At 41.4% G+C, this 121,896-nt stretch overlaps 1 protein-coding gene across 5 annotated transcripts; it reads right to left on the bottom strand.

Annotated features, from left to right (window-relative positions):
• Positions 1–56,470: 56,470 nt before the first annotated feature.
• On the bottom strand, positions 56,471–106,540 carry CENPF (centromere protein F). 5 transcript variants are annotated; one of them, XM_081120270.1, is made up of 20 exons: positions 106,404–106,540; positions 103,959–104,161; positions 103,016–103,212; positions 99,515–99,636; positions 98,525–98,616; positions 96,588–96,876; positions 95,234–95,436; positions 89,257–89,382; positions 87,455–87,583; positions 86,730–86,852; positions 81,143–81,278; positions 75,862–79,265; positions 71,836–74,598; positions 70,419–70,571; positions 67,829–68,005; positions 67,323–67,484; positions 64,915–65,080; positions 63,265–63,735; positions 61,636–61,814; positions 56,471–57,389 (listed from the first exon to the last, which is right to left on the bottom strand). In XM_081120270.1, exons 2-20 carry the CDS (start codon positions 104,118–104,120, stop codon positions 57,192–57,194), a joined length of 9,252 nt encoding a protein of 3,083 aa, XP_080976396.1. In that variant the 5' UTR covers positions 104,121–104,161; positions 106,404–106,540; the 3' UTR covers positions 56,471–57,191. The 5 variants fall into 5 exon arrangements, with proteins under 5 accessions (XP_080976396.1, XP_080976397.1, XP_080976399.1 ...); XM_081120271.1 differs by lacking the exon at positions 106,404–106,540 and adding an exon at positions 106,176–106,254 and having other exon boundaries at positions 103,959–104,179; XM_081120273.1 differs by lacking the exon at positions 106,404–106,540 and adding an exon at positions 106,148–106,168.
• Between the last annotated feature and the right edge of the window lie 15,356 nt (positions 106,541–121,896).

Below are 121,896 nucleotides of genomic sequence, written 5' to 3' on the forward strand. Positions count from 1 at the left end.
CCAATATTGTCACTGCCTAGGAGTGCTATTACATGAATAGTTGTTGGAAATTATTGAAATAATGGTGAATAGTTTGAGGCAGCAAGCTGGCTCAGATCCACATTCAGGTGCTCACTAGCTATAGGGACTCTTGGTAAAATCTTTCTGGGATGTAGTTTCCTTATCTATAAAGTGGGACTAACAATACCTACTTCATCCCACCCCTGAGCAGACTCTGTGAGCTGATGCATGTAAAACACTCGACACAGTGCCCAGCACTTAGCAATTGCTCAGTAAACAATAATCGTGTCCTGATGGTGGTGACAACAAAGCTGTTGGTTGATGCGAATGAAAAAATTATGAAACTGATTTTACAGGGCTGTTCCTGGAACATTCTCAGATAACCAGAACTCGGACTTCCCCATATCTGGAGTTTTACGAAATATAGTAAGAATCGCACACACATTACAAGAGTTAAGAACCTTATTTCCCATGCACTGTGCTGAAAGCTTTTTTAAGTTTATTAAATTGGGCTTGGTACACACATGGTTTCAGCACATTACCCAAATTTCAGGGCACTAAATAAGAATTTCTTTAATTCAACCCTGAAACCATGAAATGTAGCCTAAAGAAAATGTTTCATTTTGTTCTGTCATTTTGTTCACTTTTCTTGGGGTGAGATATAGATAAGAAATAAAAATGGCATCATCACTCTAAGAAAGAATCTCATGCATTTTTCGTACATGTATGAGATTAATATACCTTGAGTATGCTGAGCCTATTACTATTTTTTCACTTATATTTATGACATTCTACTATTTGCAAGTGAGATTCCAACTAGAAGGAAATATTTATGTACACCAGGGAGTCATACATAATTTAATGCTGGAGCGGGAAAGAAGAAAGTGTTCCAGCATGTAATACAACATCCCTTTCAAGGATACATATATCCGAGTAGAGTTAAAAATCAAAGGAGTTTCTTCTTGAGCAACACCAGGTATTGAGAATAAGAACAAATTTACTTTGGATTTTTTCATCGACTGTTCCCTAGAAAACAAGGGCTTTCTTTCTTTATCTCTGAATTAAGGGATAAAACTGAAATTTTCCTTAGAATATTTAGGGATAGAATTTTTATCTCTGATTTTTTATCAGCTCTAAGAAAGCCTAGTAACAGAACGGATTGGTACGTGTTATCTACCTGATAATAAACTCAGTCACGTTCTGGCGATAATCTGACTTTCTAAACCTTAGCATCAGGTACATTCCTTGCAATACTGGATAATGCGTTTACCCTTTGGGTACCTCAGAATTATTGATTTATTGGAAATTGATGTTAACTGAAAATTTTATTTATTTATTTACTTTAATCGTCACCCAAGGATATGTTTCTTTTCATTGCTTTTCAGAGAGAGTGGAAGGGGAGAGAGAAAGAGGGAGAGAAACATCGACATGAAAGAGACACATCGGTTGGTGCCTCCCACACACGCCCCAACTGGGACCGGGGACTGAGCCTGCAACAGAGGTAGATGCCATTGGCAGGAATCAAACCCAGGACTCTACAGTCCACGGGCCAACGCTCTAACCACTGACCGAAACCAGGTAAGGCAACTGAAAACTTTATAGTCTTTTCTAAATGTTTGATTTTGCAATTCATACTACTTGTTAACAGCACAAAAGTCGTCAATTAAAGACTTGAGACTACATAATGCAGCAATTTAATAATGAAAATAAGATGTCAGTATAAAAACACAAAGACATGTTAAATAATGCTGAGTGAAGAAATTTTTCTATAAACTTGAATTAAAACTAGTAAAATTATGTATATTTTCCATAAATTAAGACATCAGGATGGTCATTCATGCTGTTCACAAATTTCCGAACTTCCCCCTTCTTCTGGATACAGTCAGTGTATTAGTTTGCTGGGGCTACTGTGCCATAAACTCAGTGGCTTAAGAAACAGAAATTTATTTTCCCACAGTTCTGGAGGCTGGAAGTCCAAAGTCGAGGTGTCAGCAGGGCTGATTCCTTCTGAGGGCCTCTCTCCTGGCTTCTGCTGGCCTCAGGCTTTCCTTGCCTTATAAATCAGGTTCTCCCCGTGTTTTCACATCTTCTTCCTTCTATGCATGTTTGCTTCTGTCCAAATTTCCCCTGTTGATAAGGACACCAGGCATATTGGATGAGGGCTCACCCTGATGACTTCATTTTAATTTTATTATCTTTGTGAAGATCCTGCTTCAAAATAGGGTCCCTTTCCCCAGGTACTGGGGATTAAGACTTCCACGTTTGGGGAGGGGGTGAGACTGCACATTGAAGTTGGGTCTGACCATGTAATTTATCATAACCAGTGACATGAGCAGCACGAATGTGTGTCACTTCAGCCCGTGACCCTGCACATCCCCTTCCTCCTGCCTCGGCAACCACCCATGGACGTGCTCGGGTGGTTCTCCATCAGCCTGATGCCGTCGCCACGATGAGCCAGCCGTCTCTGAGCATCATGGCAAGAAGTAAATGTTCCCCATGTTAAGTCATCGAGATTTTAGAGGTGTTCGTTGCTACACCAGAACCGAGTTGTTCAGACAGATATAAAAACTGGTACCTACCAGCGGAGTGCAACCCTAATAAAAGCCTAAACTTAGCAGTCCATTGGCAGACAGCCAGAAGACTGTTAACAGACGTTGGAAAGGTGGTAATTGGTGTTATACAGGGGCAAACACTTGCAAAAATCTGTCACAGGTGGTAACGTGGGGAGCAGGTCATACACCTACTGAACTTACAGCTCTGGGGGAAGCAATGAGGAAATGCTGTTAATACTGTGTGCTCCTGCTGTTGCTGCATTTGGCCACGTTTGCAGCAGGGAGAGGAGCTCAGAAACTAATTGGCCCAGTTTGAAAGCAAGAAAGGAAGATAACAGAGTCCATGAATTTGAAGAGCCCCTAATAGTAAAGTGTAACATTTAGAAATGCTTTGAGTAACAAGGCTGATTAAAACCCAGCCTTGAAGCCGGGATCAAGTCAGAAGGCTTGATCTCTGAATGGATTAGAGTAGCAGGGAGTAACGGTCAGCTAAGGGTGCAGGGTCCAAGAAAGCCTTTTCATGGGACAAGAGAGAGACACACACAGAGGGAGAGAGAGAGCTGTGAAAGGTTGGGCAGAGCCTACTGTTAATCCTCCTTGGACATGTAGTACTGACATTTTTTTTTTTTTTTTTGGCAGATTAGCAATTTAGTCAAGAGAGAGAAGCAAGGGGAGCAGAGAGAGTTGGGGAGGGTATAAAAGTATGGGAATCTAGAAAGAAACTGTGGTATGGTTATTGACACATGAAACTGATTCGAATCAAATAGATGAAAAGCTTACGAAGTACCCAAGAAAGGTGAGCTGCCCAAGAGCCCTAAGGGTGGCCTGACTGATTCAGAAATGAAGGGAACACAAGTGAATGAAAACAACTGCTCTTGCAGGGAGTTAAAATTGGAGATTTATTTCCTTTCCCAATGTTTTATAGTTGTTTTGATAATACCTTTATAAAAATAAAGAAATAATATATAAAAATGTAAACTCGAGTGGCTACTTTATTCTTTCCTAGGTAAATAGCATTCTCCCAAGAGCATCAGCCCAAGGTCAGGGATGTGAGCTGGGACTTGGCATCATGAGAATCTCAGCAGGAATCAAAGGAACTTGGCTCTGCCACCAGTTTCCACAGATCCCCAGGCAAGTGAGTACAAATGGTATTTGGGGAAAAGAAAGTCTACTTGGTAAAATTTGGGTAGGATACATTCATGTCTGAATTCTTTAATTGTTTATTGTAATTGTTACTGAAGAAATGTCTCTGATTTATTATACTCTCTTATGGTTCAGTTGACTATTTTTGTACAAAAATAAGCGTCATCATAAATGATGTATAAGGGCTTCTGTTTCTACTTTTAAACATGTTCATTAAATTCCTTATTGATTCGCATTTGCAGTTACATGCTTGTATGCCCAAGAGAATATATGAAAATCAAGTTCTTGTTTAAATCTAATATGTTATTATCTATGATAAACGACTTCATCTGATCTTCTCAGGGAAAGCTGAATGCTTCAGTGCAAGAAAAAGGAAAGAAGAAAACACTGAGATTACAGAGAGCAGAAGGGAATCTTTGCTCCCAAGGACTATTAGATCGAGACAAGGTCTCAGTGGAATTATTTGCATCTTGATTTTGATTTAGAATGCAAGAGACCAGTTCTATTCCAGCCAAATATAACCCCTTTGACCCAGGGAAATCCACCTTCGTCTGGAAAAGAGATGTTATGATAATGAACCCTTTGGGAAATTAGATTTCAACAATTTGGCAATGTTTTCTGAATGGTTTTTATACTATGTCTCTACAGTTTATGTATCTATGTGGAATAAAATTTTAAGGTATCTTTTTTTGGCTCAGAGAATTACCTATAAAGATGAAGCCAATTCTCCTTATGCTCCACCCCCAACATGGATGTGAATACAGACAGACACACACACACACACACACACGCACACCCACCTTATTATCACCAGTGCTATAACTACAGCCAGATCCAAACATGCCCCAAGGGGCCAATAAGAAAATCAAGCCCCAAAATAAAGAATTATAATACACCAAAAACAATTCAGAATGTTGCTTGCTTATGTTGGCCAAACTCTAGGGAATAAATGTAAGAATGTATTTTAAGGTGTTTGGCAGAAGAAAAGAATGTAGCTTTATATTGGCGCTGAATTTATCAACACGAGCACACTTAGCAGAAATTCGGGATCTGATGTCCCTGCTCAATAGCTGGGTGTGGTTCTAACAGAGCACTCAGCTGGTTCACAAAACTCTCCGCTTGCTGTCGGACCACACTGAGCACAGTTGAAGTGCCAGGACTTCCTCAGTGTAACGTGGTAAATGGACCCTGAAGACTCTGGAAGACAGCAAAGCTGAAGTGTATCTATCATATGACCCGTGCCCACTCACTCTCAGACTATGTGCCCCAAAGTGATCCAGAAGGCACGCCCTTCACTGAGTCCTTTGAGGACAGTGCCAATATCTATGAAAAGCTCTTTGAGTCACTGATCTGCATAAGCTAGGGATTCCATTGCAAGATACTATACTGAAATGGGCCTTCTGATTTTAATTGGATTTGAAGGATCCTGGAGTAGCAGACGCCTTAATCTCCAGCAGCCCAGTAAGGTGGCTTCCCTAATAGGTATCGAGGCAAGCAATCAAATGACCAAGTTCTTCAGCAGTGACCTGGGGGTCCAAAGGACAGATTATATGGGTAGCTCACTGAGATACTACTTGTGGGTTTTTTTAAAAGAAAAAATGTTCCAAACCTAATAAATAGAGGCTTGATGTGACAAACAACAAATGCAGTTCAGACCTGGTAATAGAGTCCAGACATGGTAATCTCAGTAAATCTTCCAACACATTTATGGTTTTTTCCCCCAGTTTCTGAGCCAAGAGCTGAAATAGATATCTTCAGGAACTGGAAGCCTCCCTGTACTGGCTCACTAGACCATGAAAATAAGAAACAAGATGGAAAAAAGAGAAGTAGAAGTTTGTTCCTCCCCCTCCTCCTCACCAAAATGGTAAATCCAAAACTTAAACAACCAAGTGCTAACTGCTTCCCTGGGGGATATTGTAGAAAAATGTCATCATCAAAGATTTAAAAGATTCAGGAGTGGTGACCCAATACACCCCATTTAACTCTTACAGCATGGCCAGTGCAAAACATAGACAGGTCTTCAAAACAAGTGGATTCTGAGAAGCTGAATCACATGACAGGAAAAGAGGACTTGTTTTGGAAGTTGTCTCCTCATAGGAGTAAAGTAATAGAGGTCTGGCATTTGGAATGCAGCTCTTAATCTGGCAAGTGCTTCTGTTGTATCCCAGTATAGAGATTATGTCAGAAGTCAATGTCTGTCATTTAGCAAGAGAGCAGTGCCCCTTAACATTCTTGCCCCAGGGTTAGGTCAACCCTCTGATCTGTGCCATGATTGAGTCTACAGAACATTGGCCACTACTACTTTGATGACATCATCTCATGCTGGCAGGACCTGGAGAGCAGGAAATAGCAGGTATTCAATGCCTTAGAAAGAGATATGGGTGCTAGAGAGCAGGGGATAGATCCTATAGGATTAAGGAAGCCTGATAACTCAGTAAAGAAGACAAGTCAGGGTTAGTGGTTTTAGGTGTCTTGGATAGCCCTTCTAAAGGAAAAGACAAGTTCCTCACCCCACCAATAAAAAAAGAGGCACAGTACACTGTGTGTCTCTTCAAATACAGAAGGCAAATAAGTCACATTTGGGGAAATTCTCTGATGTGTTTACCAAGTGACCTGACAGCCAGTGGTTCCCTACATTGGAAGCTGACAGTTTCAGGCATCTCCTGAAAATGGGTAAAAATGAGGGAAAGGATGCTATGGTAGTAGTGATTATTTCTGACTAGCAGATACTTCCTGGGGGACAGGAAAAGAGGGTGGCTGGAACCCAGATCACCATCTGTGGAATCCCCCTGTACAGTCACATACAGGGGTCATGTTGATTAACTAACCTACTCTGTACCAGGCACTATAATAGGCATTTTAATAGAGAAAAAATTTTCAAAGACAAGATTAAGATTATCCTGGCCCCCTGAACACTTGAGGCAATGGGTTATCAAAAGGGTCGTGAAAAAGCCATGTCATTAATTCTAATTACAGCCTCTCAACCAGGTGCACAAACTTTTCCCTTTCTTTTCCTCGCCCTTTGTCCCACTATTGTATACAAGTTTTACTGGTGATGCTCAACTTAAAAAATTAGTTCAGAGACAGCAGAGTACCCAGATGGGATAAGGTACACCTAGAAGAAAGCTGGGCATTTCTCAGAGACATCTAACCAGGGGTAGAATACGACGAGGCTTTGAGTGACTTCCCACTGAAGAGCGTGAATAGCTTGTTGGGTGCTTGAGCAATATCACTTGGTTGTTGTTGTTTTTCCAGTGTAAGTGCAGGGGAAGGACACATCTCTTAAGCAGCCAGAGAGGTAGAACCCAGTGAACACCGACTTGTTCTCTTTTTGGCCTCCCAGTAACCAACCGCCCCCTTCAGCGTGCGCAGGACCGAGGAGGTACAGTGCCCCGCATCCCATTCTGGAAGCCAAAACAGAGGCGCCTCCCTTCCAGCCCCTGCACCTGAGGACAGTCAGATTCTCCTCCCTGGGCCTATGAAACTTAATGTGATGTAAACATGCAGGAACACTTTAGAAAGTATGCACAACAGCAAACTCATCCATAAGCCAATAACATATTCACCAACAAGGGCCAGCAGCAGGACTCCAACCAGCCAGGCTACCCACGCGGGTTCACCTTGGCAGTGGTTCCAGCTCCCTTCCCTCCTCTGCATCCTGTTTCCTGTGCTCGTTTCTCCAGCCACCCCATCGGCCTTTCCAGTACACTGCCTTTCAGCCGAGGCCAAGGAGAGATGTTTCTATTGCTCACAGCTGGGATCCTGAATGTGTACACACCGCCTTCCCCCCTTCCCCATGTCCTTTGTGGTCCCACCTTCAGCCTCCCTCTATTGTAAGCAACCCAAGATATCCAAGCCAGAGCATTCTAACCATGTGTAGACTCGAATCATGTCATTTCACCGCTCAAATCTTAATACCCATCTCCCGTCGCTCCACCTCTATCATTCCCCTAACAAATTAAGTGATATCCTCTTGTCGTGGATGAATTTTCTGGCGCTATGCTCACTACTTCTCTCTGTTTCTATAGGACTTTGTGACTTTCTGTTCTCCGAACATATACGGTGATTTTATGATACTGTACCTTTGCTTGTCGTGTTCTCTCCACCTATAGAGTCACATCTTCATCTGTCAAAGTTACATCCATCTGTCAAGGAGCATCTCAAATGCCACCTCCTACGCGATACCTTTCAAATCTTTACCAAAAAAGGAACCATAATCTTTCCTTCTCTTGAATTTTTCAGAGCACTCCCTCTTTGTTCTCTGACATCACTCACGGCACTCTGCATTATAGTTACGTGTGGACTTTCTTCTCATTTTATTTAAAAATAAGTAGTTTAAATATTTTCTTTGTGGATACCGAAGCTCCAGGCAGGTAGCCCCAAATATGATGGAATTCGAATGGTTCATAAAGTCAACACATCAACCTCCAACCCGTAAGTTGACGTGGGTTCTGTGTAAAGAGAAGAACCTGAGTGTCCTGAGCCCAACCTGGCAAAAGCGCCTACTCGAGACCGACTCCGCCGCCTTCTCCCGCTGCTCCCTGGACTGGGGGGGCTGGGGGGCTGCACCTGTGGACACCGACTCAGCCTGAGTTTCTGTGTTTCCAGATCCTCTTAGAGCCAGGGCTCCTCATGTGGACGCCACGAAAGCAAAGTCAGCCGCCTGAGAGTCGGGAGTGGACGTGAGCCCTGGAGACGGTGCCTCGCTCGGGGAAAGGGGCCAGAGGCCTGTCGCCTTGGTTATAACATAACAAGGCCCCACGTGGTCCCCGGGCTGTAGGACCCCAGATGCAGCAGGTGCGCCTTTTCTTTCTTCCAGTTCAATGTTACACCGTCTACCTTAGGCTGGTGCCTTATGTTTGCGATTGCTCACTCTGTATTTCCTAGAATAGGCCCATGAGCCAGTTACTGAAAGAAGTCATTTCTTGTTGTCGTGGAATCTGAAATGAAATTTTTGATTAAATTTCTTTGATTTATTTGTAACACGTCACACTAAAGTATCTTCCCTAGACGCTAAGGCTTTAATGAATTTTAAATTACGGGCTTCATAAGAGATGTTAAATATCCACAACCATCAGATGTGTTATAAGTTAAATCCTTTTTGTGTATCGTGTAGAAATTCAGTCATTATTAAAGATTAATTGGTTTAATTGCTCAGCAATATGGAACAGCTCTTTTGTTCTTTATTTTTCCTAATCATATTTCATAGTAAACACAGCAGGATAGAAAATAAGCACGCTGTCAGATTTACTGGCATAAAACCGTGGTAATGCATTCACGCCTGACTAGAAACTCCCGGCTGTTACCATTCATTCGTCACAGCCAAAGGACATTAATACTTCATTGCAGACGCTGAACGTGAAGGGAGCTTGAACTCTTGTGCCACCAAATTCTCTCAGCTTCCCAAAAGATACCCAAACCTTTAAAATTCCATCTCAAATGTCTTTCAGTGTCAAGTCATACATCACATACTCCGCCTAAGTAGCAAGATTCGGTGACAGCTCGCAGGCTTTTGATGTCAGTAAATAGATTTTGGACACTTATTCTCCTAGGCTGCGGCCAGGTGGCCTTATCCTGACAACTGTGTCAGGCAGGCAGGCCTCTGTACGTCTCTCCAAACAGTCTGCAGTTCCTGATGGCTCTCTCTAGGGTGTGAGTAGTCTTTATTTACAGTGCTTTTCATTCAAGAAATGCAAAGGCCTTTCCTCGATCATCAACTGTCATTTCCTTCCTTAAAATAACATTATTACAATATTTCTATAGAATAGCTTGACAATGTATATGTGAAAGCCTCAAAAAAATTCTATATACCCTTTTACCCAAATTACCACTTCCAAGTTTATAATAATCTATTTAGTAGTCACCTGGTATATGGTAGCCAGGCAGAGTTTGGGGGGACAAGGAACAGTTTGAAAAGGATTTATTTTCCACAAGCCCATAAGGGACCCTATTAAACGTGTTTCCAAAAATTATGGCAGATAATTCATCTCCATTTAGAAGGAAAACATTTGTTCTCTGGTTGGGAATTTCGGGAGATGATACGATAATACTAGAAAATTTCAGCAAAGAAGGAATTTGTGGCTCAGAAACCAGAACTTTAAAAAAATAGCTTGGGTCCTCACTCTGGTTCATATGCGTAGATGCAGACTTCAACCCACGTACCTACTTGTCCATATCAAACAGTGTGAATCTCTCATCGATTTTTGAAGACCACCCTAAGAAAATGAAAATATGATATATGTGGAAAATAGAAATAAAAGTATGAAAATGACCAACAGAATCCTTAGATTCTCTTGTTCCTAAATTAAGAAAAATTCCTCATTAGATCGAATAGCTCAATAAGCACAGCACTGGCATATTGAGAGTATAGACCCTCTTATCTAAATTTCTCACTAACAGGTTTATCAACATCCGGTTGTGTGACCCAGATCTCCCTGACTAGAGGACACAAAAAAGTGACAATGACCTAACAGACCTCCAGGTTCACTGTAATTCTGGCACCAGACCAGCTCCTCTAGGCCCAGGGACATTCAAGGGCCTCTCCCGCAGGCACACAGAGGGCCCTGGCTGACCCCACCCTTCCCCTGACGCTCCCATTCTCAGGTTCAGGTGTCAAGCCGACGGCCTCAGCCATAATTCTCACCCTCCTTGGGCTCACCTGGAGGAGATCCACTGGTGACACATCCTATTGACCAACTCGGCATATTCACTCAGTTTCTTCAAGAGATACTTAACGGTGCATATTTTACTTTATTTCATTTCATTTTATTTTAACTTCTTTTTCAGCCCCTCCCCCTAGGGCATTGGCAAAGGTCTCTTGGGAGAGGGGACCAAATGCTAACCTGAGTTTCATCATTAACCAGGCAGGTATGGCTGGCTGAGCTGGGGTCCAAACATGAGGAGCAGGCAGGCATCGCCTCTCTGCCCCAGCCTCAACTACACACCTTACCCCTACTCGGGGATTTATTCGCAAGGGTAACAGGGTACTTTTACTTTACAGGCAAGAGCTGAGGGTTAAGGAAAGGGGAGAGGAGAGATCGAGGTGGGAGGGGGGATGGAGAGGAAAGCACGGCTCTGTTCCCCAGTGATTCTCTTAGACTCTGCTCACAGCTGGCAGGGGCACTGGATGGAGACCATAAGAACCAGGCTCTGAGGACCACTGCCCGGGGGACATCAGGCTTTTCAATTTTCTCAAATGTAAGAAGGGATTGTTGTGCTGATTAGATCATTATTTTGAAGTCTGGCAAAGGGTAAATTCTCAATAAATGTTGTTAATGGTAGAAAAATTAAGTCTTGAGAAAGAATTTTATTCTTTGTTTTGCCTACGTTATAAGTAAATGTGAAAATTGAAAAAATGTCTATAGACCTTATGATATAGAATGTTGCCTTTCTAAGTTACATACATAATATTAAAATGTGTGTGGACAATGTCACAGAAGATCCTCAGCTCCTGACTCCCCAGGACTGTTTTATAAAAGAGAAATATTAATGGTTTCTGCCTCAGGAAGGAAAAGTGCATTGCAAAGTCAAGAAGTTTTTGCTTAAAAAAAGAAAATGAAAGAGAAAATATAGAGAAAATATAAAGAAAAAGGGGATATTAATGTTGGGGCTACTGTTTCCAATATCTCAGATTATTGCATGGAGCGTCCAAGCAAAACATTTTAGGGAGAGCTCAACATTTCAACATCAGCTCTTGGAAATCGTTAAAAAGTAAACTGCAATAATAAAAGATGTTGATTTAGGACAATATCCACAAAGTGTTATTTAATGCTTCCAACAGATATTCACAGCCGTGACATGTGGGGGAAAAAACCTCTCAGCTTCATCAAAGAATTTCAAAACTTTGAAAATGGCAACCAGGCCTCAACTTGCAATATAGAATATCCAATAAATAGAAGTTTTGTCATTTTCTGGCCCCTATAAGGAGTCAAAAATAAAATACCCTGGCTATGGGATGCAAGATGTTATATTATATCTAGTTCCACTTGTAGGGTTCTACTCGTGTTATGCTTAAATTTCTCTTCTAAGAGGCATGCATTTAGAATGAAAACAAGCTTTCTGTTTCTCTCCAGCACACCAATTAAAACTTCCACACATGCCCAGCTGGCGTGGCTCAGCGGCTGAGCATCAACCTATAATCCAGGCGATCAGGGTTCGATTCCCAGTCAGGGCACATGCCCAGGTTGTGGGCTCGATCCCCAGGGGTGGGCGTGCAGGAGGCAGCTGATCAATGACTCTCTCATCATTGATGTTTCTCTTTCTCTCTCTTCCCCCTCCCTCTCTCTGAAATCAATAAAAAATAAAAAATAAAAAAAAACAACTTCCACACTTAGTGATCTGAGCCTCTTAAGGGTTGCAGGGAGATTAAGGCAAATTTTTCACATTTGCCTTTTTATCTAAGCATCACATTGGTTAGTCACCTGTTGTTTTAGTAACCATTGTTCTCACAAAGCACAAATTTTAGGAATATGTCACACTTATCCATAAATCTATTCTCACCCCTTCTTCTATATTCTAAAGAAGAGCATCTTGTCCACTGGATGGGCTACTTTCATAGCACATTGTCACAAGACTAGAAACTAACCGTCCTAGATTTTTTCAAGGATAGTCTGAGAAACTCTCACTAATCAATCCTACAGGATGCAAGCAAAGAAAAAAGGATTTGGTGGTCAAATAAGGATGGAAAATGCTACAAGTTATACCATACTCATGGCATACTAAAAGTACGAGAATTACTCCTTAAAGAACACTTAATTTAGCTCTTGTAAATTTTTCTTTACTACAAAACCCTTTGCACATAAAACATCTATAAACATTCTAAAGGTCAATCGTTCGGGCCTGCCCGTCGGGCGATGCGGGAGTAGAGCAGTGAGGCAGAAGCTGTGTGGGTGATGTGTCGGCGTCCTCCTAGGATATGACCCAGGATCCTCTGACTCGTGATGTCCTAGGACTTCTCAGGAAGGGGAGCACTTTTATGTTATTCTCTAGTGAACGTTCTGGATCATGAAGGAATTCACGGTAACAGTTCATTTGTATTCCATATCTATTTCGAGCAAACCATTTATTAAGCTCATCCTAAGTGCTAAATTATTACAACAATCATGTGTGGGCAGCACTATTATTATTTCATTTACAAATGAGCAAACTGGGTTCAAAGAGGTTAATTAACTTGTATGAGATCCTGTTGCTATTAAGGGGCAGAATCAAAGTCTGTTTCAAAAGTTGGTGCCTTTTCTAATACCTTAGAATGCAGAATGAATATGGATATTAATATTAATAGATAGGAAAATTCAGTGTTGCAGAGATGCCCATTTTCCCTACACAAGTATATATTTGTTATTATTATAATTAAAATAAAACAGGAGGTGTGTATTTTTTTTAAAAATAGGCAAGCTGATTCTAAACTTCCCATGGAAAAAATATATACATAGGAAAAGCCTGGGGAAAAAATAAAGAGAAATGATGACTAGGCCAACCAGATATTGAAATCTATTTCAAAGTTACCTTAATTAAAACAGTGTGACAGCAATAAAGTAGTGAAGACATACTAAATCGCTGGATCAGAAGGAAGAATCCAGAGATTGGGACAAATACATCGAAGTCTTTAGAATTTGATGGAAGTGTCATTCCATCCCAAAAGTTAAAGACGGATTCTTGGATGAATGTATTACTCACCAAATAACGCTATCTCGATAGGGTAGCCACATGAGGAATAATTACTTCATTCCTATTTTAATCTTTATATCCAGATAAATATCAGATGGAGCAAAACTTTAACACATTTTTAAATAAACCAAGGAGAAAAATGATAAAGCATTAGCAAACACCAATGGGAAAAAAAAATTATTCTTTAATTTCAGGGTAAAAAGGGTCTTCTTAAGCATGACACGAAATCCAAGAGATAAACATTAACATATTCAAACGTATAGAAAAAAAAATCCATTTCTTCATGGCATAAAACAAATAGGAATATACATCTGCAGCGCCGTGTCCTTGTCCATTCATACGTAATGTCATTCCCAAGAAGGCCAACAGACCGAGGGGGGGAAAATGGACAGAGGATGTGAACAGATAAATCATAATGTAATAGAAGTGGCTCAAGCATTTAAAAGATACTGAACTCCACTCATAATAAAAGAAATTCTACATAAAACTATGAAGTCATTTATTACCTTATTTATTAACTTACTAAATCAGAACTCCAAAAAACAAGACATTTGACACTTTTTGGGTGAGAGTAGGGCTAAACAGGCCCTTATTCTCTTGGCCTGTGTAAAACTAGAGCGACTTTTATGTCCGTAGTCTGTCAATGTCCACCGAACTTTAAAAGGCACGGTCTCTTTGTGCCAACTTGACATGTACAAATGTGTCCTTAGACATACTCTAAAATGAACTCAGCGTTGTAGGTGCAAAGCTATTTGTTGAGCATGAACAAAAGATTAGGAAAGAGGCTGAGACAACCCATTGGCAGGGGACTGGTTACATGCCTCTTGGCAGGTGCCTGGAACAGACAATAAACAGTCACTAAAAAGCACAACTCCACAGGTTCGGAAACTGAACAACCCCCTGTAAATGCTGTTAAGTGGAAATGATGGAGGACTGTGCTGGACACTATCTGAGTGAAAAACAGAATATGTATATACAGTGGTGCCTCGGTTTTCAAATGTGATCTGTCCTGGAAGCCTGTTCAAGTTCTGAAATATTCTAAAACCGAGGGATCCACAGCCCACAGCTGGGACTCAGGACCTTGCCCTCAGCGGAAGCTGTGGGGCATGTTCGACTTCCGAGGCGTGTTCGAAAACCGAAGCATTTCCTTCCAGGTTTACGGCGTTCGGAAAACAAAATGCTGGAAAACTGAGGCAGCACTGTATTTAAATATCTGCAAGCACAGGCTCTTTGGAAGGACATACAATAAACTGATTGCTGAAAATTGAGTTGCTGGTAGACAGGGGTAAGTTGAAAATTTGTTTTACCTTATATCTCTTTTTGAAACACTTGAATTATGTACCTAATATGTGCATGAATTATTCAAAACTTAATTTTTTAAAAATCCTACACACAGTGGCCACCCTCTCAAAAAGATCAAGTTTACTGTGCCACGTCAGCCTGGTAACATGTACAATTTGAAGAACCATGTGAAGGGGTTGTGAGTATTATTGTTTTTTCCCAAAATACAAGTATTACACCCTCTTTTAACAAAAGAAGAGGTCTAGCTTTGCCCACAAGAGTGTTAAAAGTAGCGTTACCAACATAAGCAGAATCTGAAGAGTAAATGCTACGTGAAGGAAAATAAATTAATCTGCTCTGTTGTTAAAACTACATTGGTAACTTGAGTATAATGTTGCAACAATTGTTCTAATAAGATTCTTAAGAAGAATTTAGCAAATCACATAAAAAAGCAAAATTGTTTTAATTTGGTTGCTTTTAAAAAAAATCTTTCAGTTCTTTAGAAAGCACACATGAAAAGAGAAATATGGATTATTCCATCCAACTTCCAATGAAGATGTTTCATATTTACTGGGATGTGATACATCTACACTCATTAATAAAAATTCCTATAAATCTGTTTTAGTCATTCAGATGCGAACAATTTTCTGAGTTGATCATAATCATCTACCTAGTGATGAGCATTTTAGTGGCAAAAGTTTGATTTTTTTAAACATAAGTGCCTAAGGAAATGGGATGGCAATTACTTTTAATATGTGATAATCTTCGAAGCTCACTACATAAAGAGTAAACATTAAAATATAATGAACCCTGTTGCGATAATATTCAGGAGGTCTACTAATGAAAATATAAAATTTCCTAGAGAGAAAAACACAGCTATGTGACTATTCACCTAAAATTACAAAAACATCATATGGGAAAGCTTTATTAAAAATGCTATAAATAGATTTTATTATTAAATGTTTCACTAGACTTATTTCTAGGATTTCATTCTCTTATTTCCTATTTCAGTTTTTGCTGTGAAAGACCTAAAAAATGGGGGGGAGAGGGGAATAAAAACTCTGGTGGATATAGCAACTTCTTCCCCAGCCCTAACTTCTAAAAACATATTTTAGTAAACAATCCTCAAGAATGTCAATGTAAATAACCAAAAAACACACCAAAAATTGAGAAATATCCACCCAATGACTTAACTGATATATGCACATGAGCATCGCCTGTGGGTTCCATATTACATCATGGTCACTGCTATAAAAAAAAATATTGTAACCAAGCGTGAGACACACAAACACACACCCAAAAATATACGTAATATAAGACAGCGTCTGAGTAAGGATTCAATGGGATGCTACAGATTCAAGGTGTCATGAGTCCAGAGAAGAGGGACATTAAAGAGGCCCAGATAACCTGCAAAGGCCTCAAGCCTTTGTCAAGATGTTACAAACAGGAGGGCATTTTTTTAATTAAAAGTTCCACCTGAGCGTAAAGACCCAAAAGTAGAAGTGTGTGGGTTGAGGCAGAAATCAGCCGGATGCGTGTGAAAGGTGTGTGCTGGCAAACAGGAGGAAGCAAAGCAAGGTAAGTGGAAAGAAGAGAGGCCAGGAGGCTCCGCAGGAGAAGAAACCTTCCCAAGGCCACACAGCCCGGGGGAGCCCGCCAGGAGGCAGGCCACCAGAACGGTTGCCTTATTTATTCATAACCCCGTCCTCGGATGTGTGTTCCCAAGTTGGCATGACAGAAAACAATTATTTCCAGAACCACCAGCTATTTGGGGGGCTAGGGGGTCCTATCATCATGAGAAAGCATCTTCTTCAACTCTACTCCCATGCGACGGCTCTCCTTCAATCAGAACTTCCTCCAGTAGGTTCCCACGGGGCAAAAGCACTCCTTTGTCACCTCCTCATGTTTGCTGGCTGCTGCTCCCTCTGGGGAGCACCTACTCCTCCCTCCCGGCTTCGGAACAAATTCCACCTCCCCTTCGATAACAAAGCCCCAGGACGGTCTGCTGGCTGCCTCGCGTCCCCTAAACCCACACTAATGTCTCCTTTCTTCGAATCTTGTTAGCATTTACAATTTATGCCACATGATTTGAGCTCTTAATTACACACTGTCTTCTTTGTTCTATAATTTTTATGTCACTCTGAAATACAGTATCTTTTTTAAAGCACCGTATGTACAGGAATCGCCTCATATTTTATTCGGCCTGCCCTAGCTCTAGATACATATTATCTTTATTGCTCTCTTTCAATCAGAACTTCCTACTCCTTTATTACTCTCTTCCTATCTCCTTGAGTACAGCTTTACTTAAATGGCTCCACAGGTCAGAAATACTGATGACTAACATGGGCAGTGTCTTCAACATCCTCTCCTGGGAGAACTGAATAGGACATGAAATTAAGGACATCTTGTAAATTTCCAAGTCACTTAACCTTTTCGAAATGATCTCACTGAACACAAAGTCAGATGATACCGAGCTAAAATAATAAAGATGGGTTTTTTCCTCTGCTCGTTTTTCCATTTGAAAAACATAGAGGAATGAATTATGGGTTCGAAAATCTGAAATGCTCAATTCACCCGCCTCAGAAAAATAAGCATATTAAAATGCAATGTTTACTTTAAGGTTTTCTCCTAGCAGCATCCAAAATTTAAAACCCAGATGAGTCACGAGTTTATCTTTATGTTTAATTCAGGGACCAGAACTAGTCAAAGGTCAGCTAAGAGCTGAGTTGCTACAAATTGAGATGCAAAACTGTGTCCCTCTGACGGTTTGTAATGCTCCTCCGAGTGAAAAAGTCTCAAGGTTACTCAGTTAGCAATGGATTGATCTGGTAGTCGGATAGTAAGAATTTAAAATATTTCATTAGGGAAAGTGTTAATTATTGCCATTCTTGCTAAATTATTTGCAAAGTACCTTCCTGTTTTATCCTGCAATGACTCTGGCACGTACACATGGATGGGGTAAGATTTGGATTCTTGCACATACACATGGATTTAAAACAGGGAATTGTAATGCAAACAGGGGCTTCCTTAAAACTCTTCCATTTGAGAATGACGTTTCAGACATTCTTAGGGGGCCAGAAATTCTCCATTTTACTCCCAGGTGACAATTTGACATGTCAGGAGTTACAGAAAGGTTGTGATATATAAGAGCACTTCTCCTCCTCACCTCCCAGAGTCATCCAGTGCCTTCAGGCCACTGCAAAGAGGGTGCTCTCTGGGGAACCTGATCACATGGCGCTAAAAAGGCTACACCCCGAATTAACCTGGTCCCAGCACCTAATTATTGATTAGGGCATTCTCAGGGTGTGATTAGGGGTTGGGCAGAAGAAGAGGTGTTGAAAGAAAGAGAGAACACAAGAAAAATAAATAATAAATTAATAAATAATAAATAAACAAACATGATTTCTCTCTTCAAAGGAGCTTACACTCTAGACAAGAAAAAGAGTTCATCAATCCTATGATCGGAATTGTGCCCCTGCCCTCCAAATTCATATGTTGAATCCCTAACCTTCCCCCCAGTGTGCCTGTTGTGAAGTTAGGGCCTCTAAGGAAGTAAGATTAAATGAGGTCATATAGGTAGAGCCTTGATCTGATAGAATTAGTGCCCTTGTAAGAGGAGATACCATAGAGAGTGCCTTCTCTCTCCCTCTTTCTCTCTCTCTGTCTGCCACGTAAGGTATCTGTCTACAAGCCAGGAAGAGGGCTCTCACCAAAAACCAAATTAGCCAGCACCTTGATCTTGGATTTCCAGCCTCTAGAACTGTGGGAAATAAATTCCTGTTGTTTAAGCAGCCCAGTCCATGGTATTTTGTAATGGCAGCCCAGGCTGACTACGACAATCATCCTTTCACAGTAAAGTACGAATCTACATAAAACAAAGTACTTTTGTGCTTGTGCAGCTTATAATTTAACATATACAAGAAAGTCCATTTCTTCCCATCAGCTTTCCCTTATAAATTCTACTGGCCACTACGAGTTCAAGGATGTAAGTACACTGCTTAATTCTAAACCACGTATGTTAGAACTTAATTAAAGATCAATCTTAGTTATTAAAAAGCTCTAAAATTGCCCAGCTAGTGTGGCTCAGTAGTTGAGCATTGACTCATGAACCAGGAGGTCACAGTTTGATTCCTGGTCAGGGCACATGCCCGGGTTGCGGGCTCCATCCCCAGTCGGGGGCGTGCAGGAGGCAGCCGATCAATGACTCTCTCTCTCATCATTGATGTTTCTCTCTCTCTCCCTCTCCCTTCCTCTCTCTGTAAAATCAATAAAAATCTATTTTAAAAAACAAAACAAAAAACACCCTTCTCCCAGTTTTTCCTTGGAAGGGATTTGAGTACAGACCTTACTAACTGCTATTGAAAGTCTGGCTTCTAAGCAGCCAGTATAACTGGGATCCTCAACTGGGAAGCCCAAAAGAGCGATTAAGTAAGAAAAATAAATAAATAAATAATAAATTAATTAATAAATAAACCGTATTGAATACTTGAAATCCGCTAAGACAATAGACCATAAGGGTTCTCGCAGACACACAAAAAGGTAAATATACGCGGCGATGGAGGTGATGGAGGTGTTAACTCAATTGTGGAAATCCTTTTACAATGTGTATGAATATGGAATCATCACGTTGTACACTTTAAATATAATTTTATTTGTCGGTTACACCTCAGTAAAGCTGGAAGAAGATGGAATGAAGTACTGACACAGGCTGCAATGTGGAAGAACCTCAAATACATTATGCCGAGTGAAATCAGCCAGAAACACAAGGTCAGATGTTATATGATTCCATTTACGTGAACTACACAGAAAAGATAAATCCCGCGACGGCTGCCAGGGGCTGGGGAGAGGAAGGGTGTGGAGAAACTGCTTGATGGATGGGGGTCTGCTTAGGAGCCGGGGACAGGTTTGGGACTACGCCGAGGTGGCACCGCACACATTGTGAATGTGCTAAATGCCACTGAATTGTTCACTTTAAAAGAATTCGTTTTCGATGATGCGAATACCACTCTAAATTAAGACACTATTTTTAAACACTCGTTACACAAAAACCAGTAGATTCCATATGTAATTAAGCTTTAGGCGTGAATTGCCAATTAGTTGAGCTGTAATTAAGCTTTGTAATAACCAACACAATTTATGTTCTTCAAAAATCTTGACAGAAAGACTTCCAAAAGATCAGATCCACAGTGAAGGACAGTCAGCATTGCCAAAGCACCACTGTCATTAACATAACAAGCAAAGTGGCAAATTTGTTTTGTAGTCTACTGGAGAAACAGCATTGTCCAGAGAATGGGGGAGGATTTGTTGAGGCCGAATCCCTGCCACATTTGCACAGGGAAGCTTTGCGGCGCCTTCATCTTTTAACAAAAAACAAATTGCTTTTTGATTCAACACCGCTCCCATAACAAGTGGAAATGTCCCCTCCTTTCACCTCAGCTGAAGACGAGAATTCTATCTAAGTGAAGAATGGATGAGAGCTATTTAGAAACGTGAATGAGAATGTCTGTGGCTTGGGTCCGGCCTTTGTTTTCAGCAGCTTATGCACTTGGCTGCTCTAGCTTGTATTCTGATTTGGAAGATGGCACCTATCTCTGTTTCACATATTGCAGTGCCCGTAGATATTGGAAAGGCTGGAAGATGTGACTACTTTGGGTTTAGTTTTCTTTTTGTTCGAATGCAAATCACAAGCATTTTTGAAATCTGCATTTTCCTTTATTTTTAACAATAAGAAAAAAAAAATCAAACACCAGTTTCTCCCCTTGGATTTTTTTTTTTTTAATATTTCTTTATTGATTTCAGAGAGAGGAAGGGAGAGGGGGAGATAGAAACATCAATGATGAGAGAGTCATGGATCGGCTGCCTCCTGCACGCCCCCTGCTGGGGATCGAGCCCTCAACCCAGGCATGTGCCCTGACCAGGAATCGAACTGTGATCTCCTGGATCCTAGGTCGATGCTCAGCCACTGAGCCACACTAGCTGGGCTCCCCTTGGGTTTCAATAGGGAGAAACGAGGAGGGTTTGGGAGTCCGAGGACCTGCGCTGGATCCTGGTTCAGCCCCTTATGAACTTACACTGCAGTGCACATGGGAGCTGGTTCTAATTAGTATCATTATCAAAACAAAAAAAAGATCAGAGGTTTGAAAGAGGAGAGGAGAATATGAGAAAGAAAAGGGAAAGGGGAAAATGGAAAAAGGAAAGAAGCACGTGAGGAAAGACAGAAGGATATCAAGAGAATCGCTGGCGGACTGTGAAACGTAAAGCAAGATTCTGCACCTTTGCCCCGGTTGTCCCCCTATTTTCCTGTAATGTGCCGTCTCTTTGCTGCTTTCTCTCTTTGGGGATGTTATTTAAGTGTCTCATCTCTTCCTGAGTAGTACTATAGGGATACACGGCATTCATTAATGGAATAAAGAAACAGAAAGCCAGTGAGGGAAACAAGATTTCTGAGTCAAATTCAACTAGATCTGAATATAATGGAAATCTTGTCCAAGCCCAAAAATCAGGAAATAATGATTTCTCCTGGCAAATCTCTTCTCTGACTACTAAAGTAATAATACATGGTCACCACAGAGAATTTAGAAACACAGGAAAGTACTAGAAAAAAATTAAGGTCGTAGTAAGCATCCCCACCCAGAGGTAACAGTCAGTATTTGATGTTTTACCTTCCAGTCTTTCTACTAGGCCTGTGGTCTCAATCCGTAGTATGATATTGTCTTCTGATTTTTTTAGTTTTCATTACTTCATGAGCATTTTCCACGTCATTATTTTTCCAGGATGCCCTTTCAGTTGCGTAGCTGTACCTTAACTTAGTTCATTTGACATTAATAAAACATTAATGATAAACCCTCTTCCCCAGCCAGTACCCCCACCCCAAACACCTCCCCTCGCAGTCAGACCGCAGCTGTAAAAGACACGGGGGATGTAAAGGTCAGAGGGGCCTTAAGATTAAGTGTTGTCTTATGTCTTAGTTTTACAAATAAAAATTTTTTTAAAAAATCAAAGAAATTGGAAAAGATCACAAATAATACTACCCCGATCCCAAGTATTTTTTACTCTTTATAAAAATACACCAGTCGTTTTCGCATCGGTTTCATACCACCACAAGCACGAAGAAAGCTCTGCCGCCTCGAGCCCTTCTTCGACTTGAGCCTGTTCCTCGCTTTAGCGTGGGCAAGGCCGTGTCCTCCAGGATACGGAGATCGTTCCGGCCACAGGCACGATCAGGCCTTGACTTTTCCTTAGTCAAGGAGGCAATTTGCCAACAAAATTAACTAAGTCATGTCTCAGCAACTGCAAGTCCACGGTTTTCCCTGAAATTGGACCCAACTTATGCCAGAGCTGAAATAAAAATGGTAAAAATTAAAATGAAAGCTGAGACAGGTGCTCCCTGGAGATTTCGTTGTTTTGTTTATTTCAAACAAGAAATGTGGGAAATGCACATTTTCTTGTTAAATTCCTGGAGACAGGGGTTAGAGAGAAGCATCTTAAATATGTCAACTACCTTAAATAGTTTAACCTTCCTTGTAAACTACCAGGCACTGAATAGATATTTGTTGACCAATGAGCAAAGAAACAGATAAATTTTAGCATCTAATAACGTAGAGATCAGAAACCAGGGACTAGGAACTGATTCTTTAAGATTCTGTGCTGCAGAAAGAGGTGGCCCACGAATCCCCACTGAGCCTGCCCCCTCCGTTCACTAGTTTTGTTTTTCTGCAAGTCACTATGACCTTTTTTTCTCCATGGAAAAAAATAAATCTCTGAGTCTTAGTTTCCCCATCTATAGAATTACATCGTAACAGTTTGTCTGCACAGACTGGGGGTGATCAGTTGAGGTAACAGAGATTGTTCATATATGTTGCAAACGACATAGTGAATGGACTTGGGAGACCAACAGAATTCATACCATGCTCAGCTCCTCATTTTAGGACATGCCACCTTGAGCAAGTGACTCTAATTCGAAAAGCCTGTTTCCTCACCAATGAAATGGGGTAACACGAATTTACCTCATTTTGTTTTAATAAGTATAACATGAGTAACAGAGGCCTAGCTTCTAAGGTGATGCTCAGGTGAAAATAACATACTCATCTCTCATAAATGCATCTATTTATCATAGTTTAGCACTGTAATATTTATGCTTTTGCATGTCCTTTGTATTGAATTCGTACAGCCCTTGTTGGAGACTATAAATTAGAAATTAAAAGACATTGAGTTTTAGACTTTTTCCAGCATGACATGTCATTGATTAATGTAACTATCTAGAGTTTAGAAAGCTCTAGAAAATTGCAATTTCATTTAGAAAACAAGGGAACCTGCTACATAGTTATGATTTGTACTTGTTAGAACTATTTTATCACAGTCAGTTATCCAATCAATATTTTTACTTTTTTTTTTAAGGGAACTAGATATTGTGGTTTTATTGTACTTTTATAATAATCTTTTTATATTGTTTTATTCTGTTTCAAAGGTCATTTGACCTCATTTTAAACACATTAAACATAGATAAGCCTGAGCTCAATGAGATGGTTTAGTTTAAATATCTCAAATTTGGCCATGGCTGGTGTGGCTCAGTTGGCTGAGCATTGCCCCATGCACTGAGAGGTCGCCGGTACGATTCCCGGTCAGGGCACATGCCTGGGTTGTGGGCTCGATCCCTAGTAGGGGGCATACAGGAGGCAGCCGACCAATGTTTCTCTCGCCCTCTCCCTTCCTCTCGCTCTAAAAATCAATTTAAAAAAAAACATTTTAAAATATGTGTAGAGAGAAATATCTTAAATTTGCATTTTTCTAGTCATCTCACAGTCATTTTTACATCTTTCAAACCAAGCTTGAATATTAAACAGTTGTTTTAACCCAGTGTTCACAGATAGTAAAGAGGGCCTCCAGCCTTACTTCACCTCCAAAATCTCAGGTTAAACCATTTGGATACTTGTGCGTCTTGGTTTAAATTCTTTGGGCCTTGGTTGAGGTGTTATTTATGCCTACAAATTTCTTCTCTCTCAAGCGTGAAGCACAAGAGAAAATAAGCATATCAGCCTCTTGTTTTAAAAATCGGTCTCGGGTAGATCCACTTCAAAAGCTTGGGATTCAACTTTGAAGTTTCCTCCACTTCAAAAGCTTTGCCTTGAAGTGTGTTGTGTGGAGAGAAACACACACCAAGACACCCTGAATTTTATGGTTTATTGAGAATTACTTCCTGGGGGGGAAAAGAAAAGCCAAATAATAAGTGAGGGAAAGTCAGTCTAAAAGGAAACTTGCAGAGATACAGAAATCAGATTTTCTTTTATCAAAAAAAATGCTTATTTTGCAAGAGTTTTAGCACTCTTTTTTTTTTTTTCATGGTTTATCCTATTAATAACTTTCAACCAAAAGATGGAAGTTGATCGTTCTAAAAAAGGTACTATTACAAACAGTTTGAGTATTCTTAAAACTCCCAATAAAATAAAACAGCATTAAATAAAGACCACCACATAGAGCCAAGGGTAAGCTAGAGTAGGGCTAGTGGTCTTTGTCATGTAAAAATAATTTAAAGTGTTATTTTGTGAAGTTAGGAACAGAAGAAAGACTGTATAAAAGACAATGCCATTTGTTTTTTATTTAGAAGTGATACTTAAACTCTGGTATTTCCTTAAGGACTGGGGTATTTGTCTATTTTGTTCACTGATAAGTCTCTTTCACTAGAGTAATGCCAGCCACACTGTAGGTGCTGAAAAAACATTTGCTAAATAAGTGATTGAATCCCTAATAAACCAGAGAGGATGCAGAGAAGAGACAGTGGAGTGTTTGCAGGAATAAAACATGACAGTTTCTAGACCATTAAACTGTCATTAAAATCTAGATCATTAAAATCTAGAGCTGCAAGAAACCCACGGAAATTACCTAGACCTTTGTTCTGCAGAGTGTGGTCCACAGGCCAGCAGCGTGGGCATCCCCTGAGCCTTCATTACACATGCAGAGTCTCAGAACCCACCCGGAGGTACTGAGTCAGAAGCTGAATTTAAAAAGACCCCCGGTGCCCAGCCGGGCGTGGCTCAGCGGTTGAGCATCGACCAAGGATCCAGGAGATTGGGGTTTGATTCCCGGTCAGGGCACATGCCCGGGTTGCAGGCTGCAGTCGATCAATGACTTTCTCATCATTGATGTTTCTATCTCTCTCTCTCCCCCTCCTTTCCTCTCTCTGGAATCAATAAAGATATGTTTAAATAAATAAATAAATAAATAAATAAATAAATAAATAAATAAATAAATAAATAGACCCCGGGTGATTCACAACCTATTGGTTCCTCGGACAACAGCTACAAGTCGCAGTGTTTTAAGCTCAGCCATGATTCCCTGTAGGCACAATATTACAAACTGAGTTTTCCTGTCTAGAAACATATTTCATACCCAAAGAATTAAAAATAAAGCACAAACATATGTGCTTTACAAACAACTAAGTACTACATATAAATGTGCCTTTCGCTGGAGTGGAGGGAGGGGAGGTCAGGGAGGGTGGAGGTCCTCTAACTGATCTGGACTTGGTGGGGCTCTTTCAAATGTACTATGCCCAAGGATGTGTCTCCCAATCCATCTCCTTACATCAAACAAAGACATTTTTCTTTCCCCCAAGGAACCTGGATCTGCATTCAAAATTAAGGTCATCTGCCTCACAATCCCACTGCCCGGTGGTGGGCATGAATGCATCCAGAAGCTCTTGAATAGTAAATGGGAAGAGGGTGGGAAAGCGGAGGGGAAAAGAGATCACAGTTTCCATAGTGATTTCTTCACCAACAGATGCCGCAGAGCAGTCGTGCATCCTGGGTCACTGTCTGTAGGCTGTCATCCATAAATAATAGTTAGAGTCCGGATAATAAATAGCACAGAAGCAGCAGTGGAGGGATAGTTAGATCAAACTATTTATGAATGCCTTGTGCCAGTAAGTGATTTAAGATATGCTTGTTATTCATATCCTAGTCTCTGCATTTTAAAATTAACTGAGAAAATTTTTAATGGAAATTTATACATATTTATGCCTTTCGGGGACCCACAAATAATGGCTCTTAGTTCATCATATCTAGCAAAGTGATAAACCCCCAACAATCTATTTAAAGTGGAGAGGAATTTCAAATATCTTCAACAGACAGTGAAATAGCCATACATGTGAAGCTATGGGATATTAAAACAAGAAGTGGTAGCATCTATAGTTCTGTATAAGTCATTTGGTTTCATTGAGTTGGGCAAACAAATAGATATGGACCTGGAATCAGCACTGTCATTATTTTTCCAGCCCTTCATAGCCTTGTGGCTTGCTTCCCCCATAACAAAAGGAGGGAGAAAGTTGCTCAATGACTAGGTTGATATATGAGCTTCATCAAAAGTAAGAATATAATCATCTACTTGCAATTCTTAAGCTTTTTTTTTTGTTCAATGGACCTCTTCAGCTGGGAGATTTATAGGGTATGACTTTCTTGAGAGGATAATTCTTTACAGTCTGACACAAAGAAAATCAATCATCATAGCCTACAATGACAACGATGCTATGTAAACATCAATTTTGTAATTTTCTACTGAGAACCACCAGTTCCATCATAAAAGCGCAAAACCCCTTATAGAGGTATAAAATATCTGTGGCGGGTATTGTAAGGAAAGACAGTCTCAGTGAACTTACAGACAGGTCCAGAGGTGATAACACAAAGCTATGACAACGGACGTATCCGGAAACAAAAAGATATTTTAAGAAATAACACCCAGGCTAAAGAAGAAATGACAAGGTACATCATTATATGCAGAAAGTAACAATGATTTTAAACAACTTCGAAGGAAAGTGAAAGTATAAAGTGCCAAAAAGACTGCATTTGAACATCAAGAAGTCAAAAATCTTGACTAGGGAAGGAATATACAACTTTAACGTAGACAATGAAGACATTGACATTGTTAAAGATTTTGCTTACTTTAGTTCAGTCATCAATTCAAATGGAGACTGCAGCCAAGAAATCTACAGAAAGCTGAGATTCAGAAGGGCAGAAATGGAAGATTCAGGAAAGATCACCAAGAGCAAAGATGTATCAGTAGAGACCAAGGCTAAGATTGTTCACACCCATAGATTCTGGGTTACTACGTATGGTTGTGAAAGTTGGACAGTGAAGAAGGCTGATAGGAAAAAATTTGATTTATTTGAAATACAGAGTCCGAGGAGGGCTCCATCTATACTCTTGACTATCAGAAAGATGAAAAAATGGGTCCTAGAGCAAATTAAGCTTGAAACACACAAGAACTAAAAACAATGTGGGCACTGCTTGTCAACATTGGTGGGACACCACTAAAGCAATATTCAAAAGAAATTTTATAGTTGAAATACAAAAAAAAAAAAAGAACATAAGTAAGGATCCATCTTGTTTTTCAGGAAAGCAAAATTTTTTCACAGGAACGCTCTCCACAACGGACTCCAGCTTACATTTCATTGGCAAACTGTTATTACAAGACCATCCCTAGCTAGGAAATCAGAATATTGCATTAGAGAATCCTCGGCAGCTCAAAAAGCAGCTGGAAATAATGTTTGGGGTCATTCAAGCAACAATGTCTGACACAGATAATGTTCACAGTTCTCAAGAACTTTATGTCCTCGAGAATAATAAATAAAAATAATTAAGATGATTTTGCAAAAGAACAACAGGTACAGAGGAGATGAAGGGACCCTCTTTACCAAGCGCTAAGACAAACTACAAAGCCGTAGTAATAACAGCACGGTATTGGCACACACACACTCACGCACACACCCAACGCACCAAGAAGGAGAGAATAAAACGTGTTTGGAAGCTTGGTATATAATTAGTGGCATCAAAAATCTATGGAGATACCAGTAAGTGAAGGAGTACTCAAAAAAAAAAAAAAAAAAAAAGATGGGACATGTCAAAGGGACACAGGAGCCGACCTGAAAGAACTCCCATTGACCAAAATTTAAGAAAAATATACATAAGCCCAAAATGATATAAATGAATAATTGTATAAATAAATGGGGGAAAAATAGACAAATCTTTCTTACAGAGAAATGCCAAGTAATATATGTCAATACTCCTCACTTCAAAATGTGGAGCTTAATCTCCTTGCCCTGTGAGTGTGGCCTGGACTTAGCGACTTGCTTCCATACGGTGAGGGTGGAAAGGGAAAACCAGAAACTTTGCAGTCGAGACAGCTGACAAATACAACTGCAAGCAAACTGGATTCGTTTCTTGGGGCTGCTGTAACAGGCCAGCAGAAACTTGGTAGCTTACTAAAATAGAAATGTATTCTCTAACCATGCCAGAGGCTAGAGTCCAAAATCAAAGTGTTGGCAGGGCCACCTATCCTCTGAGGCTCGGGGGAGAATCTTCGTTCAGCTTCTGGTAGCTCTAGGTTTCCTTGGCTTATGACAGCTTAACTCCAATCTCCGACTCTGTGTTCACATGGCCTTCTCTCCTGTATTTCTGTGTCTAAATCTCCTGCCCATTTCTCTTATAATGACACCAGTCATTGGATTTAGTGGCTATACATAGGGATTTTAGAGGTGACAAGAAGGAAAATTAAAACATGCATGTAATGTGGAGCTCAGTCTTGTCTATAAAATTAAAGCCAAGGTTGTTTGTCAAGAGATAGACAGAGATTAGTTGAAAACATGAAAAAACCAGAAATGTTTTGAAATCTTATCATCTACAAGGTTTCATCTCCCCTAAGACATTTTTAAATAAATATTTTATATAGGAAAACATCAAGTGGGAGAATGGAATCCCTCCACGTGGTTAATATGTTGTAATTTGTTAATCTGATGTTTCAAATAACAGCTTTCTTCATTCAGTTCTGCAGCATTTTGGACACTGCAGTTTTCGTACCTGCTATCTGGCCAGCCCACGTCAGTCTGCGTTGCCTAGGGAGAGGAATGATTAGTAAAATACAGTAGGGTGATAAACATTTGCACTTCTTTTGACCACAAGGGTGTGCCATCTAAGAAATAAACCAGAAATCTGTCCTCAGAAAAAACATGTTTTCAGCCAATTTCATGTTATCTAATATTATAATAATATATTCCAATCTTAGTAGCTATGACTTCCTCAGAATTTTCTAATGATATTCACGTGAGTTTAAGTATTTTCCGGTAACCAAATCAGAAGCAGAGGACATCTCTGAAATGAATGTGGTATGGTTTTGAAGTGATTCAAACTGTGCAAGAATCCGGTTAACGCTCCTTTTTTGAAGATTTGCCACAACTTTTTCTTCTTGCGTTACCCTTTTATGTGCAATGTCAGCAGCGTGATGCCTGGTTTTACACTCTAGTACATGATAGATGTGTGGGAGTGAAGTGTGCACTGCGCGTGAACACTGAGTTACAATCTACACGTGTTGAAAGTGCGCTAAATGCAAAAATAATTTGGATTCTTCACGAGGACTCAGTTAGTATGGAACTGATGTTTTCGGTGGTTGTTTCCATTTTAATTTGAGTGACATATTGTAGGCAGTAAACAGCCTCTTAAGGAGAAATAGCTGAAATCTTTGAAAGCTCAGTTCATCTTTTTAACAGAAAGAAGCTTTGTAGAAAGCAACGAGCGCCTGTACTAATCCCAGCTTTCCCCTCCCCTTCCGAGTCTCACTTCAGAATTGTCCCCCTTTTTAAAAGCTTCTCTCCACGAGTGTAGATTTTCAGCTGGTCGCTGTCTGAGCCTTCTCTTAAAAGGCAGAACCAGGCAATACCTCCCAGTCACTCAGAGTCAGACAAGGATAGAAACGTGGCCCCTTTCTACAGGATTTATAACGGTGTGTTAAATTTTTATTTTATTTACTCTGTGCAGTGGTTTTTCTAGTGCACAAGGAAGAAGTCCAAAACTCTGTCTGGCTTCATGTCTTCTTTGTTTTCCCTCTTCAGCTAGAGTGAACATAGACAATTACTGAGCCCTGCAAAAGAAACAAAGTGGCTGCTTTCCTTTTATTCCTCTTGCATGCAGCCAGTGCTCCACATTCGGGAGTATTTTGTAGTCTCCAATGTACATCTTAATAACACACCAAAGATTGTGTGCTGGGCAAAGAACAGCTAACAGAAATTTAGATCCAGGAGGTTGTATGATTTTTAAAATGGACATGGGCTGCTTGTGCCAACGACCAGAACAACTCATTCTGGAAACCCAGCTCCCTTTCAAACAGGGAACCATGGCTTTGTTCCTCCCTGGAGCATGCGAGTTCATAAACCCAACGCCGTTCTCAAGTGACCCAAGGACAGCCCACAGATCTGGGTGGGGGTTGGGGGTTGCAGACAGGAATTATTTTATAAAGCGGCAAATAAATATAACATGTCACACGCCAGGATAGAAATAAATCGGAGGCACTGCTCCTATTACTGTACTTCCATATCTTCCCATGATTGCTTTTTTGGGGGTTCCATATTTGTTTGTTTCATGCTGTTTTAGCATCAGCTGCAGGTCCCTCTCATGCTGGGGCTGGCGGGTTCCTCATGCTCTCGACTGATCTCAGTGCACCTTTGAACACCTCTGCACAGAGGTGCCGGCGAGGGTAAGGGTTTGACGGTGCTCAACATTTTTAAAATTGCTCATCCTCTGCACAGAAGAGTTGGCTTCCTTGTTCCCTGCGCCGTGTGATCCAGCCGCTACACCTTCCCTCCCAATCTCATCCCTACTCACCCGCCACAGTGAGAGCGGCCTGTGATTTTGCTCTTTAGAAGTGTCTTGTCCAATGTGTGGTCTCTATAGATTGAACCACATAAAACTGTCAGTATTTGACCTACAAGAATGGCAATTTCATATGGCTCCAACCTAAAAGCTCTGTTCAAACACCACCTTTCAGTACAGAGAATACACTGATAGATTAAGAAATGTTCTTTTTTCAGGCTGTCAAATATTGCATGACCATCGCTTTTCCACAATTCATTAATTAATCACGTATCGTTACTTTTATTTTATGCTTACATCATGACATGAAGACATTTGTTAATTCAGAATCTATCATTTGAGAAGAGAATTTTCCAGCCAACCGTGGCTCATCAAGTCATTTTGTTATTATTTCTAGCCAGGATTGCATTAGCAACTGTCTCAGGAAATAGACAGGTAGAAGCAAGTGTAAATCAAACTAGATTTCCTGATAGTTTATAGTTGAGTAGCTTTTTATTATGAACAAAGCTGAAATGAAGTTTAGAGATTAATCCTGTGCCTGTGCCCCCTTCCTTGGAGAAAACTGAATGTCACTTGCAGATATGATGTTGAAATAGAGATCTACATTATCATCCGTAAAATTTCCCAAACCTTCCAAGGCAGTTCTCATCCAGTCAAACAAAACTTATGGGATTATGTGGGGCCGGTAACACAAAACCAAGCAATGTAATCCTCTAAAATACTTTTCTGAGGAAACAAGATGTGCCGTGAATTCTCAAGAGCATTGTGTTGAGAAACTAAAACTGCATATAAAAAGCACATAAGAGCTGCAGGCATCTTGGGAAACAGGAAAAGTAAGCCCTTACCTTAAAAGGAAACTTATATTTAGACAATGTTTTTTTCTTTACGTGGGGCCCAGTCATTTGATGCATTTAGTAAATTATAGCATGTTTCTGTTATACCCTAAAAAGATCATTTAACTCTCACCGAGACAATTTATCTCACCTAAATTACCAAGAATTCTACACCTTTGGAAGGAATTCTTATCTGAGTACTTCCAGTGCTTTAATTTTATTTCTCCTTTGTGAATTTCACAAAAATAACAAAAAATAGAACATTCTCTACATCTCTAATTTTACCAGAATCTCCCGTAGCTCTGTGACAGTCATGTAAACTGTTAATTGTCATTTTGGTTTATAAACATTTTCTTTTTTTAACCACTAGAGACATCGCAGTAGGATGAAAATGTTTCCAGAGTTATGTACTTTTTAAAGTTTCTTATACCTATAGGAAACCATAAATTGACTGATGTTTTACTACATTTTTTTCATCAAGGCTTTTATTTTTTGAACCATAAAATTTGCAACACTTCTCTAATGTTATCATTTTGCTTTAAATTGAATTTGATGTCACATTTCATATACTAGTTTTAGCCAGTCATATTTCTATTTTAATTATCTTATGTTTGGTTTTTATAACAACACAAATGTCCTCCAAGGAGTGAATGAGTAAACAGGCTGTGGCACATCCAGGCCATGAAATACTACTCAGCGATGGAAAGGAACAAGCTATTAATACACACAACGGCCTAGGTGCATATCCAGAGAATATGCTGAGGTTCTTTTTTAATCCCAAAAGATTACATGCCATATGATTTCATTTCTGTAATATCCTTGAAATAACAAAATTATAGAAATAGAAAAAATTCATGGTTGTAGGAGGTTAAGAAGGGGTTGGGGGTTACATGGAAGGTAGGTGTGGTTATAAAAGGTAACCTGGAAGTTTCTTGCGATGATGGAAATATTATGCATCTTGACTATCAATATCTGTTCTATATTTTACTGCATTATTGTACTATAGTTTTGCAATATGTTCTTATTGGGAGAAAGCGGGTGACAGTGTATCATATTTCTCTGTATTATTTGTTACAACTGCAAGTGGGTCTACAATTATCTCAAAATAGAAAGTTTAAAAAGAAAAAAGCAATGAGAAATTAACTTTTAGAATCAGTTCTGATCATTTTTTCTTTATAATTCTGATGTTGTATCTGCTTGGGAAAGCCTCTCCCCTCTTCCCCTGTCAAGAGTAGAAAAATGTCTTCCTCTATCTAATACTGTGATTGTTTTATTTTTAAAATACAGAGCTTTTCTGTGTTTGGATGTTCTAAAATCTAGTAATCCATGTCCTTCCTCATTCTGAATCATACCACAGGTTTCTCCATAAAATGCTAGATGCACATAAGCTCCCTTCACACCACCTTGCACCTGACCTGCACTCTCTGAGACCAGGGACGATATTGGCACGTCTGTATTGTTTCTTAAATACCATAAACAATGCTTTTGACAACTACGATGGATTTTCTAAGTCCTCAAAGAAAATTGCTATTAAAATACTTCATGTTTCCAATGTACTTATGGTGTTTTCATAAGCAAAACTTAAACACTTGATTAGGAAGTTAGTTGCCAATACTAAAAGTAGACCAGTCATCCTTTAAGCTAAAGTTCTGTTGCTCTGTTATTCTGGTTAAGGGGGCCCCAGGCGTGGTGCAGATACACCCAACTCCAGGTAGCACCAGGAATGTGGACCACAAACTGCACAATTTAGGTGACAGCACTTTGAACTCAGCAGGGTCACCCTTGGGTCCATTCCCCCTCTGCCAGTTACAGTATCCAGGAGCTACACACCATGGCTCTGCGGCAGAAGGAAAGCCTTTGGGTGCGAGGAGGAAGGTTTACTGGGAAAGCAACAAGGAAGGCTTGTTGCGAGGAGTGTGGTTAAGTGAGCCTCCTTCCAAACGCATCCTGAGCAAGGCCTTGCACTGTCCTGAGGGAGGGAAAGAAGGACCATCTCCAAGTTCTTACTCTCTGAATCGAGAGTAGGACCCCAGATGACCGAATGCAGAAAAAGAGAAAGGGTAGGACAGGCCAGGCCCAGGGCAGAAAGGCAAGCCCCAGGGCTCGTCCTGCCTGACCACGGGCTCCCTGACATTTGGAACACAGAAGGGCAGCCTGGGAAGATCAAAGCAAATCCAGTAACCCCAGGCTCCTGGGGAGCTGCAGAAACCCGTGATTGTCATGAGCACAGCAGTGACCACAGATCTGGAGTCCTGCTAAATATATTACTTCAATTTCCATAAGCAAAGGCAAAGAAAACTACACTGAGCTTAATTATTTAGTTACCCTGAGGAAACAAAGACCAAGGCATTGCATCAAAGATACATTGTCAAAGAGAGTAAGTATCTTCAAAAAATGGACCTAGAGAAATGTTTAATTATGAAGAATGGTAATAATGGGAACTGCCGAGAGCTCCTAGGACACAGCCTTTCCAGGCTGTTTTACGTAGAGACACAATCCGGTGGGCAGGATGGCTTTTATCAACATCATTTGCCTCCTGCTAAAAATGAATGGGTACCCAATGTAAACAAAGAAATAAATGTCAATGAAAGAAATTCTTAATGAAAATCTAGCTTCTTCATCCAGGTTATCATAGAACAAATGAGACATATGCATTTCTAAAGTAATCCAAACATATCTTTCCCAATAAACCAGACACTGAGAATCCTATGTTAGCATTTTGCAGATTCAAAACTAAGATTTATTTGAGCAAGGAAAGAGTATTCCAGGAGTTGTTAGGTTGAAATCCCACCCGCAACTTTGATTTGGAGGCTACCTTCAGCGCCAAGAGAGCCTTCCCGCCAGGTGCTTCACATGCCTGGGAATCCAGACTGTTGGGACTCAAACCATTCCTCGTGCTTGCAGTCTCATTTATGGTCTATACTAGAAACTATTCGCAGTGACTGTTATTAGAAATAAGCAGGAAATGGAAATATTTTAAAATTTTTATACTGAGATTTTGGGGGGGGGTTGGGGGTGGGGGCTTCGGTTTCCCCTTAGGGAGATTCCACCCAATAGTCGCATACTGGTCCCAAGACTGATCGCAAAAGCCATGCTCTCTCTGTGTCATTTCTCACAGTTGACCTCTAGAGTAGAGTCTTTGTCCCCTGTTCTTCTCTGGCTTTAGTTACTGTTATAGAAACAATAACAACAGCTGCCTTTTTTGAGCATTTATGATACGCCAAACACTATCACAAATACAAAACCACGGAATCCTCACCACAGCCCTGAGAGGTTGGGTACTATTATTATAGCATTTCAAATGTAAAGAAATTGAGCCTTGGAGAAACTGAACAACTCCCCAGGATCACAGAGTTTATATGTGAAAGAGGCCAGAGCGGATTCTGATCGCAGCCTCCAAAGCCTGAGCTGGAAGACTAAGCTGGGCGGCTCTTCCAAACGTTCTCCCCCAAGATCTGTGTAATTCAGATAATATCATCCAAGAATTGATACCACCATTGTCCCAACTTTACAGCTGAGGAAAAGAACTGCCCTGGGAGCCATGGCTAGTAAGGAGCAGAGCCAATAGTCACACAAGGCAGTGTGGCATTCAACTGCGCTGTAGGCCCCTAATGTTTCTGAGCAGGAGCCACTTGCTAGATTCTGTGCTCGGCCCCAAGGAGGTTGCTGTGAGCCAAGGCAACTGAGCCTCTGTCCTGGAGCCAAGAGTCTGGTGTGGGAGACAGAAATTAATCACATTAATATGTGTATGCTACAAACTGTCATAACGTAGGAAGGAAAGGGAGAGGGAGCTGAGACTGTGACAGGAACTGTGGGAAGCTATGTCTAAGTGGAGACCTGACATGAGGAGGAACTGGGCACATGAAGGCTCTGAGCCGGGAAGGAGGCAGCAGGTGGGAGCAAGGGAGGGTAGGGGACATCCTGACAGCCCCAAGTAATTTCTTGTTATTTTAAAGTTGTGGAACATGCTAAACTATGGCTCATTCTATGTTTGTTCTCTCCATAGGCTCACAACAAAATAATAGATCCCACATGCCCCACAGGTCTGGCGAGGAGGGCACCCAGACCCCATTTGTCAATCCCTGACCTATCACCCATCTTGAGGGTACAATAGGGTGGGAGTTGAAAGAAGCCGAGAGCAAGAATTTCTCTGGAGAAGCTGTCACTGGGCTTTGCACCCACTCCCTTGCCCAGTCTCTCTCACAAAAGGAAGAAGAGGGGTGTCTTACCCCACACCTCGAGATCTAGTGTGGGGCTCCAGGGGACGACTCAGTGGACTGGTGTCTGACTCAGCTGAAATACCTAAAGGCGAGAGGCCAGGGCTCAGCCGTGCTAAGGAGCGATGTTCAGGGGGAGTGAGGAGCACTGGAAGTGAGCAGCGTTGGAAGTGAGCTGTGCTTTCACATAGGCGAGGATGTGGGAGAGGTTCTTACCACCACACATGGGCCTTGTGGGAGCCAGACTGGAGCCATCTGCAAAGAGACCTTGCTCAAGAGGTTGACCAGAGAGTCTTGTGGGGTGGAAGGCCCTGTGCCAGGGACTAAGAGTTTGTGCTGCTGAGTGGCCAGCCGCATCCCACATCATAGGACGGGTCACTGGGGGTTTCCACTGGGGGAGTTTCCTAGAAACCACAAAATGCATCCCAAGAGGAAGACCTATGTCTAGCTTCATGAACATCAAGGGCTGATCATAAAAATATGCCAATCTCTGAATACTGTGTGTTTTCTTAATTTCTTCTTCCTAATTCAGAAGGAGTCAGAAGCCTGGGATCGTGAACAGGGCCTGGAAAAAGTAGGAGGTGGGGGTATGGACAGAAGCATCCATTTTCCCTCCCCAGTGCAGGATGCAGAAAGTGGGGACAGGAATCACTTTAAATCTGACTGAAGGTCTGAATTCTAATCATACATTGAACTGGGTCATTTAAAGCACTGAAATAAGTCTGTCCCTGTGACAGTGTCCCTAAGTGGGAGATCGTGGTGGCGAATGGTAGCAGTGGGGGAGGTGAGAAGTGGTCAGATTCTGCAGATATTTTAAAAGAGAATTTTCTAACTGGTAGATGTGGGATGTGGGAGAAAAAAGAAGGTCGAATCCAAGAGGGAGGGGGGGTTGGATTTAAGCAGGTGAATTTTTGGAATTACTAAAAACTGACATGGGAAGACTTTTGGTAGAAAGATTTGGGGCTGAAGGACAGGTTTGGACACTGTTAACTCTGAGATGTCCATGGGATCAAGTGGAAAACCTGCCACCAAGATGACTGGGTAGATAGATCCGGAGTCCAAGAAGGTCTGGGCTGGAGCTACAGATTTGGGAGTAGAAACCAAGAACTGTCTGTCTATACCTTGTAATAAGGGCCCTGATATAAGAGAAAAAGCATCTCATTACCAACCAGTATGAATGAATCATGAAGTATCTAGAAGCCAAGCAGAAAAGAAAAAAATTAATGAATTTGCATAAAACCAGAACAGAGATTTCTGCAGAATCTCATTATTCAAAGAAATCCTTCATATATATATATATATATTCATTCTTTGGTAATTTGGAAAGGTTGTGTGTTTTTTTTTCAATAATAGCTACTTTTCAAAAGATGTTCTGGGTCCTTTGGTCTGGGTTTCTGTTTGTTGAATTTCTTAGAGTGAGAAACGCCATGTATCTTCCATACTCAGGGGCAGGACAGACAGCCTAGGGTGAGGGGTGGCTCGAAAAAGTGGTAGGACCTCTCTACTCCCGACATAAAAATGTTCTCTTGTTTTACCAGTTCATCCTTCCTCTTGGGTGACATCATAATCTGTCAATTAGGTCCTCAGATGGCTGGCCTTGGAGAGGTAAGCAGCCTGTTGGCCGGGTGTCCTCCTGGAGCACCCAGGGCACCAGTGGACACCGAGCCTGTTGCACCAGGAGCTCCGTCATCCCACGCTAACAGGCCTTCGTGAGAGCCAGTCAGTTCTGTAGCTCTTGGCAACATAACCAGCACAACATTTTTCTGGTGGGGAAAGAGAAATAAATGTCCAAATCACTGTTATCAGTGAAGTCGAATATAGTGACTTTTCTCCCTCAGGACCTGGGGTGAAGTCCTTCTCTGGCAATATATTTCAAACTTCAGCACCACGCATCTCTTGAATACAGATAAAATTATTCTTTAGAGAAGAGCATTAATTTCTTCAAGCCAACCAGTCAGCTAAGACAATCTGTGGAGTCCCCTCTGCCTGTGAAGTGTTGTTTAGTTATCTGTGATTTAAGAATTCAGAGTTGCATTCTTGCCGTTGTTCCTTGGTGAACCCTCTAACCACAATAAAAAGGGAAATTTAGTCTCCCTCCCTGTAGCCCAGACAAAGAAAATTGCAGCTAGAGGTCAGGGGGGCAAATTAAATGTCACTCTGACCCAAAGGTTTGGAAAGAATGTAAAAATTCCATTATGAAAAAATGAGGGGTGAAGCTGCTAGGTCTGCTCCAGGGCTGATGATGTTCCCATGAGGGATTGGGGCCCAGAACTCAGGAGGTATAGACCATCTGTTCAGCTGAAATCCAGGCTGGAGGCAAAGAGACAAGCTAGGCCATTCAGTCCTTAGCAGTCCTATAGCTTCTAGACAGTGAGCAATTAGGGTACGGAAAACGATGGAACAAACACTGAAAAAAACATAGGCATGAGGATCGGCATAGCCAAACAAAGAAAAACATTTGTAATATATTTAAACTCAGAGGGTTTAGCTTTGACTGAGAAGGTGGTGGAAGATTGGTTCCAAGTCAGGCTGGGAGGGTTGTTTATTTTGTCTTGCTCGAGTCAGAGCTAATGAATCTAATGACTTTAAATGTTCTTAAATTATTCCCCAGGCTTGGTTAGGCTTTATATTTGGGCCATAGTTTAGACAGCAAACGCTGATTTATTTAGCATCCAATCAACCCAACTCTCAACTCACCAGCATCATGGCCCTCCGTCAGTACAGTGAGTGGTGAAATTTATACTCCGTCTATAAAATACTTCAAGATTATAACAACATTTTAGAATTATCAAAGTCCAGTTTCAGTGTTAACTGTATTGGCTTCTTTTTTCTTTTCTTTGGTTTCTTTCTTTTTTTTAATATACTTATTTTCTTAGGCACATGTAGTATCTCTCTGTTGACCAGAACTTTCAACTGGCTAGAATAGCCCCTTCTCTAGAACAGTGCTGTCCAGAAAAACTCTCTGCATTGATGGACACCTCTGTATCTGTATTGTCCAACATAGTAGCTACCAGCCACGTGGGACTATTGACCACCTAGTATATGGCCAGTGTGTCTAAGGAACTGAATTTTCAATTTAATAATTTTAATTAATTTAATTTAAACTTGGTGGGGTTTTTAGGACTTTCTAATTTATTATTTTTTCTAGATAATTTTTTCAATAACAGTTGACATAAAATATTATATTACTTTCACATGTACAACCTAGTGATTAGACATTTATATAACTTGGGAAATGATCATCCCAATAAATCTAGTACCCATCTGATGTGATACATAGTTATTACAATATTATTGACTACATTCCCTGTGCTGTACTTTACATCCCCATGACTGCTTTGTAACTATCAATTTGTACTTCTTAATCCCTTCACCTTTCTCACCGAGTCCCCCAACCCCTCTCATCTGGCAAAGGTAAGAATGTTCTTTGTATGTATGAGTCTGTTTCTATTCTGCTTATTCATTTATTTTGTTTTTTAGATTCCACATATAAGTGAAATCAAAGAGCCACCTGTGACGATGGCTACTGTATTACTGGACAGGGCTACTCTAGAATAACTGAGAAGGTGCTGTATGTTGTTAGCCTATAGAAAAATGCTTCCTTTGTGTGCAAATGTGTCTGCAGAACACAGTGGTTCTCTCTATACTGCAAGCAGAAGAAACTTACCTTTTCTTATATGGCTTGTGGTGGCCATAGGTAGGCCTGCTGTGGGAATGGTGACAAAGTAAGAGGGAGTATGAGTTTCTTAAGGCTGCCATGCCAAAAAATGGGTGGCTTGAAACAATGGAAACGTATCGTCTCAGCGTTTGGGAGGCTAGAAGTTCAAAGTCAAGATGTGGGCAAGGCCCTCTCCCTGACAGCTCTAGAGGAGAATCCTCTCTGGCTCGCCTAGCACCTGGTGTTTGCCAGAGATCTTTGGGATTCTTTGGCATATGGATGCATCTCTCGAGTTTTAGGGCTGTCTTTTCCCTGTGTGTCTTCACATTGTTTTCCTCTGTGTCTGTCTGTCTGTCCAAATTTCCACTTCATAGAAGGACACTAATTATATGGATTAGGGCAACCCAAATGACCTCATTTTCACTTAACCGGCCTCTGTAAAGGCCGATTGCTAAGTAGTCACATTCAGAAGTACCAGGGGTTGGGACTTTTTGGAGAAACATAGTTCAACATATAGCATTCCATTTAGCAAAATTTCCTTGCATGGAAGTAGGCAGATCTCTGGAAGCTGATATGGCTGATGTCTCCCGTTCTAATCCTTAAAAGACAGCAGGACCAGGTCAGAGGTCCACGTGAACAGCGGTGACCATACAACTCTGAGCAGCAGATATGGAGAAGCCTCATCCACTCGTGATTAGCCCTCCCTAGTATCTCCTCTGCTTGAGTTGGCACAGGTTTGGCAGTAAAATGAGGAGCAAGCAACTTTGAACAGAACCCAAGGAATGGAACCAGACCAGCCTCTATGGTCTGGCCTGCATGGCTCTGCTTTCAGAACTCACAGCCTCTCATTTATATGAAGCAAGTTTAGATCAAGGAAACCTTTTTTTAAAAAAAAAAAAAAATTAAAAAATGCATTTGCCCTTCTCTCTTTTTGTCTTCCCCCCATTTCCCTCTGCTAAGTTAGTCTGAGTGTGTACATCAAGTAGCATCCTTCCACTACAGGACGAGGTATTTCACATTCAGCTGAACTTTGGGAAACTCGTTAACATTATGTACCAGCCAAGGGCACCAGTCTCCCCCAGGCAAAGTGTGATCTCGGTAGCAGCTCAGAGAAAGCTGTTGGCCTGGATGAGCTGGGTGCTGCAAGTTTTCCCGGTGAAGTGGGAGCCCTGAGGCTGCTAGGAGGGCTGAGGAGGGGAAAGGGGATTGGCATTGAGCAAACAAGTCTGAAGGCCACAAGGGAAAGGAAGAAGGATGTGAAGGGACTGCAGAGCTGAGGTTCGCCAAGGTAGCTCGATAAAAACTTTGAAACACAAAACAAGAATGAGACCCTAAGATGAGAGGAGATGCTGCAGAAACTACTGTGGTAGCATGAGGAGAAGGGAGTGGGAGACAGGAAAGAGGGAAGGCCATACAGTCAGCACCTCGAAGGAATGATGATGTCAACCAGAATCTCAACAATACTCGGGCAGTGGACAGCTGGGCTGAGTTAGACAGCGAGCGCCTGAGAGCAGTAAGAAGAGACTGTCTTAAAGCCTTTCTGTATCAGAACTTAGTGTGGGTGCCTAGTGCATGGATGCTCTCCAATAGATGTTAAATAGATAAACAAAAAAGCAAATGCATTTGTGAATTCCTATATGATGTCAAGGTGCAGGAAAAACAGGCTCAGGTACTAATCCAGGAAGTTGGTTGGGAGATGGAGATGAATAGCCAAGACACTGACTAGTGAGTAAGTGACAAAGCATGAGGAACAAAAATAATCCTCAGTAGTGTTGAGTCAGTAAGTGAAGAAATGGGGAAATGAATGAACAAAGAGGTTGAAAAGAACTGAGGTTTCTTACCTGAAACATTGGTGCTGTAATACATCAGCTATTAAGATAGAACCTGCTTATAGAGTCCCACATGATGACGTATGCCCACGATCACCCCATAGATGTGTCCTGTTTTACCCATGGAGAGTTAAAGAATAGTTTTTATAAAGGACATTTCCAATGAACATAAAACCTATTGGACTGCAGTTAATAGAGACTCAAGCTTACCACAGTCTGCACCAGTCTCTACTGTCTCTTCATAGAGTCCACCTTACCCCTGTGGGAAGAGCTGATAATCCATCAGTACAGTTTATCCAAAGGAGTTGTTAGACTATTGAGGGACTTTATGTTGTTTGATAAGACAACACTATCCTGTACCTTCCAAATGTATCCCTGACTCTCCAGCTGTCCCAGGCCCTCCCCTGAGGATCCTCCAGATCTCCCCAAGATCCAGGAAATAAAGGATATGGACAGCTTCTGCTCTGATTGATAAGTGTTGCTACGATATCAGTTGTTTAATGTTATTAATAGCATCCTTGCATGTAGGTCACCTGCCTACACCCTGCAGGCATCTGAGTTTGCCACCTCTGCTCAAATCTCAGCTGCCTCTCCACCTCATCCACAGGTGCTCATCTCAAATTCCTCTCTTTCTTCTGCTCCCTCATATATCTCAAAATATTTGGCTTATGTAACTTTTAGATCATGGCTTTGTTATAGCTCCAGTCCCATGGAAGGCCCCAACAACTTCTATGCACAACCTCTCAGCATATCTAACCTTCTGCATTGTTGGTTGTCAATTTGCTTGTCTTTCCCCAAAAGAAAAACCCCCTTGCTCTCTTCCCTGGGCCTCCACTCACCCCTTGGTTGCTGTTTATTACTGGATTTGGGGTACTTTTTTGTTTACCTCAAACTTAGGCAAAATAAAGAGGAGGAAGGCTTTATTACAGAATAAGTTCCATAGATGATAGGGTTACTGTCACTTTCCTAATAAAACTTGAATAATCAGCAGATAAAAAATAAAATCAGAAATGTCATTTTTCTGCCCAATTTTCTGCTTAAGCAAAGGAAATATCTAGAGGACTAGGCTCTCCATCTTAATACTGGACTCCTGTGGTGGCCAGAATTTGGCTGCATTTCAAAATGCATTCAGTTCAGAAGGCTGTTTAAAGGAAATAAGAAGGCATAAAATCTCAATCACCCAATATGGTTTGTATTAGAATAAATTGATTACTCAAAGCCTAACGTGATCAGAGCTCTGCCAAGAGGCTGGCAAGCAACAACTGTTGACATGGTCCAACTCCTAATCAGTTATTTGTAACAAGTGATTCTTTAATAACTATTCCTATTTATCTTTGCTCCTTCAGCCTAGCGGAGGAGGAAGGGAAGAAACCTCAGAGGGAATAAAAAGAGTTCCACTCTTGTTTTTTTTCTTTGTGAGCACAAGAAAATGTAGCCATATGCAAAGAAAAATTCTATGCTATTAGTCAGACCCTGAACAGTGAACATTAAGTCACTTTTTCCATCCCTGAAACTAATTTTATTATTATTTTTTAATCTTCACCAGAGGACATGCTTAGAGAGAGAGAGAACTATCGATGTGTGAGAGAAACATTGACTGGTTGCCTCCCCTATGTGCCCCAACTGAGGATCGAACCCACAACCCAGGTATGTGCCCTGACCGGGAATCAAACCAGCAACCTTTCAGTGCTCGGGGTGACGCTCAGCCAACTGAGCCACTCTGGCCGGGCTGAACCTGACTTTAAAGAGCAGTTGACTTACTGACATGGTCGTAGAATGGAAATATTGAGTGAGAAGATTTGGTGTCACAATACTTTTTTTAAAGAGAAAACTTTTTTCTCTTATAACAGGAATAAAAGTATAAAATTACAAGGCAACACGTCAATTTAAAAACTGTTTCGTTCTTACGGTGGCAGGTGGATACTTGAAGTATTGTGGGGAACACTTTGTGAAGTATATGATTGCCTGAACTCTGTGCTATACAATACAAAATAATAGTGAGTGTAAAATAAATAAACAAACAAACAAAAGAAAGCAGAACTGGAAATTGTAGATAATGAAAAAAAATGTTCCGTTCTTTCTTGGGTGTACTTTGTTGAATGAGGAATCCAGGTCAAGCTTCTAACTTTCCAAAAAGCAAACTTTCAATCAAGTACACTGACTAATGATAAACATGGCAAATTTAAAGAGAAAACTCTGAACATATCTAAAACGCATTATGATTTACTGACGGACAATAAACTAAAAGAAAAAAAAGTACAGCAGTCTTGAGCAAAAAAGCAGCATTTTTTACTCTGTGGTATCCCAAAAGGATTCTCTCTCCTCATTTCTCCCTAGATCAGTTTTGGTTAAAAAAACATTTGAAGTTAGCTGTTTGCCTTTCTAATCTTTTGCATTCCTCATAAGACAGCTCTCAACTTTCCAAGTTACTCCTGACACTCCATGAGGAAAAATATCTTTTGTAACTGTCTAAAAATATAATAGGATTGTCAGAGCCATATGGAATCAGTTACATAAATCTGGAAATACAAGTTAGCATTATTTGTTCTCTAATGGTATAAGTTTTCAGTAAAACAGGTCATACAAACCAAGGAAAGCTATAAACACCATTTGATGGAGGGGCGGGACACAACCACACCCAATACCAAGCACCAAGGAGAGCGTGGGGGATAGCATTGCAGCCCTTCAAGGGCCACTCGATTTTGAGCTGAACTCAGAGTGAGGTATTGATGCAGACGGTTCCCATGCCCTGGACGTACCTCTATGCTGGAGAATCTGAGAGCAGGGTCAACTACACTCACCCCTTTTTTACGTTTTCCCTGAAGGCCTGTGCTGGGATGGGGATCTCTAGCTGGGGTCCAAGAGAGACGCTGCGAGCGGGGTGCTGATGAAGATCACTTTCCGCAGGTCATCTCCGGTGTTCCCCGAGACAAACCCAGGTCTGAGAAACTTGTGTCTGCCTCTGAGATGCCTCGGGTGTTCCTAACCCTCCAGCATTCTGCCTTTTGATGGAAATGAAAGAAGGCCTCGCTGGGAGGTTAGATCCATTCAGCTCCTTCCTTCCATGGCCTCTGTTAGCTGGTAAAACAAAGGTCGCCAGACTGCCTGTCCAGGCTGCTGGTAGGACCCTCTGGTGCACGCTCCTGCATTCAGACATCTCAGCCAAGATGCAGAATTGGGGAGGGAGAAGAACCCTTTTCCCTGGTCTTTTAATTGAGGCTGTCTTCCTTCAAAGTCCTACTGAGAAATCTTCTAACCCACGAAGCCTCCTCCTGGCTTCTTGCTTTAGTGATTATAGCTTTATAATGACGAAATGGGGGAAAAAGACAATATCTCCACAGTATCAAATGTCACGTCTGCCACTACTGGGGTGCATGATTGTAGGAAACCATTTAAGGTTTTGTGTTCTCAACTGTAAAGCGGGTATTTGAGTATATATATATTTTTATTCATTCATTTATTCAGCATTTATTTCATGCCCAGGCCCTGGGGACCGGTGATGGTTTTTATAAGCTCCTCTTTCCTTGAGACCCTGATAGTTTACTGGGATTCCCCCAAAGTGTCCCTATTTCCTTTCCATGCTTTCACCTCATAAATATTTGATGAGTTCATACTATATTCCAGGCATTATTCTAAGCACCTCGGGTGGAGGGGAAAAGAGGAGGGGGCGGAGGAAGCTCCCAAGAGGAGAGACAAGGTTCCATAACCTCATGAGACTCCCTGGAGAGAGAGGTGGGGAGGAGAGAAAGACAGAGAGAGAGAAAGAGTTTTTAAAAAATATATTGAGCCGGTAATGGATGGTTCTCATGTAGAGTATCAAGATCTCTAGAAATTGTGGGGAGGAAGACATGCAGTTACCAGGGGAGTTACCCCTGGCAGGGCACCAAACACCCGCAAAGCCCTGAAACCAGGCTGCCTGGCACCTCTGAGGACTAGCAAGGAGGCCGGAGAGGCCAGAAGAGAATGATGGGGGTGACACTAGAGGAAGAGTCAGGAACACGGTGGGATCAGCCGTGAAGGCTCACATGCGGACACTGACTCACTGGGAGGTAGAAGGGAGTCCCGTGCAGATTCTCAGCAGAGGAGGACGTAATTCCACTTCCTTGCCATGGAAAGGCAAGCACAGGATCAGAGGACCTAGTTAGAAGACTATAAAAACCCAGGTAGAAGATGACAGTGCTTTGGACCCTGATGGAAACAGTCGTGAGAGAGGTGGGAAGAGATGGTTGGATGCTTTGCATGTTCGTGTTCTGGTAACTCTTGGTCCCCTGTGCATGTATCCATGTAACGGTTACCCAGCTCACTGTGAGCTCTTGCTTTGGTTAGGAGGAGCCAGAGCTACCTAAGGGCAGTGACGCTGTCTTTCCTCTTTGTGCGTAAGCAGATGCCCCCCCACCCCTGTAGTAGGTGCTTAATAAACATTATCGGAAATGAATGAATCTGGACTAGAATAGGGAGCTCAGAAATAGACCCAACAAATATAGTCAACTGCTCTTTGAAAAAGTAGCGAAGGCAATTCAATAGCTAAAGGATAATCCTTTTCACAAATGCTGCTGGAAGAATTGCACGTTCATTTGCAAAAAAAAAAAAAATCCAGACACCTTACATATGCCACAAAAATCAACTCGAAATGGATCATAGACCTAAAGATAAAACACAAAACTGTAACTTCTAGAGGAAAGCACAGGAGAAAGTGCTTTTGGGTTGGTGATGAGTTGGATCCAACACCAAAAGCATGATCCATGGAAGAAAAAAATCGTTAAATTAGACCTCATTAAAATTAAAAACTTCAACTCTGCCAAAATACCATTTTCTAATGACAAAAAAACCTCATATGATAGAAAAACAGAAGTAGCTATCAAATGAGTAATGGCAAATAGCACCACCTCTGGGCACAGAATTTCTCAAGGGAGACATTTCCTGTGACCTCAGAGCAGCCAACTCCAAACCACAGCATCTGCCCCTGAGATCCATGCAATCATGCTGAGCAATGTTGAAAGGAACATTTAAATCAATTCAGTTGCTCCCACTGGGGCTTCTCCTCAGCCTGTGTTGCTCCCTCCTGGGATTTGCAAGATGTCACAAGAGCTGGCTGACTTGGACACGCCCCTCTCTCTGAGATCTGGAGGGACAGGACAACACAGAACAACATCAACTCTCACTTGCTGGAAATGGAGATTTGTAGATTTTTTTTTTTAAGTCTTGAAGTATGAGCATCAAGCCTGGTCAATGGGTTATGGTGGAAAGAAAAATGGTTTCTAGAACATGTCACGCATTCAGACACACTTGGTGGAAATTTTAAAAGTTGAAAAATATGAGTTAAAGAATTTATTTAAAATAGTTGTATTACCTCCAAGCACATAAGACCACCTCTGTCATCTGTGCCAGTTAGGGTCCAATCAAGGGACAGAAATGACACCAGTTATTTAAACAGAGTGAATTTAATAAAGTATTGTTAGTTAAGTATCCTAGAACTGAAAGAGAATTTAAAAAAACACACAAAAGAACACAAGGATTCACAGAGGCTGTGACTGCAATAAGCAGCTACCAAGCTTGAGACCAAAGGAACAGAGGGAAGGGGTGAAAATTACTCAAATGAAAGAAGGCCCCTGGGGGAGGCCTGGCGGGGGCTGGTGCTCTAAGGGCATGTGAGGAGGCTGATGAGTGTTGGGAAAACGGGAAACTGAATCCAGATGCTGCTACTGAAGTCAAGTGCCAGGGCCAGAGCGGAGAGGGAGCCTGAGGGTGACGCCGAGAGGAGGCCCACAGGGAGGATGGAGTCCCTTCCTTCTGCAGCTCCCCAGGTGCCTCTGGCCCCCACGACCCGGGAAAGCCGTCAGTGAGTCACATAGAGAAGCAGAGACGTGGCTCACAGGGTGCCCGCGGAGGCCTAGGCCTCACAGAGCACACAGAGGGTAGGTTCAAGGCCAAGAGAAAATCACCATCGGTGAAATGAAGGAAAGGTTTTGTAGGCCAAAAAAGGAGTATTAAACAATAAACTTCGAGCCCGGCCGGGTGTGGCTCAGTGGTTGAGCGTCGACCTAGGATCCAGGCGATCAGGGTTCGATTCCCGGTCAGGGCACATGCCCGGGTTGTGGGCTTGATCAATGACCCTCTCATCATTGATGTTTCTACCTCTTTCTCTCCCTCTCCTTTCCTCTCTCTGAACAGTCAATAAAGATATATTTAAAAAAAAAAAAAAGAATAAACTTCGAAAGTTAAGTAGGTGAAGCATTCCTCCTGAGATCTGACAAACCTTTTAAAATTCCTTTGGAAGCCTGTTCCTCCCTGATAAGGCAGACAGACGGCCGTCTGAAGCACATGAGACGTTCTCCCCAATTCCAAACGTAAGAGGAATGGACACGGCGGGTTCTACTGTACTTGGGGAGCCACAGAAGGTCACCCTGTTAAAACGGAAAACATGAAGTACATGCAAACCTCCTGAGCTTTGATTTCTTGGCCTTTCTGTGATTAGATCCTTGAACTATAGGCCATCTTTCTTTATCTCAAAGATGCAAAATTAGCTGTACCGGGAGTAAGTGGTAAGGAAACCGTGGGAAGAAAGTGCCTGCTGTCTGTGTACCATTCTCTTGGACTAGCTCTGTGGACTCTGAGACAGAGATTAATCACGTGGGAAGTTCCCATAAGACGCTCAGCCAGTCCATCAGTGGAAACAGCTGTAGGCAAAGATCCACTTGGTCTTATTTTATCCAAAAGAAGCCCAAGAGGATGGCTCTTCGTACCAGCCAGAGATAAGGCTGGGAAGTCAGTACACCTCTGTCAATTCCCCACCCTTCCAGGTCCTGATAAAAGAGAGAAGGTAACTGTCATCCAGGTGATAATCCTCAGTAAGTACTTCTGGGCAGGGCTCCTGCTTGAGCTGGGAGAGTGAAAGGCATAGGACACTCTACTGTCCCCAGGGAGTCCCTGGATTCAGATGAGGAAGTAGGACTATCCATAAAAACAAGCATATGTTACTTCGTTGTTGTTGATGTGCTAACCGGAGAGGCCACCCAGTCACTCCCAGGAGGAGGTGATGACATAGGAGCATGGTCAGGGAAGACTGCACAGAAAGGGTGAGGCTTACCTGGGCCTGGAGGATTTGGTAGAACTAGGGGTCAGGGAGTCAGGAACAACCCCAAGGAATGGTGAAAAACAGTTTGGGAGGAGAAATAGGAATGGTGGGTTAAGGTCCCATAAACCACTTAATCTGGATGGACTCAATGTGTTAGTCTAAGGTATAGTGAAAAAATGCTTGGGAGAGGTGAGTGTGGCTACTGCAGCCTTAGAAACAAAACTCATTTAACTCAGGGGTTTTCTTCTTTTTAGAAAAGTCCAAGACCACAATTACAATCTTGATTTTTCCAACTGGGGGAAAAAAAAAAAATCTATGAGCAATTAGAGTTCTGCTTCTTTTTAAATCATTCAGCTACAGATGGATCAATAAGTACTTACTGAAGCTTTCTCCACGCAGGGCACTGTGGTAGGGACTCCCAAGTTTACAGAGAATTTTAGGATAAGTGCTATTTGGAGAGAGTGGACGTGAGAAAGATAAGCGATAAAAATGTAAAGCAATGTGTGGTGACTAGGAAATGAGCGTTTCAAGCAGTGGTGCCTACTGGGTTCTGCAGGCTGAAACGCAGGGGAAATATTTTTAATAATGGCAGTTATGTGCCCAGCCCCCAAACTGGAGTTCTGTAATTTTAAAAAAAAGCAGCAGCAATGAAGAAGAATGGATATTGGGGACAACTAACAGTCATTAACAAAAGCTTTTACACAACAGGCCTCTTTAAACATTTTAGCAAGGTACTCCAGGAAGCAGAAAAGGGGGGGGTGAAGGACTGAGGGGGGGTTAAAGGTGGTTCAGGGGAATTCTGCCCAGAGGAGTAACGCAGGAATGAAGCAATGGATGGAAATACAGAAATGACAGGTAGAACCACTGGAAGTAAAGAGGAAATAGTAAATTTTATTTTAAGGTGACAAAGTCCCTTTTCTCTGTCATTTGGGGATTATTTACATCTTATGACTTTCATCCTGTCTCCTAGCCTATGGGAGATTGGACAGAATAAAGAATGACTTTTAAAAGATTACGTAGGACTAGGGTGTAGGAATGCCAACCACTGCAAGTCAAAGCTGGAGAGCATCCCTGGCCCAAGCTGAAGCTAAAACTATTGATAAGAGTTGGAGTAATCTGACTTGAGGCCTGTACTAAGCTGAGGCTTGTTGGCCATGCCTGCTTGTAAACAAGCAGGTGGGGTGGTGAAGGAGCGAGGAGAGCACTGGAGTGGCCTCCTTGAGTCTATCGTAAAGCAAGGACCGTTGCAGGGAACAGCTGTGAGACCCAGGTCCGGGGGCTTCCCGGCCTGGAATTAGGGGTCCTCCACAAGACCGCTGAACCTCCAATTCTTGAGCTGAAACTGTAAGACAGCAGATGCCTCCTGGGGGTGTTCTGATCCCAACCTTGCAGTCCTTTCCCACCCCCAGCGCTTCTCGACTGCCCACCTGGCTCCTCCCTGGGCTTCTTTAGCCCTCGCTGTCCATCTCTCAGCGTCTCCTGACCCATCACCATCCGTAATGTGCTCATGAAATCACTGTGCGATGATGATGGTGTCTAGACCAGCCAATCTTAAAAGGCCCCAGGGCTCATTTACCTCAATAATTTAAAAAACTATGAAGACTAGAAACCACTTAAAGTGGGAGTATATGAAACCAGAAAACAAGACTTTTTAATTTTTTTTTTATCTTTTTCAAACTTAAAAATAATAGATAATAAACAAAGCACCAAGTGCAGAGGAAACCCTGGCAAACGCCCACCTTAATAGACGGCATGCGTGGTTAATAACTCCTCTCTGTGGGAAAATCACATGAGAAAAAAAGTTCTCTCAATATGTCTATTATAGATAAAAATAATTTTTGAGTTAGGGTGAGTTTCTAAAAAACATTTCTTTTTTCTAAATTCTCTATTATTATATTGACTTAAAAGACATTTTGCTTTTCCAGTGACCACTGCAGATTCTTAGTCTGTACTTTTACTGGATGGTCAGTGGCCATGACCTTCTACCTCACCCTACTACTAATTTTCTCTCTAAAACTCAGTCCTTCTGCCAAGTGGTGAATTGTCTCTAACGTAACGTGGCCCAGCTCCCATCCGCTGTTATTTAAAGAAAATATTTGGGAGCCCAGCCGGCATGGCTCAGTGGTTGAGCATGGACCTAGGATCCAGGAGATCGAGGTTCGATTCCCGGTTGGGGCACGTGCCTGGGTTGCAGGCTCGATCCCCAGCAGGGGGCATGCAGGAGGCAGCCGATCAATGACTCTCATCATTGATGTTTCTCTCTCTCTCTCTCTCCCTCTCTTTTCCTCTCTCTGAAATCAATAAAAATATATTTTTTTTAAATTAGGGAGTGATTAGGAAAGGTGATATCCTTCAATTTTATGGTTTTCACACATCAAATAGAATTCAAATAGGTTGTACATATGAAGGGAAGGAATCTGGGAGAAAAAAAGAGGAAGTCTTAAAATTCTGACAGATTATTACCATCAGATTAATACTGTCATATTATTCCGACGGTATTTCTTTTTTTAATTGAAAGTCGAAGTTGTGTAAAAGGCACACACTTCCATGTTTAAGAGCTGCTGACAACAGAGAAGCCCCCGAGGACACACAGAGGCAGTTGGGGGGCCGTGAGCGTGGGGAGGAGTCTGGCGAGGGAGATGGAGAGACTCTGTGATCCTGCCACCAGCAACACTGGGAGGCCATGCTCCATGTGTCTGTCCCCATGACTGTTCCACTAACATGCACACACACACCGCTCTGAGGCTGCTGGCACCGTAACCATGGCCTCCCTACTGGTTTTGCCAAGTAGCAGCCCTGGTCTTTAAGGCAAGGGCAGAGAGAGAAGGGAGAGTCCCTCTGCACAGAACTCAACACCCAATTTCCTTAATGTGGTCCAAACTTGCTGCTCCTTCCATGATCATTTCTAGAAAAAAAATGTGTAAATAATTATTCACACTGACTGGCCAAATGCTCTATTTTCTAAAAGCACCATTCTGAGTAGCTGGGATCTAGGTTTTAGGACATAGTGTGGGATGCAGAGAAAGCTGTATCTTATCCAGGACCTCAATTTCTTCATCTTCAAAGTGATAAAACCTAGATAATTAAACTGTATTGTTGCAATAGAAAATATAGATACTCCAAAAGCCATTTGATTTTGGACTTGTAGCTATTATAAGTTAAATTACCTGATGTTTAGGAAAATTATAATAGGCAGATAATGAATGGCTTTAAATATGCGCATCAGGAGGCATTAGAAAATTATGTACCTTCTTCACGTCTTCCTAGTGTAACTTAGGTTTCAGATGGGTGCCCTGTACCAGTTTAAGCAGAATGGCTTTTCACGACAGAGAAAGGGAGATCATTAAGCAAATGGGTTTCAAAGGGCTCTCTTGCTCAAACAATAATGATATATTTTCTGGCAAGACAAGAAGTCCAAGGTTTGTCCAGAGGCTTAATAAAGACCCATGTTTCTGATCAGGCACCCTATGTTTTGAAAATGCTTTCTCTCTGTTCTCAGAATTGGTTGCTGCAGGTAGTCATCGTAACCAGAGAATGGCGTGACCATAACTGGCTTATGCTACCTACATTCCGTCCCTGGTGACGGGGCCCTGTTTCTTGAGCAAACGTTGCCCAACAACTGGACAAAAGTGGGTTCTAATTGCAAGAAAGTAGGAGTGACAGATGGGCAGGTAACCAAGTATCTCAACCACAGCAACCAAACTTTCCTGTCTGGGGATAATTGTAAAAACTGCCTGAGTTTGGTTGAAGAGTAGGTCGTCATTGACTATTGCCACATTCGGGAAATCAGTGTGACCCTTACAAAGCAACATATTCTCTCCTTAAATGAATTGATGACAACCTCAAGGGAGAAAAAAAGAATCTAATTTTGCTCTACATGTTGGACAAGACTTAGGATGCTAATTTGGGCTTCTGGTTTTCATGACAACAGATTGGTAAGTGGAGTGAGAAGTAAATCTTCTCAGTAAGGACTTGTTTTAAACTCTAGGAACAATGGGTCTCCTCCATTTGTTAGTTCTTCCATTAAAATGTTAGATGAAGTCTGTAATCATCTGGTCTCTCCACATGGAGGGGAGACATTGGAACCCTATTGTCCCCTAGGTGAATGCCCGCCTCTGAAAACACCGAAGCAGCTCACCTGTCTGCTCCGAACAAGGCTGCTTCGGAAGGAAAGTCTCTGCACTCGCTGCTCTTGGGTACAAATCGCAGCAGGGCTCGTCTTTCCTTCCCCACGTGTCTGTGAGTCTAAGGAGTGTCCACAGCCCGTGTGTAGGCGTGTGAGATAGGCCGTCCAGAAATAGCACAGAGACTGAGCACTGTGGGCTAACACAGGGCACCGTCATGACCCTCTGCTGGCCTAAGGCCAAGAAGATGACCCTTCGAGCAACCAGCAGATGGTATCCAGGACAAGTAACACCCTCGCGGGGACTGCCCATGGCCCAGCAGGAAGGGGTGGGCGCCCAGCCAGCAAATGCTGTTAGATAACACAGCTGTGATTTCAACAGCAAGAGGATCCGCTCGCATTTACAACTCAGGAATATTCCAGTGTTTCGCTAACACGTCTGTAACTGTGGAAAGCTGCTATTTTCCAATCTCTTTGCAAAAGAGAAAAACCGGAGAAAAACAAAAGTGAAATTCCCTATTATGACAACAGAGGAGCTTTTGCTGGGAACCAAATCTGTGACTACATCAAAGGATTAAGCAAAGCACATTTTCCTTAGGTGTAGAGTTGTCCTAAGCCCTGAAAGAAGGAAACTTCGGCCCTCCCATTGGGTTCAGAATGGATCCTAGAACTTTCCAAGCTGCTGTCTGGCTTCCTGGGCCCCTGGATCCCTTTACTCTCAACTGAAGGGTGTATGGTAACAGTGGAGGAGACGTGGACTGGGGATCAAGACTAGAGCCTCAGTTTTGTTTTGCCACACACTTAATGACCTCTTTGGGTCTATTTTTGAGTGGTAAAATAGGACGCATCTCACAAGATTATTAAATATCAAATGAGATAAAGCATTTGAAATGGCTTTGGATTGGGTTTGGCAAATGTATTTTATACAGGTCAACACTACCCTCCGATCATCCTCAAGGTAAAGTAGAACAGGGTACAGCGAAGTCCAGTGATCCCACTCATCTACCACACCCATTGCATTGAGGGGTGGAAGCTGGTGGGAATCTGTGGGCTGGACTCCATCTGCAAGTCAACAAAAATGTGTGAAGTTTGGGGATGTGTGTGTGCTTGTGATTTCCTAAAACATCAGTAGAACAAACCACTTACATTTGCACAACAAACACATCAAAGGTACACAGGGCGGACCTTACCTGCAGCTTCAGAACCTACGCAGAAGCCACCACGCTCCCTTTCACGCTGGGAGCAGCTGCTGTTAAAAGGTGGCGGCCAGGAGTCCACACTTACCATGACTCTCCCAAGACCACTAGACAACTCCTGTCCAACACCCCACTGGAAAAATGGTTCAGGGGCAGAAAAATGAGTTTCTAATAACCCAGTGCTTGAAACAGATTTTTCTAGACGAACAGTGCTATGAGTGGAAGTTCTGTAGAATGGAACCAACCCCCATTGCCATTTTAACATATTATAACTAAATTGACTTTCCGGGCTTGAATTTACAATGTTGTCTCTATAAGAAAATGTATTCTGAGTTCCAAATGACCAATTTATACATGAACTTCAGCAATACAATTCATCCATAATCACTCTAGTAACTGTTTACTTTGGGTATTTTTAAAAAGCCAAACAAAAAACTGAAAATCTGTGGATGGTTCACTTGCATTAGTAACTTAATGATTTATACGAGTCTATGATGAATGAACTCACATAATAAGAATGAATGGTACTGAGAATGGTGAGAATTTGGACAGAACTTAATCTGAAATTAATGTCGTGTGAGATGAACACGTTTATCTAACAATTTTAAGCTGCAAAATTTAAAATTATGTAATTATCTGTATACACACTTACCAACAATATATTGAGTGAAAATCAGACATATAGTTAAATATTAACTAATTTAATCAATATGACAACTTCAGGAAATTACTCCCAATTTTACCAGAGGAAACTGAGGCACAGTGAATTAACTTGCCCAGTCGCATGGGCAGCTCAGGCATTTTAACATCTGACTTTCACTTGTAATATTGACATTTATACTAAACTTTTGTATTCAAAACCTTAAAAATCTTAGATTTTGCAAGGTTTTCCAAAATACTCTTTAAAAGGATTTACTTAAATAATGCTTATGCATTAAGTTAGTAGTTATAATTTTCAGAAGTTGACATTTATAGCTAATCTCACTTTATGTGTTTGAAAATTTAATATATGGTAACAAGTCACATGCCATCGGCCTAGACTTAAGGACATCTGCATTGCACAGGGAAACGAGGAATGCGTCTGTCACCTGAATACATCTGCACTGTGAGGATTACTCTGAATAGCCTGCCTTAGAGAGTGGGCACAAGATAGTGGGCTCTTATTCACAGAACTGAGGTTGAAAACAACTCTGACCCTGTTTTATCTCTTACCCAATGAAGATAATCTCCATTTTGCACAAATGTTGAGATATATTATTATAATTATTAACAAGGTGTCCCCAGACGTATGTATGGGTCAGTTCTATCTCTTAATTCCAGCCTATAAAATGGAGATCCTAATGTCTCCATTAGACCCAAAGGTGTAAGGTTTGAGCAACATGCGAAAACACTTTGTAGTATGTATGTAACTTTGCCCAGTGTTTTTCGTTGAGCCATAGCTCAGATGAGTGTTGGCATTAGATAGATACCTGGCTCTTCCAGGAGGTAGGTATTAGAATGGCCTGGTTGTCCCGGGTCACTCCAAGTTCTATTCTCTCTAGTCAGTGGACCCAGCCCCTTCCTCTATTCTATGACATGAATAGAAGTGGGAGAGAGAGCAGAGCTCAGCTCTCAACTACCAACTCCAGTACTTGGTGTCCTCTAAGAAATCATTGTTTCCCTTTCTCAACCGCAAGAGAAATAGGACATGCAGGCCACTGATTAGTACACTCTTAAATAGTTGACCATAATTTATCTCCCAAGATATTACTGACACAGCCTGAATGACTTTAAAGAACTTGGAAATGCTCAGATCAATGTGAGTCACATTGAGAGCAGTCAGGCATCTTTGTGGACTCAAAACCGTTGGGGAGTGAATACGTCTCCCCTCCTAGAGTGAGGGGACTCTGGAAAGATGTGCCCTGGCTTCTCTCCAGGTCCAAACAAACTTGTGAAAATGATACTGTAGGTCCAACAAAATAGATTGGCTTCAAATGAGAAAAACAACAAATAAATCTCTAGTGTGTGTGCAGCGGTGGAGGGTGACTCTTCGGAAATCAGGCTCCATTAAAACATTGGGTTCACCCCCTTCTCATTGAAGATACAGTCCCTTTGGACTCTCGATAATTCCCCCAAACCCAGAGCCATCTCTGTTCCTACAGAATATTCAAGATGGAAGAATCGTCTCGGTCAACCCCCCCATTATACAGACAATGGCCCGATTCCTAGGCCTCTGGACTTGGTCCCTTTCCCTCGGGTTTGTCAGCTGAGACCTTCTTTGCGCCGAGGCTGCGCATCAGGTATTCAGAGCTGGGGCCGTAGCACACTTACTCTTCATCTTGGACGCAGCTCGGCCCCCAGCCCGAGTGCTGCTGGCTACGGGAACGCCACGTCCTGGCTGTTCATTCCCGAGGCTGTGGGCATGAAAGGGGAAAGCACGCCGAGCACTCCCTGCAGCAGGCCAAGTGCCCCCGTCACGGGGCAGGGGCAGCAGCGGTCCACAGAACAGAGGCTTTCAAGGACCCACAGGACTACTCAGCCAGACCTACCGGTGGAATCTTCCAGTAACTGGGGATGGCCAACAAAGCCGATGGCCCAGTCCCAGGGAGGTCTGCTCGGGACCATGCCCTTGAGCACATGGCAGCCTTGGGATGATTTGTGATAAGGACACTGACCAGACAAAACCCCGAGCTACCAGAGAAACAGGAGGCGAGTCCGGATATCAGCTTTCAGTACAGGAGTACCAAGCAGCTTAGTATCCCTGAAGCATTATGCAACAGCGGCCACCCTGCAAAGGACAGTGTTAAAATGCAAATGAGGGTGCTGGTCAAGATTTTCCCATCAATCTGGACAGAAAGCCAAGAGCAAATGATCTTTTCCTAACTCGTATCCTGGAAAACTTTTTTACCCTGATTCAAGGCCACAAGGACACGTTCCAAAGTGTTTAGATTTGATATGGCTCATAATGCCTGCATATTTTCAAAGCCCTGTCATCCAAATGAGTTGGAAAATACCACATACTTGTGTCCTTGCTGATACGATTTAATGGGGACACTCAATATGGTAGACACTGGCTAGACGTAGTGTATTCCCATATAATCTTCATGGCCCATATTCTGAATCGTCTTTCAGTGTAACTGAGTATGTTCACTCACTACGTACACTAGTGTCACTTGCTGAACAGTTTTGCTTTTGTAAGAGATTGCTGAAGTTGGCAGGAAGTGGTCTCAATGTTCATAATGCATTTATACTTAGGAGTCATTTTTACAGAAAGAAAAGTGATTTTTTTAGTAGGAAAAAATGCCTTATTTTAATACAACATCACTATTTGTGAGCACGCATGACAAATTTTTTTAAAAAAATGAGTATCACAATGACAGAAAATTTGATATATTACACCTTCAAGGAGACTGCAACCAGGCTACTTGGAAGTAAATACACAATTCCCACCACCGCCACATACAAATATGTACACATTATATAAACAAAGATTTAGAAGACACGTTGGAAGAGAAGGGTGGACATGGCCATATGTGTATATGTGAGCATATTTTCCTTAGAAACATATAACATGGTTTTCCTTCATTTTAACTCAGCTCAAAGAAATTCTCAATCTAAAACTAAACACAGGAAATAGCATAAGGCAAGTTTACATTTTCCTGGGAGCTATTAATTGGAAGTATACAATGTTTTGCATTTTTTTTAGTATAAAATCCACACACAAACAGAAGTTATAATATAGTGCTTGCCACTCAAGTGCAATATTACCAAAAGGCTTTCTACACTACAATTTACAACACTGAAAAGGAGTATCCATGCGGAATAGGTGATCAGGGCTTCCAAACACTTCTAATGGAGGATCCAAAGAGTACAATGCAGTTAGATTGATAAGGGATTGTCTTCTTCCCACTGACAATATGTCCCTGCCTAAAGACAAGCCCTTGCCGGCACGCTGCTGTGTAGTCACTACAGCCACCTGCCGGGGGTCCCAACACGCAGGCTCGTCTCCTCTACTGGACCCGACAGTTCTCACTGGGCTTGGTGGCGGCCTCCGGGCCGGGGCTGAGCCGGCCTCGCTTGGGCCTCAGGCCTTCCCGGGGGCTGCCCGCCGAGCGCCTCTCAGGAAGGTTACTGACCGAGAGCGGCCTCGCGGTGGGTTCTCGGAGGGTGGCGCCCCGCTCCGCTGGGCTCTGATGGGCGACCTTGACCTGCAACACAAGCACCTTTGTTAGAGGTTTTGACCACATCCCACTTCTGCAGCATCAAAAACGCTGTCACCAAATGTTAAGTTAAACCCTTCTTCCCAGGGAGTTGTACAGCTTCACCCCGTCCTCTCGCCTAAGAACAGGCCCCATCGAACAACTAGGGAGATGTCGGGCCCAACCTCTGACGAGTCACCTTGCAAACCTTGACACCTCTGACGGCCAGGCGGGCTCCCAAGGCCAGTGTGACACCATCAGACCACAGGGCAGCTCTTTGTAGGCGAAGACTATGTCCCCTTTACCTTTGCACCCCTTGTGCCCACAATACGCTTGACTACCTGGCAACCGTTCCATACACACCCAAGAGAGAATCCAGGCCAGCTTCTATCTATCCTAATTGAGTAATGCGACCTCCACAGGGTGTAGGCTTTATCTACATTTAAAAGACCTACCACCTGTTTCTCACGCAAGGGCATTTTAACCCTCCCTACATGGCTGTTTTGCTCCCATATGGGATTTGGATCACAGAAGGGCAGCTATGTAATAAGTCTGCTGGTAGGAAATCCCCCTTCTGATGTCCTGCCTTTTAAGAGCAGGAAGGATCTCAGAAAATGTGAGACTATAAGAAGCAGAGGAGAGTCAGGACTTCTGAGGTTTACACGTAGTGAAAGAAGAAGGGGGTTGAAGAGAAAATGGAGCAAGACAGGTGAAGTGCACAACAGCTTCATTTAACCAAAGTTAAAGGCCAGAGTGGGAGAGTCAGGGAGGAAGACCTTTACGTAAAACTGGAGGACGGGCCCTTGACAAGGGTGATGTGTGCCCAGCACCGACACTGAGAAGCAGCCAACTGCCGGTGACCTCCTTCTGAAGCAGTAAGAAGAATGGAAATTATTTCCCCACTTATATTCTTTCCATAGGAAGTGCGTTGCTTTAAAAGGCAGCTAAATACTTTTCATTACAGAAACCATAGCAAATCTGGCCAACAGATCAAATCCCTGGGAAGCCCTCCTCCACCTCCGATTATGTGCAGGACATGTAAAAGGAGCAGCAGCCTTGCAGGCCCAGGACCAGGACTCAGTGGAAAATCACAGTCATGGAAAGTTGAAGGAAAAAAACAGAGTTTTATGGTACTCTTTTTTTTTTTTAAGTAGAAAGTGATATAAAAGGCAGGCATTTCCCTTGAACCCATCAGATGCAGGAGAATCAAATTTCTAGGTTCACCATAAAAAAAGAGAAAGCTCACATTGGGAAAAGAGAATCTGAGCTAGTAAAACTCTTTCTTAACCCCAATTAAACAGCCAAAGTCCATCCCTGCACTTCCCCCACCTCTAGATTCAATTTTTCTGAGTTGGGGAAATTATAGTCTGTGATCAGAGTTTAAACTATGCTTTGATCCTCATGTTGGTCAGTTAGCCTCAGATTTATCAATAATGAGGTCAAATTCACCAAGTACTTACACTCTTAAGTGCATCCGAAACCTAACTGTCTTACCAACTGTCGGCAGCCACATGAGGAGAGGGCAAGTGTGCGGACAGCTCAGTGAAAATGGACCTCATGAGCAGGGGAAAAAACAGCAAGCCCCCCCATACTGTGACTGACTGATGCTGCAGTGACAGCACCATCCTCCTCCACAATTCAGTGGTCGATCCACCAGCACCAACCAACCCCAGGTTCAGGTCAAGTCCACACACAACATACTCCTTTGTCCCCAGCAAGCTAGGGGCTCCTAGACTTATTCACCCCAGAGACATAAGAGAATGACCCTCACCTTGCCTGTGTTTCACCCACTTTTCCCCCTGAACTTGTCAGATGTCACCAACGGTCCTGCTACATGACCCAGGGAATCATCTCACTCAAAACTCAAGCCATTCCCTTCAGGTAAAGGCTCATAATCCAGACTTTCTAAGTAGCTGCCTTAGAAAAGTGATGCCCTGCTCTATATTTTTCAAACTGAATGATGAAATATGCTTAACAGATGAGGCAAGCATTTTATAAGGCGACTCAGAAAATGCTGAATTAAATTAAAATTCAATAGGCTGGGTTTTGAAGTTTGCATCTAATCACGAAGTCTCCTATAACCTCCTCTCAAGAGGGAACCCCCCATTCACTTGCACACGTGCACGAATTGCTTAGCAATTTATAACCGTTGCTGCCTCCTGCCGCCTGTAGCTAGCACACCGATCGCCGATCTGCAGGAAACCATGGTTACAACTCTGCACTGGACATTCAACAGCAGTGTGGCGAGCAGGCCCCCTAGTGTGCAAAGCCTGTTTTCTTAGAGGTTAAGTCTCAACTCCACATGTAAACTGCTTTACTATCACTTCCTGATCACAGAAGGGGAAAATGACCCGTGTGATTTTATGAGATGATTTCCTAGCACACCTTTAAACATCTATTCATTATTGCAGTCACTTCAGGACAACATCAACAGCTCCATTCATTCAACAAACATCTGTTGAATGTAAGACGTGTATCAGACATGGGGACACTGGTAAACCATAATCAGGAACCTCACAGAATTCACCCTGCAATTCAGAAGGCAGACTTTTAAGAAAGTAATTACAATAAAGTGAACTGGCATAAAATAATGGAAGTGCAGGGTACTTCTACCTAGTCATGATTTTCTGTTTAAGGAGCCAGGCAAATACTTCGCTTCATCCCCACAAGTGGGAGACCAGCAGGAGGGCTACTCGTGTGCACTGAGGAGGAGGGAGCAGCTCCCAGGCAGCCAGCTAAGGAAATGGCCCGGCCCCACCAGGATCTAAACCTGACCCCTGGATTGCAGGTCTGGGACTAGCTTATGGGTAACAACTTTGGTCAAGCTTGGAGGCTTCACCATGTAGAGGCACTGGTTGCTTTATGGAAAAGAAGCTGTTGTTATGGCCACTGGAAAGTCAGGACCTATTCAATAAACTCTCTTCAGTGTTTTGTTGTTACCAGATCCAAACGTTAAATCTAAATGTGTGTGTGTGTGTGTGTGTGTGTGTGTGTGTTGGGGGGGGAGAAATGGGGTAATTGATGGAGGAAGGAAAAACATTGCACAAAATAGTAGAATATTTCTAATATAAGTAATGGATGGTCGACTTTAATGAGTGAAAGAAAATTTCAGACCTTTCCTCCTCAGCCGAGTTTAAAAAAAAATTTACTATAATATAAATTATGAATAAACTTAATACTAGATATAAATTCCTCAATACTTAGACCTCTTATACATCAACAAACAAATTTGCAAATATGCTCATTCTGATGCAGCTAATCGGTGATGTCACTGTTTTGGTACCCAAAACCCCAATGAGAAGCACACCCGCTGACTTCAGAGTCATTACATTATACTAAGAGGGGTGACGACACTTTCAAAGCTTCATTTGCTGGTTCAAGTTAATCAGATTGCACACTTCAACTCTGACAAGCAAGCAAAAATCAACCAAGTTTTAATATTCTTGAAGCTATTCCAGCAACTTCCAACAATATTCCTGTAATCCGTAGCTGACGAAACGCTGGGAGAAAAGACCATGGCACTGAGGGAGAGAGCAGGCTTGAACTCTGGGCGTTAAACCTTTGACTCTCACTTTCCTCCTCCTTCCACGATACTACTTGCAGTGAGAGGTCAATAAAGAGAGAACACGAAATGTGAGCATTCAATAGGATGCACACACTTGTGTCCCCCAACGGCAGCTGCAGGTGTGGATTACAGTGATGCAACCAACATTTGTTAAGCAAACATTCCCTATGCTTTAAATAACATTTACTGGGCTGTTTGCAAGGGACAGAGATCACTATGGTCCTAGCTCTCAACAAGCAAAATTGTATCCATAAACAGAGCTCCTTACTTTACACATCTCATAAAATACGTGCTTTATGTAGAAAGTAAAGGAGTAATAAAAAGTGAAGAATCGGTGTGGCTGGGTGAGAAGAAAAAGCATGAAACTATTATGACCGATGCCTGTGCCAAAAGAAAAACTAGCTCTTCAAATCCTTCAAGGGTAACATCTGACATGTTCTTACAAGTCTTCTGAGGTCTAACAATGCCACTTGCCATCAAACTCCATACCTGGCCTGCTGGGTCAACGAGACTAGAGAGCACAACAGTGATATTTATCCCCAGGGCTGCTCACTGACCCACTTACACCTCAGGCAGAGAGGAAGGACAGGCTTTGAAGGGCTCCCAAGTCCGAGCGCAGTGTCAAACCCTCACCCAGGGAACACTCATTTCCTGGATTTCAAACTGCAGATACTGTTCAGAGGAATTTACCTTTTGTGATCTGCTGCCACCCACTGTTGGTTTGGAGGTCTCGGCGTGATTTTCTTTGTGGGTACTTGGTGGGGATGGTGTTAACTTCTGGGCAGCAAGGCGGGGGCTGGTCCTCGTTGCCATGGTTGTTCTTCGCAGGACATAAGGGCTTGTCTTTCCCGTTGGGATATCAGCAAACCCTGAGGACAGAAAAGGCTGCCTGTCAACACTGCTAGGTCCAATTCCATGCATAATGGAAAAGACACGCATTCGAGATAAACCGAGATAAGTGGAACTCCAAAAACGCTTTCTCCTAGCCACAGTGGACAGAGATTAACTTCACAGCTACCCTGGGAGCCGTCAAACTGAATAACTAACTAACTAACTAAAAGGTTTTCTCTTATTAAAAATGTAAAAAAAAACACACAATGGGAAAATACCAAGATTTCCCTGCTTCTTCTATGAGGATGTCTTAACTTGTGTTTTTCTAACATCTGAAGAACACACCAGACAGGCCCTTCTGTAAAACCTGGATTAGAGAGAGGGGGAAAAAGAGGGGAAAATGGAAAGAAAAAATAAAAACGAAAGGCCAGTTCTTGTTTACAGGGGGGAAATGTAAAATGCTAGCAGCTTCTTCAGGTGACTCCTCTCAGAGGCGAGATCTGACCTTGCTGAGAGTGATTTCAGTCTCACTGGCTGCATACATCACCTCCTTCCACAGAAGGCCCTGACGTGATTTGTGATGACCAAGAGGAGAAAGTCAGCCCCAGGGACACTAAATGACAGGATTATCACACACACACTCCAGAGTGGCATTAGCAGGTTACCAAAGCAACATTTGGTTTGTTTTTGTTTTTAACCCTTTAACTACAAATAAAAAACAGTAAGGAGAAAACAAAAGCTCACTCTCTGGGGCTGGATTTCCTAAGGGCTAGAGTGACTCAGAACAGTGCTTCTCAACCCATCTATGGCTAAGAATCAGTTTTGATAATTTTAGGGGGGGAGGGGGATAATTTCTAATCTTCTATGGAATAATACTTTTGTACAATACAGCAAGAACAAATCATAAAGAAATGATTATGTTCTTGGATGTTGTGACAATGTCAAATTGCTATGAAAATTTTAAGCTCTTACTCTTGATTTCTATACTTTTTTTTTGGTGATAAACCAGTAACAAGTTCCCTGTCCCTAGGACGCACTTGGAGGATCACTGAGGTTTAAAGAAAAAAGGGGGGGTCCCATGGCTCCAGCCAGAGGGCCAGCATCATCGGGCCCATCATCCAGGGCCTGACTATGGACAGGAAAGCTTGAAGAGTACCCAGAAGAGCCATGTTTACAACACTCGCCATCAGCTTTCCACACGGCAAGATGGGGATTTTTCAACACAGGAATATCAGATTCTAAACAGGTTTTTAAGTCATTTTGCAAATGTACTAGCACTTTCTGTAGTGGGATATGAGCAACTATATCCTATTTGGTCTCATGAAAGAGAGAAAAATATACACCTTAAAAGCAGGCGATCGCTTCTGAATGTTAGTTCGCCTAATTGCACAATAACCTAAAACTCAACGCTTCTGTCTTTTCACATGGGAAATTCCATGTGGGTTTTCAAAAGGACATAGATAATTCTGTTTTACTACCATGCCATACCTTTCTTTACAACTTCTGGAAGCCCCTCAAGCTCAAACTCAGTGTCTTCTGCACCCTCTGCAGGGTGAACACTTCTGGCCACCTTCCGGCTTCTCTTAGGAACAGTGTCTGGGGTAGAAGGCGCTGTTCCTCCCCCACTCTCCCGAATCCCACTGGGCCTTTGCCTTTTGCCTGGAGCTTTACTCTGGCCAGATGATTCCTGCTTTTCAGTAACAGAGGAGACTGGAGATGGTCCCGGAACAACAGAGTTGGGCGAAGAACTTTGGGCATTAGGTTGAGATTGTTGTGAACGCAGACAAGTGACTTGTGTCTCTAACACCTCTTTGGCCCTCTCCAACTTCTCGTGGCTTATGAGCAGCGAACAGTACTTATCCAGGTATTCGTCAGCCTCCTTGCTTTTCTCTTCAAGGGTTTCTTTCAGTTCTTTCACCTCAGTCATTAGTTCATCGACGCTGGCATCCACAACAGGACCTGTCAGAAGTCACATCATGTCACTTGACACTCCTCTAGCTGACACTGGACATCATTAAGCAAAAACCTTAGACTTGTTTTTCTATGCTTTTGTAGAAGTGGGGGAGATGTATCTATGCATGTTCTTAAGAGTTCAAACAATCCTTTGTTGGGAGGGATCACATCAAGGTAAGTAGTCTAGTAGATTACATAAGTCTTAATAGGCCAGCCTAAGTAAAACCCACCAAACTCTCAACCTCGTATGTCAGCCAGCACATCAAACTTTCCTGTAGTTGCTCCTATGAGATCAAATGGATTAATTTAACACATCCCCCATGTTCCCTGTCCAATCTTTCCACCATATGGGAATGAACAACAATGTAAGTTGGTAAAGAATATGAAGTCTTGGTTGTGATGGTTTTGGGAGGCAGAAGGGGAACAGTGACAAGACAGGTCCAAAAAGCCCTGAAAACCATTTGTAATCATTGGAGAGTCCAATGGACAAAAGCTTGGGGGATGCTATAAAGGTAGGAGTCTTGGTCAACTTGTAGCTGCCATGTGGCGTAAAATCCATTAGAAAAACTCCCCGGAGCCCAGTACACTCTGAAGACTCTTCTGGGCAGGAAAGATCATTGGCCCACCCTGCTGAGCTTTGATCCAGCACCCTGCCGAGCTACGGTCCAGAAGAGCCACGTCTACAATGTTCGCCACCATCTTTCCACATGGCAAGCAGCATTCCACTCAAGCCTAAGTGGAGAAAGGTTGTCTTTTCTTTTTTATTTTACCTCCATATCCAAAACTATAGCTCCCCACCCCTCCCGTGTGGCTGGTCCACGATGATGGGCCAGGGCAACCAGAATCAGCTATTTGAAAGTTGCCAGCGCCAGCTCAAAGGCCAATCTGCCAGTGACGTAGGAGCTACAGAGATGGACGTCACATGAAAAAAACTTCCTGGAATGGCCCATCAGCAAAAAGATTTTTATACGTTTCATAGAACAGAAGATGTGATAATCCTATTTCAAAATGTAGGCTCCATTCAGAATCCTATGAATGACCCCAAGCTGAGCACAAAATTCAGAAACTGGAAAATGGACAACTGCGGAGAATCGGCGCGCAGGACTAACAGAGCACTAAACCCACGCCCATGCACACACCAGGACTCGCGAGTGCTGGCTCCTGGCTGTGCCCAGCTGGCCCCACCTGATTTCTGTTTCTCTCGCGTGGCGTCTTCAAGGCGAGACAGCTCTTTCTGAAGCAGCTCCTTCTCCTCTTCCAGCTGCTTACAGGATTTGATCAACAACTTTATTTTCCCCTGGGCACGCTCCTTTTCCTTCTTCAGCTGACTTGCATGTTTTAGATTGTCCATCTACAAAACAAACACTTGAATTTAAAGCCTTCAATATTTTTATGAGGACAGAGGAAACTAATTATGAGACACAATTTAAGAATTATTATGTTCAAACTAAAACATCTAAAGATGAACAAAACAATTCACCTTTTCTACTAAGTTTCCCAAGTCTCCCCAGTAGACACTGATTTTGCCACTCCCCTTCTTAGTATCAGCAAGCATAAAGCGTGGTGCTAAGACAAGGTTCTCTTAAGTGGCTCACCACGCCTGTGTTTATCCAACGGGAATCACACCCAGAGGGCAGGAATAGGGATCCACGGACATATTCTTGGTGAGTCCAAAATTCGGAGAGAATTATATTCCCATTTGTAATCTTGTGCTGGTGCAAAATTTCAATACCTAAGATGGCATTTGTTTTAGTCACACCAAATGAAGGCTAAAGAATATTATGGATCACAATACAAATTTAAATTTTATCAGTAGCAACTGGAAAGTGAACAGAATGGTGGGAGAATTAGAGCTTCATGTACTTCTCAGAGAGTTCAAGTTCCTTAACCACAACTGCAACATCCAAAAGAAGCTCTGCAAATGATTTAGAGGCAAAACTTCACCGGATACCAAGGTATTTACAGCTTTTATTGTTCCTACCTTGAGAACAGTCACACATTTTGCTATAGAAATATGGATTGGTATGAAGTATTACCCCAGGTCCCATTAGGATATCATATAATACATGGCATATGCACTGTATTATGTAATATCTCAAAAATGCAGAATTCTAAAACAATTTAGCTCTAAGAGTTACTGATAAGAGATCATGAATATATAAAGGCAAACCAAACTATAAAAAAAACACACCCAAGCACCATTATCCATGCTGCTAGCAATTTAATTATTTGTATATTTCATCTTGAGGTCACTTATTAGCAATGCTGCAGTTCATCTGTACTTGTGAAATTTTCTATTTCTGTTTCCAACCATAACCGGATTAGAGATGGATTAAGTCAATTTCAACAATGCTTATCAACTGATACCTCATTAAAATTATATGTAATCTGAACAGACTCCACAATGCATCATTTTGTACATGGTATGTATACAAATAGACATTCCCACAGTGAAACTGTCAAAGATTAAACAGGCAGAAAGGGAGTAAATAAAAAGGTATACCCAAAACTACTTTCTATTAGTCAACCTAACATCTCTCATTTTGTAAAAGAACATCACTGACCATTGTTATTCTGAATTTCATGTGTGTATTTTATTGGTATACTTCCTTCACCATGATAACTGTATAAGGGCGATAAACCTAAGAAGTTTATACCTAGCTTTCTGTCTGAATATATTCAATATACAAACATCATACTTTTAAAAATTTAAATCATCTTTTACTAAAGACCTTTACAGGAAGATATTTATTTTCCAGGTTCGTTATTATACATTCTGGATGGTATTCATTTTATGAAAAATATCTGTAGGAATCAAAGCCTCCCTTTCCAAGTAGAATTCCTGAAGCACCACCTCCCGTCTAAGAACCCTGAGAGGAGGGTTCACCTCCATGTTCCCTAAAGAAAAGAGCTTTATGGTCCCTCCACAGAGAGGGAGAGGAGAGTGCACACATACCTGTGCCTGACCAAATGCTCTGCCTCATCTTTGCCAGAGGAAAGTGGGTTTGGTGACAGCAGTGAACTTGGAGACCCATCAAGCAAGACCTTGGAATTAGCCACCAAGTTACCTAGGGGCACCCCCTAATCTATTAGTAGTTTGAGCTTCACGTCTATCTCGAGAAGTCTTTAACATACTCTAGTTTGAGAGGGTTCACCGAGCAATGGATAAAGTTCATTCAAGCTATGAGACTGTAGGCCATCCACTGATTTTTAAAAAAACTCAGCAGTGCCCTGGCCAGTGTGGTTCAGTTGGTTGGGCATCAACCCATGCATGGAAAGGTTCAATTCCCAGTCAGGGTACATACCCAGGATTGATCCCCCATCGAGGTGCAGACGGGAGGCAACTAATGGGTGTTTCTCTCTGTTTCTATTTCTCTCTCTCTTTCTCTCTCTCTCTTTCTCCCCTCCTTCCTCTCTAAAAATCAATAAAAACATATTTAAAAAATAAACTCAGCAGAGAACTGATGAGATTATTATTTATAACTATAAAAACCTTTTTCATAAAAATGAAACCTCATCATTCAATACCATTAAAACAACGATTATTCTGTATAAACCATTCGAAGTCATGAAACAATGAGAAGTAAACATACCTTGGTTTTCTTCAATTCTTCTAAAAGCTCAGTGGCTGCTTTCAAGGAATTATTCAGTTCTTCTTTACTGGACTTTAAGAGGTCAATCTCCACCTTCTGAGAGCTGAGACATTCTTCCATAGAAGCCAATTTCTCTTGATATGTCTGGATTTCCATTTCATGCTAGGGCAGAAAATGCTACTTTAGCCAGGAGGTTCAGCTAAAAACATTGTAAACAAAACAAATGAAAAATAAAACTGCTGTTCCAAGGACCATTCCAAATGGTCTTGAAACTCTCCTACTATTCTACTCCAAGGTGGAATCTTTAAAAATTCAGTTATAAAATGAGACACGTGCAGATAATCGGGGGAAAGAGTGACGAAAACATGATGGGACCCGTCCTAAGGTAGTCTAGCATAATAATGCAGAACTTTGACCTTCTTGCAAAAAATGCCTCATTCCCATGGTCAACACACACTTTCCAACCTCCCCCCCACCCCCGCAAGTAACCAAACTCCACACTTCACCTGTTCGTTTGCGTCCAGAAGCAAAGTTTGGTGTTTCTTTTCAGCTTCCTGGAGCTGGAGCTGATACTCAGCTAGTTCTTCTCTCGTTTTCTCTTGCTTTTCCATCTGGTCTTTGTGTATGCAATCCAAGCTGCTTTTCAATGCACTGTTTTCTAACATGAATTCCTTTAATTGACCCTAATGAGAAAAGTTATACAATCATGGGAAAATAACCAAGAACCTTAACATGTCTCTTCAGGAAATACTGAGTACCGAGGGGATAGAAACAAGACAACAATCCGCACAGAAGAGTATATAGCAGTGTATTCGCTGTAACTACAACTTCATCTGCAGTGACAATTTCCTCTTCCAGCCCAGCCACCCCCAAGGTCACATCCACTGAGACCACAGAATCTCTGAAACCTGACTCCACTAAACCACTCCGGGGCTATACCCTCTGAGGCTACAGGGCTCCTTATTTAAGTGTTTCCATTGCAGTAATTCCTTGAACCCGTCAACAGCACCACCATCATGACCTGCACACTCACCAGCTTAGATTCCACGTTCAGTCACTAAGAATGTCCGTCCAAATGCCCTCTCTCTCAGGCATTTGTGCAGGACAGGCAAAACCCGAGCCCTGGGGGCATCTGCCTTGCCTGCGCCTGATCCCAAACAGCTGCCTCATCGTGTCTATATGCATGTCGTGTCCACTGCCTCATGTCCCATTCACTCAACCCTCTCCAACCTGGTTTCAGCTGACTCCTCTGAAGTAGCTTTTCATGGCATCGTCCACCTCGACGCTGCAAATCCAAGGGGCACGCTTCAGTCCTCGCCTCATCTGACTCTCAGCAGGATCTGAGCTGCTGACCACTCCTGCCTTGAGAGAACCTCCACTCTTAGTGGCCAGGACATGATACTCCCCTGGTTGGCCTCCTTCTGCTCCATCTCACCCCGCACGCTGGAGGTCCTCTGGGCTCAGTCTGTGTTTTCTACCACTCCCATAATTTTTAAATACGACCTATATTCTAAACTAGCCAAATGAAGGTACCCACCCCAAAACTTTTCTTCAAACTCCAGCCTGGAGTATTTGGTGGCACTCTGGACATTATTCTACCACTTTACCATAACATGGCCTTCCTTCCTTTCCAATCTTTTTCTATATCATTTTCCATCTGATTCCAGCCACAATGGCTTCCTTTCAATTTCTAAAAAAATACAAAGATCTTTCTAACCTCAAAACATTACCACACTGCTCTCTAGACCCAGAAGGTTCTGTCTTCTAGCGGTTCTTTGCATGTGACATTCTCTTACCAACCAAACTCAACTAGGTTGTTGCCTACCCCCACCCCCCAATCCCAGTTTTTCTGCAATAAAGAATCTCATTTGTTTCCTTTACAGCACTTAGCAGTTTGTGATTACTTCATGTTTCCTACTTAACACTTTATTGTGCCTAGACTATAAGCTCTGAGTAGGAGCTGCACAGGAGACCTACAGTTCAACATTCTGCCCCCTAACCTTAGCAGTGCTTGTTAGTTATAGAATAAATAAATGAGTGAATGAAGCCACTGCAAGCTACCATACTCATATGTATAAATCTAAGGCTAAACACCTAGCTTTTCTTTTCAGTAGAGCCTAAAAGTGAAATACAGATAACAATATACTTGGGATAGTCCCAAGATGCTCAGTGCCAAAGGCAATTTCAGCAGATGCAACACTCAAATTTATCATTGGTACAAACTCCTTCCACAAAGCATTGCCAGAAAACTCCTTAAATCAATAGCTGAAATTAAATGCCAAAACTTTTAAATTTTCATTAGCTTAAAATACAGTAGTTAAAGGAAAGTACAAATTTCCCCAACTTCTTATACAGGCTGTAACAAATGTCATTTCAACTGCGATTATTCGGGGTCATAATCCCAACTCTATTTCGCTATCCTTTTGTAAGTATTCCTCAGGATGAAGCTGCATGAGGACTATATGGATATGGGAATGTTTACCATGTACCTGGGTCTGGCACACAGGTCTCACTGCATCTGCAGCTCTCCATGCACAGTGGCTGCTACCTGGGGCTCAGTGTTAAGAGACTCAGGAGGAATCGAGGCGGTCTGAGTCAGCAGCCTCTGCTATGGGAACAGCAGTGGGGAGGGGCAGCTATAAATCTGCCACAGTAAACCTGCTCTGAAATAGCACCCGAGACTGCTCTCCCTTTCCGTCTTACTGAACTTTCTGTTATTTTGTTAGTTCCTAGCTAGATCAGTGCATCTGTCTCCAGCAACGTTCTGGCTTGTGATCTGCGGCAGGCTAGGAAAGTAGCCTATTGAAAGCTTTGTGAAATCTATTTCTGCTGTGAGTTAATACAGTACAAGGGTTCCCCCATTTATGAAAAAGCATCTGGGCTCCATGACAGGTCTGGGTATGTGTTCAGGGGCCTCTCGTGACTCCTGGGCTCACGGCAGTGCTGGCTGGTGAAGATGTCTGCAAGTCTGACCATGACATAAGCGCGGGGTTCCTTTTCTCCAAAGCTAAGACAGTTTGGGACATGGCAGGTCTTACAAAAACAAACAAGAAGAGTGTGCACAATGAATTATCCATCGGTCACAGAGAAACTTACTTTGCTGCTCTTTACTTCTTCTGACATTAAATTTAATTCTTCAGTTAGCCGATTTTTCTCCCCGCTGAATTCTTCCTCCAACATCGACATTTTCTGCATCATCTCGTGCATTTCTCTCTGCAGCTCAGTCTCCTTCGAAGTCATTGCATTCACCTGAAATTTAATCTTTCATCAGGGCCTGCTTTTGGTTGTCTGTTTTGATCAAATTAATCCCTTCCATACAACATATTCATGACATCACTTCAGGCTTCAACAAGAAAATGGGACCCAGCTAAGCCTCCTTTTACTAATCCACTCAATTAATATGCTCAGATCCTACTGGTGCTCAGATCCTTTCTTCTCAGCAAAGATTTAATAAAAGACAGCAATAAGAAAAGGATTGACAAGGAAAGATAATATTAGTATTAAAGTCCTGCATAAAGGCATTAATTTGAATTAAACTTAAACCTCAGAGATCCTGTATGAGGCAGCGTCTTAGATTTTTATCATTTCTAAGATCTCTATTAATCCTCCAATGCCATACTGAGCTGCAAGAAACACGGCTCTGATCAGCACGGCCAGCTAAGGCTCTCGTTTGCATTTGCTCCCTGACGTTGAAATAGTGTGGTATATTTTTCCTAATCATCTCCACCAGAGCCGCCATCTCTTGCAAGCCACCCGAAAACTTGAAATTCTTGGAAAACACAGTTATGATCGATCTCATTTTCTGGACACGCCCTTGCTCCTTTAATATCTGTCCAGTAAAACTGTGATTTGAAGGAATCACTTTCCTACATCAGTAAGCAAGCACAGAGGGCAAAGAACTTAAATTTTCATTAATAAGTGAGCCTATTGATGGCAGATCTTCCCTTTAATCATCAGCTAACAAAACAGGAGCCTGCAGCACAAGAAGGTACAAAAGAGGGGCATTGAAAGCACAAATTCCCCAGGACACGTACTGGGAGCTGTGAGGGTTCTGTTGGTGACAATATCACCACCCTAATAGCTTTTTCTCCTAAGACAATAAAGGCAAGGCAGGGGCAAAGGGGCTCCCTTCTGATCCTAACTAGTACCCGTTATACCCTCTACAGCAGTGGTTCTCACCTGGGTATGGGAGGTTACTATTCTGATGCATTGTGGGAAAGGGAAATGTAATGAACCAGGAACTGCATATCCCAGAGCTTCTCCCATGTCCAGGTGCCACACTGATAACCTAGGCCAACGCATAGAAGAGTCCCATGCAAATGTGTGCCACAGCAAAGCAAGAGTCACTACTGCTGCAGCCAGCTGAATGTCCCCAAAGGTCAAGACCCCGTAAACTTCAAGCCTTTACCAAGTTTGGTCCAATACTGCAAACACCGTCCAGAAGGAAGTACGACTCACCCAGTGGTTTCCCTCCCTCGTGACAACACATGTAAATGTATATAAAGCCACTTACTTGTTCAACAAAAGATATTTTTTCCATTTTTGTCAATTCAAGTTCTTTCTCCAGGTCCTTGTGAGAAGCCTGCAGCGCTTCGAAGGCGTCCTGCAAAGCGTCATTTTTGGACTGCAGCCCTTGGATCTTCTGCTCCAATTCCACCGTCAGAATCTCCAGGTCTGCTTTTTGCCTCTTCCAAACTTGCTGCTCTCCTTCCACCTGGGACAGTTTAGAGACAAGCTGCTCTCGGTCTTCGATTTGAATTTTTAGTACATTGATTTCTTCGACCTTCTTTTCGAGTTTCTGTTTACCATCTTCTACTTCCTGAATAAGGCCGTTCACAGAAGACTGCAAAATAATGCAATTACTTTTGGCCTCGTCAAGGCCTTGCAGCAACTGAGACTTCTCATGTTCAAGATAATCTACTTGACCACTCAGATCCTGTTCTCTGGCCTTCCAGGCCTCTTGGTCATCGCACAAGGCCGTTACTCTCTCCTGAAGCTCTTTCAATTGTGTTTGAAGCCTCTCCTCAGCAATTTTAGATTCTTCTTTCAGCTGAACTTTCTCTTGCTCTTTTTCTTGCAATAGATTTTCAAACGAAGAATTTAATGTTTCTAATTCAGATACTCGGCCTTGCTCTTTCTGCAGTTCTTCTGTCAGATTTTCTTTCTCTGCCCTTGCATTGACAAGATCTAGTTCCAGATCTCTCAGATTTGGGGCTATCTCCTCTATTTTTGCTTTTAGGGCCTCCACCTCTGCTTTGGAATCCGCCGCTTCCAGAATCACAAGCTCGTGGTTTTTTCTTGACATCTCCAGTTCTTTTTCAAGGTTCTCTACCCTATCCTTAAGCAAATCCGCACGATGCTTAATTTCCTGCTGCTCTTTTTCATCAGCTTCTAGGCGCACTTTCAGCTTCTCGATGCTCTTTCTCAGCTGGTGCACGCCCTGCCCTGGGGAGCCCAGGCTCTGTTCTCTGACCGTCCAGGTTTCTTGGTCATCACACAAGGCTGCCACCTCCTCGCTCAGCTCTTTCAATTCTGCTTGAAGCAATTCCACTGCAGCTTTGGATTCTTCTTTCATCTGTATTTTTTCCTGCTCCTTTTCTTGCAATACAGTTTTAAAGGAAGAGAGTAGTGCATCTAACTCAGACACTTGACCTTGTTTTTCTTGCAGCTGCTTGGTCAGATTTTCTTTTTCGGACCTTATCATGATGAGGTCTAATTCCAAAGCTTTCAGGCGTTCGGTGGTCAATTCTATTTGTGTTTTCAGGGTCTCCACCTCTGCTTTGGAATTCTCAGCATCAAGAATAACTGTCTCTTGGTTTTCCTCTGCCATCTGCAATTCTCTTTCAAGGTTCTCAACTTTATCCTGAAGGGAATCATTCTTGCGCTCACTTTCTTTCAGCTTCTCTAGGACATGGAGCTGCCTCTTTTCGTCGGCCTCGATGCGGACCCTCAGTTTCTCAATGCCACTTCTCAGTTGCTGCACCTCGTCTTGGGTTGAGCACAGCCTCATGGCGACCTCGCCTTTTTCCATTACTGCAGCCTCCAAGGCCTTAGCAACAGTCAGCTTTTCCTGCTCCAGTTCATACAACTTGGTCTGCAGGCTCTCCGATTCCCTTACAAGCGATTCCTTCTCGTTATTCAATTGTCCGATTTGGTTTTCCAGCTCACTTTTTTCTAAAGACAATGCCTGTGAGTCCTCTCCCAAGCGCTGCAGCTGCTCCTGGAGACGGGCGTGATCTGAGGACAAAGTCTGAAGGAGCTCCGTCCTGGCCTTCAGCTCGGCTTCCACCACATCAACGTGCTGTAGGCACTCCCGCTGAGGCTCCAGCTCGTGAAGTTTCTCCTTCATCTTTTCAGACATCAAGTCCAACTCTTTGTTGTCTTTTGACAAAGCATCTAATTCTCCATGAAGCCGGTTTCTCTCACTTGTGACCACAGAGAGCTCTTCCTCAAGACAGCTGATAACTCGCTGCTTGTTTTCACTGTCTTTTTCTAAATGCAGCTTCCCTGCCTGAACTCTCTCTAAGTCAGACTTGATCCTCTGCAGCTCGTTTTCCACGTCGAGGAATCTCTCTCTCCAGGGGTCGGCCACCTTGGTTACACGATCTTCAGTAACTTCATGGGACAATTTAGCTGTGCCCATTTCTAAACTAGAGCTGAGGCCTCCTGAACTTTCTACTCTCTGGTGGAACTCTGGGTTATCACAAGAAAGGATTTTCAATTTTTCCATTAAATCTGACTTTTCTTTCTTAAGTTCTTCAACTGTTTTCCTCAGTTCTCTGCATGTTTCAATCTTGGTAGTTAGTTGCACTTCCTGTAAGTTGAGTTTTGAATTTAACTCTTTTATTTCACTTAACAAAATTTCAACACTTTTGTCACGTTCCTCTATGACATGAAGTAATCGCAAATTCTCATTTGATGTCTCTTTTACCTGCAGCTGGAGATTCTGAGTGGTTACCTGAGTCTCTAGAAAATCCATAGGTACCAAAGCATTAGGACCAGAAAGTGACAACTCAGAAATGCATTCTGGAAAGTCCTGGGTTTTGTCTTCCAGTGGGGAATCAGAACTGGTTTCTGGAGACAGCTCCTGAGGACTTTCTCCTGCCTGCAGAACTGCCACGGTCTTGGTGACTTTCTCCACCTCTACACTGAGGTCCTGCTGAACATCTTTTTCACAAATCAGATGAACGTCCTGCTTTGCTGTTCTCTCTTTAGTTTCCGAAGTACATTCTTCTGATTCTTTTGTGTCACAGCTATCGTTTCCACCCTGAATAGCCTGAGTTGTAAAAGATAACGAGAATGCATTATTTGTTTCAGGAATCATCATAATAGAATAAATTGTCTTCATTGCTACTTTATGGAAAGTGGTTTCTTGCCTCTGCTAAATATGTCTCTTCAAGTGACATATTTCATACATTCTCTTCTCTCCACCCAAATATTCAACACAATTAAACAAACATTCAGTAAGTGTTCTCTCTAGGCAAGGCACCGGGTAAGGTACTTATAATGAAAGCAAACTCTCCAGTTATGTGATCATCTACACTGACATACTTGTAGTTCATAGTTTTTCTGGCTAGGAATAGTGAAGGTAGCCTAAATATAAAATTTCTCTATGATGATCAAACAAGAGGCTAATCAATTCCACATGAAACACTCAGCTTCCATCTTCAGCACTTCTGATAGTCTTCAATAAGAGAAGGCAGTAAGGTTCCTGACCAGATTGCCAGCCCAAGGACTGAAGCACAGAGCCTGCACTTACTATCTATATTCTTAGATAAATCACATGTTCTGGACATCACCTTCCTCTCATCTGTAAAATGGGGATCAGCTGCTGTGACTACCCCTGCTGCCTCCTCACCACCTGTCTTTCCTATCTTACAGAGGCAGACAGAGGGAACAAAGTGACACTCATCAACTGTACAGCATTATTAGTTTAGGTGGCAGACTAGAAGGACAAAGCTGTAAGTAACTAAGCATTTTTGTACTCAGTAAAGAAAGAAATGCCGTTTTAAATGACTAATACCAAATCATAGACTTGTATCATAGCAAACTGTTAGAAAATGGTTCGGTAATATGTAATATACTCATATTAGTTTCACTGACTGTAACTCTATAATGTTAAAAATAGCCTGAAAGTGCAAGAAACGCTAAAATTCATATCTCATTACCATTCCTAAGCTCTAATATAATATACAAGTGTGCTTTATTAACACACAAAGAATGAAAACCTACAACACAGACATCCTGAAGACACCATTCTGACTTCATAATGTAATTTTCTCCAGGAGAATATAAAAAACATCGTAATTTCCCATATAATAGTGTTTAAATGTAATAACTGTAGAAATTTAGCTCCCCAAGGTTTACTCATGTTGCTAAAGTTCTGATTTGTTTTCTTTAAGAACTTTGGGATATTTTCTTATGCCTCTGAACTCTAAAAATATTTTAAGTTAGGTTCAATATTGATTTCAATTCAACAAACATTTATTGACTACTGGACATATAATTAGAGAAACAGCATGTAAACCCATGTACTCACATCTTCAAGGTCAGTGACGAGCAAAGACCGAGTACTCAAGTCCAGGCCTTGTAGCTGGAGTCGTGCTACCTCGAGTTCCAGTGACAGGTGTTCCGTCTGTTTCTTTTCTGCCGCCAACTTGGACTCCATCTCCACCGTCACGCTTGCCAGCTTCTGTTGCCACTGTTCATTTTCTGACAAATGCTGCTTCCTAAGGCAGTCAAGCTCTTCCCTTTCAGAACTTAGTAACTGTTCAAGCTCTTCAATTTCCTTCTTTTTCATGATCTCTTGATTTTCAATTTTCTCTTCTAGCTTCTTGAGGGACTGCAGGTATATCTGGCAGAGGATCTCAAGTTCTTCAACACTCTTCCCTGGGGTGGATGGGACTGCTTTCTGGGGCAGATCCTCCTCCTGCAGACTGCTGTAAGATACCTCCTCTAGGTTAGACTGGTTTGTAGAAACACTCCCTTCTAAACTATTCAAAAGGGATATTTCCCCTGTCTGTTCCAGAAGATCTTTGCAAAATGACAATTCTCCCAGACTTGTAAGACTAGGGATGTCAGCCACACAAGAGAATGACAGTGACAGTGAATGCGCCTCCCCGGGTTCCATCTTCCCCTCCTTCACCAAGTCACCTTGAGAGCTTCTCAAACTCATTGACAAGACCGAATTCTCGGCCTTTAATGTGTCAACATAGGACTGTAGCTCTGACATCTTAGAGCTCATTTGGCTGTGCTGATCGTGTAAAATTTTGTGTTCGTTTTGTAAAGATGACAATTTCTCCTGCAACTCAGCAAGGTGCATTTGAACTTCTTTGTTCAACAATGTCAAGTGTTCATAGACGTGACTGTGGTCCAAAGGATTTAAGGACACCGACGTCTCTGCATTTTGTTGTTTGCCAAGCTCACCTTCTGGCATTTCCTCCACTAAGTCACCTTGGCAATGACCATTTTCATCATTTAGTATTTTAACTTCACTGACTAGGTTCTCAACGTCTTCTGCCACTTGCCTAGTTGCTGTGATACATTCTGATCTTGAGTCACTCAGCTCAGATACTGATCCAAACTTTTTACCGCGCAGCATTTCACACATGGTCTCGAGCTCATTCAGTTTGTTCATGGCCGTTTCTACAGAGCACTGTAGATGCGAGCTGTTGTTTTGACTTGTTGACAACTCATGGAGCATGGACATATAATTTTCTTCTGTATCTACTTTGTGGTCTTTAAGGCCACTGATCTCCTGTGACTGAGTGTCTTGCTGCAAATTTCCAGATCCAAATTCTCTTTGAATTGTCTGCAATTCGTGCTGTAGGTGCTTCTTCTCCTTCTCACTTTCCTCAAGTTGTACTTCCATGTGTCTTATCTTAGCTTCTAATTGTTCCAACTGTGCATCATAATTGTCTAGAAGAGTTTCTTTAACTTCAAGCTCCATCGGCAGCTGAACATGACATTTATGCATCTTATTGTCTCTTTCTGGCACAGAGTCACTAATTGGGTCCGATTCTGGATTCTGATGCTCACGTTTCGTCTTCATTAACTTCCTCAGCTGCTCAGTCTCTTGTAATAAGGCGTTCATTTCCTTTTGCATTTTGCCGCGTTCTTCTTTTAAGGCCACAATCTCTTGCTTTAAACCATCAGCCTCTCTCTTGGAATTGCTTTGAATCTCTGTGATCTCAGCTCTCAGATCTCCTTGCAATGACCCCAGCTCTTGTATTAGATTCTGGTTTCTTTCTTCGGCTAAAGCTAATTTTGCTACAAATGCTTGGTGTTCCCTTGCAAATGTTTCCTTTAGCTGTTCCAAATCATTTTTTCTGTCTTCACTAACACTAGTGCATTCGTTTAGCATGCTTTCTAATTTGGAGTTTGTTTCTTGGGCTGCTTTGTACTTCTCGCTAAGATCCTCAAATGCATTTCCTGTATCTTCACATCTCTGTAGTAAAATAAGTCTGTCTTGCTCGTACTGATTAGTTAACTCTGAAATGCTTTTTTCCCTTTCAACTAAACACTGTGAAAAATTCTCACTTTTTTGGAGTAAATCCATCTTCTCTTGATTTAAGGTTGCGTGAAGTTCCTTGAGAGTCCCATTCTCTTGGGTCAGCTCTTCAATTTCCTTTTTATTTAGAGAAAGGATGGAACTCATTTCCTTTTTCTCCGAGCTCAGAGTTTCGGACAAAAGTTGTAGCTCCTTTAGAGATTCCTGAAGCAAGTGGTTGCTCTTTTTTAATTCTTGAATCTCTGCTTGCTCACTTTCTAATCTTTCATTCAAAAGCTGCAACTCTTTGTCCTTGCTCTCCAGGGCAACTAAAGTTTCTGCAACAACATTCTGATGGACAGAAGTGTCTTCCTGTAACTTGCTAATGCGTTGGCTTGTTTCTGCCACAAAACTTTGATGCATCTGTTCTGCTTTGACGAGGTTTTCTTCTATTTCTCCTCGGATTTGTGCCAACTCTTCACACTGCTTTTGTAGATCTGAGTTCATCTGCTTTTGAGACTCCAATGAAAACTCAAGAGAAACGACTCTATTTTGTAAGATGGCTGAATTTTTTGGACTTTGGCCTGCTTCTACATGGCCGTCACTCCTTTCTGAAGGCATGTTTCCTTGTTCCTCAAGAACATTTGCAAAGGAATTATTCACTGCAGACTGCTGCTCAAGAGCCAAAAGGCTTCTGGGATGAGCCTCATTTGCCACCAAAGAATCACTGGATTTCAGCAGATCCCTGAGGCTCTCATATTCTGCTTGCAAGTCTTGGTAACGTCGGTCTCTGTCCACTATTTCACCTGACAGTAATTGAAGCTTGTGCTTTAGATCTTCAACTTGCCCAGTAAGCTCAGAAACTTTCAAACACATATTTTCCATTTCCTTCTTATGTTTCTGATCTGAGAACTCAGCTTTCTGCTGTAGCTCTGTGTAAGCTTGTTTCTGTGCCTCTACCTCCACAGTCCTGCTATCAATCACATTGTGAAGGTTTCTCACCTCGACGTTTAGGTTTTCTCTTTCCATCTCCAATGTGCATACTCTTTCGTTGTATTCATTGCTTTTTATTTTTTGTGTCTTAAGACAAGTTTCCAATTGATTAATTTTACTCTGCAAGCTCTCCTTTTCTGATTCCATCTGCTTTATAAGTTGTTCATTTTCACTTTTCCAACGAGAAAACAGAGTTTTCTCTTCTTTCAATTGTTCAAATTCTTTCTTTTTTATCTCCAAAGCACTCAATAAAGCTTCAGACTCTCTCTCTGTTTTGCTTAACTTTTCACTCAGTTGTTCAATGTGATGTTCCCTTTTCTTCAAAAGGTCTTGAGAACAGTCACGCTGCTTTTCCAGGTCAGCCAAGACAAGCTTCAGTTTCTCTAAAGTCAAGGAATTCTCTTGCTGATTTATTTTTTCTTGAAGATCTTTTAACATGGATTCCTGAGAAGTATTCTTAGCTATTAAAAATAAAATATAAAAAGCCCTGTCAATGTTTTTGGTATTTATTTTATAAGAATTTGAAACTGAAAAAAAAAAAAATCCAAACAAACCAACAACTTCTCATCTCTATAAAAACTGGCTTTATTGCCCAGTACCTCCTGCAAAGTAGATAACCTGACAATCACCTAAGCTTATATGAAGACAATGAGAGACAAGGTCCTTTTAGGGATGGTAATACATTTGTTCAGCTTCTTTCTAATAGCTTAATAAAGTGTTGTTGTATAAAATACCAAGAGATTATTTTCCTAAGCACTTGAAACTTTTTTTCCTTTTTTCTTTGTATGTGTTTATGTGTGTGTGTATGGGAATACTCACTTTATTGTGCCTCAAAGATGTTGCATGTTTTAGAAACTGAAGGCAAGACCCTCCACCAGCAAAGAGATCACGACTCACTTTACTGTGATACTCGTTTTTTGCAGTGGATGCCATCAAACCCACCATATCTCCAAGGTATGCCTGTATCTTTCATCTCTTTTGAAATACTTACTGAAAGAATGAAAACTGTGACAAAAGTAGGACTGAAAATGGAAATGTCCACTTCACTATAGAGTAATTCTGATTTCCCAGAAAAATAAGTAACAACTCTACCATTTTAGCCAAAATCCATAGGATTAAGTACAAAAGAGTAAAATGTCCTATAATCAGTAACTCTTGAGGCCTATATATGAGTATTATTGAGGAGCAATGTCACCCATATCCCAGCCCCTCATAATAAGGGTGGTGTCTATGAATTCAAGAATCATCTGGAAGCTTTTTCAAACTCCATTACAACCTTGTTTTCTGCCCCAAAACACACCTCTTGCCACTGGTCCCATCCTGTTGAGAATAACCTCATTGCTTTTATTCAACAGTGATGGGAAGGCTTCATATTCCCCGAGTCCAATGTGCGAGAATTTAAGTTGAGAATCTCCATAGTAGGTGATAAAAGCAGCATGTATTCCAAATTCAGACATTACAATAAGTGGAAAACAGATCCAATTTTTAACCTGCTAATCTCAGCCTACCTACTGAGTGATGGCTGTCAGTCGGCCACAAGGGCTATTAATCATCTCTGTTCATGAGGACCTGAGACAATGACCCTGGTGACCAACACTGGAAAACCCCCAACCCTTCACTTTTCCCATAGTTTTCTTTCAAGAAAGACTGACATTTCTACCTACTGCTATGGAAAAATTGAAAGCTGTCTTGGAAAGAGAATTTAAAAAAGAAAACAGTCACAGACAAGTGTGACATAATCCACAGACCAAGTTAAAAGAAATCCTAGATGTGCAAATACCCCAGAATAAATGTAAGTAGAAGACATATGGTACACAGATAAAAAGGAAACTAATGGTGGATTCATTTGATGTGTAAGCATAATTCTGTAGCTATAAAGTAAGAAAATAAAACCATTCAGTCAAGTAAATCATCAAAAACCAATGGTCATTAAGGGCTAGGACAACATGCACTTCATACAGAGATTTTCCATGATAAGGGAAATAGTAATGAGAGAGGAGATGAGCTGTCTGAATGTAACTAACAAACACACTTGAGACCATCAATAGCACTCTGGGGCGACAGGCAGCACTGACAATTTACTTTTGTGTGGAAAATATTTACCCCTCTGGTCTCAGAGTGCTGAAAAAACAGGCATTTGGGGACTCGATGTGTTCCATTAAAAAATTTCCAGCTATCACTCTGGAAACTAAGAAGTGGGAGGGAGAAAACATTCTCCGCATCCAACGCAGACGTCCTTCGAGAATATACGGAAAAATTCCATTTCTAATGCCATCCATCCGCCCTCACAGGAACATTAGCTTAAAGAAATGACCCTAAAACACCCAGTTTTACTTACCCCGCATTTCTTCTGCAAAATTCTGGCTCTGACTCAGACACTGCTTGGTCTTCTTCAGTTCCTCCTGCAGGTGGCAGACTTCTCTGGCGCTTTGCTCTGACTGGCTCTTAAGGAAGCTGTTTTCCTTCTTCGTTTCCTAAAGTGCACATTTACTTGGTTATAATCAAACAAAAGCTCGGGCAAACTACGACTTCTGCCTTAGTAAAGGGCCTAATGGAAGTGACTATGTATCTCACTAGGGGAAGGAATCACACTTTCCCTCTGAGTAATAAAGTCAGACATTCTTGCTTAAACCAAATGAGTTTATGAACAGAAGTTAAAACTAACACACAAAACCCAAATCTGATGATAATCCTTTTCCTTTGAGAAATATATTTCTTTGAGCTTTCTAGTTTGTCCCTAAACTTGTTAAAGAGTTAGCTCCTCAGGAAAATCCTATTTAAAAGATCCTCAAAGACACAAGCTGAAAGTTCCTATCATACCTGAATGATCAAATATATCTTTGCAAAGATCTAATGTGCTAAAAAAAATTCACATGACAAATTTTTACTTTACACTGTAAAGCCATCTTAAGGTTCACTGTTACAGGGATGTCTTTATGAGTAAATTATCTTTGATACTTTTATCAAAAAAATCTACAAGGGGCCACATGCTAGAATGGGCATTATAAAAGATGTAAATGTAAGTAAGACAGAGTCTCTACCCTTAGAGCAAGTAACCCAGTGGGGGAAGATGTGATACCAAACACTTGACACTCATGGGGATGTGCTAACTACTAAAGAGAGGTAGAGGGTGCTATGGGAAATCGGGCTGGAGCACAGAAGGAAGAATTCATTCTAGATGGAGGAAGCTGAATTTTCACAGTGAAACAGATTCTTTGGGAACCTGATTAAATGAAGTACCCATGTACCAAAATGTAAATAAAGTAGCAGAGACACAGGTATCCCCATTATATCATCTAGGAAGACATGTATATTTTTTGGCTCTTAAAACCAAGCAATATTTGCATGCTAAATAGAAGTGCTATTCCCTTTAAATATGTTTTTAAGACACACAATAAACATAAGACATACAATATCATAAATCCTCTATTTTCTCAACTTATTTTCCAACCTTCGATGCTTTTATAGCTCAAAAGTATCTCAACCTATATGATATGCCACTCTCTGGACCACAGAGAATTGGCATATACTGACAGAACTAAGGGCCTCGCATCCTTGGGGGGGAAAAATTCATATGGCTAACTTTTTAAAAAACACACTTAAATACCCCTCTGAGAAACGGGGAAATTCCAAATCTTAAAGAAACAATTAAGACCCAGCCTCCAAAACACTACTGCACCGTTAGAAAACAGATGGCCCTGGCAGTGCTGTGTTGGAAAGCTGCCTTCAATTATCAGTCTGGTTACTACCAGCAGATGGGTACCGAGGTAGCAAAGCCAAATTCAAGAAGAGGGGGAATCTGGCTAGGATAAAGGACTTGAAAACTTGCTGGCAGCTGCTGTGTTCCTGTATATATGCTCATTTCATCATCAAGATAAGACAGACCCCATTGTAATTTAAACTCCTGTCTTTGTGCTCATCCTACCTCCCTTCCTTGCTGGTAAATTAAGACATCAATCAGAACTAAAGGGCTGCTCCATCTGATCTCAAGACTGAGGCTGACATTCATACTGGGCAGTGTTAAGTCCACAAAGAAAGATCATTAAGGATCAAGATGCAATGGTGTGCCCTGGCCAGTGTAGCTCAGTCGATTGAGTATCATCCCATGCACTGAGAGGCTGCCGGTTCTATTCCGGGTCAGAGCACATGCCCAGGCTGCAGGCTGGATCCCCAGTAGTGGGGCATGAAGGAGGCAGCCGATCAATGTTTCTCTCTCTCATTCCATCCATGTTTCTATCTCTCTGCACCTCTCTAAAATCAATAAAAACACTTTTTTGTAAAGTAATGATGTTATTGACTTAAACTAACATCAATAAACTACAGACACTATAATCGTCTGTTTGTTCTTCAAGCACAGGATAATTACCATCAAGTGAGATCACAGATGTGAAAGGAGAAATATCTTAAAGCACTTTAACAAGTGTAATGGGGCATTATTAGTATTTCTTCCCAAAAATCTAACAGCAGCCAGATCTGCATGATCAGTGCTAAGATCAGCTGAATGAGTTCAACATCAGACAGGAACTGGAATTTAGCCACCTGGGTTGACTTAGTATGTTTACTTTGCAGCCTATAAAATATTTTCTTACCCTAAAAAATCAATCAAATCAAATGGCATCTACATCTGAAGGTGACAAGAAAGCTGAGAAGACACCATGTACAAAGCTGGGTGCACCCCAGAGAGGGAAGGGGGCAACTTATGTTTATGTGCCTGCTGGTCTCCACCACCTCTGTCCACAACTGGAGACATTTACATAAATAATAAGTCAAATGGAAAGATTAACATGTCTTTCCCTATTCTGGCATTAGCTCTGTAAATATTTGTTTCTAACGAAGAAATGTTCAGCCAATCCTGGGACCCAGCAGGCTTCTAATGCTACAGCTACAACCAACCCAAGGATTTTTAAAAGGCCAGAATTTAGAAAATGAGCATCGGAAAATGGAGCTGTAGGCTGCCATCCATCCGCAATTAGTTTTCTGTGAGGCTACAGCCACTTAAGACTTGATTGGGTAGCTCATTATCAACGATGAGTTAAGCATACAAGTATACATTCTCCTAGGCATCTCCTGCATCCTGACACGATCTGCAAAACTGGGCACAAGTCTGGAAAAAAGCAACAAAAATCCCTATAACCGCAAGCCAGCATCTGAGCTTAGCAAGCTATTCCACCCAGATCAACTCTGGTTTAGGAGCAGCGAGGGAGGCATCCTTTCCTAGGGCCAGACAAAACAAATTTCAGTTACTGTGTGCTATTTCATGATCCCATCCATGAATGAAGCTTAATACGTCCCCTGCTGGGGCGAAGTCTATATCGTGAACAAGGGATGGATGCAAAGAATGCTTTTTTTCCCTTCCACCTCATCATTCCTGCCTGCCAGGCCAAGCCCCTTAGAGGATCTGGTGTAACACAGATCCCCGCACTCGGGAAGGTCCCTAAGCAAGTGTTCCCCCCATCTTGGCTGTCAAATGATGGTACATGATGGCCTAACCCCAATGCTATGGGGCTGGCAGCTGATGCTGGATGAGCAGTTTATCTAAACCCTCCATTCACTTTGATACTAAATGTTAACTTTACCCTTGATTGGACCATTAAATCTCATTTCCACTACTGATAATTTCTCTTTGTGAGTGGCATATTAGTTTGCTAAACACGAGCAAGGAAAATTTCGGTACAACTGTCACATTATTTCGGCATCCAAAACCTATCAGCGCGCTAAACTTGTTTGTACTTACTTATAATTAGACACAGAAAGAGACCACAGTGATAGACCAGAACAGGAAAATTTTAAATGTGTAAAATCTCAAATGCACTGTCCCCTGGCTCATCGCTTTCTGTACCTATGGGTGACAGCAAACAGGTCATAACAGTTGTGAAGACCACAGCAATGAGCAGGTGGACTTTAATCATCTACTGAGCACTTATGTGCTGGCAGGATTTATTTTAATCATTGATACAGCTTTTAAAAGGGAGGCATCTTATTTGTCCCTATATTATGTAGATGAGGAAAATCAGACTCAGAAATGGAAAGTCCTTGTCCCAAGGTCACCCAGTAGGTAGGTGGCAGAAAAGCAATGCAATTTCAGCTCTCGCTCGGTCTAAAGCCACCATTATACCATTAAGTTATATCACCACTCTAACTGCTAAATCACTTTTCTGATCCAATCCCAACTCAAAATGCAAGAGCCAGCTAAACCCTTTGAGTTCTTAATATCTTCTTCAAAAGAAAACACACACTCACACATAAACACACACACAAATTAAGAGAGATACTAAATGAATTCCCTGGTCCTGTGCTAGGCCCTTGCACATGACTACGCTCACTGGACACAGACATCAATGAAATATTAGTGCAACACGGGGGCATTTAACTCAGTATATGCGAATTCACCATGGACAGATCCACAGCTGACACACCAGACCCTGGGGGGGTCACACAAGTCTTCCGGAAACACCTGCAAGACAATGCCTAGCCCACCACTGTGCCCGGGCCAAGCAGACTGTTTTAAAAGTGTTTGAACCCTCTTAACCAGATGACTGCTTTTACAAAATGCTTCCACCAGGCAGCCAGGGGCGTCGCGGGAGAGTTCCTGGCTGAAAGGGAAGCTCACAGAGGGAAGAGCTCGGTGCCAGTCTGCCTGTGGAAATGTTAGCAGAAGCATCTGTTGGTTGGTCCCCACTGGCCAAAAGGCAAACATTTGTTTTGCTGAAACAAAACACTTCCGTTTGAAATCATTCGCTGTTGAAACCATCGTCAGATAAGAAGTTGTCTTCCACGCCGGTGGCTAGAGATGCGGACTCCCGTCTCCAGCTGTGTTACCCCTGAGGCTGGCTGTGCTGCTACTTTGCTACTGACAGATGTTCGGATTTTACAGTCACATTACACTCTTCAAAGCTGGGGGATAAATACACTTTGACTCTCCCCACCTGCATAAATAACGGTTCTTTATAGAGAATGTTGGAAAAAGAACCTTCACAGCCTAGAAAGTGACTGCAGAACATTTAAACAAGTGGGAAAAAGTCTCTCCTGTGACATTGGATGGGGAAGAAACTTCTACTGTTCTGCTGCGCTCCTTCATAATATTGAAATGCTGACATATGGAGCTACTCAAATTGTTTCAGTCTATTGAGTTCTCCCCTAAATGGCTCTGAATTAAGCCCTTTAAAATAAACTCCAGGCCACTAAATAAGTTCCAAGAGGAGCCAAGTTAAAGTAAGTATGGATAAAACCCTATCGGCAGAAGCAACATCTGGGCAGTCCGATACCCACACCACTGGGGATATCACCCAGCACTGAGTAGAAAGACACGAGAGTAGAAAGACACGAATCTACAAAGACACCGTCAGCCATGCTCGACACTGAGGCCAATGCTGACTTCTGAAGCGTCAGTAACATAATTTACAACTACTCAATGTTTTCACAAGAACCTGAAATCTAAAAACTCTTCATTTCTTCATGTCATTACTTTGCTCACTTAAGTCACTAACTTTCCACCAGGTTTTTAATATTTGACGATTCAAAAGCCAACCCTTGGAAAAGGGATTTAAATTATACCCCCTTCACCAATTTTGTTTCTTTCCATTTAGAAAATCCCTGGTTTTCTTCCATTCTTCCACCTCCCAGATGGTTTCAAACAATCTTTCAAAAAAAGTAGTAGCATGTGTTCTTAATAAAGGTCATTTTCCTATAATTGCTACCTACATATTATATAATTATAATTATATCAGAATAGAAAGTGAAGAAAAGCACTATGTTCTATGTCATAGGTTATATACAAGATATTTTGTCATACCTACTTCTGACAAATAAAAGAGAAAATGCCATGGTCGTCATAAGCCACTGAAAAGCAGTGGAACAATTCCCTTTACCCCTCCTCTGCATCCTGAACAAAGGTTGACAAACACTCGTCTCTGCTCCTCTCTCACCTCGAGGTTCCTCTTCAGCTCAGTTTCCTTGCTCTGACTCGCCTGCAATGCCTGTTCGGTTCGGCAGGCATTTTGCTTAAATTCTTCCAATCTTTTCTCTAGCTGGTTCTTTACTGATGTGACCTACAAAGAGAAAATAAGGCCAAGGTTCAGTTTTCTGTTGTTTATGGTTTCAATAATCATTTCTTCTTCAATAATAAAAACGTCATGGAATAAAAGAACTGATGCCATCTATGTTGGTTGAGACCCTCACTCTGAGACAGACGGGGGTGACTGCAGAGTTCTGAGCAGAGTGACGTGATCTGACCAGCACATTAACAGACTCAAGTTCAGAACAGATGTCGAGGATGGAGACATAATTATGGGAGCGACCACCATGCAGATGAAACGTAAAGCCACAAAACTGGACAACATCATTTTTGAAGTGAGTGGTAAGTAAATTGATGATAATTTTCAGTGCTTGGGACAGCTCCCTCCTGGTGACATGACCAAGAACCAGAATATTATTGTGCTACAGACTTTCAGATCTGAGAACCTCAGTCATTCACTCAATCACTGTCGTCTTCTCTAAATGAGAGAACCCGGACCCAGACAGGTTCCATTTGCTCTCCTGTTTGAAAAGAAAGTAAAGTGAGGACAGAGCATTTTTCCCTTCAAAGTATCCTGTCAGCTGCAGTACAGAAATAACAGGTACAAGGAACAGGGAGAGAGGAAGCAGCGCCTACTTTATCCAGCTCGGCCTGCAGGATATTGTGGGCGTTCTTGGCCTGTTGCAGCTCCTGCGTGAGTTTGGCTTTCACCTGAGCGCACTCTTGGTCCAGTGTTTGGAAGGAGCGCTGTTGACGGGACAGCTCCTAAAAAGCAAAAGACACATGCATCGCACTAACAGTGGTACCCAGGCGGATCCAAGGGTGACACACATCCCACAGGAAAAGCAATGACAGAGCTGGAGACAACAGGGAGCCTAGCAGACCATCCACCTGATGATCAATGTGAGCTGGAGCACAGGTCCCCATAATCAAATCCAGGTCTCCGAGGGCCAGGGAAGGAGCCCGCCAGTTGACCACATGGAAGCTCGCCTCTTTCTGCCTCATGCCCACTCTTAAGTCAATCATCTCTGTTTTGAAGTAGCCAGGGGCAAAAGAGAGTAGAGCTGAGCTGCAACCATCCCAATTCAGCTGAGAAATCAAACGAGCTCAAAAATGGGGCTTAAAATTTCAAATACCATACACCACTTACAATTGAGAATGACACAAAGTATATGTCACCAATGAACTTGGAAAACCACATAAGGAGAGTAACATTTGCAGTTCTTTTTTTTTTTTAATGTATGTGTCCTTTGTATGTTTTTTTGTTTGTTTGTTTGTTAGTTTGTTTTTGAGGGGGAGGTCTCTATCACCCTACTGTTGTACCAGGGATTGCCAGCCTTGGCACTACTCATATTCTGGGCTGGGGACAATGCTTTATCTAAGGGACTGTACCATATTATAGAGTGTTTACCAGCAGCCCTGACCCCTAGCCACTAAATGCTGGTAGCTGCCCCCCCACTCCTCTACCCTAGTTGTAACAATAAAAAATATCCCCAGATATTGCTAATATCCCCGGGTGGGGGGGGAATCACCCCTGGTTGAAAACCACTATTCTAGACTATAAAACCCATGGTCTTAGTCACCCTGTTCACTCAGGAACTATCAAAGCACCTGATATCTTATTTGCTCAAGAAATAACAGATACAATATTTAAATACTTATTTTATTGGGGCATCACTTTGTGAGTTTTATAAATGTCTTACCACTATGCTGTGCACCTGAAACTAATAGAATACTATATGTCGACTGGAATTAAAAAATTAAATTAAAAAATATATTTAAATGCACAAATGGTTACAATTCCCCCAGGAGGTGGAATTACTTCCTTCTGGGTAATTGTCTACATCTTGCCCATTGTTTACAAGTAGTCCCGGTAAGATAAAAAATAAAGCAATAACAGTTTAACGAATATGTCAGGCTGTGTCTGACCAGGACGAGCTCCGATCTGCAGCCACTCTTACTGGAAGTCAGTGGACCCTCGATCTGTATGACACACTTTCCAGCTGAACCACCTCGCACTGGCAGCTATACTTACGGAGGGCATCCTTAGCCTTGACTTGGCTGCCAGCGTCTTTCTCCACTTCATCAACTACTGTTCTAATGTATTTGCCAACCCACAGGCTTTAAAGACAGCCAGAAACTGTAACACAATTTCCTTCACAACAGAGAGTGTTTGAAAGGAGAAATATGACCCTGTCCTACCCAGAGAATAATAATCTCAAACAAATCAGAAAACATGGATAAAAAAGAACATTCTGACTACTGAGCTTGTTCTCTGATCAAAAACTGAAAGATTGCAAAGTATGAAGGAAAATATAGCAACCTTTTCCTCCCAGAGCATTTTCCTAGTAGAACATCCCAAATGATGATAAATGCCTCTTTTCCCAGGGTGAAACTGTGACATCCGGACAAACTCCGAATGAATCTATTCACCTTACCTCTTGAAACTCCTTCTCTTTTTCCTTGAGTTTCTGTTCCACAGAACATCTGGCACTTTCTGCATTTTGTCGCTGACAACTCAAATCTTCAGTCAATTTTTTCAGTTTTTGTTCCAATGCAGTACACTAACAACAACAAAAAATGTGCAATACAAAATTATTTAAAGAAAGAATATTTTGAACTTTAGAAACATTAGTCCCAAGCTCTGGTTCAAGTTTACCATTGTGTTTTGACATTTTTATTTCATAAAAAGTTGGGTTTAAAACTATTAGCCATATACAAAACCACTATAATTATTTTAGCACACATAAAATTTATGTTTGGGAAATAACAGCAAGGAGGTAAAGCCTGAGACTGCTTAAAACTTCATAATTTTCACTATGAAAAAGAAATCGATGTGTCTAAATAACGATTCATCTAACATTTTGCTGCATGGATCTGAGGTTAAAATGCAGTGATGTTGACTTGTGCAATTTAGAGGCTGTAAAATAACCAGAGGGTCCCCGTCACTCTCATAGGGGAGTCTGTTTCAAGCATAATAGATTTTGTGGGCAACTGCAGATATTAAAATGCTTCTTTCCACAGTGCTCTCACTATGCCCTTTTAAATGTCTGGAGGTGCACAGCTCTCCAGAGAGTATCACAACTGGTGTTTAGCCAAGCTGCCATGAGCAACACAAAGAACCTTTTGCCTTCTTACATAACAAATTTTCCTTAAAATAATTTTTTAAACATGGACTACACCAAAATTTAGGATGCTCTTCTAAAAGTAAATTGGAACAAAATGATCTTAAATTTTCAAGGGCTGAAACCCATCCCTCTCTCTTCCCCATGGTGTTCACATCCTTAAACTGCCCCCACGTGACAGCTCTGAAAACCCAGGAAAGAATAAGAACATATGTGTGGGGGGAGAGCTCCTCGGTCCAAAAGAAACATGCCCCAATCTGGCAAATCTCTCTGCTAATGTATTTTCCTGAGACTCATCATAGTCTCATTAGAACTATTTAAAATACTAGAAATTTAACAGAGAATTCAGAGGGAAAGAAAAAACTTTGTCAGACGACCAAACACCAATTATTAATGAAGCAAAGGTGAAAAGAGCAATTCTGGTCAGTAATGACTCAAATCAGAACTTTAAAAATATCAAATTCAAAAGGTAAAATATTGAGCCAGTGGTTCAAATTACTCGACTGCCTTGGACCTTAAGACACCTTTGTTATTGTCCTGAAGGTTCCTGAATTGTTAAATTCCCAAGAAAAAGTATTATGGAAATTATTTATAATAAATATAAATTCAATAAATACTTATTGCAAGCCTACGCTATGTCAAGCACTGTGCTAGGTACTGGGGATACAGCAGTGAACAATTCAGACAAAAGTCATTGCCCACACGGTCCAAAATTTTGATGGTTGACAAGCAGGGGGAAAAAAACTCCATACTTGGCAGGTATTGTAGGTGAATGAACCCCTGGCGCCCTCTGCTGGCCCTCCTTCAAACTGTAATTCATTCCATTAAAGGATCTCAGAAGCAACAATTTTTTATTAGAAACAGTAGGTTAACAGGGAGCTTTCAGGAGGTATTTGTATTTTATTTAAATTTTTTTAAATGGCATTCTGATACTGATGATGCACAATCCATGTAAGAGCACTGACCACTAGGTGTCATGAATGTGCCATAAATATTCTAAAAGTGTCCAGAGCTCAAGTCCTTGAAAATATGCAGCACATGACCCTGGCACTCAGTGCTCTGGGCCTGAGTTTTTCATCTGTAAAATGTGGGTGCTGAACTACAGGTTTGCTGCAAGTCCCAACACTTTGTTTCTACATGAGTTCAACAGCTTTGTACCCCTCACTGTTCATAAATACTTGGAAAAGAAGCATACTAGAAACAGTATATGTTCACTAAAGAACATGGTATTGATTTTGGTTAATTAGCTCCACTTTATTTAATACATAGTTCTAATAGTAGATCAGGGAAGAGCATAAACAATGCATAATTTGATTTAAGCAACATGTTCGACAAGGTCATATTGTCCTTAGAGGAAGACAGAGAAAGGCAGACTGAATTTTCAGTTAGGTGGATTACAGCTCATGGAAAAATGGAATCCAGAAAGCACTGAACAAACAAGTCTTAAGAACCTGGAGGGACGACTAATAGAAAGAAAGCCAGAGCTGTGTTCTCAGCACACAGCACTGTTCTCGTCAAATATTTTAATTCATGATCTGGTAAGAAAACACTTCGTCAGATGTGTAACATGGAACAAGGGTTCAGTGATCTTGTCACACCAAAACCAAGAGTACAAAATGTGAAAGGGTAAGTATAATTTTCATATGTAGGAAGGCCGAGGCTGGCAGAAATGCAGCTGAAAATGAGCTTAATCGACAACTCAATGTAACAAAAACTACTAATATTAATATAAGTTCACATGTGACAAGCACAATGCTAAAGCCTTTATGAAAACTACTTCAATAACTACAACAATCCTGACACAGGCCTTATTAACACCATTTTATTGATTAGGCAACTGAGGCACAGAAGTTAATTAAATAGCCCCAAAAGCAATAATTGAGATGTGGCAGAGCGAGAACTCAAACCCAAGTCTTTCTAACCTAAAAAAACAACTCAGACTGCACAAAGAGACTACATATAAGGATCCAGGCAGGCCATGGTCACACTGACCCTCCAGATTACCGTCACACATCTAACAATATTTATCAAGAATTTCTCTGTGCAAAGCACTGCACTAGAAGAATATCTAAAAATGAACCTGAACTACCACTTCCAGGAAGACAGAACAGATGTACATTTCCCTATTCTTCCCATCGAGAACAACTAAAAGACCTGGATATTATAGTAAAACAGACACAAGAAAGCTCTAAAAGGAGAGAAGGCTGACTGGGGACCCAAGGGGAAAACATGATGGTGCAGAGAGAAAATAACTGTCAACCCAGAGTCCTATACCCTGAGGCTGCATCTTCCAGGAATGAAGAGGAAACCAAGACATCCTCAGAGAAAGGAAAACAAAGACAATCCCTAAAAGACTGGTTAAGGGAAGTTCTCTAAGCAAAAAGGAAATCATGAAAGAAGGAAATCTGAAAGGAATCAGGAAAGAGGAGGAAGTGAAGCAACAATATTGGTATATTCCTTCTCTTCTTCAGCTTTCTTTAACAGTTGAAGCAAAAAGTATAACACTGATATGGTTCTAAACATATGTAGAGAAAACACAATTATAAGTGGGGAAAGATAAAAGGATGAAAAGAGAAGTAAATTTTCTGTAATTTATTAGAGTTGGTAAAGTGACAATACCAATAGACTGTGATAAATCATGTGTATATATAATGTAATATCTAGAAAATCACTATTAGGGCTCTACAAAAAAGTACATTAAAAAACGCTACAGATAAATAATAATGGAATTGCAAAAATGTTCAAGTAACCCACAGGAAAAAAGACAGCAATGAAAAATGAAAAGAAATAGAAAACACAAAATATGGTGGCAGACTTAAGCCCTGGCCTATCAATGATTCTACTGAATGCAAATAGTATAAATACACTACTTTAAAAACAGTAAAAGAGTGGATTAAAAAATATACCCAACTATATGCTGCCCACACAAAGCTCACTTCAAGAATAATAGTATAGAAGGATGATAGTAAAAAGTCAGAAAGAAATATACCATGCCAACATTAATGAAAAGCTGAAGTGGCTATATTACTATCAGATAAAGTGGACTTCAGAATACAGAAAATTACCAGACACACTGAGAGATGTTACATAATAACAGTCAATCCACCAAGAGGACATAGCAATCCTGAATGTATATGCACCAAACAACAAAGCTACAAAATATGTGAAGGGAAAACAGAAAGAGGAAAATCTCCAAACACTTGGAAACTAAACAAAATATTTCTAAATAATCCATGGGTCAAAGGGAAAAAAATTTTAAATACATTGAACTGAATAAAAATTAAACTACAATATATCCCAATTTGTAGAACACAGTTAAATCAGTACTGACAGGGAAACTTATAGCTTAAAAATCTACATTAGAAAAGAAGAAAAGTCTCAAATCAATAATCTAAGCTCCCCACCTCAACAACCTAGAAAAAGAGCAAATTAAACCCAAAGCAAGCAGAAGGAAGTAAAAGAGCAAAAAAATTAATGAAATTAAAACAGAAAAATAAAATCAATGAACCAAAAGGCTGATTTGTTGGAAAGATCAATAAAAGAGCAACAAAACTGACAAATCTCTGGCAAGACTGACAATGAGAAAAAAGACACAAGTATCAGAAACAGAGAATATCACTTAACATACAGACTTCAAAGAATAAAATACTACAAACAACTCTACATACATACATTTGACAATTTAGATGAAATGGACTATTTCCTCTAAAAACACAAACTATCCCAACTCATCCAATATGAAATAATTTTAATAGTCATATAACTATTTTTAAAATTGAATTTATAATCTTAAAACTCTCAAAAAAGGAATCTCCAGGTCTAGATGGTTTCATGGAGAATTCTACCAAATGTATTTTTAAAAACCCATGAATTCTACATAATCTCTTCAAAAAATAGAAAAAGAAATGCTTCCCAGTTCATTTTATGAAGCTAATATTAACTATGATACAAATATCAAAGACAGTACAAAAAAAGAAAATAGCTGACCAATATCCCCCATGAATATACACACAAAAATCTTTAACAAATTATTAGCAAATAAAATTCAGAAATATATAAAAAGAATTATGTACCATGCCAATTAGTGTTTATTCCAAAGATTAAAAGTTCATCCAAATATTTAAAAAGCAATCAATGTAATCAACCATATTAACAAGGCAACATTTCATAGAACTACATGTAAATCTACGATTACCTTAAAATAAAAAATGATTAATTTTTTGAAAGACAGATGAAAGGAACCTGCCCCAAGAAGCAAACTGGAGATATAGGTCTATATACTACAGTGGTTTTTACCTACTGCCTTAGAAATTTCTAGAGTTTATTAAAAGTAAATTCCTTAGGCCTAACAGGATTAAGTTTGCAAGGTTCTCTGTGATTCTGACAACAAGCCAAGTGTGGGAATCCCAGGGCTAAAACACAAACAAGGGGGGTACCAGGAGAAAAGACCTCACTGCATTAGGAGATGAGGGAAGGAGCTCACAGGATGAGGAACATGTCAATGGTATTCCAAGAGGAGAGTATGCCAAACAGAAAGACACTGGGCCCACATAAAGATTAGGTCCAGGAGACATCAAACAAGTACGGGTGGTCCTAGAAGATCATTCATTTTTCTCTACACTTGTCCCCATATACCATACTATCTGTGACGTCTACATCGTTGTTACATTCCCCAATAGGATGAAGCTCCACAAGGGCAATGATTTCTGTCTAACTCCATCCCCAGGTCTAGTACAGCGCCTGACATAGTAGGCAGTCTATAAATACTTGTCAAATAAGTCAGTGAATGAATGAATAATAGAAAAAAGAGAAGACTAGAGAGAGAGGTTGGAGCCAGAGCAACAACCCACTCCCACCAAAAAAAACAACCACCCTCAAATAACAGGCCTTAATTGGAGCATTAGGATTAAATGTATACTGAATCCCACGAGTAGATCAATTACATTCTATCATAATTCCTAAATGTCTTTCAAAGCTCCATTACTTTAAGTCTCTTATATGGGCCAGAAACTATGGCAGGTGCTGTGTATACATAATTATTCTTCACCTTCTGGGATATAAGAGATAAAGGACTCGTCAAGTCCCTGGGATGGGAAAATGGGCAGTCCAGAACTGACCCCTGATCTACACAACTCTAAAAGAACTTACCAGTTCAAGGACATCAATATTGCCTAGAATATATTAATAAGGTTCATTACATCATTTATTTTATAAATTTAAGTGTAAAGTACGATTCCCAAAGAACTGCATAGAGTGGAGGTTTTTCAGTAACTCGTGGAAAGTCAAGTACCTTGGCTGATGCTTGGTCATACTGTGCTGTCGTTCTCACTAGTTCATCCCTACTTTTATTCAAAGCTTTCTCTTTTTCATTTAATTCCATCTTTGCTTTCTCCAGTTGGAGCTGTAGTTCTTGCCATTTATTTACTTGGCCTTTCATTTCTTTTTCTTGTCCTTGCAGACGTAATTCCAACTCACCAATCTTGCTCCTTAGCTCTTAAATCACAAACAAAATCCACACTTCAATTAACATATACTTTTCACAAAAAATGTACAACTCAACTCAGAATATATCATTTATGTCACTCTGCTCTGAAATCTTTAGTGAGACAAATGTAAGTCAATTCACATTAAACACAGAAGCAACTTTAATTGGATTTAATTTCAATGTTTAGTTTTTATTGTTATTTATATTCAAATATCCTACAGAAAGCAGGAAAAACAAATTTTCTTGTTATCACAGAAACACTTGGTGAAGAAAATGCTTTTCTAAAATTGGGAGCATTATCTGATCAAGGCTGCAAAAAGTGCATCACTCATAACACCCTTATTTAAATTACCACTTGGTTTTACACACTGGCAGACTAGTATTTGTTTTGTGATCATATCAATGCAAGTCAGTGATAAGCAGTGAAAAATTCACCCTCCCATATCCTTGGGTAGCTTTACCTTCAGCAAAGATCAAGACAGTGTGAACCTCCTATACTGCCAAAATTAACAATAATTTTTTCTCATTTTACCCCCACATACACACAATATTGGTTCCAATGGCATTGGCAGTGTGACAGCTCTCACCAGTGAACACTGACGGTGATTTTCAATATATCATAGCATTGGAAATTATTGTAGTCTGCAGAGTGGATTCCAAAACACCACCTGGTACCCTTGGCTGTCAGCTGCAGCATGGTACAGCAGCCAAGGTTACAGGTTTGCTCCCATATGGACAAGCTGGCAGCCCAGAGCAAAGCTGTTCTGCAGACACATGCCACACCTCTGGCCCACACTGGCCAGAGCACAGGCCTGTTTCAAGGAGCACAAAAGGAGCCAGACGAGAAGTGTGGGGAGTGTCAACTGTAACCAATACACTGGTCTTACTTCTGGAAAGACAAGTCAAAGCCATTCATCCTACTTTTAAAGGCTTTGGCGTCCCAGCTTTTTAGTACAAATAAAGGTACGCTCCAAAATTGTGGTACCTTTACTCATTAATCACAAAGACAGTATTTAACATCACCCAACAGGTAAGCTCGCCACTGATGTGTCTAACAAAACACTAAGCACTTTAAGCACTTTCGAAGACTAAAAATGTCTGGAATCGCCTCTAAAATTATCTCAGGAAAATTTAAACTTGATTCAACTCAAAAAATTACCTTGATTCTGGGCTTTTAATTGATCCAGATGAGAATTGCTAGAATTATCACAGAAGCTGCTATTAGCATCTCTTTTCCCTACTTGTAAAGTTGATCTGCTCGGAGTCACTTCCTGTTCCCCAGAAAAGTGAGATGCAGAGAAATCTCTCCTAACCGGAGTTTGCAGAGCACTAGAAGAAAGACGGCTTGGGGTCTTGTCTTGTTGCCAGGAGAACACAGACGACGAGGCCTGGTGTCGGGCAATGTCCCTGTGATTCATGGTGTTTTGTGGAATAGCCGGGCTCACTTTCTGTTAAGAGAGAAACTCTTTAGAGCCCTGTAGAAATCATAATATTCAAATAGAACATAAAGCCGTGGCAAGAGGTCAGCATCTCCACTGGGTACCAAGAAAGAACATCCATCAAGTCAAGGGAACCATTGAGTCCTGATACCCAGTGAGATTTTCTAATGGTCAGACTTCAGCATTGAAGGGTTAACCAGTGCTACTGAGGCCCAATCTATTCCACATGGGCTCAGTTTTTACATTTCATCTACCTCCCTCAAATGCTCCATTAAACACATGAGTATTCACTGCAATTTTGAATTCTGAAATTTGATTTTTTTGCCTGTCCTTAGTCATACACTGCTTCCCCCCCCGCAATAGTAGCTTTGCACAAAGAGAACTAAAATCAATATTAACCTAAAGAACTCTTTCAAGAATCTCACTCTTCACTCTCCCAAAAATGTCCCAAAAAGGTATTTTATGTTATATAAAATACATCTATGGATTTTTCTAATGCTCTGAATTTTCTTCTTTCCGCCCCCACTCTGACAAATAAAGACATAGCTGTAAATGCTACACTTTCTTTTTTACAGCAAGTGCTTTTCTTGCCACAGGGAGAGGTTTAATGTTTATGGACACGCCCATTCCTCCACAGAATAACTCTGGGAACCAAGGTCAGGGGCAGAATTGGTCCCAATACCTGAACTGGATAATGAAGCATATGGTATTTCTAGGCCAAACCAGAGAATTATTGTTTAATTTTTATTCATCTTGATAAGTAATGCCGTTGTCACATATGAAAATCCTGGTGACTCCGAAACAAGGGTGAAAGACACAAATTAAAATTGTTAAATCCCTAATGCATACTTTTGACCCTCAATATTTAAGTTATCTGCATATAAATTTGGCATTCAACCTCAACTGTTTGAAAAACTGTGGCATCTTATCAAGTTCTTATGGTTAGCGGAAATACAGTACACTATTAAGTGCCAAAACAGACTTTTCTAAGCAAATAGTATCTTGTGAGCAAAAATGGTGAAGGAAAATTCTATAGGTACCAGTATTTTCAGAGTCAGTCCCTAAACTAGAAGCTGGGGTTTCTAAAACATAAATTTTGTTTAATATTTAAGCAAATCTCTTTATCGACCTCTCTCTGCTCATTTACACATATCAAAATGAAGTTTAAAACCCTTGTCAGCAACTTACTTAAAAGAATTGGGGAGATTATTAAAAATTCTCCTCTGAAATAAACATTTTGGAAATAAGGATCCTCAAACCCCACATCCCTGGCAGTAATCACCAGTCCTTCAGAAGAAGGAAATACGAAGCCATTTCCTCCAGGTGACAACACCAGTGTCAGGAATGACTCTGGTCCTACCCTTTCCAAAGATGTTTCTTATCATTAGCTCTTAATAGGGAAATAAATATATTACTAGTTTCCTGGAATCCAGCGAACACTTAATGTTTATGGATACAGTAATCTCCCCACTCTATTCACTCTTCACCTATTTTTAAATTAGGAAATATCACAACCAATGAGCCAGGAACTTTATTTTCTCGATGTAAGAGAAATGCACCAGCTCTCCATGAAGCAGATTTCTATAAACTTGTTCTAGCCTATAGCAAAATATTTCTTCAATTGCATACTCTCTTATAAGGCCCACAATTAACTTACTTTTGCCTGCAGAGCTTTCACCTCTGCCTCTAATCTTTTTCGTTCTTCGACCTCTTTATTATATTTTTCTTTTAGATCTTCATATTTGGAACCTAAACACAGACAAGGAGATAACAGTTTTACTTTGACCACTGTTTTCATGAAGGATTCACAGATCAATAATAATTGCAACAGGTAGTTGAGCAATGAGTATCTCAGTACACCAGAAAGAACACTTTAGTTAGGGTAACAGATACTGATTAAATTACTCAAACATCAAAATCCATGGAAACACAGGTGTTTTGAAAATTCTGAAACTTAATTCTTTTGAAACACACCATAGAAAAATAAAGTGAAAAGTGTAAGCCAGCCAACAAGTCTGCATACCTGACTGTGTTTCTTCAGAAATTTAGAAGCTGGCAAAAGTAAAGACATTGAAGTCTTAAGGTCCTTAAAAATGGCTACAAGAAATTTTAACGATGGGATGCATTATCATAAAAACAAGCTAATTTTTTAAAGCTTCATTATAATTACTGCTAAAACTTGGTGAAATTTCTACATTAGTAAAAAATAAAATAAAATCTTTAAGCCCTGGCCAGCGTGGCTCAGTTGGAGCGTTGTCCTAAACACTGAAAGGTGGCAGGTTTGATTTCCTTTCAGGGCACATACCGGAGCTGTGGATTCAATCCCTGGTGGGGGTGTACAGGAGACAACCAGCTGACGTTTCTCTCTCACATCAGTGTTTCTCTCTCTCTCCCTTCCTCTCTCTAAAATCAATAAAAAGCACATTCTCAAGTAAGGGGAAAAAAATTTTTTTTTTAAGTAAAAAGGCTTATTAACATAATGGCTCAATATAGTGGAACAGATAAACAAATGCATATGTCATAGCAAGTAGCTGCATTTTTTTAATGCCCAGATTAGAAAGTGAATTCAGTGTTGAATTAATTTATTTTTTTGCAGGGTTGAAATCTCAATAAGAGAACTATTTACAATGAAGGGAAAAATCCTTACCGCTATAATAATGGCTCGGTGTTAGTGGAGCTGCAAACATTTTTTGTGGTGTGTTGCATGGATTCAGAGAGACATCTGCAGACTGTGCAGCCTGTTGGCTTCTTTCAAGTTCAGATTTACACCTGTTAGAAAGGGACCCAAGAGGATGCCAAATCAAAGCAAAACCTGCGGAAGACCAACACCACACGTTCCCAGAGAGTAATGACCTTACAAAACCCGCCTCTAAGAATCCTTACCACCTCCTTTACCCAACAGACATTTAGTAAAAACTGGCTTATGTGACAGACATAAACTCAGTCTAGTTAGGGAAACAGAAACCAATAATTAAAATGTCATAAAAGCTATAATGAAGATCTATAATACCTACTATAGTACAAGGAAGAGTTGGGAGGCTGGGGATATACTCCAAGTAAATTTTATATTCTAAGCCAAAGAAAGACACAGGGATATAAAAGAACCCAGAATTTCAGAAACAGGAAAAATTGGTATCCCTGAAGCATGGGCTGACATCACAAAACTGGACAGCATAATTTATATTATCAAGTCGTGACAAAAGCATAGACTTGATATACGTACCATGTACTTTAAGACATTTTTTAAAAAGATATAAAAGTCAAGTTCACATAATGCAGAAACATATGGCTGAAAACAGTTGCAAAGAAATGGGGGGAGTAAGCTACATATTGTATGTATGTACAGAATACCCCTAGCACTTAAGTTCTGAGCAACTTTCAGAATCAAGCAACCTAAGTTAAAAGAGGATTCAGTTCTCGCAAGTCCCTAATGTCTCTGATCTTAGCTTAACAGAGAAATATAATGAACATCATCCTATCAGAACGGCTAATGACAATGCACCAGTCTCTTAGCCAGGGACGCATTCCTCAAAGCAGAGAGTGAAGAAAGTGTCTCAGAGCCCTAGCTCCCCCAGCCCCAGCTTCAATTTGAGAAGAAGCAATGTATGAGCTGAAAATTACTACTCAGCAAATCAGATCATCACATTGGAACTCACAGCAGGTAACAGTGCTATCCAATAGAAATGTTCCATTAACATGAAAAAAGTAGTAAGAAATGTGAATTTCACCTTAATATTTAACTTGATGTTTTCAAAATACTGTCATTTCAACTTGTAATCAATAAAATATTAATAAGATATTTTGTGTTATTTTACTAAATCTTCAGAACTTGGAGCACATCTCAATTTGCAGGAGCCACATTTCAAGTGCTCAAAAGCCACTTGTAGCCAGTGGCTACCATTTTGGACAATGGAGGTCTATCTACAGACTACCAAATGTGTCACAAGGTTAGTAATTCTAGAGATGAATTTTGAAGAACCTTGAAAAATAGGTGTTTCTTTTCCCTCTCAAATTCACATCTTACCCCCTTTTCCCTATCCTTTTATTTAAAAAAAAAAAAAAAGTTCATTTATTTTAAATATTAAATAAAAGTATATCCTGCTATTATTTTCATAAACCTTTGTTTCTCCTTTTCTTAAGGAGAAAAACACGAACCATCACCACACACAAAAAAAGCACAAAATTAAGCTGTTTTCTAAGTTTAACTACACAAGATTGCCGATATTCAAGTTTTTGATCAACATTTCAAATGGTTCAACCTAACTTTGTCAGGACTTTCCTGAAATGTAATCAGTGGCCACTGATGGAGAAAATAAGTTCCTGCCCTGCACTTGACGGTTACCAGTGAGAATTTAAAAACTATATTGAATAGTTTTGTGGTCTAGTTTTTATACTCAACAGTTTTTATACTATAGAAAACTATATTTTTAATAATTGTTATAGTCTAAAGTTTATATAGTTTATAAACTTTTAAAACATCTATATCCACATCACAGAAAAGAATATTTCTAAACTAAATGTGCTATGATGATGATGACAACTAATAACAATTGGTAATAATGATAATAATAATGCTAACATTTAAAAGTTGCTATGTGTCAAGTAAGTACCCTGTGCACTGCATATCTACCAAACTATTGCTACCAAATGGCACTTAGCAATGAAATATAGAATTGTATACAAAAGTATCTGGTCCTAAGTGTTAAAATACAAACATTTCTATGTAAATTATTAAAACCAGTATTTCTAAAACTAGCAGCCAAAATGTGCTTTCCAAAGAAATAATTACTCCAGTATACTGAGGTCAGCCTCCTACTTCCCTAACACCTGCTTTTCAAAACAAATGCCTATCTTTCATTCAACAAATATTTGAAGACCTACAACCGCCATTTGCTAAAGCTACAGTAATAAACAAAACTGACAAGATCCCCATTCGCATGGAGTTTGGGATAACAGGTGAGAAACAAGAAAACAAAAAACTCAACAAGCTCAAAGTTTATCATTCTAACATGCACCTTAAAGATAGGCACTTTCCTACATGGACAGAAAAGAAAATTTAAAAAAAGGTTTCTGAGACTAAAAAAACATCAACTAAATGCAATTTGGGATCCTGGAACAGAAAAAAAGGCATTACTGGAAAAACCATTCAAATTCTAATAAAGTCTGTAGTTAACAGTATTGAGTCAATGTTTATTTCTAGTTTTGTCATTGCACTTTGGTTATATAAGATGTTAACAAGTGTTTCTGTAACTTCAAAATAATTTTGTTTTTAATTTCTGGGTATGCATTTGCAGACTCAACAATGGAACAATTTCCTAAAGTACTTTTTGCTTTTAGCTTTTATCACACCTCGTTACTTTGGCAAAATTCCACTATCAGAACAAGAAGATTCCAATATTCATACACTAGCAGTGTTTAGGTCCCACTAAATTTATTTTGATAATGCCTCGAGTTGTTTGGAGCATTTTTTGAATGGAAAAGTAGTAATAAGCACCTTTTTTTATTGCATAAATCTGACAATGAAATTGGCAAAATGACTAAGTAAGAGTCTGATCCCTCTCAGACGATCTCAGTAGGAACCTCTTTCCTGACTTTGCTTCCCTCCACCGCTTTCCAGCTCCAATTCCACGGCATTTAACCACTCTCTTCCCAATATCCTCAATCATTCCAGGTCTTCCATCCCATTGTCCTAGCCAAAAACAATCCTAAATCAATCCTCCTGTTCACCTTCACAGCATTTACATCCCAAATACTAAAGAAAAAAAAAGAAAGAAATCATACAACTCTATAGATGGGTCCTACTATAAATTCCTGGTCTCCAAACTCCTGGGCCCAACAGTTCTCCTCAGCACAGTTTTGGTACTATTTATTATTGTATCACACAGTAACAGAGTGTCTGGCATATGAAGCTTAATAAAGATATGCTGAATGAATAAATGAAGGGAGCAACCATTTAACGAATTTATATTATACCGAGCTATGCAATGACAGGACTGAAGTATATGAGAATCAATTTTCCTTAGATTATGGTTTTTCCCACTGGAAAAAATACATTGCAATGTATAATTATTACATCATTCGAGGAAAAGAGAAATGCATCTGATGAATACACACAGACATCCATGTAAATACCATTCAAAAAAATTACCTTTTAAGTTCCTGTTCCAGTTTTTCTATCTGTTTCTTGCTTGAACTCAATTGTCCCTCTTGGAAATTCACTTGTGACTCCTTGACTTGAAGTTCGTGGGAAATCTTCTGCTTGGCCTTCTCCAGATTTTCACATATTTCCATCAAGCTTTGATTCTCCCTTTTCAGGTTTGTGCCCTCCGTCTTTTCATTCTCAACCTAACAGGGATTGTTCAAAAGAAAAGGGTCTCTTACTTAGTGAGCTTACCGAGCATGATTTGTAAATCTGAGCTTAGCACTGACGACTAATTTCCTGAGACAGGGCTGTAATAATCCGATGGCAATGCTTGATGAATGCAGATATTTAAATGGCCTCCCTTTAAAGCCTCTAGAGAGAAAAGTTCTACAAGGTCATGCATTACATCACCTTTGGTCAGGGCTACACGTACCATATCCATCCTAGAAAGAGAGGCTTTATAGTATGCTTTCAAGAATCAAAACACCAAAAATAAGCCCTCCAAATCTCCCTTAGCGATTCATTTTCAAGCTTGGCTGCTAAAGCCAGTTATTGTAAGAAACTGGAATATTCTCCCATTGGCAAAAGCATTTTAGAAGCACTAACTGTATCACCACTGTGTTGGTTAGTGAAGAGGTAAGAAAGAAGTGCTGGTCCTGAATAGAGAAGGTTTGGGAATATCACGTTGAAAAGCTCACCCTCAAAGGGTGGTAGCCATTTGGACCACCAAGTGTTCTATACTGGGCCCCTAAATATAAGCAGGTAAGCAGAAACTAGGACAGAGGATGGAGAAAACGAGGTTACTAAAATTAAAATGACTCAAAAAAGGAGAGGGGTCACTACCACCTAAAATAGCAAAATCATTTTTCTCTAAATGGAACAGACCAAGATGATGCAACTCATCCAAAGAACGAGGGTACAGCCGTAAACAGCAGCATTTCAGGGGTACCTTCTGTTTTTGCTTCTGCAGTGCAGCCTCCAGAGTTTCCAGCTGAAACTGCCTTTGCTGCCTTTCTTTCTTTAGCTTATCCAGCTGTCCTTCGAGCTCCTGAATTTTCTGAAGAGCCCTTGTGGGCAGCCCTTCTTTCCATTCTTCCAAAGCCCAGCTCATTTTGCTCCCCTTTCTTTGTTATTTAAACATCTGTAAAGAAACTGAAAAGAATAACCAGACTGTTAGTCTTACTACAGAGTAAAAGGAACAGTCAAATCTCAGAGACTAATGAGTCTACAGAACCACCTCTAAAAAATCAAGTTTGGAAACTCCCCATTTCAAAAGATAACAAAGCGAAACATCTGCCTTCCCCACCCTCTGACAGGTGACTACCAATAACTCCAACTGCGAAGTACATATTATGCTTGTTCGGCGTCCCCTTGCTTTCTGTCTTTATGTCTCCTTTTTGACACAGGTGCCCCCTCACCTTCAATTTGTTGAATTAATGCATGAATGGCAAAGCTATTACTACATATTAGTACTAGAATCACTGCAAAATGCAGTGAAGTCATGCTCTAGATGGACCTTGACCAGGAAACAGTGACCTTGGGCATGCATCATTTAACGGCTCTGGGCCTTGGTTTTCTCCTTTGCAAATGGCGATAATGGTGGCAATTTCCTAAAGCCAGGAACACGTTCTCACGTCTGTGTATCTGCCTATGGTACCAAGAGGGACCTCCTTCTAGGCCACATCTTAGGACTTTTAAATCAGCTGGGGGACAGGGAGAAAAAGCATAAAATTGTTCTTTATTCATTAACCTTTAGCACTTAAGTGAAAGACAAAAACATTCATTTTCCAGTTATTTTGATAACAGAGTGAGGATTTTTCTTACTAAATGAAGTCCAAAGCCATTTTAGTGTTTTATTTCAATCGACTTTATCAACGAAACTTTTTATCAGCGTAACTAACAAATAGCTGATGAAAGTACTAAGAGTGATAAAAAAGATTCTCAATTTAAGAGAGAGAAGCAAAGGGCTGGGAAACCACCGAGATATCAAGCTCTGCAAAGCTGTGTTTTCTCTGCCTGTTTCATACTTTTGCTTCCAGATGTCAGTTCTCTGAACACAGCATCTTAAACTCTACTCCCATTTGCCCCAAAAACTCCTGAAGGGAGTCTCAAGCCACTCCACCAACAAAGGACAACTTAGGGTCCCAATAGGCTGCTCTGTCCCTTCCAATCTAGCTTGCTCATTCTGGGATGCGGGTAGGTACGCTAGAGGCACACACTGTAACTGACTGCCCTCAACAATTCTGCCAGCCCCTGAAATCCTTACATCCAGACGCCATGGGTAACAAAATATAAATAGGAGCAATTTAGAAAGATGACAGAGATGAGGTTATGAAATACTCGAGGAAGGGTGGCCAGCTCAATGCTTTTCTATTTCAAAATCTAAGATACAGCTATAAAGAAGTGGTTAAAGCAACTCCCAGACCCAAGTTCATTTTGATGACAGCAGACTTCGGCTAAGGCACCAAGAATCTGTATGGAGCCATCGGGGAAAAAGAACCAAAAAATATATAAACCTCCAAAGAAAGATGTAAGGGGACAAAGGATGGGCGGAGAGGCGGGGGCGTGGTGAGGAAAGACCCTGGAAGTCACGGTTCCTGCAAAGAGGACTTGCAGGACTACGGTCCTTTGCAGAACATGCTCTTTCTGTCTCAGGTAAGTGGGGGACCCTCTTCATGCCCGAACCACCCAACCCCCTAAAGTGCCCGAGGAAGCTCTTGTTGTGTGACTCGTCCCACCCCAGCTCTGCCCGCCCGTTTGCTTGTTCGCACGCTTTCCCTTTATCAGAATCCCCCATTTCCACCAACAAACCCCAGCTCCCGCCCGCAGCGCCACCGCCGAGCCCCACAATAGAAACTGCCGGCTCCTCCAGACCAAGCTCAAGGACAGGACTCACGACAACTACTTCTGGGTCCTCATAACAGAGCAGGGCCTGGCGCGCGGAAGCGTCCAAATAAAGTGAAAGGCAGCCGAGAAAGGCTCTCGGGACTAACAATGAGCACGTCGACCCGCCGCCGCCCGGCCCCAAACCCAAGCTGGCATCTCCTCCGGGCCACAAAGGACCCGCGCGGCCACAGGTCAAATAGGAGGCACCGGCTCCGGTTACAGCAACTACCTGCTGATCTCCAGTTCTTTTACCTCACAGACCTGGAAAGGGACACCCCACACACAAAGTGCGAGTCCGTGGCCCAGCAGGGTCTCGGGACACTCGTGCGAGCACAGCTTTCCCGGGACCAGATTCTGCAGCCGGGTCGGGGGGGGGGGGGGGGGACCGCGGCACCTTCAGGGCCCCGGAGCGCTAGCCCACGGGCACCCCCGCCCAGGATCCTCGGGCAGAAAGCCAGCCGCTCCCCCACGCCCGCCGCGGGAGCCGGGACCCACGCAGGACGCTCACCTTGCCAGCCGGAAAGGGGGAAAAAAAAAACACTCCTGAGAGAGCAGGTTCCGGCGCAGCCTCCGCGGCTGGGAGCCCAGATCCCGATTCAAACTGCCCGCGGCCGCCGCCCGTTTACGAGTCTCCCGCTTCCGGTCTCGGCCAAACTCTCCTCCAAGCCTATTGGTCGCCGCGAGTAGCGGTGGGCCAATCCGCTTCCGCGCACTCGGACCGCCACCTGTGATTGGTCCTTTCGGACGGATTTAAAAATCAAGCCCTCACCACGTGAGGTGCCGGAGTTACGGGGCTCTTTTGTTGTTGTTGCTGGGCCGGGGCGGGGGCGGGAGGCGGAGACCACGTGCTTTTGCCCGAGGAAGTTTTGAATGGAACCGCTTCTGCGGCAGAAGCGGTGGAACCCCGCGGCCGATTAGGAGGGTGCGGCCTATCGCCGCCGGCCAGCCGCGGAGTGCTCTCTGGGGAGACACTTAATACTGCACATGCACTTCTACTTATTTATTAAATATAGAGTTCAGGGCATAGATACTTGGGGCTATGCTAGCCATGCGTCCTTCATCTAGTGTCATTCTTCTCTTTTTTTTTTAAAGTTAAGTGAGGCACATAGAAGCTGTGTCATTTGAAATTGAACCTGGAACATGCAGGACCGACCTCTTAACTACTGTCCTTTATTGACTTTTTTTTTTTTTTTTTTTTTTTACCCTTTTGATCACATTGTAAAGAGTGGTTGGGAACACTTGTTACCTGGAATTCCACAGGACAGTGAGGCCAGAAGAATCTCCAAAACGATGTAATCTCTCCTTTTTATGGAGCCCACTGTTCAGTGTGTGTTTATGTACTTGTTCTGTTTTCTTATTCAACTAAAAAGAAGCTGCTAAATGCAGGAGCAAAGCAATGAATTGTTAAATTAATGCTCCTCGATAGATTCTAAAGTTTGTGTAAAGCTCTTTATCTTCCCTTAGATGATTAGCACGACCTAGACTGCCCCATCCTTTCACTGAAATTCTCCTCCAGGACCCAATTTAAATGCCACGTTCTTCATAAAACCTCCCTATTTTCACCCATCCCTTAGAAATAATTATTTCCTGGAACTATAATGCTTACACATTATATTTATATCTATGTCTTCCCTCCCCACACCAGACTCAAAAATTCCCGGAGAGTAAAATCTGTTTCTGTTCATCGTTGTGTCTCTTGTAACTCCCTATACTTCCCACACAGTGATTTAAAAATAAGACCATCTTGGGAAGTAAAACTACCTTGGGAGGGAGCAGACGGGGGAAAGAACTTTTATTGGACACTACCATGGTCAGTGTAGTATCTGGCCATTCTGGGATTCAAACCAAATTCTGACTCTAACACCAATTACAAACACATTGTTTCCCAGGTAATTATTCAACTGTATATTAGCTGCCTAAGGAAAACAGAAATAGAAAGGTTTGAATGAGAAATTTATATTTACTATTCATACATTCATTCATTTAGTAAATATCTATTGAGTGGCCACTCTACAGCTAAGCCTCGTGCTATGTTCTTCTGTAAAAACAGTGAAGAAATACATTCACTTCTTGAACAAGAGAATCATGTGATGGAGACTATTCTAGCAACTTCTGTGATATTTCTATATTTCAATTTTATTTATTTTTGAAATACAAGGAAAAGTTTATTTTAAAAGTCACAGAGGTAGAAGTGAGCCTTAGAAGGAGTGAGCCAGCTGGGCTGCGTGGACTCAGGAAACAAGTTACAGAGGCAAAAGAAGGGCCCTTGGAGCTTAGAGGGGAGAGAGGGAGAGGTGGAGAGAAAGAGAGAGAAAAGGTACTCATGTGCCTTGAGGGAAGAAGAGGGGGAAAGGTGCAGGTGTGCTCCAGAGAGAGTGCTCCTGGGGGAAAAAGGGGTGGGAAAAGGCAAGGGCATGCTCGAGAGAGCAAGAGAGAGAGAGAGGCACCTGCCTGTACTTCAATTTTATGGTTTCCTTCTCTATTTCCGTCCCCCAGTTTTGTTTATTGTTTTGTTTTAAGGACTGAAGGGGTTGAGTCCCGTCCAACCAAATGTGGAATGTCTTTTGAGAGTCCATTTTTGGCTCCCTGCCCTTCCCTGTTTTTAAAATCCACTCCCTCACTGAGCCAGTCCACTCTCTCTGGACGGTTCATCCACCATCTCTACTTCCTGCCTATGAATCAGTGCTCTTTGGTTCCAGCACCAGGCAAATGAATTAGACCAGCTGATACTGGCCAAGAATGGGGTGATAGAGCAGAGGGTTGATGAATATATGAGTCTGGACCTCAGGACCAGTTGTAACAACAGAGACCATAGTTTACTCCACTGACTTTCCTGTACAAAGTCTTTTTTAGAGATCGTGGCCATCGTGTTGAAGGTACAATGACAGAGTGAACTTGACACAGAAACAAGTGGATCTGAGCAGGGTGAGGTGTGATCTATAGCAAGTACTTTATATGATATCCTCTTGGCCCACCTTGATTGTAGCCACAGCTGTGGTAGGTAGATAGTTCTGTGTGGGCTCAGACTGGTTCCACCTCAAGAGCAAGCCATGGGTCACTTCAGCCCTTTCTGAAGCTGAGGGAGCCTGCTAGGCCAGTACACAACAACAGGCAGGAAGTTTGAGGGCAGTGATAGCTTCCAGGGGCAATCCTCAATGAATAGGGTCAGGAACTAGTGGATAAATAAATGCCTTGTGTTGTGTCTTTCACATGGGCTATTCTGAGAGATCCTGGAAGAAGCAAACCCCTGGCACCTGCTGCAACAGTTGTGAAAGAGCACCCTTCTACTGGCTGTTCCTCCTTCCCTGTCTCGCTCTCCCTTGGACCCACTTTGCTTCCTGGAATCATCATCCAACTAAACTTCCATCTAAGGGTTTATCTCCGTTTCTGCTTTGAGGAGAACCCAAACTAAACAGAAAGTGTCATACACATATGATTTATTATTTTCAGCAAGTGAAAGCTCCATCTTGATCTCCCAAATGTATCAAAAGCTTCTGTTATGTAGATGGAACCTCAGCTACTACATCTGGGATATTAGAAGTGTAATTATAATAAATTTGCCTGGTACCAGTGGTTTTTAGATCAGGGGTTTCTGGTAGATAAGGATCATGCTTTTCATGCTTGTTTTGTGCATATCTGGACTTCTTTTGCCAAAAAAACCCCATGAACTTAACACATTCTTTAGGACAAGAATTTCGAAGCTCGAATATTATATATTCAACATATTAGTATGATTTTTAAAAAGTCAATTACAAAAAATGAATATTTGACATTTTGGTATTTTTTTTTAATTGATTTGAGAGAGAGAAACATTAACGAACACACCCTGACCAGGGATCAAACTGCAACCTGAATACGTATCCTGTCCGGGAATCGAACCGGCAACCCTTTGGTGCACAGGACAACGCTCAACCAACTGAGCTGCACCAGCCAGGGCTATATGTCTTACATAAATTGAAAACAAACCATATGGACACTACTCAGTGATATGAACTAAATCACAAATTTAAAAAGCTTTTTCTATTCCCACCACTAGGTGATTCCCTCGGCCTTGGAAAATCTTAAAAATAACTACTGTCCCACACCCTGACTCACTACATTCTCTTTCTATCTCTCTCCCCCTGTCTCTCTCTTCCCTCAATGTAGCTAATGTTCTTGTTTACTTTCTTTTTAATGTAACATTTGTTTGTTTAAAGTAGAGAAAAACAACAAAAAATAATGGCCCATAATCCTACTGCTTATATAAGCTTTCTTATTAACAAAGTAATACCACATGCACATAATAAGAAATTCCAAACATTCAAGAAAGATACAAAAGGTGAACTTGGGAAACTAGAATCAACATTGGCTATCCACTAGACTGAAATCTCATTTTGTAGCTGAGGTCAATGAGATTAAGATATTTACAAAATGCACTGGCCAAAAAAGAAAAAAAACAAAGAAAACAGTTTAAACAGATAAAACCTCATCATTCTTCAATCAATTACCTCATAAAAATTCGAAACACATTCTTATGACTCTTGCAATAGTAATTTTATGAATAAAGGAAATTATTTATATAATTTAAAATTTCCAGTAGCATTTCTTAGGGGGAAAAATGCTTACCTGGTGATTATTTCTTCCCAAGTGTCAAAATCAATGTTTACTATATTTTCTATTCCTTGGTTAGAAACCTGATGCTCAAAGAAAGAAAGTGGCTGGTACAGGTCCAAGGTTCCAAAATGACATTATATAGTCAAAAGTCAATCTCCCAACTTGCAAGACAAGTTTGCTCAAGGAGATGACAGTTCAATTGGTTTCCTGCTCATTTTCAATAATAGTTTTGATCCAGGTGTTAGGTTAACCACGAAATAAAGTGCATGATTCTCCCAACCTCTATAATCAGGTGTTTGACACCTTGGAATAAAAGACAAAGAAATTCCCTAAACCAGGAATAAAATTTTAGTGTCCTTAAGAATATCATGGAAAGCTTTTCTAAAATGCAGAATTTGAGGCTATACCCAGTTCTAATTTAAAGGCTTGGGGTGGGGCCCTGGCTGCTGTGGCTCAGTTGCTTGGGCAACCTCCCTTGCACCAAAAGGTTGCCCATTGGATTGCCAGTCAGGGCACCTGTCTGGGTTTCTGGCTCTGGTAGGGAGCATGCAGGAGGCAGCCAATCAATGTTTCTCTCTCTCTCCCTTTTCCTTCCTCCCTCTCACTCTAAAAACAATAAAAATACATTAAAAATAAAAGAAAAATGGTTTGGGGTGGGGTACAGAAATCCATTTACGGGCCCTTCTTTTGCCTCTGTAACTTGTTTCCTGAGCCCATTTCTTTTATGACTCACTTCTTCTACCTCTGTGACTTTCTAAATAAACTTTTGCTTGTTAAAAAAAATTAATTTATGAAACACTCCTGTGGTCAATAGATAAGGTAAATACACTTCCTGGTTTATTTCTATTGTCCTGGTACCCATCTGTTTCAATGTGTCCCAGAGTTGTTGCTGCTTTTAACAGAATACTATTATTAATAGTTGTATCAAAATAATGCTAGATGGGTTTGGTAGATCACTTTGTACTTCCACATCCTACCATGGTCTTCTCTAGCAGTGTGTGAGATACCTGTACAGTAAGCAGAGATATGTAACGAGTGGTTAAATCTGAACTATCAGTGAGAATCCCTCTCACTTTTTCAAAACCTTTCTTGACACAGGAAGCTAATTCCTCCACTTTAAGGAGAGCACAAAGGCCCGGCCTGAGTGGTTCAGTGGCTCAGTTGGTTGAGCAATGTCCTGTGCACCAAAAGGTTGCCGGTTCAATTCCTGGTCAGGGCACATACCCAGGTTGCCAGTTTGGGGCATGTATGGAAGGCAGCCCATTGATGTTTCTCTCTCACACTGATGTTTCTCTCTCTCTCTTTCCCTTCCTCTCTCTAAGCATGTCCTAAGTATGTCCTCTGGTGAGGATTTTTTTTAAAGAGATAGCACACAGGAGGCTGGCTGGTTGATAAGTGGGGGTGCATACAGGTGCTTTGGGACAGCTAACCTGGTCCCAAGAGCTGTGGGAGAGAGGTGTTTGTTACTGCCGCCCCTAGTGGCCATCTGGTGTAACTGGTGTAAGAGTCAGTTGTGCCTTAGTCCAGAGTGGGGCCTGCCATCCTTCGGCCATTGGCCATTGGGCTGGGCTCCCAGGATGCCAGTCCCTGAGATCACTGTGAAATGTGGTAAATGTGAAATATAAATATAAATATGTGAGAAGTAGGGATTAAGCGTGCCTGCCATAGAACTTACATAGAGTAGCATGAACAATCCTGCTAAAATGGTTTTGTTATGTATTAGATAGTATAAATCTACAACTATTCTATTTATTGTTTATTACTATTTCATCTTTTTAAAGATTTTGCAATGAATCTTCTCAGCAGCAATGAGCTCAAGAACCAAAACAAAACAAAACAAAAATGCATGTTTAGTGAAAAATTTAGTACACAATTTTAATTTCTCAGTAAAGTTGATGATGAATACATAATGTACAGAAAATGTTTGCCAACATTTACCATTTACCATGATACCTAGAGTAATGAAAACTACAAGTCAGAAATATACTATAGAGTTCCCAGAATTCACTGTAAACCTTAGAACAAGCATGAAATATGAAGCAATAACTGTTGATGTGTTTGGTTTAATTAACAGAAGAACTCTGCAGACAGCTAAATGACTCCTTTCTTATGTGTCAACAGATGCTTCAAATTAAAATTAATTAATTCCAATCATTGCTCAGTTTTTCTCATAAAATTCATAGAATCAAAGTAAAAAAAGATTATTTGACCTTATTATGAATGCCATCATAAATTCAGTTAAAAATTTTAACATTGGCCCAGCCAGTGTAGCTCAGTGGTTGAACATTGACCCATGAACCAGGAGGTCACAGTTTGATTCCAGGTCAAGGCACATACCCAGATTGGGGGCTCTGTCCCCAGTAGGGGTGTAGGAAGCAGCCGATCGATAACTCTCTCTCATCATTGATGTTTCTATCTCTCTCTCCCTCTCCCTTCCTCTCTCTGAAATCAATAAAAACATATTTGAAAAAAAAATTTAACATTGAAGACAAAACTGTTTTAGTGTGAGGATCATAGGAATACAAATTAATCATACATTATATCTCTTGTCAATAAATTTCTTGCTAAATAAGAAATCTATAGAGCAGAAATATTCTATGATGCATTCAGACAATTACAGTTCTTAACAACAAAATTTGGAAATGAGGAGATATTGGAATGTATCCTATAAAAGCAAGGGAAGAATTGAATAAATTAAACATTGAGAGCTGTCAATTTATAAGATTTAATCATGAAATTCTACAATTGTGCATTGGAATATCCTGAATTGTGAAATAATCTTTTGATAAAGCTCCTTGTTTTTATCTCATAAATGTATATTCTATCCCAGGATGAAACAAAACTGCAAAAGCTAACATTTTGAAGCATCTAAATTATACAAAATATTTTTAAAAATATAAATAGAGACAACTTATAGACAAGTTTTAAAATTTTACTTTGAATGGAGGTAAACATAAGGCATCTATGAAAATATCTCAGCTAAAATATTTACATATTTAAAAATAAAAATATAGACTTGAGAACCTCCTCCATTTAGCAGAATTTGTTCTGAGCTTACCATGAGCCTCACCACCTGAAGAACAATTTCTCAGTTGAAAATACTGTGGGCTTTAGAGAAGAGTAAAGTAAAAAAGATTGTGGCAAATTTATAAAATATATATTAAGATCATATTGAAAAATACATTCTTCAGCAATATCTCAGTAACAGAGCACTAGCAAGTGATAAAACTAAGAAACTGAATAAGGAATATACATATATATCAACAACAGTTATTCCACTTATATTATTTTTAATATTCAGATGATCAATATAAATATGTTTCAAAATTTTGCTTGGATATGTATATTTTCAAGAAAGAACTCTATTTTTGAAAAGAGTTTTTAATGGAAATCTTTTATAGCTCCAACAATATTTTTAAATCAATTTGTTGATCAATAAATATGTTAAAAATTATAAATTTTAAATAATTTTAGTTCCCTATTTTATTCTCAAAAATATCTTCATTTTGCAGCTAAATTGTATTGCCACTCTATTTTAAGCCCAAAATTGAGAACCTGTTAAATCATTCATGCCCTAAATTGGTAAGAATAGTTCTGAAATATTTTGTTGTTATTTTAGGGTATAGGATATTGGGACATGACCCTGAAAATGTAACATTTTAAAACTGTCTCAGCTGATTCTAAGCAAAATATAACCCTGCATGTCAAGGTTGCATAGGCTTAGCATGTTGAATTTCAAGGAGCAGTTAGGATGACCAATGGGACCAGTGCCCAGGCGTGAGGGGTTGCCCAGGATGTGACAGTCTTAGACAAGTTGAGATTGATGGTCTCCCTACATCTGTTACATGAATTCCAATCCCAGTGTGTTTAGGTGAGGCCTGTTGGCATGTGGAGAAGGAAAATCATAAATACTGAGCCTCTGAGCTCTGGTTTCAGAAAAGGTACTCTACCTTTAGTGCATCACAAAATAAATAGCCACTTTTGTGGCTCCCATACATTCTAGTCATCACTGCTCAAACCAGCAAAACCCTAGACAAATATCTTATGATGGTTCACTTCCTTCCCCTCTTTCCTCAGGGAAGTCCTGACTTCACACTCCCAACCCTAAAACTACTCCCAATTTTGAGAGTAGACACAATATTTCAGAAGCATCTGGGGCCTGCCTGACTTCATAGAAATCCAGTTCCCTGGGTATCCACCAAAAAAGTTGGGCATTGAACACTAATGCCTAGTTCAATGCCCAGTGCATAGTAAATATTCAATAAATAAATGTAGAATCTGTGAATGAGAAATCAAAGAGCCCCCGAATGGTAGAAACTCATCAAACTGTGCTCTCCCAGCAACCTGTTGAAAGAAAGTCATCGGGAGAGGAAGGGAGAGAAAATGTTGGAGCATAACTATTTCCCTTTTGCCTCGCCCCAGAGCTCGGTAGATGAGGTGAAGCAAAAATGACCCATGAGGGAACTGAGGAAAACTGTTTATTTCTGTCTCCTTTGCTTCTTGAAAGTTTGAGAAGGAGGAGCAGCTGAAGGAACCTAGCTTTTCTCTCTTGGCTGGTATCTGTTAGCCAAATTACCCCTTATATTTTTCCTTCCAAGAGAATTTGCTTTTGAGATTCTAGAACCAGAAAACAAGAACCCTCGACTATTTATAAAACAGGTAATCAACACTTTTCAGAGTTGCGTATGATTTTTAATTCCCAAGAGAAGAGGTATTATTTCATGGGAAAGTCAAATATGACAGATTATGTAGTCAGGATGTATAAAGGTGACCTGTGGATCACAGCATTAAAGAGTGTGTTCCTTGTCATCTAGATTTCCATGCCATCTGATAACCAGGAGGTAGCATGGGGCAGGGGTGTATGTGTCAAACCAAAGAACCTCCCAGCCCCACCACCTACCAGCTGTGAGACACTGGGCAAACTGCTCAACCTGTCTTCACTCTAGGGCTGTTCTGAGGATTAAGTGAGATAATCTGTGTAAAGCTCTCAGCACCGTGCCACATGGTAAGTAGTCAAAAGATAGCTATTGGTACTGACTGTTGGCTAGGTTGTGTCATTCAGTCACCTGTAATTTCTGCTGGAAGAACTAAGGTGGTTTTTATACCTCATAGTGAGTTTTTAAGGCATATTAATCACAGAAAAGGTTATGCACTGAGTTGGTGGTTGCCTAATTCGATGAATCAGATTGTTTTATTTTTTTCATTTCTGTGTTGAAAATGGAAATTTAGGTCAAAGTTTTGCTTGAGGCAGAAAAGCCATCTGATTTGGTTACCTGTCTGAAATGAGAAAGTAACCTTCTTAGTGTCTGGTGGTCTATCCAGCCTCAAGGCTGATGCCGATAAATTTCCTCTGGGATACCTGAAGCAGGAGTCTTAGGACAGAGCCTGTGTATGGCTCTTAAACCATGCTGTGTAGATTAAATTTGTTGTTATTAATCTTCATCCGAGGATATTTTTTCCATTAATTTTTGCAGAAAGTAGAAGGGAGGGAGAGGTGGGGCAGAGACAGAAAGAGAGAGAAACATCAATGTGAGAGAGACACATGAATTGGTTGCCTCCCGCACATGCCCCAGCCAGGGCCGGGGATGGAACCTGCAACCCAGGTATGTGCCCTTGACTGGAAATTGAACCCACGACCCTTTCGTGTGCTGGGGCCGGTGCTCTAACCACTGAGCAACACCGGCCAGGGCAGATTATAATTTAATTTAGAGTCTTTTATCTCCAAGTCCACCTTAATTGAAATATTTAAAAACCCAGAATACTAGAATTCTTTGTTTAAATGTAATAGATGTTCTATGCTTGTGGATAGCTATACCAGACCAGAGCTCATTACTTCACCTGCCCAGGGGTACAATGCCAGGGAAGGCTGCCCAGCAGAGGAAGCATTTGATGGGAATCTTGAGGATGACTAGAAACTCCCAAGGTGATGTTCCTACTAAGAAGAGCTAATCTAAAGCGTTGCTCTAATAAACTTCTGCGTTGCTAATGACCATACAGTCCTAATCAGCAGTAAATGAGCACCTATTCAATCCACCCGAAGTCCTAAGGTGAATTGCCCCTGTCATTACTACTAAGCGGCATAACTTAAAATTGGCAGATTTCATTTTCCCACTGTTTTCCCTGCTGCATGAAACTGGGTGCTGGCTTAATAACCTCAGGCCATAAAGTACTGTAACATGTTAGTTCATGCTGGGTGGCAACAGTTTGTTTTTCATGATTATGTAATCCGAATTCCTTTTCCAAGAAAAGATTTGGAAATGAGCTATTAAATTGGATTGCCAGCAAGCATGGAGTCTAAATGCACATCTGTGTTCACTATGGCAAACTCAGACCCTTCCTCTGAAACAGTCCGGTCACCCCTAGACGATTCTGTAAACCACAAATCAAGTGTGACCCAGGAGCAATGTTGTCCGGTAGCTGGGTGAGGTTTACATAAGGCATTCAAATGCCTGCTAAGGCTTTTTAGGGAGGGTATTTGATCTGCTCAGTCTTAAATAGCAACCTAATCAGCCAGGCGACCGGGGCACTCTGTACCCATATTAGATGGGCTTTAAAATAAATAGGGTGCTAACATACTGTGTAAAAGGTTCATGCTGGAGTCAATTCAAAGACCTTAGGTGCTAGGTGGGTATTTATTGACTAGAATGCCATTTAGAAGAAAGTTCAGATTGTTCTTAACTTCCAGGACAAAGCTGAAAACCACAGTAAGTAACTGCTTGGGGTTTTGCATTCCATGGCCCTGGACTCACAGGCAAGCTTCCTGTTCCCTCTGGGCTGGCGGGCCCGAAGGCCAGATAATGAATGGTTTGATTCTTATAGCTGGACAATCTACTCTGGCTTTCTGCCCTTAAGGTTCTGGGCCAGACCAGGTGTTTGTGTGGTTGGGTTTTTTTAAAGTTCCTCCTAGAGATTTGGATTTCACTTGAAGATAACAGCAGCAGAACAGACTGAGTTAGGCATCTGGGCAAAGACCATATCTAATATAGATCCACACAGCCCGTACATCCCAAAAAGGAGTGTTTCAGAATCACAGAGAACCAAAATTGTGAAACTCTAATCACCCTCTGAGATCTTCCTGGTAGGTTTCAGGATTAGGAGGTGGGGGGAGAACAGCGATAACAACAATACAAGATTCTTGGGCCAACATTATTTTGGAGGCTGGGGGGAGGGTGGGGAGGGTGGGAGATGGCATGTATTTTTAAGTGGTATGATCATTACGTGCTTTCCTCTGCAGCTTATATACACAGCCATGTTTATTTACGAGCTAAAGGTCAGATGATAAGATTTCCTTCACCACCTTCCCAGCTAGTGCTATTAAGAGGGTCCCAGGTCAGAACCTACTGGACACAGAGTGAGGGAGGGAGGTTGTAACTCCAGCAGAGTGTGTGTGTGTGTGTGTGTGTGTGTGTGTAACAAAAAGAGAGAGACAGAATTGCAGAACTTGTCCTTGTATGGAGTAGTTATGAGTCTGTTTAGAATTTTAAATGGAAAACAAATTAACAGAATACTAGAACAATAGTTATTCAAATTAATTGCTTAGGGAAAAAAAAAGTTAACCTTTTCTTCTTTGCCCCATTATTCTAGCAAATGTAAAGGTCTTATGGCCAAAGGACAGGATCTTGAAGGAGTGGGGGAGGGGAGGAGAGTTGAACTTTAACTCAGAGGAATTGGGAACTAATTTCCTTGGCAGTTCAAAGGCTCTTAATGAAGGCTTTCTGCCAGGCAGAACCAGAGCAGGCCTCTGCCCAGTCGCACTGAGGCCTGTCCCTAACCCTCAGGGTCCCCAGGCTCCACCTTTTCCTCCGAGGCAGCCCCTCCCTTGGGTGAGACAGACCACCTTCCTCAGTGCCCCCACCGCCATCACCACCACTGTGCTCACTCTGACCTGTGTCCCCTCTCAAACTCTGCTTGGAATTCTCTCTTCAACCCAACCTTTCCCCTCCCTCCAGGCCTAACTCTAGGTCCTCAGAAAATTCCCAGCAAAGGACCTCAACCCAATGGTCCTCTCCTTACTGTCAGCCATCATCAGGCGGCTGCAATTTTCACTACTTCTGGTCACCTAGAGACAAAAGCCCTTCCTGCCTTTTCTTTTTTTCTCCCCCCCCCCCCCTTTCTGCTGACTTTTATCATCATTTACTGTTCCCCATAGGTGGAACATAAGTGACTCTTCGCTGCTGTTGCATCCAAGCTCGATGTTATTTCAACTTCTCCGCCCACTGCCCATCAACCCAAGCCCATAGCTGGTTTTTGCAGAAGTTCTCTGACATGAGACTTGAAAAGCATTCCGAAAGAAAGCTATTTCTCCAAAGAGGACAGGAGGAACTGAGGAAGAAATTCGCACATAGAAGGTATATTATGTTCCTTATGTTCCTTTACTCTGGGGAACATATGCAGAGAAGTAACATGGAGGGACTTTTCAAAAATACGATGCAAAGAAAGACACTAGGGAAAACCCCTTCTCTCTTAACAAAAATGTCTTAAAGTCTTTTTAGAAGAAACGGAAAGTAGAAATGTTTTCTACTTAGGCCTCCCTAAAGTTGTTGTATGTTTGTTTGTTTTGTTTTGCTTTTGAGTATGTTTATTTACTGGGGACAGTGAAACAAGGAAGGGCTTAGGCTAGAAGGAGCGATAGCAGAGAGACTAGGCGGGGCCGCTTGGCCTGGAAGCGTGATGGGAAAGACGTGAGCCAAGGCAGGGCTGCCGTCAGCTCGCTGCGAAGTCAGAGGAAAAGGGGGCCTTGGAGGCAGGTGCAGGGGCTTAGACCAGGACGAGCTGCTGCTGCCCGTTGCTTCCATGCTTGCAAGTCTTGTGGGGACCCGTAGAGTTTAGGAGAAAGAAAAACATCCCTGGAAAGGGAGATAAGGAGATTCCAGTGGACGTGTCCCGAGGGGGGTGCCCCAGGCCTCCCTCGGTTTTTAAGCCTTCCTTAGAAATAACAGAGGTAGATACAGGGAAGAGAGCTTCCATGAGGGAAGTAATTCCTTCTCGGGAGTCCAGACCCCTCTACCCAGGGAAGCCTAAAGGAAATTGAGTGTGGTCAACCTGCAAGGGTGAGCAGAGATCATTGAAATGCGCTGATCATTCAGAACCTCGTTTCCCCTTCATTAACTTCAACCCCTTTGCCTTCTGTTGGTACTTCTAAAGAAAAGGTAGACCAAATGGAAGACAATATCCTGTCCCCACTCCTGTCCCTCCCCCTCCCCCAAGGCGCTCAGTCAGTGGGGCGGAAATTCATTATCACGGGAAGGAGGCAAAGCACGTGGCCCAGCTAACCTCCCCTCCATCACTTACCTGAGCAAAGATTGCAGGTGGGTGTCACTTATTTAGTATTGATGGGAATTAATATGACAGTCATTTCTGGTCTTGATATGCGTCTCATTGGTCAATACCCTAGATTTTGCCAAGTTTGGGAACCTTAGTTTAATTATGGCTACTGAAGTCACTTGACTATAGTTAGTGCCCTTCTGTGTTTTTATCCAACCCCCCTGCCCCTCATTCTTTGGGAAGGGAGGAAGTTTGCATTGTTTTCAGTAAGAGATGCCTATGAATGATTGCCTACACTGGAAAGTGACGGAGGCTCTCTCCCCCAAATATTTTCCTCTGTCACATTACAACGTGTGTTTATTATTGTATAGGAAGAAGACTGTTTCACTGTTATAAGTCATTATAAGAAAAATGCTGTATTTTCTCTCAAGGAAAAGTTCAGGATTCACAAATTCTAGGTAACACGCCTGGATGCTAATCTGGGGAACATCAGACATTAATGAACTATTCTGTAATAATCAGGCTTAAGTGCAGAAAAGACACCATGGTAGAGAGAGAGGAAGAAATTAAAGCAAAGATGTACACAGAATGGACTAGAAGGCACAGGGGCCGGGGAAGGTAGTGTCCTGTGAGTCAGAGTGTGTCCTACTCAAAACGGCAGCCGAAGGATTTCACCTTCACCTTCACCTTTCCTTACCAACACCAGCTTGGAATTTCCAACACGAGGATAATTGTCACTACTGCTTGTAGAGTTTACGTTTTGACAGTGTTCGACACGCAAGGATTATCTTTAATTAGCAAGGGTTTAGACCAAAAACTACAGGTGAGAGAGAATTATGGAAGTAATGCCCCAGCCCAGGAATTTTATTGCACATCAAGAGCACCTCAGTCCAACCCTGGGAATAGCAACGAGGAAAAGAATTCTAGGCCCTTATCAAGGTAGCTGGTAAGAGGAAACAGGATGCACATGGTAGCCACATAAAAATAAAGATAAAAAGAGTCAAACACTTCCAGCAGGGTAGGGGAGTTTTCTGTGTCAACTTGGCTCGGGTAGAGTGCCCAGGTTTCAAGCAAACCCTCATCTGGATGTTGTTGGGGAGGCATTTTGTAGATGTGGTTGATTTTAAATGAAGGAGATAATCCTAGAGAATGGGGGTGGACCTCATCCAAACAGTTGAAAGGCCTAAAAGCAAAACAGATTTCTGAGGAAGATAAGAAATCCTGCCTCCAGACTATAGCATTAGCTCCTGTCTGGGCCGACCTATAGATTTCAGACTTGCCACCTCCCCCAACAGAATGTATCACAACTTATCTATCTGTCTACCTACCTGTCTACCTACCTACATCAGTCTGTCTATCTACCTATCTGATCTAATCTCTTACTGGTTCTGTTTCTCTGGAGAACCTTGATACAGAGAGTAATGAGAGTAATCAGGGAAGGCCTGAGGAGGTGATTTTATTTTATTATTTTTATTTATTTATTATGTTTTTATTGGTTTTGCAGAGAGAGAGGAAGGGAGAGGGAGAGAGAAACACTGATGGCATCAATTGGCTGCCTCCTGCACGCCGCCTACTGAGATCAAGCACACAACCCGGGCAAGTGTCATGACCGGGAATCAAACCCCCAACCTCTCCGCGCACAGGACTACACTCAACCAATTGAGCCACACTGGCCAGGGCCTGAGGAGGTGATTTTAAACCCAGCCTCCATAAATAAGGAGCTAACTATGTGAAAAGTGGAAGTTAATGTGTCCCTTGCAGAGGGAAGAGCATACCCAAAGGTCCTGGGATAGGAAGGAGCTTGATATAAATAAGGAAGTGAACAGGAAATTAGGATGCCTTAGGCACCAGCAGCAAAAGAAAGACGGCCCAAGATGAAGCTGGAGAGGTGTGCAGAGGTCAGATCCTGTAGGAATCTTAATAAAATATTTCAACTTAATTTTCAAACTATTGTAGGAGGCTGTTTAAGGTTTTTAACCTGCTTCGTGGAGGAGAGATGGAGGCAGACAAACACTTAGAAGGTTACTGTAGGTGGGAAATGATAAGAGCCTGGCAGAGGAGATGGGCTGATTCAAGGTTATCTGACAGAATGGATGAAGGAGGTGGGAGGTGATCGCATCAAGGATGCGCCTACGTTTCGGGCC

The sequence above is a fragment of the Miniopterus schreibersii genome, assembly GCF_964146895.1.
Source record: "Miniopterus schreibersii genome assembly, chromosome: 19".
NCBI lineage: Eukaryota > Metazoa > Chordata > Mammalia > Chiroptera > Miniopteridae > Miniopterus > Miniopterus schreibersii.

Coding starts and splice junctions, on each gene's coding strand:
- CENPF (XM_081120270.1), bottom strand. CDS start 104,120: ATGAGCTGGGCTTTGGAAGAATGGAAAGAAGGGCTGCCCACAAGGGCT. Junction 95,437..96,587: donor ATTAAAAGCCCAGAATCAAG/GTAATTTTTTGA, acceptor TTGTGATTTAAG/AGCTAAGGAGCAAGATTGGT. Junction 70,572..71,835: donor AAATATCTTTTGTTGAACAA/GTAAGTGGCTTT, acceptor ATTAAATTTCAG/GTGAATGCAATGACTTCGAA.